General features: G+C 35.7%; 5 protein-coding genes and 1 long non-coding RNA gene across 7 annotated transcripts; 3 read left to right on the top strand and 3 right to left on the bottom strand.

The window, feature by feature from the left end:
* Window positions 1-32634: 32634 nt before the first annotated feature.
* On the top strand, window positions 32635-48748 carry LOC123670460 (zinc finger matrin-type protein CG9776). Its single transcript, XM_045603953.1, has 17 exons — window positions 32635-32934; window positions 34444-34624; window positions 37183-37376; window positions 37559-37689; window positions 38540-38668; window positions 39437-39537; window positions 40782-40900; window positions 42206-42304; window positions 42643-42790; window positions 43755-43872; window positions 44165-44257; window positions 44914-45098; window positions 45454-45590; window positions 46344-46556; window positions 46658-46713; window positions 47515-47871; window positions 48004-48748. Exons 1-17 carry the CDS (start codon window positions 32635-32637, stop codon window positions 48071-48073), a joined length of 2631 nt encoding a protein of 876 aa, XP_045459909.1. The 3' UTR covers window positions 48074-48748.
* A 13944-nt stretch (window positions 48749-62692) lies between these two features.
* On the top strand, window positions 62693-70820 carry LOC123669973 (glycine N-methyltransferase). The gene is made up of 6 exons (XM_045603482.1): window positions 62693-62760; window positions 64210-64424; window positions 67390-67517; window positions 67727-67986; window positions 69886-70001; window positions 70607-70820. The coding sequence occupies exons 2-6, from the start codon at window positions 64216-64218 to the stop codon at window positions 70773-70775; spliced, it is 882 nt and encodes a 293-aa protein (XP_045459438.1). The 5' UTR covers window positions 62693-62760; window positions 64210-64215; the 3' UTR covers window positions 70776-70820.
* Window positions 70821-75957: 5137 nt separating this feature from the next.
* LOC123669972 (protein transport protein Sec61 subunit gamma) lies at window positions 75958-78039 on the bottom strand. Of its 2 annotated transcripts, none has more exons than XM_045603481.1 (3): window positions 77930-78039; window positions 77665-77762; window positions 75958-76184 (listed from the first exon to the last, which is right to left on the bottom strand). In XM_045603481.1, the coding sequence occupies exons 2-3, from the start codon at window positions 77756-77758 to the stop codon at window positions 76072-76074; spliced, it is 207 nt and encodes a 68-aa protein (XP_045459437.1). In that variant the 5' UTR covers window positions 77759-77762; window positions 77930-78039; the 3' UTR covers window positions 75958-76071. The 2 variants fall into 2 exon arrangements, with proteins under 2 accessions (XP_045459437.1, XP_045459436.1); XM_045603480.1 differs by having other exon boundaries at window positions 77850-78006.
* Window positions 78040-78422: 383 nt separating this feature from the next.
* LOC123670345 (exocyst complex component 7) lies at window positions 78423-97112 on the top strand. Its single transcript, XM_045603843.1, has 17 exons — window positions 78423-78656; window positions 78800-78965; window positions 79364-79491; window positions 79754-79828; window positions 79944-80061; window positions 80472-80683; window positions 80758-80822; window positions 81221-81321; window positions 82132-82308; window positions 82988-83169; window positions 86388-86526; window positions 88034-88126; window positions 93806-93912; window positions 94190-94296; window positions 95435-95528; window positions 96335-96529; window positions 96982-97112. The coding sequence occupies exons 1-17, from the start codon at window positions 78609-78611 to the stop codon at window positions 97021-97023; spliced, it is 2049 nt and encodes a 682-aa protein (XP_045459799.1). The 5' UTR covers window positions 78423-78608; the 3' UTR covers window positions 97024-97112.
* LOC123670347 lies at window positions 88858-89724 on the bottom strand. Its single transcript, XR_006745905.1, has 2 exons — window positions 89159-89724; window positions 88858-89123 (listed from the first exon to the last, which is right to left on the bottom strand). It is a non-coding gene; the product is annotated as an uncharacterized LOC123670347 (long non-coding RNA).
* LOC123670458 lies at window positions 97106-112410 on the bottom strand. The gene is made up of 16 exons (XM_045603952.1): window positions 112172-112410; window positions 111566-111731; window positions 110990-111169; window positions 110428-110676; window positions 108849-108969; window positions 107179-107349; window positions 106608-106722; window positions 105680-105816; window positions 104966-105109; window positions 104176-104285; window positions 103623-103758; window positions 102660-102826; window positions 101777-101925; window positions 101262-101361; window positions 97183-97214; window positions 97106-97142 (listed from the first exon to the last, which is right to left on the bottom strand). Exons 1-16 carry the CDS (start codon window positions 112195-112197, stop codon window positions 97106-97108), a joined length of 2040 nt encoding a protein of 679 aa, XP_045459908.1. The 5' UTR covers window positions 112198-112410.
* Between the last annotated feature and the right edge of the window lie 31769 nt (window positions 112411-144179).

The following is a 144179-nucleotide window of genomic DNA, read 5'->3' as shown; positions in this document are numbered from 1 at the left end:
ATCATGGTACCACACTTGGGTTATCTCCTTTCCAACAAAAAAAGAATTATCAAAACCAGTTCGTAAACGACGAAGTTATCCCCGAATCCCCAAACATACAGTCGAATTGAGTAATCTCCTCCTTTTTTGAAGTCACCCGACTTCAAAAGAAAAGCATGTGAATAAGATAAATTTTATATAACGTATGTTTTGTACAGTATATTGCACTATTTGAGGATAATTAAATGGGATGGTCATAATCGACAGGCTGCGGATTGCGATAGGCTGAAGTGTATGTGTGTGTGTGTGTGTGTGTGTGTGTGTGTGTGTGTGTGTGTGTGTGTGTTTTATCTCTGTCCTTGTGGGTCTCCCTACCGTGCCTCGTAGAGCACGTTAAGCCGTCGGTCCCGGTTGTTATCATGTACACCTGTTATCGATCATTACTCATAGTAAGGAACATATTCGCAAACCCGCAGTGGAGCAACGTGGTGGATTAAGCTCCAATCCTTCTCCTAGATGAAGCAAAAGGCCAAAAGGCCTATGCCCAGCAGTAGGATGTTACGAGCTGAATCGATCGATCGAATCAAGTTCTAAGTGCCAGACTATTTTATGTTTATTTTTTATTTAATAAGTTTCGTCCCGTGATCATTATCGCAATAATTAAAACCTCGAGCAGACGTTATGTTTTAGAGCCTTATGGGTTTTGCGTCATAAAAATACCGTGAAACTTAATAATAATTGATACTAATTAGATATAATAGAACGGACAAGAATAGGCACGTTAAAATTTTAACACCTTCACTAGCCAGCTTTAATTATTCATTAAAATTTTAATATAAGTACTAACTTTTTTGTAACCTATAAAATAAATTGCTTTTTTTTCTTACATATAAACTCTATGACATAGGTTTTAAGTTATTATTTTTAAATAAGTGAACCTTTGTAGTAAAACCTGAAGCGTCCTTTGTTGCCAGGTGCAATTAACTCATCGTTTAAAAATGTTAATTTATACACGTTGAATGTATGAAATATGAATAAATTATTGTATTTACATTGCTTATCAGCTACGTGGTCTATCATTGACGACGAACATGTTTCATATTACATATACATATTTATCTTTTCTGAAATAAGGTTTTATATTTATTTATTTTTTACTAATATAATTAAATAATCTTTTGTTATATAATATTTAGATGTTATTAATGCAAATATTATTCAAAATCATACTTTGTTTGTTTATTATTTTTTTGTAGACAAAGTTAACAACTAACTTTTACAATGAGGTAGGGCACAGCAGGAAAGATTCTGCTCAAAATCTGGAGCAGCCCGACTGGGGTAGTACCTCGACCTTACAGAAGATCACAGCTAAATAATACTGCTTTTAAGCAGTGTTGTGTTATTGGAGTGAGTAAGGTGACCAGAGCTCCTGGATAATGGAGGTAGGGTCGGCAACGCGCTTGCAATGCTTCTGCTATGAATGAAATCGCGTACCATTAGGAGTATATGTAAAAAAAACAACCACCTACAAACTACATATACAAACTTTTTAGGTGAGCGGGGAATCGAAACCGCGATCACTAGCACAACAATCGCCCTGCTGTGACTACAGCGTGCCACCGCATTAAATACATGTATAATTATTATTAGAACTCATATACATGGACTATTATATTAATATATAAAACACGATTTACGCTTCATTTGTAATGGAAACTTATTTATATGTGACCTCCTGAACCGTGGATTAGGATTGCGTCGGAAAATTCCATCGTTCTTCTAATAAATCAAATGTTTATTGAAGATAACACGTCTAGAGTTTTGCATTATATCTTATATTGTATATAAATTATACAATCTAATATGAGCAGAAAAGGCAAGCGAAATTAACTGAATGCCTAATATAAACATTTTACAATTTCTATATAAAACTTTTTGTATAAAACGTTTGAATTTAATTTAATGAAAATTTTATTTAAAACTAGCTACCCGGACAGACTTCGTTCTGTCAAAGTTAATAGATTTTTATTTATGTAGATTTTTTTTAACTTAATTGTTTTTAGTATGAATACCTACCGTGGGCCTTAAGGAACATATAAAAAAATAAATCCGCTAAATTTCTCGAGCCATTCTCGAGTTATACGCTTAGCAACATTAATTGTTATTTATATAGGTAGAATGTTCTATAAAGCTTTTATATATTTTAATAAATCCTTACGTTACTTATTTATTGTAGTTAATTTTTAAATTTATTAAATATATTTCCATATCATTTGTTCATTATTTTCTTTTTCTAATATTATGTAATGGCATGACGCCGCGTTGGCGCAACGGTCACAGCTATGGATTGTGCCGCTTGCGCTGGCGGTTGCGGGTTCGATCCCCGCACATGACATACATTTGTATTGGCCATACAGGTGTTTGCCATGGTCTGGGTGTTTGTGCAGTCCTCGTGGGTCTCCCCACCGTACCTCGGAGAGCACGTTAAACCGTCGGTCCCGGTTGTTATCATGTACACCTGATAGCGATCGTTACTCATAGTAGGGAATATATCCGCCAACCCGCATTGGAGCAGCGTGGTGGATTAAGCTCTGATCCTTCTCCTACACGGGGAAAGAGGCCTATGCCCAACAGTGGGATATTACAGGCTGAAGCGAATATTATGTAATGCCGACTATTGAACTGCTTGTCGAGTATATATTATTTAAATACTGGATCCACAAATATGACCATTAAATAAAATATGAAAAACTAATAAGTTACTGAAATTGTTTCAGTGAATGCGATACCAGAATCGGAGCACGATTTAAAACATTACAACTACATACAACATAAACGACTTAGTTATAAACTGTTTTTAAAAGACGATTGTAAAGGGAACGTGTCTATTACCAGTAGACATTTTTTTATCTTTCTATTGTCTATAACTTGTTACAAGTACTGAATTCACGCGCTTGGCAAACGTTTATAATACATAATTATGTACTCGTATGTACATCAATATCGCTAAGCCTATAGGTATTATGCCTTTCATTGTTAATTTCGAAAACATATTTTCTTGTGATTTGAAGTATAAATAATTTTTAATACAATATTTACCTGAACTTTACCTGACTGTGTGGCTACGGAAATAAAGAATATAGCCACCCCCTCTCTCTTCTCGTGGGTGTCGCAAGAGGCGATTAAGGGATAACAGTTCCACTAACACATTGGAACTTATAAAGCCGACCGATGGCGGAATAACCATCCAACTGCTGGCTTTGAAATACACAGGCCGAAGACGGGCAGCAGCGTCTTCGGTGCGATTAAGCCAGTCCTGCGGTCACTAACCCGCCTGCCCAGCGTGGTGACTATGGGCAACACACATGAGTTCACGCCATTTTTGGTGCGAACTTGTGGAGTCCTATGTCCAACAGTGGACTGCGATAGGCTGAAGTGATGTGACAATATTTACCTACTAAGTCAGCATTTATTGGTAATAAATTATTTGCATTAGCAACTAAATCTAGAAATGGTAAACATATTATGATATTTTTTTCAACTTTAGATTATAAAAATCGTGCTAAAATTCTGCTATCTGTGTGTATGGAACTATTTTATGAGTAGGGTTGCTATAAAACAATAAACATCAATTAAACTAAAAGTGGAGTGTCTGCTTTTTTTAAACTAGAAACGAAAAAAATCGTAGTTACAGTGGTGAGTAACGAGACCAGAGCTAGTAGGGTATTACAGGTAAGGTCGGCAACGTGCTTGCGATGCTTCTGGTATTACAGGCGTCTATAACCTACGGTAATCGCTTACTTAAATGATGATACTTCGATGGTATATTTATTCCCTAAAGTAAAATAAACCATAAACAATGAGTATTGAGTATCGTAAGCATGTTGTTGTTAAATAATTTACCCTCTTATTCATACACAGAGACAAGCAATAAGATGTACATAGCTATATAAGATGTACATAGCTATATAATATGCATGTGTCTCCATACAACAGTATTGCATAATGCAATGATCCGCGTTCAGCCACGTCGTTACACTTCCTTGATCTCACACGGCTGTTATAAATAAGTTCATTTGAATATGCCTACAATAAACAAGACAAAACAGTATTGTTTATCTAAAAACGAAATACGGAAGGATCACCTTTGTCCTATTCAAATGTCATGTCCTATAACTTTAAAGTATAATCATTTTAAGTATATTTTATATTATATTAAACGTGTTAAATCATTTCTTTGTAGACCTTAATGCTTGGTATAGAGCTGTGTTATTATGGCTACACTAATATAAATGTCGGACTTCACTAATTTTATTAGAATATATCCTGTTAAAGTCCTTTGGAAACGTACGTTAGATACACAAATATTTAGACCATAAAAAATACTAACCGAACACCAAACACCAGGGATCGATGGTGATATTTCTATGAACGAAACAATTGTTGAATGAAATGAACCAGTCTAATACTCAATATATACAATTTGTATTTTTTTTCTAATGTTTACGCGAATTTTATTTATTATAATGAAACAATTTCTTCGTATTTTATCGCGGTTTATTAAGTTTTTTAGATGCCCGGACTTTCGGATAGTTTACAGCAACCGCGGTCACGGGAAGACAATAAACCACGATAAAATCCGAATAAGTTGTTTCATTATACAGATTATTTTACTTATTTCTATTATTTTATTTAATTAACACCTTTATCTATCGTTAAACAAATATTACGTCAAATTTCAAACATAACGATTTGAAAACTCATCGATTACAAATTGATCTTACATTGATTCACGTCTTACTTCAGTAGATATTTTCGATTTAGTTCGTAATTTAAGTGAAAGCAAGATATGACTTACAGTTTTTCCTCCAGCCCGCTGGCGGTGTCAGGTATCTGGGCGCCGCGCTGACTCTCATTGTCAATATCCTTGATCTGCAACCCAAAGATCATAAATATAGTTTTTTTTTAATACTTTATAACTACTTAAAACTGGTGCGCTTCAAACGATTAAAATGGAAGTGTGGCTTTTTAATCGAGTTATAATTACACTTTTTAATCTTTTTTTTATTTAAGTTGGTAGATGGATTTTAGACGGCGATAATCTTTGATTTTTTTTTTACAAAATTCAGACGGTTGCCGTAAGAGTTGTGAATTAAAACTTCTTAATAGAATATGAAAAGTATAACGAAAAGTCTGTTGTAATTACATAATATCATTTGTAAGACTAAAGCGTAAACAAAATGATTGAAATTATGTACATTATGTTTTTCTATACTCATGAAATTCATAAAAGAATTATATTTTAATAACATATCAATTCAGCCTTCAACTTACTGCGGGTTAGCAGATATATTCTTTACTATGAGTAACGATCGTTATCAGGTGTACATTATAACAACCGGGACCGACAGCTTCCAACAGGAACAGGAAAGGACAGACATCCAAACCAGACAATATTTGTACCAATATCCATACCGAGCGGGAATTAAACCAGAAAACCGCCCGTTTATGCGCCTATACGGCACACGTTTAACTCAATCAGAGCGGTTGTTAAGTCTCATTTTTGACAAACTTGTCTCCAACTTTAGCTTACCAAATATTTATTATCATTTAATAAGTTTCAATGGCGGTGTTATTGGTAATTAACATCGATAAACAATCGTAACATCGTGTTATAATGATATCAATTCGGCGGTGACATCAGGGCATTGTGCTCGGACAATGGATGTGATAAGATGGGAGAGATAAACACGGGACTGTTATTATAAACTGCGAACTAAGATCTTCGTTACTTTGTCACCAAAAATTAAGATTGGGTACAGCAGGAAACATCCTGTTCAAAACCTGGACCAGCCTGATTGTGACGTACCTCGACCTTACAGAAGAACACGGCTAAATAATACTGGTTAAGCAGTGTTGTGTTCCTGTGGTGAGTAAGGTGACCAGAGCTTCTGGGAGTGGTTTGGGAGTAGGTTCGGCAATGCGCTTGAGATACTTCTGTTGTTGTAGGCGTGTATAAGCTACGATCATCGCTTACCACCAGATGAACCGTACGCTTGTTTGCCGATCTACTTGTATATAAAAAAGAGATGAATAAAGAAATGGTTATGAAGCTTTGATAACATTTTTTTTTTTTTGTTAACGTCTCACACTCCTTTCACTATAAGTCTAAAGTCATAAACCGTATCAGTACCTACTTACTTAGTGCGAGAAAAACTTATAAATGAAAAAATAGACTTCAATTTACATTGTCTAGTACATAACGTCGGTAATCGATAAAACAGTCAATTAAATACGCATTGTCAGGGATAATAAAAGTAATACATAATAATTGTGTTTGCAGGCAAACGAAAAAAAACCGACTTATATCGACGAGTAATACAACGTAAGTAGACGAAAAAATAGTCAAGTAAATACGCATTATCAAAGATTACTCCAAAAGTTGTAATCAGATCTCGATGGAATTTAAATGTGACCACATGATAAACATTGGTTTTCGATTAAATTAAAAATTATCAAAAGCGGTACACCTAGTTAAAAGTTATGCGGATTTTCGAGAGTTTCCTTCGATTTCTCTAGAATCCCATCATCTGATCCTGGTTTCCTCATCATGGTACCACACCAGGGATATCTACTTTCCGACAAAAAAAAGAATTATCAAAATCGGTTCATAAACGACGAAGTTATCCCCGAACATACATTAAAAAAAATAGGTAAGGTCGAATTCCTCCTCCTTTTTTGAAGTCGGTTAAAAATTGGTAAAACTGTACCTTGATAATAGTTAATAATAGAATTAAAACACTAGTGACCAAAAAGTTTAAATATGTTTTAATACTTTATTTTTCAAACTATTTTAAAAGTAAAGTGATCCGTGCATATTATGCGGTGTAAAGTGTTGCCAACGTATTGCACCGCAAAGTTATTATTAAGATGAGTTACATTTCCTTTCGAATGTCTCAAAGAAACAAAAAAAGACAGAAGTAGGACAATGTGGCAGTGGCAACACATTGCAGAGCGATGTGACGTAACCGCGTGCAGACACTATTGTAGGTAACAGTGAACTGATTAACTTATTATTTGTAGATCAATAGTGATAATTACTTGTATCGATGAACTCGTGAAATGCATTAGCCTTTTTTAATTTTTTTTAACTACCTTTAACCGACTGCTATGACTGCCGATGCGCTATTTTCTGATATATGTTTTTTTTTTGGTGTCAAATTTTTTCCTTTTAAGTATCTTTTATTTTAAATAGCTTTTTATATATATATAACAAAACCATTCTTTTTAAACATCGCTTATCGGCCATTGGAATACTACTGGAAATTAGAATTTAATATTATAGAATCATATACAATATTTTTTGCGTGATTGTGTTTGCTCGCGAACGAAAAAAACTACAACGTAGGTAGACGAAAAAATAGTCAAGTACATACGCATTATCCAAATTAGTCCGCCCAGTAAAAAGTTATAAGGTAACACACATAAAAAAATACAGTCAAGTTGAGAACATCTATCTTTTTTGAAGGCGGTTAAAAATAAATAAATATACCTATGCATCATCCCACGTTCATGTATTTCGCACAAGCGTGGGATGTTTATTACCTACGAAGAGATTTGTACCAACACTAAATGTGACAAAGAGGAAAAGCATTGTCTGCTGTTTCTTTCTTGTTATAAATAAAAATTTGGTTTCAATGATTTGCTAATAATATTACTTTTGGTAGTGTATTTATTAAAGAAGTATTTAAGTTTGACATTTTACCCTTTTATTTAGAAACCTTAGTTCTCCACGAACAGGAATCAAACGGAGGAAAAAAATATAATAAAAATATCTCCAAGTATTGACCAATACTGACTTTATTAAAATGAGGTGACCCGAACTTCGTTCAGCAATATATTTTTTTTGTAATCATATGTTTTTTTTTATACGTTCCTGGAACATGTTCTAATTCTATATAGTAAAATGCTACGTTTTATTGATATATAATTAAAAGGAAGTCTTTTGTAATTAGATGTAACAATGTATGAATTATTTATAATGGGTAAATTATTCACGAAATAGGTTAAGTAAGTACATTTCAATTCCTGGTAGAAAGTATTTATTGCGAAGAACTATCTTCAAATCAGATATCAATCAAAATAGTTAATGAATTTAATAAATTTATGACCATAATGTAACTATGAACGTTTTATATCCCCGTATATATTATTGAATATGGTGTTGAATTATGATTCTCAGAATCAAATAAGTTACTAAAAACAACAATTTTTGTGCTTCTAAGCTTTACAATAAAATATGATATATATTTACAATATTACAAATGTAAATATGTATATTGTAGAATTTCGAAATCAATGTTTTTAATTGATGTGTGAATCTAGTGGCGCTTTATTTCTTGTAAGATTTTACTAATTTTATTAACAAACACGGTATTTTTAAAAGAGTAACAGCGGATTTTCTTGTCAATGCTTCTGTGCAACATCTGTATTCCGAATCCCGTAGATTAGCTGTTTACTATAATAAATTTATTAAAACAACTCTAAGTTTAATTTGTAATATGAAATTTCAAGAGTGAATTGTACACCTAGATTTTTACAAAGTAATGACTTGTAAAGCTATTAAACATTGTTAAGAAAATTGCAGAAGATATAGACAGCCTATGTGTTAGCTCATAACATTATAAATAACTGGAGTCAGTCTTTTCAAAGGTAGTTATGTCACAACTTTCTATTATAGGACCTCTTAACAGCCCTTTCGTAGCTGAGGCAGACTGTAGAATGTACTTTCACTTGATATGCATCTTCATCCTTATATATCTACTAGCTGTGCCCACGACTTCGTTTGCGTGGAATTTAACAAAAAAGTTATTGTTCAGTTCGCGGTCATAAAATAAATAAATTTTCTAAAATAAAAGTAGGCTAAGTCACTCTTTACTACATCAGCTATCTACCAGTGAAAGTCCCGTCAAAATCGGTTCAGCCGTTTCAGAGATTAGCCGGAAAAAACCAGACAGACAGACAAAAATTGTGAATAATGTCATTTTGGTATATGTACCATGCATACATTCATTTGTATTTAGTAAGAAGCGGTTATTTTAATATTACAAACAGACACTACAGTTTTATATATTTGTTTGTATAGATTATGAAATCAATAAAATGCAATCAAAAAAAAAATTTTTGATTATAAAATTACTTACATTCTTAATCTACCCGATTATGTTTACTATAAGTCATAGGCAAATTGAACCGTGTATCCCAATAGAAATAGATCATAATCTCAATAGAACAATAACAAATCATAAATCTCATAAGAACAATAACAAATCCCGACCAAATACTCATAGATCATAGCCTCTCATAACTCGGTATGAAAATTTTTCCATAGGGTTATTTTAAGTTACATTAGTTGTATTAATAATCAAATACAATAAAATAAATATAAATAATTGTGTTTGCTCGCAAACGAAAAAACACCGACTTCAATTACATCGACGAGTAATACAACGTAGATCGACGAAAAAATAGTCAAGTAACTACGCGTTATCAAAGATTACTCAAAAAGTAGTTATCAGATCTCAACAAAATTTATATGTGACCACATGACAAACATCAGCTTTCGATTAAATTAAAAATTATTAAAATCGGTATACCCAGTAAAAAGTTATTGCGGATTTTCGAGAGTTTCCCTCGATTCCTCTGAAATCCCATCGTCAGATCCTTGTTTCCTTATCATGGTACCAAACTAAAGATATTCCCTTTCCAACAAAAAAACAATTATCAAACTCGGTACATTCAGTAGAAAGTTATTGCGGATTTTCAAGAATTTCCATCAATTTCTCTGGGATGCCATCATCAGATCCTGGTTTCCTTATCACGGCACTAAACTTGGGATATCTCCTTTCCAACAAAAAAAGAATTATTAAAATCGGTACATCCAGTAGAAAGTTATGCGGTATAATACAACGTAGGTCGACGAAAAAAGCGTCAAGTAAAAACGCATTATTAGATATAGCTCAAAAAGTAGTTGTTAGATCTCAAATAAATTTAAATGGGACCAATTGGCACACACCACCTTTCGATTAAAAGAAAATTTGTCGAAATCGCTCCACCCAGTCAAAAGTTCTGATGTAACATACATAAAAAAAAAAATACAGTCGAATTGAGAACCTCCTCCTTTTTTGGAAGTCGGTTAAAAATAAATTTATTTATTGTATGACTTTCTTTCATAGGTCTTTGCTGAGTATAACAATAGATATAAACATTATGAATTTATAGTATTTATAATAAGCTCTTAGTATTAAGTAAGAATGCGTCCGAGTACGCAATAAAAAGTTGTTTGTTTATTGGTAATACTTTATTTATTTTAACATAATATGCATAGCACACGTAAGTATGATGGGCACGTAATATACATATGTAATTACGAGTATCTTAATAATTATATGAATATTACGTTTCTTATAATTGACGTTTGAGAATCTTTTTTAACCAACTTCTAAAACAGGAGGAGGTTCTCAATTGGATTATTATTATTTTTAATGGAAAGGTTATGCGTGTCAGGTGGTCCCATTTAAATTTAATTGAGATCTGACAAGTAATTTTTGATTTATCGCTAATAATGCGTATTTACTTGACTATTTTTTCGTCGACCTACGTTGTATTATATTTATTTATTTATTTATTTATTTATTGGTTTACCAGCAGTTATTACACTAAAACATTCATTACGAAACGGAACATACATTATACTTAATCTAAGTGCACAACTCATGTAGGTAAACACCGCATGCATATAGGTAAATACAATTCAGTAAACAGTTATATATCAGATCAGTTATCCAAAACAGTGATTAAACTAATACTACAAAACTGATGGCAAATCAAAAGCAAGATTGTGGACTTGGCTCCTAAAATGCAGAAATGTTGTGCCAAATATATCAATCTGCTTGCTGTAGCGATTGTATATCTTACTTAGTCGCGAAACTGGCGAGTTAGTGCCCAAAACTGATCTTCGAAAAGGGGGATACAGGAGCATAATGGGTTTTCTAGGATATTTGCGAGGGACGGTGAAATTAAATTTTGACAGCAATTCAGAACAGTCAATACTGTTACTCAACAATTTAAACAGAAATAACAAATCGGATAAGTTCCTACGCTTCTCTAATGAATCCATTTTGAAATTTACATATTATGATATACATATACTTTTTGTTTAAGTACAGTCTTTGACAACAGAATCTAAATAATTTTCAAACTTATAATTTAAATTAATTAGGTCGAATTTCGACCACTAGTAAACGTATAAAAATAATAGCCAGACTCGAGGTTGGAAACGAACTCACTAATCTTGAAGCGGAAAGAATGGACCTACCAGCCACTCTGTGTACTTTTTTTTATTTCTTCGTTGTATGGCTTTCAGCTGTGTCAGTTAACTTTGTGTACTATTTTATTTATATTTATTAATACGTCATAGTAGTCATTATCATCATTTTCTTGTCACAATAGAATTATAGCCTTAATTTCTAAAAGTTTCCATACATTTTTATCATTAAAAATTTCTTCATCCCTAATAATATTTAATAATGTTTTTTTCGCAAATAACAACGTGAGACCATACACGTTGTGACAATGATTTCTCTTCAATCGTGGGAGAATTAACGTATTTCTTGCTGTACTTTCCCTTTAATGCTACTCGCGTATTCGTGTGTCCTTTTTCTGTATTTCAAACGTTTATTACTTTTCTAGCTACGGGTCGCGGTTCCACTTGTTCAATTTCTCAAAAAAAAAAATCTCCATCTTGTTTTGTTAATTTTTTTTCCCAAACAATATGTTTCACGTACAATTGCGTGAAATATATTGTACATACTATAATGCTGTTGTATGTATTAGCTAATAGTGGAAATTTTATTGATTTCAGTTATTGTAATTAGTCATAATATAATAATGTAATATAAAATTGTATGTTTCCCAAATAAAAATAAAATAAAATTTCTCGTTGAAATAAAGGGTAAAAATACCCTAAGTGTGATTTTGTATCGCCAGCTACGTACCAAGTTGGAGCATAACCTGTTGTTTTTGTTTTGTTTAACCTGTATATAAGTTACGAATATACTTTAACAGCAAGATAAGTAGGCCATTAGGACCTGTTTTACTACCTTAATCAATAAATTATAACTTTTAGATTAATATTTGTGAATAGAAATAACTCATAAATGCAATGAAATTCGATGGTAAAAAATAATAATATATCAAAATGTTATATCCGTTGGGTACCGCCATTCGTACAATAGCGTTATCCATAACTGATTAATCAGACCCTTTAGGTTAAATGTAACAAATATACATTAATCTTTCCTCACAATCTTTCGTATATATACTACAAAATTAAGATTTGTTTTTTAATTTTAACTCTATGATATCGGACATAACCTCATTTGTCAGTAATTTTTGAGTTCATAGGAATACGGAAATATGCTGTTTGTTTCTATTGGTTACCTATACGATCGTGGAAATTCAATCATGTTTGTAATCTCGACCGCGGCGATTAATCTTCTTTATGTGTTCTCCATTCTACGTGAGACTAGTATTTTACTGTGTAACAATTTAATTTTTATTTATTTTTGCACTTATTTTTTATCGTTTATATTATGTCTTATTTTTATTCATGTGAGCAAAAAATTACACGCAGTTATATGAATTTCATTTGAAAGAAATATACCTAATATTAACTAATTATTTAATATTGGCACATACCCAGTGAATTGAAAAATTTCATGACACTTAATCGATCTCATTTTTAGCGAACTTGCACCACTGTATTTGTAACTCTATTGCCAGTTTTTTTTTTTACCGCCAAAACGATGTCGCTATCAGACCATAGATTAAACAATGTAATAATCTCCGTCGAACCGGAACAAAAGAGGTTTTCTACTAAAATCTCAAGTTCAAGATAAAACTGAGGCAAATTTTGTTTTGTTTCCCTTTTGTAACTTAACTATTTATTACGCAACCGTACGTTTTGAATAAAGCTTTTGTTTTAAGTTTTTTTTTTCGATATTATATTATATATTATTTCTTTATGCATTTATCAAAAACTTAAAGATGGATGGTTAGTATAAAGGTAGACACAGTTTATTTCATTTGAAAGTGTGACAAATGTAAGCATTACTATCCAATATAAATTTATACTTTTTAACCGACTTCCAAAAAAGGAGGAGGTTCTCGATTCGACTGTATTTTTTTTATGTATGTTACATCAAAACTTTTGACCGGGTGGACCGATTTCGACAATTTTTTTTAATCGAAAGGTGGTGTGTGTCAATTGGTCCCATTTAAATTTATTTGAGATCTAACAACTACTTTTCGAGTTATGTCTAATAATGCGTTTTCACTTGACGCTTTTTTCGTCGACCTACGTTGTATTATATAATAACTTTCTACTGGATGTACCGAGTTTGATAATTCTTTTTTTGTTGGAAAGGGGATATCCCTAGTTTAGTACCATGATAAGGAAACCAGGATCTGACGATGGGATCCCAGAGGAATCGAGGGAAACTCTCGAAAATCCGCAATAACTTTTTACTGGGTGTATCGATTTTGATAATTTTTAATTTAATCGAAAGCTGATGTTTATCATGTGGTCACATATACATTTGACCGAGATCTGATAACTACTTTTTGAGTAATCTTTGATAACGCGTAGTTACTTGACTATTTTTTCGTCGATTTACATTGTACTACTTTTCGATGTAATTGAAGTCGTTTTTTTTTCGTTGGCGAGCAAACACAATTATTTATTTATTTAATTAATTAGTGAAGCAATAGTACAAGAAATGTCTGACAAATTAAGGTAAACATTTAAATCACTGTTGTAGCAAAGTATACAAAATGTTTATACTACTATTCGTTCATGTAAGAATTACTAAAATAAACGATCAATCTCAAAATTTAGAAATTTTACCTACTTTTAAAATTGTAGTATTTCTAGTAATATTTAGTTTTATATATAGCACAAATATTTAATTTCAATCGTCATGATCATCATGATTATCATATCATACAAACAAAACTTTTTTCTAATCTAGCGATATATCACGTCATATTTGCAATAAATTTTTCTTTGTTTTCTTTTTATATTAACACAGTATAATAATGTTTAATTCTTGTAATTTAATTACAAGGCGGATGCGTAAAACCGCATTAGCATTCACGGCGCGTCTTCAACGCATTACTCCGTGATTGTCGCGATGGGTAATTCATGCGGTTTGTAATTAAATTACATTCTGCAGTCTTGATACATGAATGAGAAACGAAGACGTTGTTCAGAACGATTATAGTTTAATATTGAAATATGTTGAATAATTTCGCTCTTTTTATCAATTATTTGAATACTATATTGAACGCCATTAAAAATAAACAGTTGAAATAAAAGGCATATTTTGCCAATTTATATCATTATAATTTAATGTCAAACAGAAAAAAATCAATAACCAAAAACTAATCATTCTGTTGTCTATAAAAATTGACAAAAAACGAGTGTGCTTTAGACCACACGACTGAAGTAAAACATCTTTAGCTTCATCTAACTTATATCTCCCTCTTAACTTCCGTTCGCTTCGCCTGATCACGTTTTACGTAACGATCTCATCATGCATTCACCAGCTTACTCCTCAAGTCAAGCGGGCGTAGAGAAGTTTTACTTCAAAATGAATACATTTGCTGAAGTGGATTTTAAAACTTTCATAATGCTAACGCATTGGTTACGGCAGTGGTTACAGCGGTTAACTTTTGTTTATTTGCTTAAGTATCAAATTGAAATGTTAATCAAAATACAAGAAAATCTAGTATGAGAAATATTTAGATGTTTTACAATTTTCGTTTGTAATTTTTATACGTGTTTTTTTTAACATCAGCCTGCATGTTTGCTACATAGATACACATAGTTCCAAAGTACCTTGATCCTCCCATAAAATTCGGATTGTAATTTCGTATTATTTTATTTGAATTATTTCATATTCAATACTTAAAGTTCATTTGAAATCTAAAGGTCTATCTATAAATGAAAAAAATAATTTAACTGCTTCATAGGGCGTTTAATGTCAAAACAGATTACAATTTTAGTTGCCTCGGATCTAGCGCACATCCTTTAAACAAGGACGCGAGCTTTTACTAGCGCATCGCTTCGACTTATGGCTTTTTGATGGACGAAATAAATAGAGAGATAATTAAAGGTAACTATAGTTGTTTTCAACTATTTTTATATTAATATACGATTCGTTTTGTTACTCCATATCTTTGTTCGATGTTTTTTCTTCTTTTTATGCCCACACCGGCGCACAGTGGGACAGAACCGTGCGTACCGTCTCAAAAATCTGTAACTTTTTTGTTGATTGAAGTAAATCGCTGAAATTTGGTATGTAGTGTCTCCAGAGTACATACAATCCAATAATGAATGTATCATTGTCAAATGTTTAATAAATAATATAAAATAAAATAAAACAAAATAAAAACGTATTATTTTAATATTAAACCATGGTTTGGTTAACTTATTGAATTATAATTTTACAGTTTTATGATATTGATAAACCTATTTTATGTTATTTTATATTACATATGAATCATACATTTAAATAAATGACAAATATATAATAACCCACTCCAAAAATATGTTTTACAAATAATGTACGAAATTATTTCGATTTAAATAGCTAAGAGGTTCTTAGCTTCCTCTAACAATTTCTTGGATATAGTGACTGATAGTTTTCTGATACTTGATATATAAGGATCTGATGTAAATAGAAGACCGTGAAATACGTCTTCGTTTGTTGCGGACCTAGAGCATTTTCTAGCATGATGCAATCTGAATTTTTTGTAATCTTTATTACGCGATTCTTGGGCATCCTCAGATAAATGACCAATGGGCAGAACAGCAAAATGTCTTATTATACTTTCCCCATGTATTAAGATTTTATGTACTGAAGAAGGCATATTATACCACATATATTTTGTTACGTACATTTGTGCGGTTGCACGAGTATATTCACCAAATTTTTCTGGATTTACAGCAATACCGGATGCCATGGTTTGCAGAATAACCTTATAGAACCTTTTAATAAGTTCCTCGTCAACCCCTGTAATTTCTGAAGCGCAGTAGTAGTTCTCAAAAAAACGCAGAGCTGTCATTACTGTTTTCACTTCCTTGTCGGGGCTTATCAACGTGCAATCCCATCCGGCTTCGAAACAAACTTTGTACAAGCTTTTTCTTGTCTTCTTTACTTTTTTTACCTTCTGAAGTTCTCGCAGCCCATTTTTGAAATGAAAGGTTATATGAAATATGTAAAATTAGCTCCATGCACCTGATCCACGCGTGTAACGTAGACAAACCGTATTCGTAAGCATTTATATTATCTGGCTTTGATGCAATCTGAATAAATGGTGAAGACTATATTATGTTAAAGCACACTAAAGTACTGGTAAATGACAACGTAAATCAATAACTTTTATACTGAAATTTCGTGTGAAAAAATATTACTATCTAGTGTCATTATCAAGTTCCTAACCACTATCTATGAAGGTGGTTAGTAGTACGTAAGTACTGATAATGTACACTAACAACTATAACTAGATACCACTTGCTCCCTTTTCCTTCACCGTGATAGAGAAATACATAAACTATATGAGAAACGTGTAATTCACACAGTGATAACAAACATTAACCACATCTGACCCCACGATAAAAAAAAATATACTACATACTAATACATTACCCAAAACTCCCACTTTACCTAAAGATTGAGTAAATAGATAATATTTTTTAAGAAAAAAAGGTCAAAAGTGATCTCAATATCCAAAAATCTCATTAATCAGAACTAAAATAATTTTTGGAATATTTTGTATTTTCTCCCCATTAGCCATTTTTCGTTTCATTTCAAGGGGGGCAGATTCGGGCACTCAATTTTTTTTGCCCTGACTTTTAAATTAGCTGCTCTATACGATGCTATAAAAATTACGACATGGGCAGACACCGCTAACTGTCAAAAGTCTATGCAAAGTTTCTAATAAGGATAGAATATTAGGTCCTGAAAGAAAAATTCTTTACCTCCCCAGGTTTCACATAATGGTTCACTTAAATTATTTTTAAATAGAGTACTTCATCACCATTCTAACCATATATCACACTTACAAATTTGCTGGTAAAGTAATGCAAATATGACCATGTAAACTGGTGACATTGTGTTCTACATAATTGACATAATTTTGAGCGTCAACTTGCAAGCCTTATTCTAATACAAAAAATGAGAAATAGTGTATTTCAACTGCTATATAATATGCATTGAACATTCAGCTAGACATATGCATTAACAAAATATTAAATATAGAACATTACGAAAAGCTATTTTTGAGACGGTACGCACGGTTCTGTCCCACTGTGCGGCGTTTGCATATAAAATAATTATTATTATTATATCTTACTAACGACGAATGTCTAATATACTTATTTTAGATTTTGTTTACTAAAACACATTATAATGCACATTAATATAATATTAAAAAAAGAATGTACATTTTAGTTGTTTTAAAATTATTATTATTATTAATAAACATTATTATTATTATTTTAAAATTTATTAAAATGTAATCATTAAAGGTTTGTAAGTGTACTAAAATTAGATTATTATAAGCAACATTGTTACTAACACTATGTCTGTATGGGCTAGTCCCGAAATAAAAATTATTATTTTTTATGATTATAATTAATATTATTCAAACATTTTGTTATAAAATCCAACCAAATTGAAATGAAAATCATTAATGAGACGGGCCTTAAGACGTTATACACTATTACATTTTTTTTTGATCTTAGAAAAAAAAGTAACGTTAGAAGGAATACATATTTATATGCCAAAAGCTACCTGACGAAATCGTTACTTAATACTTCGGCTTCGTACGGCTTCTATATGAGATGACTTGTTTTTTTTTGAGTTAAACATTTTATAGAGTCTCCACTTCTAGATGATAAATCAAGATGAAACCATCTCTAGATTTTAAGTAGTGACAAAATATGTAATTATGTAATTTCCGTGTTCAATAGTGCAACCAGATTTGGGTAATACCGGAACCAATCATGACTGACATGACATGATGACAATAGCTCTATTATATGCAGTTGTGATCTTCTGTAAGGTCGAGGTACTTTCCCAGTCGAGCTGCTCCTGATTTTGAGCGTGATATTTCTTGCTGTGCTCTACCTGGTTAAAGTCAGTTTAATTAAATTTAAAGAATCATCAAAATACAAACACATTTTGTGCATTATGTATGTATCATACACAGACCTCTTTTTTGTTGAATGCACTTGATTCTAATCTCTATAACACAATTTTAAATGATGTACAATCTCTTTTGGACACAAGAGCAAAATGTATGACTGTATGTGTACTGAATGAACGTATTGTTTATCGTTAACGGCAAATACCTATCTAGGTCACCGGGGTTCCTAGATCTGAAATATTGATTGGTGTGGCTGTTAACGGTTTTATTATTTGAACTTTGAAACGTATACGTAGCAATGAACCATTCTTTAAAAATATTGTCAATTTGAAAGGTAAGAATTCTTTAATCGGAATACAATAAAACCATTGGGTAAGGTTATCAATAATAACAATTAATTAATTTTGGTTACTTATATTGTTATAAGAGGTATTCAATTGATATTGAAAACTGCATGTCTCTTTCCTGTTATTTATTTGTATGAGAATGTTCTACATGTTAAGATTTACCCTGAAACTTTATTATATGTACTAAGAACATACCCTGACTTCAGTAGTTATCATTTTTTAATAATTATATTTAAAAACGATCATAGCAAAAGTGTAGAGCTCGTTTGCAGAGGATCGTATCAAGCGAGTCATCATACTGGCATAATTTAAAAAATTTCACTTTTACTGTTGTGACACTAGCGACATTATTAAAATTAAGATTTTCAAAACCCATCTAATTCATCTTTACTATATCCAAAATTAAATTAAATGGAAACCCCCGTTATTTTTCATTTAGAAATACTGAGATCAAAAGTTTTATAGTGAATGGTAACCAGAGACATTGGCATTGTGGACGGCATAGGTAATTCCTCACATTGTCATTGCGCCTCCAACCATGGCGTCCAAGATGCTATGTTCGGATAATTGTCTTGACTCACACGTTGTACCGGAACTTTGGATAGGGCATTGCCAAATAACTTATTATAATTATTGTTAATTACGACAATTTTTAAAACTTTTTCGTACTTAACCGACTTTAAAAAAAGAAGGCGGTTCTCAATTCGATTGTACTTTTATGTTTATTCATAATTTTTTACGGGGTGTAAGATATTGATAATACTTTTTATTTTATTTTAAAGCCGATGCCTGTCGCGTGATCTCATTTAAATTTTAGTGAAATTTGACGAGATCTTTTGAGTTATCACTAATAATGCGTAGTTAAGTTTAAGTTTAAGTAGTTATTTAGTTTTTAAATGTAAATCTTGCTTGGTGAATAAAAGTCTTTATTATTATTATTATTATTAATTGACTATTTAACGACTGCCTGTTTTACTATATGTACGTACTGTAGTAGATATTAATTGACGTCAGTTTTTTTTTTGTTTTAGAACGAACAGTTAACTTGTATAATTTTGTGATGAATAGAATTTAGTAAGATTGAACTGTTACAGGTAATATGAACAACCGCTCTGGTATAGTGGTAAGATTGCCGTATACAGCAGCGGTTTGCGGGTTCGATCCGCGCTCGGGATAGATATTTATATAAACAAATATTTCTTTCCGATTTAGATGTCTGTCCTTGGGCCTCGTGAGCACGTTTAGCCGTCGGTCCCGGTTGCTATTATAAATACCTGATGATAGTTACTCATAGTAGGGGATTTATTTATTGCCCGCAATGGAGTAACCTGGTGGATTAAGGTCCAATTCTTCTCCTACATAAAGAAAGTGGCCTATGTCCAGCAGTGGGATGTTACAGGCTGAATAGTATTATTATCAGGCTGAATATTATTATTTTGAGCGTATGTGTAAAACTTTAGCTTGAAATTGTCCTAAAATATCAAGAATTTAGAATAGGAAACGATCAAGATAGTAAATATTACGTTTTACGTAACATGTTAGAGATCGTGTAAATTTGAAACCTTATAATATATTCTTGTACTTTATTGTCTGTCACACCTTATAAACATGAAAGAAAGTGTGAAAGATTAAGACAGATAATACAAAAGATAAAGATGCGTGAGTTAAGTGTACGTTGAGATTCATACAGATTATAGTAATATTACTGTATCTCGTATATTATACGTCGCAAAAAGAAAAATAAGAAATATCTACAAAAATATTATAAAGTTGTAAAGTTTTTTTGTTTATTTGAACGAGTTAATCTCAAGCTGGTTCTAATTTAAAAAAAAAAAAAAATAACTAACGTTTGATAGTTCATTTACCGAAGAAGGCTATAGACTACTTATTTAATTAACTTTAATTTATAACTTTAATTTATTTAACTTTAGGACGTTTCTTTCTCAAATTGTCATCTGGTCAAACCGCGGAGCACAGCTAATTATATTATAAATATATACTAGCGACCCGTCCCGGCTTCGCACGGATGCAATGCTGATACTTAAATCTATATAAAATAAAAATCATGTTGCTATAAGCGCATAACTTGAGAATGGCTCGACCAATTCGCCTAATAGATTTTTTTATATGTTTCTTAAGGCCCACGAACGTTTTTATACTAGAAAAAAAAAAAAAAAAAAAAAAATTACTATTAACTTTTGACAGAACGAAGTCCGTCCGGGCAGCTAGTATAAAGTATAAAGTAAATATTTGCAATGTAAGCGCAACAAAATGTGTTTATTTACGACATCACATAAGAAACCTTTAAAACTATCAGTGTTCTTCTACTATAGCATGCATGTATTATGCAAAAAGTGTAAACCTTCCTATGGAATCATCTCTCTCTAAGAGTTCTATTTACTAAAGAAAACCTCATCAAAATCCGTTGCGTAGTTTTAAAGACCTAAGCATACAGACAGCGGGAAGCGACTTTTTTTTATATAATAAATATACAAAACAAAGTACCTTAATTTTAGTTACCTACTTAAATACTATTGTGATCACGGAGTATATATTATTCATACTAGATGTGCCTTGCGGTTTCACCCGTATTGTTAAATAGCCTATAGCCTTACTAGGGAAATGGAATATCCAAAACAAAAAGAATTTTTCAATTCGGACCCTGGAGTAGTTCCTGAAAGTAGCTCGTTTAAACAAACAAATAAACAAACTCTTTAGCTTTATAATATTAAAACCTATAGATTTTTTAGCATTACAATGTACTGCTACTAAAATATAAAAAAAACATCAATTTTTTTTTCAATGTCGTAAGTTAATACGTGAGAAAAATAACATTAGTATGAATTTAGATAATTACCGTAATGATACGCATTTAAAACGTGTTCCTGTTTGTATAAACAATTTATTATTACATAAAATATATTTAGATTAATGTAAATAAGCATATAATAACCGCTCTGGCTTAGTGGTGCGTGCAGGCGCCTAAAGCACCGACAGCTTGCGGGTTCAATTCCCGCTCGGGTTGGATAATTGTATTTGTACAAATTTTTCTTTCCGGTTTGTTGTATGTCCATGTGGGTTTCCCGACTGTGCCCCGGAAAACACGTTTAGCCGTTGGTCACGGTTATTATCATAAATATCTAATAGCGATCGTTACTCATAGTAGGGAACATATCCGCCAACCCATAGTGGAGTAGCGTATTGTATTAAGGTCCAATCCTTCTCCTACATGGAGAAAGAGGCCTAGCCAGCCAGCCCAGCAGTGGGATATTACATGCTAAATGCAAATAAGCATATAGTAGTTTAATTCAATTGTTAATGTTTTATGACGTCTAAACTCCTCCGATTACTGATTTAATTACCAATCTTCTCATATTTATATTTGTGCTAATTTTTTTTACCAGTCCTGGTGTCTATCTTTGGGTCTCCCCACTATTCCTCGGGATTCTTATCGAAATCTGACTCCCATTTAACCTCTTGTTTCGGTTGCTTTGCGCTACTTTGTGTCTTAGAGTAATGTTTTATTTCCTGTAACCTTCATCACAAACTTTAAAAAAGAATCGATTTAAAAGTTAAAATTCGTCATCATAATTATAATGTTGCAGACAAAACAACCTATGATATTAAAAAAACTAAACCACACATGTAATAGACGGTACCTACTATGGGTTTTGATCATCATCAAAAAATATCAAGACCACGATAATGGTAGGAACTACACAAATTTTAGCTATTATCGCCCCAAAACGTCTCAAATTAACATATTGAAAATTAAATTGTAAATAATGTTAGAAAAAATAAAATGTGAGAAAAAAAATACTATGAACAATCACGAAAGAAGAAAATATACATTACTATTTGACGCGACTATCTCCGTACCGCCTTATATTTTTTTTATTTATGAATATATTTATAATAATATTAAAAAAAAGGAATTAACTATATCAGCCAGCTGTTACAACCAAAAAACCTTGTCCTAATGTAAGGTAATAAATACATTGGAGTTTCCAAAAACTTTATCATCCTTATGTGCTCTAGTTGGGTAAATATAACTAACGCGTTGCTTCTAATGAGCAGTTAGTGTTGATCGAAGGTTTTAAAATAGCAATTTGGGTCACTGTTATGTCGGCTTGTTTATTTACGCTAGACTTCATAATCCCCAATGAGAATGTGATTCCTGTGTCGGGGTTCCAGAAACACCCACAACACAAACACCCAGTCCACGACAAACACCTATAAGACCAATTTTTCCCGTGTCCAGGTGTAATATCACATATATATTTTATTTATCAAAAAAAAAAAAAATAGCTACAACAGTCTGTTATTTCCTATTATATAACACAAGCATTAAGTTGCTTACCGTAGCAACAGACAACCTTGTGTGTAAGTCATTAGATATTTATTTTATTTATTATTTATATTAAAATACTTATACATTGGTAAACAAAACTTGCATTCGAAGAGAAAACTTAATTTTCAATCAAATATAAATATTTATTCATTGATTCAACCTGTACCATCCCACTGCTAGATATAGGCATCTTTCTCAACGTAGGAGCATGGAATATAAATATAAGTTTTATAAAATAAGGAACTCTAAAAATGTTAAATATCTTTATTCACGCCTCGCAGCGTGTCCTCTCTTTCGAGGTTGTTTGATAATGACAGTTTCAAACTTCAGTGATAATACCACTACTACTTCATACTAACAATTCCCATTAAAAATATATATACAAACGATTAACACTCAACGGGCCCCAAACACCTATGTGTTTTCCAGGTGTTAGAAAATGTGTAATTTTTTTTTGTTCGCGAACGAAAAAAGAAACCGACTTCAATGACGTCAACCGTTACGTAGGTAGACGAAGAAGTAGTCAAGTAAATACGCATTATTAGAAATAATTCAAAAAGCACTCGTCAGCTATATATATGCAAAGTTGAAAAGGTTGTTTTGTTTGTTTAAAGGCGTTAATCTCAGAAACTACTGATTTCAATTGAAAAATAATTTTTGAGTTGGATTGTCCATTTACCGAGACGGGCTATATAGGCTATTTTTTTCTTCAATTATCGTGGGTTAAATCGCGGGGTACAGCTAGTAAATGTAAATAATAGACATAGGAATGAACGTATAAAATAATATATTACACCCAGACTTAGGCAAGCATCGTACCCACAACTGTGGGGCTGAAGCAGGGTCGCTGCTAACTGCGCCAACTGCAATGGTTCAAAGAACATTTGCTGTGTACACTTTTTTTTGCTGAGTTATCAAATCATATTAAAAATAATCATACAACAAAAACTTAATTTTTGAGCATTAGTTTGTAACATTTTTAGTATTCAGAAAATAATCGTTCTGTTAATTAGATAAACTTCTATATTTTTAAAGATTACAACAAAAAAATCTATACATATAATAAAATGGTAGGAAATTCAAAACCGTACATTGAATATTTTTTTTAAAGAATACTTTGGGTGTGATTTACAATCGATACCGAAGCCAAAAATATAGTTTTTAGAATTTTTGTCTGTTTGTCTGTATGTAGGTCCGGGATAAACTCAAAAAGTACTGCATGGATTTGCTTCAAATTTGGCACGAATATTATTAAGAAGGCGGGTCAACATATAGGCTACATATTATCACGCTATCACCTACGGGAAACGAGCAGTGAACCTTTATTTCTTCAACGCATTCTGTAACAACGTGTAATCTAACGACGCATATTTGAATGTTGTTGTTATTAAGTTAATAACCATGTCATTAGCTAGCTTCACACTAGCAATAAATACATTCTGTAGTATATTTAGTATCAGCATTGCACCCGTGCGAAGCCGGGGCGGGTCGCTAGTATACAATATTGTTCACAATTTTTAGAAATTAACAATGATGTTAATAGTGAATAATGTGTTAAATTTCGATAATAATTAGAAAATAGGTGTAAAATTACGCCAAGAAACCATGCTGATAAGCTGTCTGACGTATACCTAACGATATCTAGTAGATATAAGCTTATAATATATTTTTCTTTTTCTACATCAAATAATAATAATAAATAAGAAATAAAATGAAAAAAAAAAATGTAACAATATTAAACTCCATTTTATCTGTCAAAGATTTTGAACCCGATAATCCAAAAATTGTAGTATACTTTTTAAGATAAAACGGGCACAAAGAATAGGTATGTTTTACCTACTGTTGATAGAGCCCAACTTATGTATGAGAATTTTTTTTTATTAGAAACTGGTAATAATATCCGTATATAACTTTAATAAAATTCCTAGTTTAGGTAGGGAGAAGTAAGTAATAGGTATTTATTGTTCGTAATAGGAATCGTAAAATAGTTTTTATGTATATTTTTAATATTGTTATTGTTTAAAAGAACTTTATACCTACTATGTACAAATAACTTTTCTGACACGTACGTGTGATTCAAAATTGTTTATATTATCTGTATTAAGAACAAACGCAAAACTTGTTTTTTTTTATCTTTAAGAAACCTACTTGGTATAGAGTTACAAATAAATTTATAATTCTTATTTATTTTATGCGGATGAGGATTGCGGAAAACCGAGATGTTTTGTGCGAACTTATTGGGAGGCCTATGTCCAGCAGTGGACTGCGATAGGCTGAAGTGTAAGTGTGTATATATTTTATATATTTATAGAGGTCGGGCACAGTGGAACTATTCGCTAAAATCGGGCGCAGTCTGTCTGGGGCATCTTACAGAAGATCACAACTAAAAAATACAACTGAATAATGCTAAAAAAATCGTTATGATATCGCAAGAGGAAAATAATAATTTTAATGAGATATCTTTAATTTTGTCACGTAATAAGTCGTAATTAAGGTACATTTTATTTATTGTCATCAGTTTTTATTGTCGGAGTAAACTCGAAGGTTGTTTAAATAAATCTATTGTAACAGAGAGAAAAAGTAACTAAGTAGGTCGAAATTACAATCTATACAAATATGTATAATAAAAATAATAAGATTTGTTTGTTACCTTCTAATTGAGTAATTCATAAGCATCGCGAACATAAAAAAAAATTAAAACTAATTAAAAACAAATAAAATTTAAGGGGAAAAAATATATCCATAGTTTTTTATCCCTTGAAGGATTATTTTTTCAAATCCCAAAGACTATCGTTTCAGAAATGTCTCTGACACTGTTAATTAACAAACATAATAATAATTACAAGCAAATACTTAATCTATTTCCTTTTATGAAGGCGGTAAAAAATAGGAAGATACAGTATTCGAAAGGGTAAGAACATTTTGCTATAAAAAATAACCGTGAACGCAGATAAAGCCGCAGCAAATATCTGCTTCAAAATATTTTACCGTTTCAGTTTTATTTTCATAAATGTTAACGGGAAATTCGTTTTGTTATAAAGAATAGTAATTAATTGCTCACATTTTAAGTGGGTTAAAGATGTTACTGTATTTGTTTCAATGACATGAATAAATTATTTGCACTGAAAAAAAAAAACAATAAACAAAGAACAAAAAAATAAATAAAAAAATGTTTAGGCCGTAATCGCATTCAGTTTATTATTTGAACTCATCCTAATTTATTTGCATTTTTTTATTTCTTTGGTGAATTTACAGTTTTTCATACTTATAATTTTATTAATATATAAACAACTACGAAACCAAATACGGATTCACACAGCACATATTTTATGTCCAACTGGCCCTGTTTCTCCAGTTGCGAAAAAAATTAATCTAGTACATTAGTTCCCAATCGGATTTATCAGCCATATGTAAAACTGTTCTTTATAGGCTTTTACTCCTCAACTAATAAACTACAACTTTTAGAGTCCGTTTGTAGATAAATTTTATCCTGTAAATAAGTTACTAAAATACTTTAACAGCAGTAGGTAGAATAGGCCATTAGGACCTGTCTTACTTCAATTTAGAAATAACAACTTTTCATTAATATTCAAATATTTGAGAATAGAAATATTTCGTAAATATAGTGGAATTCGATGCTGAAGAATAATATATAAAAAAAATTTGTTTGATACCGTCATTCGTCAAATAGCGTTATCTACAAGGGGTGAAAAGGCCCTATATGTTATACATAGATACTATTGCTATTAAAAGCTATTATTTAAGTACTCATTTTATTCACGTTTTAGTACTAAATCAGTTGAGTTTGTTTATGGTGACAATTTTAAAAATTATTACTAATTCGATACAAATACGAATAAAAAAGTAAAATAAACAGAGAGAGTGAAGTAATATTAAATACTATTAGGGGCAGTTTTTTTTTTTTTTTTAATTTAAACCTTAAAGAAGGAAGCATTTATATTTTTTTGTCTGATTGCCATTTAATTTTCTAACTAAATTTTTTGTAAACGTTCAATAAAAAATAAAATATATAATAAAATGTTTTTTACGTTTAACGTCAATTATAATATTATTGCCGTTAATTTTTTATATTGTTATATAATTATTGTATAAGGAAATATTACATAACGATTTTTATTTAAAAAAATATTTCATCTAAATTATGTTTTTATTTGAATTAGGATTTTAATTTAATAAAATCAACACCTTTATCATCACTTGCATAAAACACTTATCTTTTATAGTTTTATTTCGTTTTAAGACACCCTTTTTAAAATATCTTACGTAGAAAGTATGACACACACTTATTATTTTTATACTTTTAAATACTTGTTTTCTATTAAATAGGAAGATGGTAGCTATGATTATTTATATGATTAGGTATGTATACATTTGAGTGTGTTTACAAATTGCTTAAATTCTCTCTCATCTTTTTAAAGTACTTTTTTATCGCTTAAATCTAAGGACAAAATGTCAAAGAAACTAAATGTTGAAGAATAAATATATTCTGTAGGTACTTTATTATATTTGAATATAATTTAAAGTACTTGCAGATGTACCGCCAAGGTTCTGCGGATCTCTTTAATAATTACGATAATTTATTATGGAACAGCCTACCTACCTACTAATTTGTGAAAATCAAAAAATATTTTTTATTATATTTTTTCTGAAGTAGTTTACACATTAAAAAAGTATTAGTTTTTCATATTTAGACAAAAATACTATTTAATAAAATTTCGTTATTGTTGTGTTTGTTTATTCAATATTATTTTGTGATACATTTACATTTGTACGCATTAATGTTTTCGTAAATACCTACATAAGTTATTTATTATTAAATATAATTAATAAAATACCTAGATAATTAATTAAACATACCTTGTACTTCATTATAATATTTTATTTTAAAGTTAGACACAATCACTATTTTCAAATTATTGTTCGTATGTAATGTTATTAAATAATATTCTTGAACGCACGATGTTTTTCGCGCCGCACAAACTATTCGCGCATGCGTGGTGTACAACCACGCGACAATGGCAGCGCTTCAGCCGACGCAGTAGTTTTACTTCCCCGCCATAGAGGTGCAACGACCCGTCTCGACTAACTTCCTCGAAGACTGTAAAACAGCAATGTATACAAAGTTGAAGGTAAGAAAATGTTCAACGCCGATTAGGATGCTGAAATCGCGATACAGTTCGTTTAACTAATGCTTTTGACTGTTACGACATTTCAAATTTTATTTGTCAATTCCAATCTGCCGTTCCTGTACAAATTAGTCTTTTGAATCGATTAAATATTTTCTTGCAAAATGAAAACTGTTGTGAAATTTTAACATCACGATTGTGAGCCTATGGTAAATAATTTCTATAAAGTAATTATTACAATACGAAAACATTGTTTCTTGAGCATTTGAGATTTTTCCGTGTTTTTGCAACAGTTTAGAAACTTGTTTTTCTTGCCCAATTGTATTAAAAAGTTTTTAGCATTAGATTACGTACGTAACATAATTATTGTTTTTGGTATTTTATTTTCCTAATACTACATTGGTAAAACCTGACTGCAGAATAATCATTTAAGGGCTAATTAAAAATTCGTACAAACAATCCCGATTCTCCGTCTATTTTGAAGTCAGTCAGTCAGTCAATCAAAATTTATGGTTTTATGAGACTTTGGTAGCGAGAGGAACGTGGTGTGAAGAATCACGTCCGCCATCGCAGCGGGAGGATCCTGCAACCAGGCGGGAGTTGTGTCTGATGGGCTACTGGCCCCAATGGTTGCTATCGGGTTCTTGTATATATACTCAATAGCTCTGAAAACTTTGATAGCGCGATGTAGCATACGTCAGTTTTTCTCTAGTAACGTAATTTGTAGTCGCGCGATAGATGTCGCCACAAGACGATTATTATAAAACCTGAATGGTACCTCAAATAATTTTATAGGGCGCATTATAACAGGATCAAATATCCTTTTCTCATTCCTATGGACGAATCGTTATTTTGTTATTTTACGTAAAATAGCATGAATTAGTTATTGAATCAGCCTATATACTTTCCACACTACTTGACAAAGGCCTTGTGCACCTAAGAATAGATTTAAGGTGTTTAATACTCTATACACTTTTTCCTACGTTATTTGGACATTTTTTGATATAAATCTTAGAAAATTCGAATTTAGTTTCATTCTTACTCCATAAACCTAACTGGATTGAATTCACTAACAGCCAAAATATTTGAATTCTCGAAATGTCTTGATAGATCATTGTAACATAATATATTTTTATTTGATAATCAATGATACAAATTATTGTAAAATTATGAATTACATTTTTTGACGGAAAAATAAATAGTTATTATTTTTCATCCTTTCATCCTCATGTTCATTGTTAATCTCCGAAGAAATCTGTATCTGTCATAATGTTTCTTATTTATTGCACAATGTCCACCGTTGAACAATTGTTACAGATTTTAAGGCTACTTCTATTTCTTAGCTGAGAAAAATCACTGCAATAGTTATATATCGAACACAAATTGGATTTTACACTTTGTGCAGCACTTTGCAGTTAATTTAATTTTATGGAAATTTCGATTTAAAGCTGTATTTTTAACCGACTTCAAAAAAGGAGGAGGTTACTTAATTCGACCGTATATATATTTATTTATTTTTATATATGTTCGGGGATAACTTCATCGTTTATGAACCGATTTTGATAATTCTTTTTTGTTGGAGATAAGAAGATATCCCAAGTGTGGTACATGATAAGAAAACCAGGATCTGATGATGGAATCCCAGAGAAATCGAGGGAAACCCTCGAAAATCGTGGTGACGACTAGTGCGTTTGTTAATTTTTTTCGTCTACTTACGTTGTATTACTTGTCGATGTAATTGAAGTCGTTTTTTTTTCATTTACGAGCAAACACAGTTATAGTCCTACCAAACTGTTAACATGTTATATAAATTCTTTCCCTAACCTATTAAGTAGTACTTAAATTTTTTTTTATTTTTTTGTTAAAAAGTAAACAATGACTACTATATATTTAACTATCTTTATAATCTTCCTTAGAATACGATTTTATTATTAAGAGAATTTTATTTTAATCTGATAAGTTTGAGAATAACGTTAACAGACGAACAAATATTAAAAGATTATATTATTATATCTTTGTGTCATTCAAAACGTGTATTTTTAAGAAACATGAAAACATTGTTCTAAACAAAAATAAAAGTGCAGTGGCATTTTCGAATATTCGAAGGTCACTGTTAAAATGCCGTTTCTCATCCAAATCTCTTCAGAAGAAGCGGAAGCCACACGGTTTCCATATAAGGCGAAGGTCACGATAAAGTCTTATCGGTCTCCTGCATGTTGCTATACGGTATATCGGATGTTGACGGAATCTCTTTCGACGTTAAAGATTAATTAAACAATCGTTTATCAGACAATGGAGTTATAGTGATGTTTTTGCTGTAAAATACTTCCATAATATACAACTACAATAAATAACTATGTCTAACTGTGTATTTAGAACACCACATGATAAAAGTATTAAGTTAATTTAATAACTTGAATGTTTTAAGATATTATTTTAATATTTTCTGCTTTACTCCGTTTACTAATTTTTAGCAAATTAATAATAACGCCTGATAAAAATTGCTACAGGAGTGGGAGATAGTATCGAAAATTGAAAATAGTTGATTTAATTATTTTTTGCTAAATAATATTTATTAATCCAGTTGCGTATTTCAAAATTCAGCGCCCCGGGCCAATAAGTTTGCTGCCCTATAAATTAAGGGACAAAGGTAGCGTATGTACCTATTGGAGATGTGAGTTTTCGGGAAAAAATCGGCTTGCGCCGCCCCTCTCAGAATGCCGCTTCAAGCCAATGCCCTTTTGGGCGTAGGGTAAATAGGTACGCTAAGCGGAAAAGAAATGAATGGGATTATAAGCTATATAGGAACATGAGGATGTTTAATAAAGTCAATAAAGCTATGCGTTCATTCATTATCCCAACTCTCTAAACTTTACAGTAACTCTTAAAATCTGGTCTTATGGTTCAGAAAACAAAAATATTTCAATATTAGTTTTTTATCTTTCACGGTCACTACGAACACTTGAACACATAATTGTGTTTGCTCGCAAACGAAAAAAAACCGACTTCAATTACATCGACGAGTAATACAACGTAGATCGACGAAAAAATAGTCAAGTGACTACGCGTTATCAAAGTACTCAAAAAGTAGTAATCAGATCTCGGTAAAATGCGACCACATGATAAACATCAGCTTTCGATTAAATCAAAAATTATCAAAATCGGTACACCCAGTAAAAAGTTATTTCGGATTTTCGAGAGTTTCCCTTGATTTCTCTGGGACCCTATCATCAAATCCTGGTTTCCTTATCATGGTACCAAACTAGGGATATCCCCTTTCCAACAAAAAAAGAATTATCAAAATCGGTACATCCAATAGAAAGTTATGCGGTATAATACAACGTAGGTCGACGAAAAAAGCGTCAAGTAAAAACGCATTATTAGATATAACTCGAAAAGTAGTTGTTAGATCTCAAATAAATTTAAATGGGACCAACTGACACACACCACCTTTCGATTAAAAAAAATTTGTTGAAATCGGTCCACACGGTCAAAAGTTCTGATGTAACATACATTAAAAAAAATACAGTCGAATTGAGAACCTCCTCCTTTTTTGGAAGTCGGTTAAAAAAGAATAATATATTAAAATGTTATATCCGTTGGGTACCGCCATTTGTATAATCGTTATCGCGTTATCTATAACTGGTACAACAGACAATTTACGCTAAAAGTAACAAATATACATTAATCTATCCTCACAATCTTTCGTATTTATAATATACTACAAAAATAAGATTTGTTTTTTAAAATTGAACTCTATGATATCGGATATAACCTCATTTGTTAGTAATTTTTGAGTTAATAGGAATAAGGAAATATGCTGTTTGTTTCTATTGGTTACCTATACGACCGTGAAAATTCAATCGCGATTGTTATCTCGACCATGGCGTTTAATCTTCTATATGTGTTCTCCATTCTACGTGAGACTAGTATTTTACTGTGTGATAATTTAATTTTTATTTATTTTTGAAGTTATTTTTATCGGAAGTCGGTCAAAAATATTTTTGCGCGTGAAGTGAAACTAGAATCTTTGTGATTTGAAACTTGATGAAATGAAAACGCGTCACAATAAACAAACACATAAATTTAATGTATCAGAATTTTTATTGTCATGACTAGGTAAATTAAATATCTCAAGAACTACTTTACGTGAAATAAAAAGTGGTATTTTAGTATAGTGCTTCAACGGTTTTTTATTCGTTTCTATTGTGTTAATGTAAAAGGTTAAATTTTGAAATGCCATTATAAAACAAAGGATTTCAACAGTAAGATTACCAAAACTTATAAACTCGCAGAAAATTGGCTGTCATGCTGTTATTGTCTTTGAAATTTGAAGTTTGAACTTTGTGTTAAATACTTCTTATCTCAATGTAATAAAATAGAGTAGAAATCTGTGGTCTTGTCTATTCTATAGTAAACAGTTCTTGTCAAAGTCACATCTTAGCGTGGAATTTGTGTTTTGGAATCAATTTGGAATCCATCTTATGTTTTTATTCAGTGATTCAAATCATTTAAATCAAGGAATTAGTTTATAAAGATGTCACGTGAATATTCGCGTAAGACTTTTTACGGTCGCGAGCGGGATAGAGATCGCGATTGGGGTAGAAATGACTATCACTATGAGAAACGCCGCTCGCGTTCAAGAAAGCGAAGCCGCAGCCCTCCTAGAGATCACGATAAACGAAGAAGTCGTACACCAAGGAAGATCGATAAAGATCTCCTGGATGAGAATATTCTAAGTGAGATTTCTAAGTTGCCGGAACCGAGCGAATTGTGGGATAATCAAACGCAAGACGGCGGGTACACCGGCCCTCCGCCCCCGACGTTTTCGCAAGAAGTATGGTTCTTATTTGTAGTTGTATTTCCATTTACCATTAATGAATATAATTTTAATATAGTGAAACATAATTTTGAGACGTGTGATATAAATTTAATAAATTTGTGGAATGACTGGATGTCCGTAACATAAGAGTATTGTAAGGATTTTTCTGAAAGCAATATACTGAGGTAACTTTTAACTTGAGGTAGGGCATAGCTGGAAATATCTTGCTCAAAATCTGGAGCAGCCCGACTGAGTTTTTGTGGTTTTTGATTTGAGTAGACCTTAGAGAAGTTCACAGCTAAATAATACTGCTTTCAAGCAGTGTTGTTTTACTGTAGCGAGTAAGGTTAGCGAGTAAGGTTGGCAACGCGCTTGCATGCTTCTGGTGTTGCAGGCGTCTATAAGCTATGGTAATCGCTTACTATCTGGTGAGCTGTATGCTTGTTTTTAACAACTTAGTTTTATAAAAAATACGAGTGTACTTTAGACCACACCACTGAAGTTAAACCTCTTAAGCTCCATTTAACTTATATCTCCATCTCAACTTCTGTTCGCCTCAGTCGATGCTTGGTAATGGTCTTGTCACGTATTCACCAGCTTACTCCCCAAGCCAAGCATCAAAAGTTGTACTTCAAAAAACTGAAAGCATTATTTTTAGAAGTAACATGCTTATAGTGTTACTGTCATCATACAAATCATGGCATAACATATAAGAGAGTTTTCACATCTGTGGATTCTGGAAGCTTATATTTAATCTTGTTATATTGTTAAGAAATTAAACTATTACTTTATAACGATTTTTAGTTAAGTTATAATAAAATTATATATAGCTATTATTATATGAATTTTTGTTTACTTTATTATGAATGTCGTGAACTAGTTTGTGATAAAGATAAAAACCAAAACTTTGTATTTGTGTCGGTATGTGCGATTATCACACTGATTAACTAGACTCTAACATCAATCTGATACACTGCACTAACTGAGGTAGGGCACAGCAGGAATCTCCTGCCCAAAATATAGAGCAGCCCGACTGGGGTAGTACCTCGACCTTACAGAAGATCACAGCAAAATAATACTGTTTTCAAGCAGTATTGTGTTTCTGTTGGTGAGTGAGGTGACCAGAGCTCCTGAGGGAATTAGGGATTGGGTCGGTAACGCGCTTGCGATGCTTCTGGTGTTGCAGGCGTGTCTATCAGCTACGGTAATCGCTTACCATCAGGTGAGCCGTACGCTTGTTTGCCGACCTAGTGACATAAAAAAAAAAATACCTACACACTGATTTCAATTCACCTTATAAATTAGTATATTGTAGGCAAACAATATTCTACAATGGCTAGTGTAACTAGTACACAATGAAGTAATTTACCAGTTTCTTAATTAATAATATATAACATTATAATGTGTTCTCTTATTTTTCTATCTGATGTTAATAAAATAAAAGTTTTTTTTATATATAAGATGTAATTGTATTAAAGGTATTTGTATATAAACAAACACTAAATTTTTTATAATTGATCACAGGGAAATAACTACGGCAGCAACTACCAGTCCTCATATTCTGGAATATATGATGATTTCCCATCTGTAAATTCGATGCCAGCGGCACCCCATCCTCCAGAAATGTCATCCTGGAATCAAATGTCATTACCACCTGCGCCCGCCCCTCCAGTCTATAACATTGAGGATCAGATTAAAAAAGAAGGTAATAAATGAATCAATGCAATTTACTTCAATTTTTCAGGTAATTTTTTTAGAGGCGTAATTATTATGCACTATTATTAATATAATATCATATGCTTTTATATTTCAAAATATGATTGTATTCCTAAATACTTTGTTTATTTGTGAAAAAAGAGGCCTATGGCCCTTTGGGATGTTACAGGCTAAATTAATTAATAAATCATTCTTTAATTAACTTTATATTTGAGATCTTATAATATAATTCTGCGGGTATTATTTTACAAGTTAAATATGACTATCAAGACTTGTAAATAGTTAAAATCATTTGTTGAAACGGTAATGATTTATTTAATATGTGACTGCATTAAAATATAAAGTATATTGCATGGCATACAAAAGTATTTATAGCTTTTAAATGTGGGCTGACTTACATTGATAACACTTATTTGTTAAATCAAAATTAATACTGAATTTAGTTGACAAATGATTAGATGATGGTCAGTTACGGCTATATAAGCATAAACTTATTTGAGTTGACTTTGTTATTAATTATTATGGTTTATTTCAGGTATCTAATGACCCATTAGATAATTTTTCTTTTTTTAAATCTTTTATTTTTTTTTTTTTTTTTTTTTAAATAAAGTTATGTCCACAGGCTTAAAGTGCCCATGCTTTTGTTATTCCGATTTTTAGTTTTATTACTGATCGTTTACTTGTTACACTACTGCAGCTTACACTAAGAGACCTAATTATTCTATCTTAGTATCCCTAATGCAGACGTGAGTCCACCGACCAAAATTATGCTAAACTTAATTGATATCTTACATGCAAAAAGACATAGAATTATATTACGCCTTACTTTAATTATTGTTGTCACTATTATAATAATTATTATTATCTATGTTTATATATACACTTACTTGCTATCTATAATATATGTACACTTATTGTCTAGCTAACGTATATGTACACTTATGGCCTACTTGGCCTACTTACAATATACACTTAACCTATGTTATTATTAGTATTTTTTTTTTTTTTTTTTTTTTTTTTTTTCTTACTCCTAAGTTTTTTCCTTATACAATTTATTCCTACAAGTAAGGTGTGCTACAATTTTAACATTTCGAGCACACCCTCAATGACGGCGGCATCCCTGTGGTGAATCGCCATCCTGAGGCTGTGCTCGAGGATGTCTTTTATTTAACTTGCACACACTTGTACTGTGTGGCTACGGTACTAAAGAATATGGCCACCCCTTCTCTTCCCGTGGGTGTCGTAAGAGGCGACTAAGGGATAACACAGTTCCGCTACCACCTTGGAACTTAAAAAGCCGACCGATGGCGGGATAACCATCCAACTGCTGGCTTTGAAATATACAGGCCGAAGATGGGCAGCAGCGTCTTCGGTGCGACAAATCCAGTACTGCGGTCACCAACCCGCCTGCCCAGCGTGGTGACTATGGGCAAAACACATGAGTTCACGTTATTTTTGGCGTAAACTTGTGGAGGCCTATGTCCCGCAGTGGACTGTATAGGCTGTAATGATTTAACTTGCAACGTATGTTGTGAGCATGGAATCTTACAACTCAAGTTTGAAGCATATATATATATTTGATTGATTGAGCTAAAATTTTGTATACATGTTTAGTTTGGATGGCAATGATTTGTTAACTGTGTGACATCATTCTAAATCCAAAGTGTCCTCTGTTCTTGTCCTTTTAATCTTTGTTCCAACATTATAATAACTGAACTTAATATCAGATAAGTTTAAATGTTTTAATAGAAACTCACATTCCGTGTGATGAGCAAAGGTTACAGTGGTACAAATAATGAAAGACAGTAAAAATTTGTTTTTGTACATTAGGAAGTTGAAACTGTAGGTTCTATTACAATTTTAATCAACCTGAAAAAAAGCTTATAATTAAGCACATTTTTTTTTATAACTGCTATTTCTTGTCAACTTTTGTCTGCAGAATCTACATTCTGAATATAGTTAAAGGTAAAACTACCACCAGTAGCTTCACTTTTAACTATAGTTAAGCCTACTCGAATAATTTTTAATTTGATCTTTTTGATTTAAAGTAAGTTGGCTCACAGAATTTGTGCATGAATGCAATATGGATACAGCTATATTTCATTGTTGTTCAATAGATTTATGGTGGGCTTGTATCTCATTCAATTTTTTTTCAGGTATTTACATAATGCTGACTTGTAATGTTTGCAACATTCTGCATGTGCAGTTAAAATTCTATAGATAATCTTCATAATTGACTCAGTCCAGGACAATTTTATTTACTTTTATTTATTTTCAAAAATACAAAATTTTTTTGCTGTACCAAGTGCAATATTACTTAATGATAACATTTTTATCTTTAAAGTTTCATGTAATAGATATTGTGTTAAGTAATGTTAACGGACCCTGTCTCCGGAGTTCGGCCTTTAATACACTTTCAGCACTTGTCATTGGCAAAATCATCGGCGAAAAGCTAATGGAGCCATAGTCTTTTAAGAAGAAGAAGTTAAGTAATATTGCATTTGTTTCAAAAATATAAATATAATAACCATATGCTTTTTATCATAGCGGCAATAGAATCCGAAATGCGTCATCAGAAAGCAGCATTGTCGAAACAACGCGAAGATTATATAAAGAAAGCGGGCATACTTAAGAAAGAACTGGAAACATTGAAGGACCAACGCAATGAACTCCGAGGGGACTCTAAAAGATCACCGAGCCCCGACACCAAAAGATTCCTTAAAGAGAACACTAAGTTGCAGGTTTGACTATATTAAGCTGGACTATATCGTGCATAATATTTTACTATATATTAATTTTATTATATAATTATGCTAGCTGACAAATTTTTAGTTGTGAAAGCGATGGCTTATTTATATGCTTGTACGTAACTGTGTACAAAAAATTAGGGTACGAAGGCTAATATGTTACTTGCATTGCATAGTTGGAGATACAGAACAAACTGAAGACGATCAACAACGTCGTCGATATGTTGAATGGTATTATAGGAGAGGATGCTCAGGAGTTAATCGAAACGGACGACTCGGATGAAAAAGGTTCCAAGCGTAAATCAAGGTTCGTTGCTTTGGTTCTTTTTTTTTTTTGATCGCTTGATTGACTATTATTATTACTTAGTGTATATAATAAATATTTTTCTCCTTCTTGATTTTCTTGATATTTTTCTGGTGGAATTATTACATCAAACAGGAGTGCATTTTATACGCAAGAGCTTAAGCTTCAACGATGAAGGTTTCTCAAGAAGGTGCTAAGGATATTAACACTGGAAGCGTATTGCCGGAATTCATTTATTTGCAATTGTTTTGTGAAATTGATATTATAGTTTATCGCTTTGATGATAATAATTGCTGGATTTATTTTACTATGTACTTATTGTTTTTAAGCTTCGCAGATTTGTAAGACATGTAGTACAAATATTTTGTCAATAAATGAATATAAATAAACAGATAAGGCAATGTTTTCTGTGGTTTTATTACCGAGTTACAGCGCGATACGGTTTTAAATCGAATCGAATATATTATATATTTGATAGTTTTTTTTTAAACATTAATTAAATGAAAAGAAAATAATTATTTCGCCATAAGGTGATATAAAATATAAAAAAAAAAAAAACAACAAACGTCAAAAAAATATCATAATAAAAGTTAAGGTACCAAAAAATATAATAATAATAAAATAATCAGCAACCTCAACTATAACAATCGCTGCATTTTCAGCTCAATCGATTATTTTTCATAGAATTGAGAGTGAGTTTATTTTTGAAAAGCTTTTAAATTTAAATCCATATTCGGTTTTCTTAATACGTTGTATGAATTTGCGTACGTTTTTTATTTTTATTGTTATTATAATTGAAATGTAATTAAAAATAATGTTAATGTTATATGTATGAGTGTTTCGTACGTTGTAGGTCCCCGTCGAGTAACAAGTTCAACTATGTGTACTACGACCCCGAGATGCACTGGTGTCGAGTTTGCAACGAGTTTCCACCCACAGCTAAGGAATATCTGAACCATCTGCACTCGCCTGCCCATCACAAGTCAGTATTGACAATATGCGCTTGCAATAGACGACAACCACTCTGGTGTAGTGATGCTAGTAGCCTAAAACACTGACGGATTGTGGGTTCAATTCCCGCTTGGGATGGATGTTTGTATTTGTACAAATGATCAAATATCCGAACCTAAGTCGATCTTCAGCGAGCTGATTATTATCAGTATGCAAATTTCAATTAAAAAAACAAAAATTAAATACTATGATTAAATATTTTTTTAAAAAATAATAAAATGTCATTCCAGGATTTTTTTAGGTAATCCATTTTTAATATATTATCTTATCTACTAAATTTATTATAAAGTATATTTCATTCTATTATGAGCTCAGTGAAGATTGACTTAGGTTTGGATCTTTTACTAAAATATTTCTATCCGGTTTGGATGTCTGTCCTTGTCCTCTTCATCGTGCCGTCTGTTATTATAAATATCTGATAGCGATCGTTACTCCTACTAAGAATATATCCGTCGACCCGCAGTGGAGCAGAGTGGTGGATTAAGCTCCAATCCTTCTCATGCATGGAGTCAGAAGCCTATGTCCAGCAGCAGGATGTTACAGGCTGAATCGTGTCAGTCGAACCCGCAAACTGTCAGTGTTTTAGGCGACTACTCGCACCACTACACCAGAGCGGTTGTTAGGTTACGGCACTATGTAGGCTGCGACAATCGCTTACCATCCGGTGAGTCGGACGCTTGTTCGCCGACCTAGTTCCACACCAGAGTGAACCGACCCCCCCGGGGGCGCCGTGTTGCAGGGCGGCGGCGGCGCACCTGGAGGCGCCGTGGCACGCGCTGGCGGGCCACGAGGGCTTCCCCAGCCTGCCCAACGCGCCCGCCAAGCGCACGCCCATCCGGGGTAAGCGAGCGCGCTCTATACGCCCTACGCACCCTACACGCCCTACGCACCCTACACGCCCTACGCACCCTACACGCCCTACTCACCCTACACGCCCTACACGCCCTACTCACCCTACTCACCCTACACACCCTACACACCCTACACACCCTTCACACCCTTCACAACCTATACGCCTTACATATCCCACATGCCCTACAAACCCTACACGCCCTACTCGCCCTACATATGCCCTACACATTCTACACGCCCTACTCGTCCTACATATCCTATACACCCTACACACCCTACGCACCATATACGCCCCACACCCCGTGTCACCACTTGTGGACAATGTAACTGCAAATAAATTGAGACTTACCGCAGGAGGGAATAGGCCATTTGGACCTATATATCCTCGATTGATAAGTTACAGCTTGTAGATTCATTTTTGCAAATAGAAATCGATACAAATGAAAAAAAAATTGGAGTTAGTTGTTTGTAATATTAAAATAACCGTTTTTTAAATGCTTATGGATGTATACACGGTACATACATAAACTAAAATAACATTTTTTTAATTTTTTGCCCGTCTGTTTGTTTCGGCTAATCTCTGAAACGACTGGACCGATTTTGACGGGGCTTTCATTGGCAGATAGCTGTTATAAAAAGGAGTAACTTAGTGGATAAAAAAAAATGGAATTTGATTGGTTATTGGCACTATTGAATTTATTTGTCTTTCTGATAAATTTCTCCTGATAATAGTTTTGTAGTAGAATCCACCATTAAATCCAATGTAAAATGACAAATTAAGACGAATTCAGTAAGTTACAAAGTTCTTAAGTGCCATATATTTGCGCTTGTAATAAAACTATTATAGAAAATGTTAAATTTTCCAATAAACATGTGTTTTTTATATACAACTAACTCGTCAAACAAGCATACGGCTCACCTGATAGTAAGCGTTTACCGTAGCTCATAGACGTCTGCGACACTAGAAACATCGCGAGCGCGTTACCATCCCTATTCCTAACGAGCTCTGGTCACCTTACTCACCACAGGAACACAAGACTGCTTGAAAACAATATTTTGCTGTGATCTTCTGTAAGATCGAGGTCCCCAGTCGGACTGCTCCACATTTTGAGCAGGAAATTTCCTGATGTGCCCTATCTACACAGACAGATTACAGATTTATTAAGTTGAAAATTTGATAATCTAGGTGGAGAAAAAATAAATTGTAAGTTAATGTAAAAGTTTCCTCTTAGGTCTGCAGTTCTTCGTGCCGTCCACAGCGTGGTACTGCAAGCTGTGTGACCAGTTCATCGGAGACCTGCACTGTGCCTCCGCACACCTCAAGTCTATCGTGCACTCCAAGAACTATACCGTGAGGCTTTTATATATATACCTACTAGCTGTGCCCTGCGGTTACACGCGCGCCACTATCTTCTAATATTAAAAATTCTCCATTATGAAATTCTCACAGTGCTAGCAGCCAAAACCCTCAGAATCTGCTTGACCGGTTCTTATGAAAATTTTTGTGCATATTTGGTAGGTTTGAGAATCGGTCACAAACTATGTTTCAAATCTCTAAGCCATAACGGTGGCCTACCCAAAAATATTTCTCTTTTTATATTTTTTTGGTAATTTTTCTTTATTTTTATTTTAGTATAATTTGATCATTGAAAAATACATACAATCCTAAATTTTCACCTTTCTACCACCAATCCCTATTCTTAATAGCGTTTAGGGCAAAATAACGTTTGCCAGATCAGCGAGTTTATTTATATAACTCGAAGAAACATCATCGATAAATCACAAAAATATTATGGCTATGAGAAGTTACACAGTTTGTTTAACACACTTACTTTGAGGAAAAAAACGTACTAAATATTATACAACCTATAGCCTTCCTCGGTAAATGGACTGTCCAACACAAAAATAATTTCTTAGATAAGTAGTTTTTGAGTTTAGCAAGTTCGTAAAACAAACTCTTCAGTTTAATATTAGTATAGATTTATTAATGTACTTAAAAAAAAAAAAAAAAAACAAGCGTACGGTCCTCCTAATCGTAAGGGGTAAAAAGTAAATTAGGTAAGTTATTCTATCGTCAGAGATGTGAGCAAACATCACATCATCATCACAGCGCAGAGGTGTGAGAGTAAACAGTAGGTTATAATAGTTTTTTAGGTTTGATTTTTCACAAACTGTCAATCGTGCATCGCGTTACTCTCTCGCCATCTTGACGAATTGTCCGACAGTGCTGCCAAATGAATGTATCAATTAATTGACTAAAGGATCAGAGCTTAATCCACCACGCTGCTCCACTGCGGGTTGGCGGATATATTCCCTACTACGAGTAACGATCGCTATCAGGTGTACATGATAACAACCGGGACCGACGGCTTAACGTGCTCTCCGAGGCACGGTGGGGAGACCCACAAGGACTGCACAAACACCCAGACCACGGCAAACACCTGAATGGCCAATACAAATGTTTGTCACGTGCGGGGATCGAACCCGCAACCGCCAGCGCAACAGGTACAATCCATGGCTGTGACCTCTGCGCCAACGCGGCGTCGACGTCTATAAGCTATGGTAATTGCTTACAATCAAGTGAGCCGTACGCTTGTTTGTCATATGAAAGAAATAATTTAAAATGAATACTATAATATAATTTAATCGTTTCCAGAACTTCGTCGAGCAGAACCCGCACTGGGAGACAGACTGGATGTCGGATCGTCAAAAGGCGTTCGAAAAGGCGCGTGGTAAAAAGGCGGTTGTTAGGGAGGTCAGTAATGAAAAGCTACTGAAATAGTGTCGCATAAATATTACTAGCTACTATCTAGTAATATTTATGGGACACAATGGTCTATTGGCTTTGAAAAAGTTACCCATCAGTCCTATTACAAGGCAAAGGTGTACTCATGCTTGGGTTAATGATCACATTATTTTTTCCACTGTGATCGACTGCTATTTATGCGAATGGGGATGCTTTTTAATTTTTAAAATTGACAACCGCTGGATTGATTGATTGGGGATTGACAATAACTTACTTCAACTGGTTAATATGAACACGCCTTTTTATTCTATTGTTTTAATACCTCTAACCCTTCCTAATTCTCACAGGAGGAGAAGCCCTCATACGCGAACAGTACTATAACATTTAGCGAAGACGGAATCACGACACGGGCCGTATCACCGCGTAAGAAGAAAAAGCGCCGCCGCTCGACTTCCTCCTCATCCTCAGACAGTGAGCCGCGAAAGAAGAAGAAAAGTGAGTATATATTGTCTAATTCTCCACAGCATCCGGTCTCCCGTTTATTTGATCACAACTCCAAACCAACTCCTGACGTTAATTAGACGTCGAGTGACATCCTCCTCCTCCGATAGTTAGCCGCGCAAGAATATAAAGAGTGTGTATATATTGTCTGTGGTCTCTTTAACATCCTGTTAAATGCCAAACCGACTAATAACAGTAACCTACATCTCCAGATTGACACCTCTAGACTAACATCTCGAGACTTACACCTCTATACGTATATGTCTCCAAACTTACATCTTCGGACTTACATCTTTAGACCTACATCTATAGTCCTATATCGACGTATTCGTCACCTGATGATGATGATGATTATGATGATTAACGGGCCATTCTCCGCAACTCGACGTCTTCGTGCGCCTATTTTGCGTGACTGGCTGTGGACTCTATTCGTGCCAGCCTAGCTCCTTAAGGAAGCCTAGCCTTCCCGTTGCCGACGACTTCCTGGAGCGACCTCGGTGTCCCGAGGTGTAGTGCCCTGTAGTTCTCCCCACTACCGCATTCCAGCAGGATGTGTGAGGCCGTTTCTTCTGCCTCCATGCACACTCTGCATAGGAGGCTGTCTGTAACACCTAAATTGTGTAAGTGTTTGTTAAGCAAGGCATGTCCGGTAAGAGCCCCGAACAGTAGTCGGAGCTGAGCTTTCCCATAACCGCGAAGTTTGCGGGACAATCCTGGGTTGGTCCTCGGAAGAGCTTCCTTGGTCTGCCTGCAGGTATTCGTCACCTGATTTGCACCTGTACCTTATGTGTACGACTTCACTTCAACTACTTAATTATTATAACAACCCACAGCTAAGAGCTAAATTTGAATGGGATATTCGCTGTATATTTAATTTAAATTTTAGTATTAAAAATTAATTACAACGCTCTAAGCATACAATCTCAGTAATTTCTGAGACGTAATTCTTTTATTTCAGGTAAGAAATCCAAGTCTAAGTATGGTTCTGATGAAAGGCTGACTGAGTGGATGTCTTCAATACAAGTTGATCGCCTCAACGAAAATGACCGGAAACTACTTGATAAAATCAAGACAAGGTGAACTTTTTTTTAACATGTAGAGAATTTAAAAAGTTACGAAGCTAAGTTTCTTCGTTTCAACAGAATATTAGAATTTTTTGGTAACCATGAAAAATGCATAATATGTTTATTCAATACGAAATAAAAAATTGGAAAGAATTATCACCTGTACTTATTGCTACTACTTATTTTAATTTATTTAAATATCAACTTTTATCACAAATTCTTTTACCATGACCTTCATTCTTCAATCCGTTTTTATATTCCTAATTATAATATGTGTATACTAATGACAACTGATCTCCCATAGAATCACTCTAGACAAGCTACAGAGCGGTCGAACCGAACGGTCAGAGAGACAGCGATCTGAACGCTCCGAACAGCGAGAATTAAGTCGCGAACGGTGAGATATTAGATATAATTACATGTAATTGGTTACAGTATGTATAGAAAAAGTAGATTTTATTGTGGTAGGGCAGGAAATATTTTACTTAAATTGTAGAGCAGCTCGACTTTGAGTATATCGACCTTATAGATTATAGCGAAATGATATATATAATAAATAAAGGCTTAGTACTCAACGCCCCCACGGATTTCCTCCTGTGTCGGGGGTCCGGAAACACACAATACACAAGCACAAACGCCCAGACCACGACACACATCAATATGGCCAATACAAATATCTGTCATGAGCAGAGTTCGAACCCGCGAACGCCGGCGCAACAGTCAGTACTGTGACCGCTGCGCCAACGCGTCGTCACAATATTGCTTACATGTGGTGTTCTCTGTTTATCAAGAGGACTATACGCTCGTATAAACCTGGTCCTATCTAAAAAGCCTTCAGTACCTATCGCTTCAGCCTGTAATATTCCACTACTGGGCATAGGCCTCTTTCCCCATGTAGGAGAAGGATCAGAGCTTAATCCACCACGCTGCTCCAATGCGGGTTTGCGGATATATTCCCTACTATGAGTAACGATTGCTATCAGGTGTACATGATAACAACCGGGACCGATGGCTTAACGTACCTATAGATTAATATTATAAATGATATTCCAGGGAGAAAGAGCGACGTGAGTCTCGCGCTCGAGAGGACAGAGAGAGGGAGAGGCGGGAGGACGCGCGGAGGAGAGAGGAGAGGAGAGAGGAACGGAGAGAAGAGCGGGAGGACAGGGGGGAGAGGCGCAGGGAGCCCTCGCACCAAGAGACTAAGAAACCGGACATCCGCAAGATGCCCTTCATCGGTAAGTCAGCTCTTGTCGACTGTGCAATTGAATAATATAGATTATTGTAGTGGTTACTTTATCTCATGCTTTATGGTTTTAGTGTGCTGTTTTGTTTTTGCAAGTGAAGTGCCAACAGACAATTCTAAGTACATGTAGCAATTTACCTCAGAATATAATATGCTTATAGTTTGACTACTCTAGAATCTCTAGAACTCTAGAATATAATTATAAATAGTATTTATTACCTGTGGAATTTGAAGAATAAAAAGTAAATTGTTTTAATTGTTATTGTTTGTTCTTTAGTTTCAACATGAAAGAGTAAGAAACAAGTAACAATCGTATATCCTAACGTTTATAATAATACTCTATGTAGGTAAAATGCCCGTTTACAAAAACTTAAGCAAGAACTCGAAGTTAGATGATCTAAAAAAGGACGACCAGAAGAAGAAAGAAGACGAGGAGATAAACAAGAAGAGGCGAGAGGAGATGGATGTGGAAATACAGAAAAAGGTCAGAATTGTATGGATATTGTTGTATCGCTGTGTGGCTATGGCAATAAGAATATCGCCACCCCCTTTCTTCCTGTGGGTGTCGTAAGAGGCGATAGAAGGGATAACACAGTTCCACTACCATCTTGGAACTTAAAAAGTCTTCCGATGGCGGGATAACCATCCAACTACTGGCTTTTAAGTATACAGGCCGAAGACGGACAGCAGCGTCTTCGGTCCAACAAAGCCAGCCCTGCGGTCACCAACCCGCCTGCCCAGCGTGGTGACTATGGACAAAACATATAAGATCACGCCATTTTTAGCACGAACTTATGGAGGCTTATGTCCAGCAATGGACTATGATAGGTTGAAATGATGATACAACTAGGTTGGGAAATTGCCTATGTCAACAGGAGCGTTGCAAACACATAAAATTTTGTGTATTATGTATTTAGTTTTTTTTTGTAATCATGAAACAATATTAGATTTTATTTTTGCTTTTCATTAAGCATTGTTGAATTAATAGTCTAACTTGATAATATAAATGATAGTGAATATAAGAGCTGTGTTTGTGTGTGTGTGTGCGCAAGTGACGTGAGTAGTATGAGAGTGAAGTTACGTATTGTATATATTGGAATTATTTTACAAAATAATAAATAGCCATCCTGTAATATATTTTCCTTTATCTGTTAACAAACGAAACAATAATAATATTATTAATTATAATTTTCTCTCTAATGTACACATATATACAAAAAAGCTTATAATGAATAAGACAGTAGACAACGAAATGTACACGTGCGACGTGTTCGCTGAACGGCGACAAGGGCGCGGTGCAAGTGTAATGTGTGCGGTGCAGGTGGCGGAGTTCAAGCAGAAGATCGCGAAGGCGCAGCTGGAGCGCGAGCAGGAGCTGCTGCTGCCCGCGCTGCCGCTGCCGCGCGCCTTCCTGCCGCACCCGCCCCTCGCGCCCCACCCGCCCCACCAGGCCCCGCCCCTCGCGCCCCAGCCGCCGCCGCCGTGAGTCGCGCACACGCCCCGCCCCTCCTGACGACCCGCGCCGCACCCTCTGTTCCGTCCCACCCTCAGACGACCCACCAGCAGCCCCACCAGGCCCCGCCCCTCGCGCCCCAGCCGCCGCCGCCGTGAGTCGGGCACACGCCCCGCCCCCCCTGACGACCCGCGCCGCTCCCTCTGTTCCGTCCCACCCTCAGGCGACCCGCACCTTCTGTCCACACACTGAGCACACTTTGCTCCCACTGACACTTCGCGCCCTCTGACACTACACACCCGCTAACACTCCGCAACCTTTTACACCCATCCTCCGACACTCCGCATACTGATACTGCACATTCTATCGTCTCACACCCTCCGACACCGTGGATCCTTTGACACTCCTCAAATTGACACTGCACTGGCTCTGGCATATCACATTTCCTGACACACGCCCGACATCCCCTGAAATTACGACCCTTACGAATTACACCACACCAAAATTCCCTTCACTGATATATCCTAAACAATAATATTTAACAACCTCTGACACTCTACTGTCGCTGCGTATGTCCTAGCATCCCCCTCCCGTAAGCGACCCGCACCCTTGCCACCGCGATAAATATTAATGAACAAACACACTCTAATACCCCGCACCGCTAACTCCCACTACCTTGTGACAGTGCACCCTCTGACACCTGTACTTAATAGCTTCTAATACACATACTTCTATCCGCCTTGTCTACAATCGATGCTAGTGCATACCTCGCCTACACACACCCTCTAAACTCCATACTACAGCCACTTTCATTACCTTAGCATATCCTGTACATTTCGACTGACCCCTATCCTGCAAGTGTCACGTTACTGATTAACATATCACATTGTTATTATCTAAAACGTGATAAACAAGCGTTAATTATTTTATTAAAAATATATATATTTTATTTCAGAGCAACCACTGCACCACCACCCACCTTGCCCAAGGATTTCCAGGATGCTTTAGACATTATCTTTCCATCTGCTGAGAAAACGGCTGAAATGGCAGCCCAGCAAGAATTATTTCAGGGTATACCTGGCCTACCACCTCCAGGATTCCCCGTCGGATTGGGGGGTGTTATGCCTTCCTTTCCCCAACTCAGTATTCTGGGTCAACCACCCCCTCACATGATGATGGGATTCGATATGAACCCTCAACTATTTCAGCACCCACAACTATACGACACGCACGTACCAATAGTTCCCGGACAGAAGCAGAGGCAGAATAAAAATAGACGGAACCAAAAGAATGGCCCAGATAAGAGAAACAATCAGGCTGCTAGTAACAATACAAACGTATCTCTCGGTCAAGTGGAGAATACGAATGCGACAGTGGCAACAACAGCGCCCTCTCCTCAGACAACAACAGCGTCGGTGGCGACGACAACAACAGCCAGTACAAGAAACAAAGAGGAGTTAGACGACCTAGCCATGCTTGGGATAGACGCTGATGATGTAGGAGCTGGGATGTAATCTAGGACGAGCAAGGAAAATCCATAATTTTGTAATATCTATAAAAAGTAATACCAATAATAAAACAGATTATTATTATACAGACAGGTACAATTTTACATGTATAAGAAATACAGACGGAATATATTTTACATAACTGAGACAACTGAAACTAGCTCAGTTATTTGCTTGCTCAGGGTCTTGGAAGGTACTGGCTTACGGCCAGTCCTTAAGATACTATGTAAATATATATTTATATGTATTAATGCTGGTCAAATGCCTTCTCTCCTGCACAGAAGAAAGTTTAGGGCGTAACTGGGTACGCTTGCTCTACTGCGGGTAGTCGTATATTTTCGTATACTATTTAGTACATAGTCTCGACATTTTATCTTGCTTTATATTGCATCTAAATCGATTTTTATTTTGATAATTTTGTTATGAAAAACTTGACGATGACTTAAGATGTATGACAATAGATTGTTAATATGTTTCCAACTAATAAGCTCTTTTCCCGATTTAACAATAAAGAATATCATTGAGTTTTATTCCGCCAAAGTTTCTACTATGAAGTATCGGTTATTTGTTTGTTGTGTTTTTTCTTTAGATTGTAGTTTAGTGGGATTAGTACTTATAGTTGGTTGGGTAACACGGGAGAGTAAAAACTTGTTAGAATAATTAAAATTCATAATATTCAAATATATTTTTATTTTGGTAATGTCAATTGCCAGCAGGACTCATAAATTTTCATCGTTAAAATACCATTAAATTTCGAACGAAGCTTCAACAATATTGTAATTAATTAGCATACGTTTTTTTTTGTCCATTACTTTTTTTGAGTTTAAATATTAAAAATCAATTATTCCTTTTGAATTTCTTTTTTTTTTAATCCTGTGGTAAGGCATGTCTCCAATTTAACTATTCTTAAGGTGTGTTGCTCTTACACGCCGATTAAAGTTGTAATCGAACCTAAGTTTATCTAAGATTATCTAAGATTTGACCTAGGAAAAACGAAGAGTTGTGTTGCTTAAAGGATTTTTGAAAATTGTTTAAGATTACGGGAGTTTGTGGGAGCTGTAAGACATAATTGCTAATGCGCGCGGCCGCCATGATGTTAATGACGTCAAAGCTTCTAATAATCAGTACCAATTTGTGGATTCAATATTTGTATTATTTTTAACTGTGGTAATTATTCAAGTATTATTACTAAGGCTCTACCGAGGAATTCCGGTACCGAAAGAACCAAATCAAATTTCAGTCCCGTTTCTTTCGGGAATTTTATTTTAATTAGGCAGTTCCTACTAATACGAACTAGAGATGCAAAATGGGTATCCACGTGATGAGATTAATAGTGTCCTTAAGAGGTAGTTATGGCAACAACATGACAGTAGAATTATAAACAATATTCCACATCTGGAAGAAATCAGTGTCCCAATCCAAAACATCGTCTGACCCTGTTCAGTACTTTTTAGCAGATATTTTGGCGTTACTCTCCAAGTGACGTTGGGATAGGACCTCATTCGTAAAGTAATCGACGGTGGGGTTTTAAAGTATATATATATATATATATATATATATATATATATATATATATATATATATATATATCTTTCAACTATAATCCGAAAGCTGGTTACCAGAGAGTATGATACTTCGGAGAGATCGTACGATGGTTTCTATGTCAATAGAACTTTATGCTAGACCTGGCTTTCCAGATATTAATACCGAGTGCCATAACTCCTCTGTTACCTTTAATAACATTGCGTAACGACATCAATCATAATATTATTATTATTATTTATATGCGTGGATGTGTTTATGTGGACGTGGGTGTGAATGTACCTAAATGATTGTTACGCCATGGCTGGTAAACTATTTGACCGCTAGACTTCTTGCCATAAAAAGAATGAAGAGTGCAACGACCACTTTACGAAACTCACTTCACACGTCGAGTGTCCACATCAGGGGATGCTGGCAGCTGGTATTGCAGACGTCTAGTTAGACGATAGATATATCAAAAAAAAAAATGTCTTCGTTTTTACTGTCAGTATCAGTTTTTTGTAAAGAAGGAAATTTAAAATCGATTTACGATATACCCACGAAAAAAATTATGGCACTACGAAGCTCGTCGTGATTGTATAGTTTAATATTAAAAAAAAAAAAAAGAAAAAAAAACGGACAAAACAACGCTAATTCAATTTAATTTTTTCAATAATCACTCTGCACGTATAAAAAATGATGCAACGTTCTGTTTTCATTGTTTTGTTTGTAGTCGTTCTAGATCTAATTGCAATTTATTTATTTCTAATTGTTTATACTACTGTGAAGTCAGTAATTTATTACGGCGATCATGTTGTGGGTATGCAAACATATTACACAAAGCTTTTGCGGCACTAAACTTGAAGTTTTTGTAGATATAAGTACAGCTCTCCGAGGCACGGTGGGGAGACCCACAAGGACTGCACAAACACTCAGGCCACGGCGAACATCTGTATGGCCAATACAAACGCTTGTCATGTGCGGGGATCGAACCCGCAACAGTCACAAACCAGTGCAGGCTGTGACCGTTGCGCCAACACGTCGTCAATCTCTTCGTATAACAGATGCCGTAGCAAACCTACTGTTTTTATGATCTCTATACGTACGTTTATAGAGTTGTCAACGTGAGTATTTTCTTTAATACTGTTACGTGTTAGGGTTCGAAGGATTTGGAGAAAAAGACCTGCTGACTCTTTTCAAGACTTTATTCACTAGCACTAGGTCCAACACAAAGCACTAGGTTCAAACACTAAGCACTAAGTTCAAACACTAAGCACTCCCAATGTCCTCAGTCGTAGCCAATGTCGTAGGTTTCGCTGGTACCACTCTTGATCACTAGTTTTCACTCTTGAAGTCGCCTCGAAGATCGCTCAAACTGAACTGTACTCGCTCGCCTCGCTGCGGCTATTTATATCGGCCGAGACGAGGCCCAGACCATTCTGGAAAGTTCGCGCATATACCCGGTTTTCGAGACTATACTTCTATAGAGTTCCACAGTTGTTCCTCTAACGCCATCTAGTATTGAGTAGAGAGTTTCATGCGGTCTCTGTCTTTGCGTGGTTTCAATGGTTGCCGCTAGATGGCACTAGTTTCTTTGTGTGTCCTTAACACTACTCCCCTCTTAGAGATGCTCGTCCCGAGCATCGTTGTTACTGCCATGGTAACGCGCCAGACGGTCTATGTGTACCACTTTGAATGTCCCTCTTGGTTGCTTTTGAATCCTGTAAGTCACATCATTCAGTCGGGTAACCACCTTGTATGGACCGTCCCACTTGGTCTGCAACTTTGGCGATTTCCCTTTCCGGCGGGTTGGGTTATGCAGCCACACCAGTGACCCTTCCTTGAAGCCGCTCGTGTTCGATTTCCGGTCGTATCTGGTTTTCATGTTCTCGCTTGAATGTAACCCATTTTCCCGAACCAAGGCGTGTATATAGCGCATTTTTTCCCTTAAATCGCTGACATAGTCTTGTACGGTATTTGGTCCCTCCGGTGCCCCTCCAGTCAATAGGTCTACTGGTATTCGTAATTCTCTACCGTAATTGACATACGCCGGGGTAGCTTTTATGCTCTCATGCTCGGCGGTTCGGTACGACAGAAGGAAGAGTGGTATATACTGGTCCCAATCTTTTTGTTTGTCGTCTACCAATTTCGCCAAATGCCTCTCAAGGGTCTGGTTAAATCTCTCAACCATTCCATCAGACTGTGGATGGTACGCGGTGGTCCTCGTCTTATGCATGCCCAAGATTCTGCACACTTCCTGAAATACTTGCGATTCGAAGTTCCTGCCCTGATCGGAATGGATTTCTAGAGGCACGCCAAAGCGACATATCACTTCTTCGACTAACTTAGAAGCGACTGTTGTAGCTTCTTGGTTTGGTATGGCGAACACTTCGGGCCATTTGGTGAAGTAGTCCATGACGACCATAAAATACTTGTTTCCTGATTCCGTTACAGGAAATGGCCCCGCTACGTCAACTGCAATTCGTTCCCACGGTGCACCGACGTTATACAACCGCAGGTTCCCACGGCTCCTGGTCTGTGGTCCTTTTACAGCAGCGCAAGTAGTACATTTGCGGCACCAATCCTGTACATCATCTCGACAATGCAACCAGTAGAATCGTTCTCGCACTTTTGTTAACGTCCTCTTGACACCTAGATGACCCCCTGATACGCCATCGTGTATTTCACGGAGAACATCTGGTACTCTCGTTCTTGGGACAATTATCTGAAGGTGGAACTCTCTGCCGTTAGTCTTCTCCCATTTCCGGTAGAGTATTCCGTTTTGAAGTAACAGACTGTCCCATTGAGCCCAGTATGCCTTAGTGACAGCGCCAGTGGGTGCAACCTCACTCCAGATTGGTTTTACGTCACCCCGTTTCTTCCATGTGATGATATGCCGAAGGTCGTCATCTCTTTCTTGAGCTTCCCTCATAGCATCATTCTCCCAGATACCCAAAGGACTCGTTCTTGTTAGCTTTAATGTTACTTCATTAGATTCTTGCTTAACACAATGTTTGCAGTCTTCCGAACACGGCCTTCGTGAGAGTGCGTCGGCATTCCCATGCAATTTTCCGCTGCGGTGTTCCGCCTTGAAGTCGTACTCCTGAAGCTGCTCAATCCATCGAGCTACTTGACCTTCTGGGTTCTTGAATTGCAGTAGCCACTTCAAGGCTGCGTGATCAGTTCGCAGTAAAAACTGTCTGCCGATGAGATATTTGTTGAAATGTTGTAGCGTCTTTACAACAGCCAAGAGTTCTCTTCTTGTCACACAGTAGTTTCTCTCTGGCTTGGATAAAGATTTGCTGAAATACGCAATAACTACTTCTCTTTCACCCTGTTTTTGAGATAACACCCCTCCAATGGCCGTGTTGCTTGCATCCGTGTCGACTATAAACCGACCTTCGGTTTGTGGATATCCCAGGATTGGTGTTTCACACAGATGTTTTTTCAGTTTCTGAAAAGAATCTTCACAAGTCCCATCCCAACTAAATGGTCGTTTATCTTCTGTCAGCCTATGTAATGGCTTGGCTATCTCTGAGAATCCCTTAACAAAACGCCTGTAGTATGAGCATAGACCGAGGAATGCTCGCACTTCGGTTTTGTCCTTAGGGGTAGGCCATTTTTGGACTGCTTCCAGTTTCTCCGGGTCTGTCTGGATTCCATCACTGGAGATAACATGGCCGAGATAACTGACCTTATTCCTGAATAAACGACACTTTTTCGGGTTCAACTTTAATTTGGCCCCCTCTATTTTAGCGAAAACTCGCTCCAAGTTTTGCAAATGGTCCTCGAAGTCACGGCCGACAATGATGACGTCATCTAAGTAGACTAAGCAAGCCTCTCCAACTAAGCCTGCCAGTACACACTCCATGAGTCGCTCAAATGTGGCAGGTGCGTTGCACAATCCGAAGGGCATGACTTTAAATTGCCATAAACCTTTACCGGTCGAGAAAGCTGTCTTCTCCCTGTCTTTTGGATGAATTTCCACCTGCCAGTATCCAGATTTTAGATCTAGGGTTGAGAACCATTTCATGCCACTCAAGGTATCCAAAGTGTCGTTGATTCGAGGTAACGGGTAACTGTCCTTCTTCGAGACATCATTGAGACGCCTATAGTCCACACAAAATCTCGTGCTACCATCTTTCTTTTTCACTAATACAACAGGTGAGCACCACGGACTTGCAGACGGTTCAATAATCTTATTCCTTCTCATGTCCTCCAAAAGGCCTTCAACTTCTTTTTCCTTTGCGATTGGTATTCGTCTTGCTCGTTGACGAATTGGTCTCTCGCTTCCGGTATCTATCCTGTGCTGGACCACCGACGTTCTTCCAAGGTCCCCTTCGTGACTGGAGAAGATATCCGCGTAGCGCTGTAAAAACTTCTTGGCTTTTATGCTCTGCGAATAAGTAAGATTACTCTTGCAGTCATCGAGTAGCTCAGTCACTAATTCGTAGTTGTTGCTCTTTGCCAAGTCTGCGCCTGTCATCGAACTACACTTTTTCATCCAGATAACTTCTTCACATTTTCCAATGACGTCACCTTTGTTCAAGCAGATCTCGCGATCATCAAGGTTCAAAACCTTGACCACAGCGTTACTGCTTCCACTAACAAGGGTTCTCGCCGTCATCAGATTTTGCGCCGATGTCTTGGTAGGTGTGTCTTCGATCAACACGCATCTGTTTGACTTTTTCTTACCAGCTGGCGGTAGTTTCACCAACACCCGAGCTTCCGATCTTCCAGGTATAATGACTTTCTTTACACATGCGACTTTCCCGCAAGCACCACCAAGAATGAAGATTTCTTCCTCACCACACTTGAAAACTCCGTCAGTGACATTAATTCTGCAGTTGTGTTTCTTCATGAAATCCAAACCCAAGATGCAATCATCCATAATCTCAGCCACGATAACGTTATGGGAGTATGAGGACCCCCCTACATACATCGTAACTGACATTTCTCCCAGGACGGGTATTGGCTGACCGGAGGCCGTAAGAAGCCGACAGTTAATTCTCCTCTTGTGTTCCCTTGCGGCTTTTACCAGCTTCGGGTTCACTATTGTTCTAGAGGCGCCTGTGTCTAGAGTCATTTTGCAATCCGTCCCGTTAATAGTTCCCTGAATCGCAAGACTATTCCCGCTGCATGCCTGGGAGATAACAGTTATTGGGGCTTCCTCCGCGTCAGCCAGTACTCGCCCCTTAGTCCTGGCTTTTATTCGTTTCCCTGCTCCCGTGCAAGGGACGGAGCCCCTTGTTTTTTCAGCTCCTCTATTTGTTCCTCGATCCTTTTCATCCTTGCTATCTGGGTCTCCTTCTGCGGGCAGTTGAGCTGAAGATGACCCCTTTCGCCGCACTTGTAACACATAACTCCAGAACTTTTCTTCTTAGGAGCCTTAACCTCCCTGACATCCTCAGAGACCTCGCGGATCTTATGGGTCTGCCGTGTGTCATGGCGAACAGCCTCGACCTCCAAAGCATGCGCCAATGCTTCCTTTAACGATGTATGGTGACGAAGCCTCACTGCAGCTCTGACCTCCAGGTCTTTGATTCCGTCAACAAATGCTTGAACAATATTCGTGTCTACCATCTTGGTGTCTGCTCCTGGGTGTGCTTTCCTGACGAGTTTTTCAATTTCCAACGCCCATTGTTGTAGTCCTTCTCCTGAGCGTTGGACTCTGTCACGCAGTTGGGCACGGAACACGTGCTCCAGGTGTCGCTCCCCGTATCGGGATTCAAGTGCCTCCATCAAGTCTTGGAACCCGTTTCCTGTACGTGGCAGTGCTTCCAGAACCGACAAAGCTTGCCCTCTGAGCGCAACAGTGAGAGCGGTCAGGCATTGCTCTTCCGTCCATCCGTTGGCAGTAGCAACCGTCTGGAATTGTTGACGATAAGCGTTCCACGGAGTAGTACCGTCGTATGGAGGCACTTTCACTCTTGGTCCTTGCGCCACTCCGGTACTTCCACTTGACATCGCGGCTCCCGTGGTTTCAAGACGCACTACTTTCTTCTGTAATTCAGTGAGGCCGGTTTTCACATTTTCAACATCCAATCCCAACCCGGTAACTCGTTCTTCCACTACGTCGACATCTTTTCGAAGCTTAGTCACCGCGTCACTAACATCTTTTACAGCCCAAAGCGTTTTTTCTTGGAGCTCTTTTTGTTGCCCTTGTAATTCTTGCAAAGCACCACGAATTTCAGCCTTTTGTTGCTCTTGTGATTCTTGCAAAGCACGAATTTCAGCCTTTTGTTGCTCTTGTGATTCTTGCAAAGCACTACGAATTTCAGCCTTTTGTTGCTCTTGTGATTCTTGCAAAGCACCACGAATTTCAGCCTTTTGTTGCTCTATTAATTTAATTAAACTTCCTAACTGAAGAGCCACTTGAGAGTCTGTAGAAGCTACGGTGTCGCTGGTGGACGTGGTAAGGTGGGCGGATCCAGTGGGCGGAGCTTGAGACAAAGTGGGCGGGGCCTGAGTCTGAGTAGGCGGGGCCTGAGCCTGAGTGGGCGGGGCCTGCGTCCGAGTGGGCGGGGCCTGAGCCCAAGTGGGCGGGGCCAGGGGGGCGTGGTCAGTGGGCGGGGCATGGTAGATGGGGTCAGTGGGCGGGGCTTGGTCCATGGTGGGCGGAGCTTGGTCCCCAGTAGGTGTGGCCTCCGCAGCTCGTTGTGCCCTTGTCCTGACGCCCTTGAAGTCCTTGGAGTCTTCTCTCGGAGTCAATGGCATCTCCAAATCTCACTTCCGACACCAGTTGTTACGTGTTAGGGTTCGAAGGATTTGGAGAAAAAGACCTGCTGACTCTTTTCAAGACTTTATTCACTAGCACTAGGTCCAACACAAAGCACTAGGTTCAAACACTAAGCACTAAGTTCAAACACTAAGCACTCCCAATGTCCTCAGTCGTAGCCAATGTCGTAGGTTTCGCTGGTACCACTCTTGATCACTAGTTTTCACTCTTGAAGTCGCCTCGAAGATCGCTCAAACTGAACTGTACTCGCTCGCCTCGCTGCGGCTATTTATATCGGCCGAGACGAGGCCCAGACCATTCTGGAAAGTTCGCGCATATACCCGGTTTTCGAGACTATACTTCTATAGAGTTCCACAGTTGTTCCTCTAACGCCATCTAGTATTGAGTAGAGAGTTTCATGCGGTCTCTGTCTTTGCGTGGTTTCAATGGTTGCCGCTAGATGGCACTAGTTTCTTTGTGTGTCCTTAACAATACTATCAACGAGGTACTTGTTACTCTTTATACAGTTATAAAAACAGTTATTTTAGTTAGGGGTTATTCAAATATCAATCAGGGGATATTCAAATATCAATAATATATAGATTACTATCTATACTCTATAAGTACAAATAAATAAAATTGGAGTTTCTGTTTGTAACATTAAAATAACCGCATTTAACTAAATGCGGATGTATACACGGTACATATATTAAAATAACATTTTTTTACAGTATTTGTCTGTCTGTCTGTCTGTTTGTTCCAGCTAATCTCTGAAACGGCTGGACCGATTTTGACGGGACTTTCACTGGTAAATAGCTGATGTAGCAAGGAGTGACTTAGGCTACTTTTATTTTAGAAATTTATTTATTTTATAACTGCGAACTGAAAAATAGCTTTTTGTGAAATTCCACGCGGACGAAGTCGCGGGCACAGCTAGTTATAATATAAAAAAATATTCTTACTAATATGGCACTTTAATTTTTAACTGACTCGCTTTTTCACTCGACTCCTATATTGCTCTACCTATAATTCGTTATTCTTATTAGGGATTAATTTTATTATTTACATACAGGTAGTAGGTACTATTTATAGATACTGTGCCAGCAGTGACATAAATGATATAGGAAAATAGCAAGTATAAAAAATACGATTTTTAAATAAATATTTCTCGTTTTTATTTAGATATCGTCTGCTATCGATCATTCAAAACGATTTTATCTCGAATTATTATCTCAAACGCGGGTCATTTATTAAGGTCCATTTACTTCTATTAAAAACATTGATAACACGTGAAAACCGTCTTAAACCGGTATGAAAACAACAATAATTAGGTATCACGTATATTTTAATACTAGCTTTTACCCTCGGCTTCGCTCGCATTGATTTTTTTAAAATAAAAACTATCCTATGTTACTTCTAATACCTCCAAGAATATGTGTAGGTACAAAGTTTGAAAAGCGTAATAAACAAACTTACATTAACATTTATAATATTATTAGGTGTAGGGATTTTACTAATAAAGAAAACACATTTTGATTTCGAATAGTAGCCTACGTAGGTGCCTATTTAATTACGTAATTAAACTGATTTTTTGTGTAAAATATGAGTAGGTATAGTAGTAAAATTTAAGAAATTAGTAGCATACCCACCTACCTACTCATAAAATATATATAGACATAAAATAACTAAATCTATTGGATGTTAATATTATAAGAGTAGAGTCAAAAAGGCAATAAAATAACGAATTTTTAATACGGTTACTATTTTACAAATAAGCGCGAAAGTTTTAGCGGCCATAAGCAAGGGAAAAATAACCAGTCAAGAAAGGCGCACGAGTGGTTTTTGCGTGAAATCATTGTACGACGATGTGATTACCTCGCTCCACCAGACCCACTTCTACTATCAGAGACCTCAAAATTAATTTCTGCCCAGGTTAACGGCCTGCGCTCAACAACTGTGCCGATATCTCTCCATAATCTATAGGTACTCTATACCGCTGACCGCTAGCCAATTGTTTGAAATTTTCCGTTTATTATGTCGTCATTTGAGTTCTATTTCGCAGGTAATCTTTTTAACAAACTTTTGTTCTTTAGATCTCATTTATGGTATCAAACTAATACGTATTAATATACCTAGAGGACAAAGCAAATTTTAGTTTGTCATAGTTAACATGTAGTTAACAAGCTAGCGTGACGTAGTCCTAAATGATTTTAAATTAATAAGTAAGTGTACGAATCTTACTGACGTACGATTAAACAAGCAAGATAAGAACATAGCAAGTGCGAGTCGTACGTCGACTCGAAATAAAGCGTCTTAATCAAAAAATTCTTATTCAAGTAGGATTCGATAGTAAGTAGGTACCTTCAAAAGCATTTTTGAATCATCATTTTGCAAATTACACGTGTATAAACGTAATTTAATTAATTATAGATTATGTTCAGCTGCCACCGACTCGGAATATAGGTCCTAAACTACTCATTACTACTTAAACTAACTCAAAAATGTTTGCAATTGTATGTTATAACGTCTTACGTTTTATATAATATAGGTAGTCTTTATTAAAAAAATCAGGAGTCAAGATGGGAGCATTATAAAAGGAGAATAATGTGTGTTAAAGAGATGGAAAGAGAATTTTGAAAGTTTGTTCGAAAGAGAGGAACTTCCTAGGAAGTGCAGGTAGAACATACGGCACCTTCCATGAAAGCGAGTATAAATGGTGATGAAAGTGAGATAAGCATGGGTGAAATAGTGAAAGCGTTGAAAAGTATGAGATAAGGTAAGGCTGCAGGGTATGACAGGATTACCGTCGAAATGCTGAAGGCTGGACATGGCATAGTGGCTAGCCAGCTGTACCGCCTTTTCAATTTGTGCTGGCGAAATGGGCAAGTACCGGAAGACTGATGTAAAGCCGTAATCGTCCTACAAGGGAAAAGGGTCACGGCAGGACTGCATAAATTACCGCGGTATAAGCCTCCTCAGCGTCGTCGGTAAATTGTATGCAAAAGTGTTGATTGAGAGGGTTCTGAATGAAACAGACGAAAAAGTATGGGATGCACAAGCGGGATTTAAAAAGGGGCTGGGATGTACGGATCAGGTCTTTTCTTTGCGGTGCATAGCCGAAAAGTGTTCGTGGATTTAGAAAAGGCGTATGATAGAGTGACGAGGAATGAATTGTGGTCAGCATTGTCCATGAATGGTGTGAGCAGTGTCCTCATAAGAGCATTGCAATCTCTTTATAGGGATTCTAGTGCTTGTGTGAGGATAAACGAGGCATACACTGAATGGTTTAATATCGAAAAAGAAGTTAGAAAGGGATGTGTAGCATCACCGTGGCTGTTTAATCTGTTCATGGAAAATTGTTTGACAGATTCAAAAGAGAATGAAAGTGGGTTGAGAATGAATGAGTTACTCGTCAAATGAATTCCTCTCTCTCTTCTCTATGCTGATGACCATGCAGGAGATGATAACTGCTATGCATGGAGTTTTTGTAAGAAAGGGAATGAAGATGAATGTAAAGAAGACGAAAGTAGAAGAGATGATGCAGTGACAGACTGCAATATCGTGAGTGGAGATGAATAAATTGAACAGGTGAATGAGTTTGTGTATCTGGGTTTAAAGTTTACAAGAGATGAACAGTGTGAGAGTGATATTGAAAGAAGAGTGAATGGAGGAAACAGGATGAATGGAGGATTGCACTCTTTTATGAGCAGTCGGAAGGTCTCTAACAAGGCTCATTTGGCTGTGTATGAGAGGGTGTTGGTTCCGACACTAATCTACGCAAGTGAAAGTTGGGTATGGCAGAAGAAACATGAAAGCAGAATAAATGCAGTTAAGATGAGAGGGTTAAGAAGTATAATAGGAGTTAAACTGAGTGACAGGATAAGAAGTAGTGAGATAAGGAAACATTGTGGTCTGAAAGAAGACGTAGTGACAAAAATTGAGAAAGGTATATACTCAGATGGTTTGGTCATGTCGAGAGAATGAGTGAAGGACGATTGACGAAAGAAGTGTATAAGGCGAGTGTGAATGGAAGGGTTGGAAGGGGTAGTCCTAGGCGGATGGTCCGAGACCAAATAAGGGACGTCTTGGGACGTCGTAAAAGGCCAGGTCAAGAATATCCTAAACCGAAGAGCATGTATGAAGGGAATAATAAAAGTGGACGAAGCGAAAGAAGTATGTAAGGATCGTAGCAAGTGAAAAGAAGTTGTCTCTGTCTACCCCTACGGGAAAGAGGCGTGATTATATGTATGTATGTATGTATGTAATTAAAAAGAAAAAAGAAAAAACCTTATTTATTAAGTGATGTGTTATACTCGTATTTACTCAATAAAACTAACCTTTAAATGAATTTCAACAGCACCTAAGTGTTGGTGAGATGAAATGGTTAAATTTATTTTACGAAAACAATGTTTTCGTGAATCTGTCTCAGACACCTTGACCTTGAACGTAATTAAGGTTCATTTTGCAACTCACGAATTAACAATCTGCGTGACGAGCCTATACGAACCAGTGGGTTCAGGTTTTATTCCTGTAGAACAACTTTTTATCTCTGAAATATAACGTCTCTAACTAGCCTCTACCGGGAACTTAGAAGTTATCCTCCAGTCTCATTATCTCTATCGTCTTGTAGAAACAAAGTGCAACGTTACTGTGAATGAATTTTAAAAAAGGTAAGAAATTAGTTGTGTCATGCTTATTGAGAGACATATTTGATATCTGTTTTAAATCTTACAAAAGATGCATACAACTATGAAAGAAAAGAAGATCGTAAACTTCATAATTTTTAAAGCCTTTAACAGTAAGTATAATGTTAATAGGAATAATTATTGTTTTCTAATGTTTACGCGAATTTCACTCATTATAATATGAAACAACTTTTTTGGATATTATCGCGGTTTATTAAGTTTTTAGATGCTCATATTAGAGGAATACTTAGATAATGTTTATATCCCTAAACTTGACCTTATAACGAAAAACAAACATTATTGACTAGCGCGAATGCGAACTCATAATAAGGAACACAATCATATTACATCACGCGCAACGCGAATCAAGATATCGCGAGAGTGGCATGATGAATTGGTACTTATATATAAAACTATCAACTTTGCTGGTTGTGTCACATTTCATAGTACAGTACAGTACAATGGTACAGATTTGAAGATTATCTATATTTATAAAAATGAATGTTTGTCTGTACTTATATTCTTTATAGAATCGTAAATTATGCATTTGATCATGTCATGATCGAGATTAGCAAGGTGTTGTGCATGAGCCCACAAAGGTTTCTGAGTTGGTACGACCAAAAAAAAGCATAGTAACACATGTTAGTAATTAATATAGCGATTAGGATGACAATATTACTCGATTTATATTATATGGGTATTTTAAAATATAAAATGCTAAATTTATAGAGCCTATTTCACCACTAATTCCACCAAGTGTCGTGGATAAGGCTATTTTACGGATGATGATATCCAATAGATAAAAAAAATTTGAAGTAAAACTTCTTTAAGCACGCTTGACTTGGAGAGTAAGCTGGTGAATGCGTGACGAGAGCGTTATGAAAAGTGTTTTATGGTGAGGCGAAAGCAAATTGAAAGGGAGATGTAAGTTAGGTAGAGCTAGAGAAGTATTACTTCAGGCGTGTTTATTTAGACGTATTATATTTGTTCACCATAGAATTCCACTGTAATTATGAGATATATACGGTATTAAAGAATATAGCCACCCCCTCTCTTCCCGTGGGTGTCGTAAGAGGCGACTAAGGGATAACACAGTTCCGCTACCACCTTGGAACTTAAAAAGCCGACCGGTAGCAGGATAACCATCCAACTGCTGGCTTTGAAATACACAGGCCGAAGACGGGCAGCAGCGTCTTCGCTGTGACAAAGCCAGTACTGCGGTCACCAACCGGTGACTATGGGCAAAATACATGAGTTCACGTTATTTTTGGCGCGAACTTGTGGAGGCGTATGTCCAGTAGTGGACTGTATAGGCTGTAATGATAATGATGATATGAGATATTCCTATTCGCAAAACTTAATCTAAAAGCTGTAGGTACCTAGTTTATTAATTGAGCTAATACAGGTCTAATGGCCTTTTGTACCTTCTGCTGTTAAAGCCTAATAGTAGCTTATTTGCATAATAAACTATTCACAACTGGTGAAATAGCTCGGCCCTTAATCTACAAATCATATTTTCCTTTTTTTTACCCGTCATTTAAAGGTAGGTAATAAGTTACCTTGTGATCTTTCTCTCCATATTTGGGTTAATTTTGTATGCAGTTGACTTAGGAAAATTGTGTTAAAAATTATAAAGTATAGTCGGAAAAACAACATAGTCATTATAATTTTATGAAGCGAACACATTCGCCTTCCGTCTCCGTCAGTATCGGTACGGTAGCGACGGTGACTGGAAGTCGCAACATACGCAATTATTGCATCATAATATCGTAAGTGCCGTTATAACTAACAAACTTCTAATTTTTCTTCAAATACTATTAAACTACGGTCTTAGGAAAAATTAAAAAAAAAATCATCAAAAATCCGTGAAATATTTCAGTCTGTGGTTGAATATTTTTACGTAGGTATTTATACAGTTTTCAAATAAAACTGTTTTTGATAATACTTACCTGAGCTGCGTTATTTGAACATTTACTTAACGTAAAAAGTTATCGTAAATTCAAATAATATTACTAATATACAGTAATTTTCATCACATATATGTACATTTCCGAAAATTATGTATAATTAGGTAAAGTATTCTAAGTAAACAGTAGAAGTACTTTTCTTACACCTCCATACAAATTTATTTATTTATTTATACTTTAGTGTACACCATAACAACATTTTAAACAATAAACATTTAAAAACATTTACAGACTGAAGTACAAGGGGAGGACTTATGGCTACTTAGCCATTTCTTCCAGACAACCTTAACATAACTTAAATTTTACAAATTTAACATAAGTAACTTTTTAAGTTTTTGGTCATACTAGCTTATGCTACTCTAAACATATATTTTTTAAAAAAATAATAGACTTGTTAGGTACTTTCTCGCATTCTGTTCGATCCATGAAAGCTTCAAACTATCTCTATAATAAATTTCATCTTCATGAATATGTATATTCATATTTCATTTCATGTTCTCTGAATCTACTAATTAAAAAAATTATACGTTATAAAGCCTCTCAGCAAGGTTAAAGTCTATGATAATGAGTGATGAAATAAATAAATAAATACTACTTAATCTTCGCTAGCAATTAATTATTATCAACGGTGTCTATAATTTTCTTTGAAATTTATTTTATGATTTCTCGTCATAAGAAAATTACAATAAATTGCAACTGAATAGACGATAAAACACTGATGTTTCCTTAAAATTTAACATATACAATCAGAATTACTTTTTATATCATAAACTAATGTGTCATGGTTATTTGACTAAGTAGGTACTTGTAGGTACCGTAAAAGATTTAGGTACACATCAGATTAGAAGCAGATAAAACGGAATTCTTTGTAATGCTACTCTTTTATACAAAGATTAAATAAAAAACAATCAGCCATGAAAAAAATAATAATAATAATATTAATACTCAGTCTTGATCATTAATCTTTTCTCGGCATATTTAATCATTGTTCAGCAACCGGTATAAATCAATTCTATCTCTGATTTTGCTTGCTATATATAATAAGACAGACTTTTAATAAAATTCGTAGGTATAGTTATAATATCAAATATCAAACTTGTATACGCAAAGTAACAAATATATATGATTGAAATTATTGCAATTTACGTGTTATAACAGCTACGTCTTACATCGTTTACGGCAATTTATTTATTGATTTGTTGCCTCGCCTGCATGGCACTTTTAATGAACCATTTTTTATTATACTTTCAGTAAAACATGTCTTCCGACAATATATTTCGTTCAAGATCACAGGGTGTACCCTCTGAGGGTGTGAAGGACCAGTATGCCGATGGAAAAGCAGCAAGAGTATGGAAGAAATACATCGGTGACAGCAACCAGAGAACTAAAAACTATAGAGAATTCTTAACGGGCTTGCTTAAGAAACATGGATGTGAGAAAGTGTTGGATGCAGCCTGTGGTACCGGGTAAGCTATTTTTAGTTACTGACTTAATTTTGTAAATAAAAGGAAGTTATCACCGTGTCGAAGGGATTAAAATTTGGTTTATAAAATAAAGAACAATAAAAAACATCTCTATCTATATCTATTCAGATAAAGTATTCACTCTACACCATTCTGTTTATTCTACTTATATTTATTTTTAACTCATCTTAATCACGAGATAATAATTTCGCCTGCGTTGCTTACTTAACTATTGTATAATGTATTATTAATATATTTATTATGAAATAGATCGACGGCAAAATATACTCTGTTAAAAAAATCTTTGTAAAAAACGTTTAGCGCCAATGTTAATCATTGGCTCTTAAAACTTGAATTACTTTATACTAAATTATTGACGTATAAAACTTCTTTACGTACGCTTGACTTGGGGAATAAGCTGGTGAATGCGGGACGAGAGCGTTACGAAAAATGTGATCGGGCGAGGGGAACGTAACGAGAGAGATAGAGAGATGCGATCACACGTTAACTTTCTCTCATGGCCGGTTACGTTTCGTATATCTAAGACACAGTGTAGGCATATTGCTAAAGAAGTTTTACTTCAGTCGCGTGGTCTGAAGCACACTCGTTTTTATTTTGCTATATTTTTTAAAGATTAGAAGCTAGAACCTCTATCTAGTTTTTAAGAAATAATAGTTAGAAGTGAAAATTTCTCCGTAGTTATAGACTACACAATCACTCATCACTTCAGCCTAATACAGTCCACTGTTGGACATAGGCCTCCACAAGTTCGCGCCAAAAATGGAGTGAACTCATGTGTTTTTAACCGACTTCCAAAAAAGGAGGAGGTTCTCAATTCGACTGTTTTTTTTTTTTTTTTTTAGTATGTTACATCAGAACTTTTGACCGGGTAGACCGATTTCGACAAATTTTGTTTTAATCGAAAGGTGGTGTGTGCCAATTGGTCCCATTTAAATTTATTTGACATCTAACAACTACTTTTCGAGTTATATCTAATAATGCGTTTTTACTTGACGCTTTTTTCGTCGACCTACGTTGTATTATACCGCATAACTTTCTACTGGATGTACCGATTTTGATAATTCTTTTTTTGTTGGAAAGGGGATATCCCTAGTTTGGTACCATGATAAGGAAACCAGGATCGGATGATGGGATCCCAGATAAATCGAGGGAAACTCTTGAAAATCCGCAATAACTTTTTACTGGGTGTACCGATTTTGATAATTTTTAATTTAATCGAAAGCTGATGTTTGTCATGTGGTCACATATAAATTTTATTGAGATCTGATAACTACTTTTTGAGTAATCTTTGATAACGCGTAGTTGCTTGACTATTTTTTCGTCGATCTACGTTGTATTACTCGTCGATGTAATTGAAGTCGGTTTTTTTGTTTGCGAGCAAACACAATTATGCCCATAGTCACCATACTGGGCAGGCGGGTTGGTGACCGCAGGGCTGGATTTATCGCACCTACACACAATGCTATAAGCATATGTTTTATTGACTGTTTTTGTTAAACTTGTGTCTATAAAACGGCAAAGTATTTCTTTATTGACTCAAAATTTGATAATTGGCAAATTAATTTGTCCGAACGTAGGGCAACAACGTTAACTATTTGTCGCGGAATTTATTTTTATTAATTAAAAAAAAAAATCTAAATTGCCGAATCGTAATGTGAATGTCTGTATATAGGACTTTTAAAAAAATGATTAGTAAAATTAACTTACAAGTTTTAAATAAAGGTTATCAAAAATAATGATATTACCGACGTACAGTCTCATTAAATAAACTTCATTAAAATTATGTTGAATATATTTTGACTTATTGTTTTATGAGTTCGATAAAAATGTCACAATTAAATGAACTGTACAAAATGCCTGTAAACTGTTGGGAAGCTCTTCTCTCCATAAATGAGAAGACGGCGTGTAATTTAATAATTTACCTACAATGGCTAAAAATTTATAACTAAGTTTTTTATGTGCTGTGTGGCTACGGCACTAAAGAATTTAGCCACCCCCTCTCTTCCCGTGGGTGTCGTAAGAGGCGACTAAGGGATAACAAGGTTCCACAACCACCTCGGAACTTAAGAAGCCGACCGATGGCGGGATAACCATCAAACTGCTGGCTTTGAAATACACAGGCCGAAGACGGGCAGCAGCGTCTTCGGTGCGACAAAGCCAGTACTGCGGTCACCAACCCGCCTGCCCAGCGTGGTGACTATGGGCAAAACACATGAGTTCACGTTATTTTTAGCGTAAACTTGTGGAGGCCTATGTCCAGCAGTGGACTGTATAGGCTGTAATGATGAAGTTTTTTATAACAATCGGTACCGACGGCTTTACGTGTCCCCCAGTAGTCACTACCCACAAGGGTATACCCTCAGACTAGAAACAATATTTGTATAAATGCAAATATCCTAGAGGGAGAATCGGATTTTGATGTTAAGGGAACCTCTCGCTTAAGTATCGGTTCGGTTATCGGATTACAGTTAAATGGTATTGAACAACATTATTTAGTTAGCTATCTGTTACCATACGTTAAGATATATTAATGTTTTTCATAATTTACTGTCATTGTTTTGATGTCGTCAGCGTGTAGCAAAATAAGATAGGGAGTTGACCTCTCGTTACTGTTTATATGACGAAATAACTACCTATTGATAAGTGTTTAAATTTTAATTTATTTTAATAACCGCAATAATAATTACACTGATATGCTCTTAAAGTTTGAGCCCGTGTTCCTAGTCGAATAAATAACCCAATGAGGAGTTCTTTTTTCGTTTACGTAAAATAATGCATTTATGTTAAGTGCAAAAGGATCTTTAGGTTCAAAATCCCAAATTTTAATTTAGTTTTTAGTCTAAATAACGATCACAGCGTGAAAGGTTGCAAATAATAAGGTTTTAAATAATATTATATTTTGTAGATTGTAGCATATAGGTACATAACGTAATTATATTGTTTTCAGCATAGACTCGATGATGCTGATCGACGAAGGTTTTAAGCTGGTTTCAGTGGATGCCTCTGACAAAATGTTAAAACATGCGTTAAAAGCCCGATGGGAGAAGAGAAAAGACCCACGATATGATGAATGGAGTGAGTAACTATTGCTGAAAGAATTTCATTCATATGTAAAAACCTCCAGGACGTATAAAGGACTTTTGTAAAAACTGCTTATATTGATAATTTTGATAAATAATCGTTGAAAGAATTTTTCTTTATTTTTGCATTTCTTTTAAAGATAGATAATTACTATTCGATTTAATAAACGTTGCATGCAATCATTAGAATGCCTTTACTTACAGTAATTGAAGAAGCGAGCTGGGAAACTTTACCTGAAGATATTGAACAATTCCTGCCTGGTGCACAATTTGATGCAGTCATTTGCCTCGGCAACTCATTCGCTCATTTACTCGACGAATATGAGGATCAGAGAACTCAGAAAATGTGCTTAAGAAATTTCGCCAAAGTGTTAAAACCTGGTGGTCTGTTGTTCATCGACCACAGGAATCATGATGCTATGATCAACAGCGGAGCTACTCCAGGACATTCCATTTACTATAATGTATGTATTATTTGTTAATCACTATATATATATATATATATATATATATATATATATATATATATATATATATATATATAAACACGATCTGGAACCACATTAGACATTAGCGCTTTAAACATTTTATATATTTATAAATAGTAATTATAAAGCGAAGCAGATCAACTCTCACCATAGTAAATTTTATGTATTTGAAATTACTCGAACCAGAAATTGATAAATTTATATTTAACATAACATAACATAACAATACACTTTATTGTACACCAAAACAGAAATAATACTTAACAGATCGATTTTAACAGAGTATCATAAGGTACAAAAGGCGGCCTTGTTGTTGTTGAAAAGCGATCTCTTCCAGGCAACCTAGAGGCAAAAGAGATGGTATTGTGTCGGTGTAGGTGTACAAATTGTGACATAAACGTGTGAATATATTTACTTAACACATACATATAAGTACATACATACATACGTACATACATACCTATACATACGTAAGCGCTTGATATTGATAATTTTTTTAAATATGTTCGTTCATCTTTCAATGTTATCTCATTTTTACGGTAGTCATGGTCAAAAGTCATGTTATAACTGTATAATATACTATAGTTGTTTTTTTTTATCATTGCCCTCATTTTATTAACAACGATATTAAATCTTATGAGTGAGTGAAAACATTTTTTGTTTCATAATGTTTCACAATTCAGAAAATAATATTATTTTTAAGTTCTTATTATCCGGGTATTTATTGTACTATATATAAAATTCTCGTGTCACAGTTTTCGTTGCCATACTCCTCCGAAACGGCTTGACCGATTTTGATGAAATTTTTTGTGCTTATCCGGTATCTATGAGAATCGGCCAACATCTATTTTTCATCCCCTAAATGTTAGGGGTAGTCCACCCCAAAATTTTTATTTTTTATTTTTTAGACAAATTTTTTAATTTCTATTTTTTTATGATACAACATTAAAAAATACATACAACCCTAAATTTTCAACCCTCTACCATCAACCCCTATTTTTAAATAGCGTTTAGCGGCAAGAAAACGTTTGCCGGGTCAGCTAGTTGTACTATAAAATTTATCTTATTATTCAAATTCAGTTACCAAAACTGAAAAACCTTTAAATATATTATATTAAAAGGTTTTCCTTTTCTTTAAATATCTATGTATGGGTTCACAGATTTAAATACAGACCTCAAATACTCGTACTCTATCATAATAATGGTACTACTTACTTATACTTAAAATTAATGTTATTCAACTAAACTCGAAATGTGAATGTTCTGTATAATATTTCCTCTATTAAATTAAAAAAAAAAGCACGCGTTGGCGCAACGGTTACAGCACTGGTTTGTACCTGTTGCGCTGGCGGTCGCGAGTTCGATCTCCGCACATGACAAACATTTTTATGGACCATACAGGTGTTTGCCGTGGTCTAGGTGTTTGCAGTCCTTGTGGGTCTCCCCACCGTGCCTCGAAGAGCACGTTAAGCCATCGGTCCCGGTTGTTATCACGTAATCTGAAGGCGATCGTTACTGATAGTAGGAAATATATCCGCCATATGCGGGTGTATTGGAGCAGCGAGGTGGAGTAAGCTCTGATCCTTCTCCTACATAGGGAAAAAGGCAAATACCCAGCAGTGGAATATTACAGGCTGAAGCGTAGCGAGCGTTAATAAAAAAAAAAACTTTATATAAATATTTTTCTATTTAATTTTTTTAACTTTGTAAACGGCACTGGCTATATTGCACTCCACATACACACAACACACACTCTTATATAAATATAGACTATGTGATGTGTTTCGGACGCATGACACAAAAGCGCAGCCATCTTGGGTCTTATATTTATTATTAATATTTTTTTTACATTTATAATAATTTACAAAATTACAGTGCAAATACCCAGTAGACATAAAGACGTCTGTGCTAGTAGTGCGCGGTAAGGCGGAGATGATAACGCTCGACTACTGCATCGACGCTATTGAAGACGATCTTATTAAGGAAAAGAGGTAATAAGACAATATCTACTATCATAAATCAATCAATAAAATCATAAAACTCAATACGGTATGCCAAAAAACAGTCAGTATGTCATGGCTAACTAAAAAATCCGGAAAATAAAATTTCAAATTAGTGAAACATTATTGCTATTTTAATTATCGTTATTTTTAATGGGAACTTTTTATTTATGTATTTACATTAGAGTTTTGTCGATATGGCTGTCATTGTATTAATAAATGTTTACGTAAAGCTTTTCAAGCAAGAGAAAAAAAATTTGATAAAATAAAAAATAAATTTGAAACAAACATTTTACTTATACGGAACTTTCATTTTGAGGTGATATTCATTTTGAAAACTCTCTATAGGCCTATTTTTGGCGCTGCTGTAGACAAGCTACGGGAGACTCGTTCATAATTAATTTAATTTTAGTATATGTTTTGCACCTACATATCGCATTAGTTTTTTTTTAGGAGTCCCTATGTTTATTTTAAATTGAACCTAATAAAAACCAACATACAATAATTATAATCGCATTGTAACACGATCAAGTTGCAGATTATTTTCAATGCAGTTGTCAAAACATAAAAGTTATAATTAAAAAATATTATTGCAGCGAATTCCGCCTGTGCTACTACCCACACCGGTTGCACAATTTCATTAGGATGTTAGATGAGGCGTTCGACAACCGCGCCAAGCACAGCATCTACGCTGACTTCAAGCCCCTGGAAGAAGTCGACAACCCTGCATACTACATACATGTTATGCAGAAAGCGCTTAATTGATAAAACTTAAGAATAGTGTAAAGAGCCATTTATTAATTATGTAAAGATGATTTTGGCAATTTTTAACCACTCCAGCCCCCACGTGGGTGCGTAAGATTTTTGAAACCCCTCCTCTTTATTCATACCTAAGATTCCGTTTCGTTTTTCAAAACAATAAAATATTGTTAGAAAAGGATCAGTTACACCAAACTTTTAGAACGAAATCAAATATTTTTTTTCAACAGATGTTATATTATTAAATATCTAGTCATTGGAATGCCATTTACCAGTAGGTAAAACACGCAAATGAAATATGTTCCCTGGTGAACCACATGACCGCGCGATTTCTAATATAAAAGATCGACTTGGAAAATATAACGTAACGTAATCAGTTAGACCTCCCCACAAACTAAGGGCATGTTAATTTTTCTATTTTTTTTTATACATAGATAGGCTGGCGTTTGACCGCTATTTCACCTGATGATAAGTGAAAATGCGGTCTAAGATGGAGCACGCTTACCTAGAAGTAACCTATTCACTCGCGACTTAAAGATCCCCAGGTCATAGCTTTCAGGAAACACAGACGCTGGTAGAGAGTTCCATTCTTTGGCCGTACGGATCAAGAATGTACTAGCGAATCGCTTAGTGCGTATAGGGGGAATGTCAACCATATAAGGGTGACGTAACGCAGATCGTCTGGTTGTACGATGATGGAAGGGGGAGGGCGGAATCAGGTCATGGAGTTCTTGCGCACACTCTCCGAAGTGTATCCGATAAAAAACCGACAGGCCGGCCACCCTACGCCGATGATGTAAGCTTTGCAGCTTTGTGGCGACCAGTGCATCGTCACCGATGAGCCTCCTGGCTCGTCTCTCAATTGATTCAAGAAGCTCCAGCTGGTACTTGGCTGAGCCATCCCAAAGATGAGAGCAGTACTCCATGCATGATCGAACTTGTGCTTGATATAAATTCAGAAGCTGTTCCGGAGTGAAGTACTGTCTCACCTTCGAGAGGACGCCCAGTTTTTTGGCAGCTGTTTGAGCTTTTGCCTCTATGTACGAGCCAAAATTGAGGGTGGATGTTAGAGTAACGCCAAGAAGCTCCAGGTGGCCGGATATGGGCACGGGCACACCTCGGAAAGAGGGAGTCAGTTGGAAAGGACTCCGTTTTGCCGAGAAGAGACACGCCTGGGTCTTAGAGGCGTTGAACTTGACCAGATTTGCGTCACCCCAATCAGAGACGGCTTTAAGGGACAAGTTCAGACGCTGAATCATGGCTTCCCTCAGCGACTGGATCTCAGACCCACTCGCTCGTGCGTCGGACATGTAACGCTCGACAACGGTGCTGTCATCTGCATACCCAAAGGTCCCGGGTTTGAGCAGGTCGTTGATGTGCAGCAAGAATAGCGTTGCCGAGAGTATAGACCCCTGAGGGACCCCGGCATTGATGACCAAACGATCGGACTCGCAACCGTCTATAACCACGCGAATTGATCGATCCCTCAGGAAGTCAGATATCCAAACACAGAGAGAAGCGGGTAGGCCGTATGAGGGAAGTTTGCTAATAAGGCCATCGTGCCAGACCCTGTCAAATGCCTTCGAGATGTCGAGCGAGACCGCTATGGCTTCCCCGTGTTTCTCGATAGCCTCACTCCAAATGTGTGTGGCATACGCGAGAAGATCACCAGTGGACCGCTTGCGACGAAAACCGAACTGACGGTCGCTAAGAAGATCGTTCTCCTCAAGGTGTGCCAGAAGCCGATTATTCAGTATACGTTCCATACTCTTACAGAGTATGGACGTTATGGAAATTGGTCTGTAATTGACAGGGTCAGCTCGACTGCCCTTTTTGGGCACAAGCTGCACGTTAGCTTGCTTCCAGGCTTTCGGCACTTGTCCTGTCGCTAGAGAGAGACGAAACAGACGTGTCAGGATTGGAGACAACTCAGGTGCGCAAGTTTTGAGTACTATGGCAGGTATTCCGTCAGGACCACTAGCTTTATTCACGTCCAGATTGCGCAAGGTTTTAAGGACCTCTTTTTGACGAATTCGGACTTCAGACATGGACGTCTCGCATCGAATCGAAGAAATTGGAGGTGTGGCGCTGCCTGAGTCTAAACATGAGGATTCCGCAAAGAGTTTTGCAAATAGGTTTGCCTTCTCCTCTGTGGTGTGGGCTAGTGATCCATCGGGTTTTAGCAGTGGAGGTAGTGAGGGGCGACAGAAGTTCGACTCAACCGACTTAGCCAGGGACCAAAAGGCCTTACTACCAGGTGGGTATGACGAAAGCCTAGTCCCAATTCTGCCAATGTGGTCAAATCGAGCCTTCCGGAGAGCCTTCTTGCAAGACTTGGCAGCTCTATTATAGGCTTTCTTCCTCTGGCTCACATCTGTTGTCTTGTGGTTACGAGCATCGACCCAGGCCAGGTAAGCAGTGTTCTTTTCTGCTTCAGCACGAGAACGGTCAGAGTTGAACCAGGGTCGAGCTGCCACGGAGGCTGAAGCGTCAGTGAATGGAATGTAATACTCCATTCCCTGACGCAGCACATCAGCCACAGCATTCGCACATGATGAAGGATCATCAGAGGAGAAGCAAATCTGCCGCCACGGGTACGATGCAAAGAAAGAACGCATCTCATCCCAATCTGCTGACTTGTATCGCCATATTCGCCGGGTGCCTTTGGGGCAGGGAAAGAGCGGCGAATAAACGGATACAGACTTCACCAGACAGTGGTCGGAGCTGCCTAAAGGCGATGAGACCGAAACCGAATAGCGGTCAGGATCTGTTGTCAGCAGTAGGTCCAAACAGTTGGCAATATGCGAGTCAACATCGGGTACCCTAGTTGCTTCTCGGACTAGCTGGGTGAGATTGAGCGTTGAAGCGAGGTTACGAATCTCTCTACCAGCGTGGTCAGGTCAAAATCCTCTGGACCCTTACGTAATTAATGAATGGCCCTAATTACGTATTTTGTATAGTTTTTTTCTTAATTCAATTTTATATTGTATAATAAATCGCTTTTATATTGCTAAGTAATTGTTAAGTAGCAATATAATAGTATAAATGTTAATATCACAAAAATATGAGATTAAATCACAAATAAGCTATAAGAGGCTCCTAATTAATATAAAAAAATATATATTTATCAACACACAAAAAAGAAAGAACACAATCTCTCTCTGTCTTTAATACAATAATTATGGTCACCTTAGTTGACAAAAAAAGCTGCCATTATGTATACGTAGTTACAACATAAAAATATCAAGATTCAGATTTAGTATTTGAATTGTTAAACATATAGGTACCTACAAATAAAATGATAAGAGACAATAAATTGTTAAATTTTATTACATCATCTTTTATTTTTTTATACATTCTGTTTAAGTTACATAGGTATTTGGTAACATAAGGATTATTTTCAATTTTGTAGTTTTGGTTTTTTTTTCGACTTATGTTAGAAAAAAAGTTGCAAAGATATATGAAAACAAAATCCTTAAAGTGAGTTTTTTTTTAATACAAAACGAGATTGTATATTTGGCAACAAATTTACCACATCACAGGAATTACCTAGCTAGCCTAGAAAATGCGCTCTTCGATATACTTTTAAAGATTAATAATGGAAAGTAGGCTGATCGGTTTTGGGTTCTCATTGTCTGACTGGTTTAACAGGCGTGGCCATCCTATGAGGCGAGTACATAGACATATAATTATACACTTTACGAGAATTTTCGAATGCACCGCTTTACTGTTGAGTTGTCTGTGATTCCCACCCTAAGTATGGGTGTGTTAAATATTTATTTATATGAACAATAAAATTATAACAAAAAGCACGTATTTATTTGGCTGTTACAAAAAGCACAGGCATTAATTTCCTTACCTTAGGAACTGACGACCGTGTATGTATGCTAAATATCTATATATCTTCTGTTATATTAATACGTGAAGGAAAAACTTTGTACTCCTTTTTATGAAAATCGCACGGACGGAGGAGTATGAAATTTCGCACACTTATAGTTTATATTGAGGAGTGCAAAATGCTAATATTTTTTTAAATTATGCATAAAAATACATTTAATAATGTATTTTTATGCATAATTTAAAAAACACACACACGCGCGCGCGCGTATATACTCTTTTGTTTATTATTATATCGAAGTATAGTTTTTGACAACAGAACCTTAATAATGTTTAAACATATAAATTATATAGTTATAGTCGAATTTCGACCATTGCGTGACCACTAGTATTTATGACTTGCTGTATAGTTTAATTTATTTACTGTGTTCAGAATGCTGTGTGGTTACGGCAATGAAGCCACCCCCATAATTGCACTTGCAATTGTTAATGCACTTCTTAGTCTATGACTGGAGGGAGCTAAAATATGTTATGATATTAATTTAATAAGTGTGTTAGGAGTACCTGTAACATACTTATTGCAAGTAGGTATGGTATCAATACTAATAGAGTCTTGTGAATTCGGGCTGACTCTTATCCAATAATTTAAGTATAATTTAAAAATGTTCTTATGCCTATTGGAATATATTATCGTATGTATTATATTATGTATCGTATATGTGTATGCGTGTATGTATAAGTATCATATTATTTGTATCTACGTGTTATTATTATGTATGTGTGCATTTATATATTGTATAATTATGTATTTATTATGTATTATATTTTTATTCTCAATATGTTTAGATTGTACACGCTAATTTTGCGACTGTTTTATAAGTTTCCTGTGGCAGGACTACTGGAAGAGATTCCATCATGGGATAAGTAGTGCCTTTGTACCAGCATTGTTTATAAGAGCTATTTCCTTTTGCTATCTTAGTGTACATAAATTGTTAAATAAAAAAAGTGGACCGTTTAAGTAATCTTTTCATCATTTTTATTCTCATTATCACTTTGTTATGTCTGTAAATTCAAAAATTGCTAAATCTCATTTTATATTCATAAAATTGTTTTCTTTTTTAAACTAATACATTCTTAAATTCACTGTTTTAAATTTCAGTATAACACAAAAATCTATCAATGTTCCGTTTTTTTTTTTTTGTTTGTACATTATTTATTATAGAACTTTCTGCAGGCGTTTATTAATAATTATTAATAAAATAAAATTATTTAAAACTTCAAATAGCTATACAAAGATCGTAAAGAACTTACGAAATTTCAATAAAAAGTAATTGTTTCAATAAAACAAATGTTAGAAAATGAAATAATTTATTCTAAGAGAATTTGATGATAGCTTTATGAAAGTGAGAATTAACTTAGACAAATCCAAGGGCTTATGGTAAGGTACAACTAAACTACTACTAGCCTACGATCCAACAATGATGTTGTTGATGGGAATGTGTATCAACTTTACGAAGAAACCGATGAAACCCATGATGCAGAAACCGATAGCTGTGGCTATGGCGATCTTTTGGAATTCTGGAAAATGAACATACAAACGAATTAGTAAAACTAAGTATTTAAGTAATTTCTCTTGTGTAGGCATTTTAAAAATACGACTACATAAAGGATTGATTGACGGTTTATAAAAGAGTAACTTTTAAAGTTGTGATTTGCTATTTTTAAACATACACCTGTGGTTAGCAATGCAGTATTTTCCCTCAAATATGTGAGAGAGTTTAAGCCTTTTATTTATTTATTCTATCACTATTAGACTGCACTGGTTACTGTTTTACGCAAAACTCAAAATTAATTTCTGTAATGTGAACTGAAAATTTTATTCAAGTTAAGAAATGTATTGTAGTATTAAAGAAAAACAAAATATTTATTTTAATAATTCTTAATTGTACAATATAATTAAACAAACGTGTAAAGAAAACGCACATACACTCTGTTTTCTAAACGCAAACTTTGACAAATACAAGAAAATAGTGTACAGAAGTAAATTAACAATAATAAAAACACATTATTATTTATTAAATGAATTATTAATTAAAAAAACAAATTAGACATTGAGGTGGTAACAAGTGAGTTACAGCCACATACACCAAACCTAATACAAGCTTTCTAATAAAGTGCAAGAAAAGAATTTATGTAATCATAATTTAAATGAATATTTTTCGAAGTATTTCATAAAATAATGTAAATGATTTTTCCTCTGAGTAAAATATGTGAATTTTATTAAACCATACTATTAAAAATGTATGTTGCAATAAAATATTTCAAATACATAGAAGTGTATACATAAAAGCCAGTATTGTATCTAACAAACAGGTAACACAGGAACTCTATAATAATATGAAAGTTTATATTCCTTGAAATCGTAAGTCATTTGTGAACAGAAGTAATAGTTTGAATTAAAAAAAAAAAAAAAAAAAAATTAGGCTAATCCAAACTACAGAAGGATTATTAATATAATCTGTGTTAGTGAGTTCAGTGAACCTCCTTTTTGAACACTTTATGGCACAAGTCTATATAGCAGAATACGGCATTTTCACAAAAATAAATGTTTAAAGCAGAATGATATGTGAGCCAGAATAAATGTGTCTATGTGTGTGAATTGTATTTGTATTTATGCAAAAATTTACTGGTCAATCTCTAGAGCAACTTTAATACTACTATATATAACATAGGTAATAATAACTATTACATGGTAAATACTTACTTTGATAATGGGTTACATTAATTATAAATTAATTTTATTAAGATGATATGGTCAAATATAGAACGTCAGATATAATGGCTGTATGCCAGCATGGCCAGCTGTTGTGATTTGTGGATGTTTACTTCATAAAAACAATATTTTATTAATAAAAGTAGAACTTGAAGCGTAAAAAGTGTGATATTTGTATATGTAGATTGAAAATCATCATTTGCTTTTTGTTAATATACAGTAATTTCAATCGTTGTTTCCAGAATAATCTTAATATGAATTAGGATATTGTCAATAAAATCGTACCTTTTCTGTCAGGCTTCGTACACCTTCTGACTAATCTGATGGAGTCCTTGGCGAACTGCTTCCCAGGTTCAACAAACTTGGCAATTTGATCCATTTTTCTGAAAACAGAACACCACATATTTAACAAATTATGTATAAGAAATTGTACTTACATTATTCATGATATTATTAGAAATAATACACACTATTAAATATATTTTTTAATTCACTTTGAAAACGAGCGACGCGGTATTTAATATTTGTCTCACAAATAAAATAAAAATACCTCGACTTCACAAGAGACGAGCTGAGTTTGTGACAAGTAAAAGCTACGAACGTCAGCCACGTCTCGACGTCGTACGTCACGTCACCACAAACTTTTTCGGATTCTCGTATAATACAACTATTTGTATGGCACTTAAAAAGTATTATTTAACAGTATTTTTACAAAAGAAAATGTTATTTTTAACATTTGAACTTACTTTATCACTATAAAATGAATAATAATTTCAGAAATTTGAAAGAAATAGTTATCTTATTACGTGGAGTATTTTGCAGTAAGATCAGTTCTGACATGAATTTTAATTCCACGTAGATATATTTTGTTCCATAACAATCTGTAAATATTTAATTCTTAAGTTGTGAATTGTAAACATGTATAGTAGTTCAATAAATAAATTATTATTATAATGAAAAAAAAAATCATTTGACAAGCTCCATCAAAACTCATCAACATATAATTATGTCGTTGTCAAAATTAGACAATTTTTGACACATTGATTTCTAATATTGTCAATTTGTGATTATAATTATCACGAAGAGTAGTATTTAATTTTTATTGTATGTTATAGCTACTATTTTTTATAAAATATGCTATAAAGTCAGCGATTCTGTAGTATATAATAAAGTGATAGAAGTGAAAGTTGAATTTTTAAGTGTATACGTTAATTTAACATTAATAGAAAATGTATGCTGTGGAGAAAAAGTTTGAAATCGAAATGAAGTTGAAAAGGGTATTAATTTATTTACACCTTATTGATATTAATTTTAAGTATTAAATAATATCATTAAATTTAATTTCAATTAAACAATTCTTCATGTTAAAATGTTTAACAAAAATTGTGGTGATTAACGGGGCGTATACTACGATTGCTAGGAAATGACGAATATCCAGGAGCTAAAAGCAGCGGCGAAGAGAAGTTCGTCTCTCGCCAACGACGTGTGCAATGTGCTCGGTGCTTGTGAACAGAGGCTGCAGCAGCTGGAGACTGCTGTTTTGCCTCTGTATGGTGACACCGCTAGATTACAACAGATACATCATAGTAAGTTTATTATAACTATATATTATATTCCTCACCGCTCTTACTATATTGGGTTTTATACCCAAATGTTGTCTGGAAGAAATTACCCTTTCAGTGATAAGATTGCCTTGTACATTTTTTTTGTGTGTTTAATTTATGTTTTTTGGTGTATAATCAAAAAATTGTTATTATTACTAAATTGTCATTTTTTGTAATCTATAATAATCTTAGATAACATTTTTTGTATAAACTGATAATAATAAAAAACTATTATTAAATAATTAAAATTTCGTTTTTAGGAGTAATGTTTAAATGTATTATTTTAATTTTGTCTTAGAGTAACAAACTTAGACAAGTTAGAAAATATTGCCAAAACTTCTATTGCATATCCTAAAATATATATTTACTATTTTTTATAGATATGGAACGCACAGTAACAGCTTTGGATCATGTAATCAACTTTTACATGGTGTCTAGAGAATTGGCTGATCTTATACAAGCTGGTCCTCTTACCGGCTCTACAGAGTCTTTGAACATTTATCTGGAGGTAGGTGGACGAAGGTGATATTCACTTCTTGTTCAAATTTCATAATTATTATTTATTGCTAAAGACTAATTAAATTCTAATTAAGGTTACACTTAAATATGGTTAGAGATTGCAAACTATTTATTCCTTTATACTTTACGGGGTTAGTTTTATAATTATTGTTTTAAGTATACAATTTTTTATACTATTTACGATTTTGTATTTTAATAAAAATTGCAAGTGTTTTGGTTTTTATGTTATTGTTTTATTCTATCCTTTTCAGGCTTTAGATAAGTTGTCAGAGGCTCAAAATTATTTCAATAAAAATAACCCCACAAGTGTTGAGCTAGAAAATATTGTAAGTATTTTGTTTATTTAGAATAATAACATTAACATTTTTCATTATTTTTTTATAATTATGATTAGTTCTTAATGCAGTTACAAAGCCTATAATTATATATTTTATATTCTAGAATCAACTTTATAATGCTGGAGTTCTTAAATTAGAGAATGCATTTGAAGAACTTCTTAGTAGAAACACTAGACCTCTGTCTCCTACTTCTCTCATGGATATGATTGCTTTGGAGGAAGGTAGGTTTAAAAAATTAAAGTTTTTTTTTCTAGTGCGTAAAATGTAAATATAAATATATACAAAGTAAGTAATTTATGAATTAAACAATCTGTACATAACAGTACTGACAGTTAAAATGTAAAAAGAATCTTCAAAGTAAAAAAAATTGGTCCTTCAAGCACAATCTTTTTTTTATTATTATTATTGTTTAAAACAAGTTTCTATGCTATTAAATAAAAGTCTTTTAAAAATATAGTACACACATATTGTTTTTACTTCTTATCTCAAATTTTAACGCAAAATATTCAAACATTTTTTTTTTACTTTTCTAGTCTCAAAAAAAAAAAAAAAAAACAATAAAAATGTAAATTGATCCTGATGTATTATTGAACTGTCTAGTAAGATAAGGTCTTTTGTTTCAAAATTTCAGATTCAAGTGTAGACAGTGTAAGTGTAAGTGGTGGTAACTCCACATCGAGCACTGCTTTAGAGACGATGCGCGCTGCAGCCGCATGGCTCAGTGCAGCGGGCAGGCCCCCCGCAGGCCCCTTGGTTGCTATACGGGGGCCCGCTGCATTGAACTCGCTTATAGCTTTCAAGGATTACCTCAGGTCTAGGTCTATGGCTGCGTCACCGCTCACGGTATGTTGGAATTCTTATTTAATAAATAATTGGTTTGTTATCGTTGAAGCTAATAAGGTTGTTTTATTTTACAGAGAACAAAAAATATATTGCATCGTACGGATAGTACTCAGAGAAGGACGAGCAAAATTCAGAAAGTGTAAGTAAATTTTTTTAATGTACTTTTTTGTTTCTATTCTCTTCAGCAATGACTTCTTCATTACAACGGACTGTTGTATAACTGTACTCTTAAGGGCTGTCAATAAAATTATTATTTTGATATTACCGTTTTGGACTATCCTCCCTTGTCACGTTGAGTCACACTTTCAGTGACCTCTAATAAATATTTTTTTTACAAAAAAGGCCTAGGCCTAGGCCTTCACCCCCTTAATTCCGATAATTTCGTGATTGAAAACAGCTTACAGATTATTTCGATTTTTTTTTATTTTGAAGGTATACAGAAAAAATCTTACTATTGTCACATTTCGTCACGCAAAGACCTATCTCCCTATTTGCGAACATTTTTTTTATGAACAATCCTCTTTTGTCTATGAATAGATTGGAGAAGCGAGCGATCAATATAATGATGAAAGCGTCACAAACTTTGGAACAGTCAACCGGTCTGGCCATCGGTCCGCGACGTTCAATAAGCGATGCCTGTAAGTATTACAATCACATAAATAAATAACTCCTCTGGCGTTAGTAGTTCATAATTCTCAATCAAAATATCTTTAAATGCTTATCTTAGCTTTCTCTATTCTTTCTCTTCTATTCTTCGATAGAGATGACTAATTATTTGATTTAATTTTGTCTGTTGTAAAACATGGTAAACATAATGCAAGTGCTTGAAAAATTTTATACAAAGATATTACGTTTAAAGTAAAAAATTAATTTACATCCAAAGATTAGTTATTTTATGAAATAAGTAAAACATCTGATTCATATAACATACTTTTACGTTTTTGCTGTCTATAATTTCGGTATCAATCTTAAAGTTCCGTAATTTGAAAAAAAGGATCGGGATTCAATTCTCGTCTTGGGAATGCCATTAATTAGAGATGAGTCATTTTACAATTTTCTATGTATATGACTCAATCTTAAAGTCCCGTAATTTGAAAAAAAGGATCGGGGATCCAATTCTCGTTTTGCGAATCCCATTAATTAGAGTGGAGTCATTGTAGTATTCTCTATGTATGTAGGGTGCCTGAGCCTTAGCGAAATGTTTTATATTTTAAAGTTAAAATTAGAAAGAACTATAGACTCAAAATGTTTATTAAATTGAAATGTTATTAATGTTAAAGAATGTTAATGAGCGCATCCCATGATAGACACGGTGAATTATGCACTGAAGTAACATGCACGGCGTCGGCCTAATTTATTTAGTGCGGCGCCATGCATGTGCGGTGTTGTTTTGCTGAGCAACACCTAAATGCTCGGTAATTGACCGAACAATATATAAATAATGGCAGACTCGGAGGAGTGCAGCGAGGCGCTGGACGAGCGCGAGGCGGAGGCGGCGGGCACGCTGGCGGCGGCGCTGTGCCGCGTGGCGCGCCGCGAGCAGCGCCACGCGCTCGGCCTCGTGCCGCTGCCGCGCCTGCCCGCGCTGCTGGCCGCCGTGCTCAAGGACTGCCTGGCGCTGCTGGGTGAGTGTTGTGGCCGTGACGTCATCGAGCGGGGTCGCGGCCAAATGGATAGTTCCTATTGACTAGTCTGTTGGCGCAGCTTGTAGCAGACCTACTTTCAGTTCCGCGGGTTGCGGGTTCGATTCCCGCCTGAGTCTGGGTGTAATATATGTGTAAGATAATGCTACTACGCCACCCCTGGTACCGCTGTCACACTTCGAAACCCCATGGTTATGGAGATATCCATGGTTAAAGTTTTAATGTTAGAAGAAGAATTTCGCAGCTTTCACATGTTATTTTCACATTTAACAGCGTTTTTTTTTTCACCTTTCACACGCTATTTTCACATTTCACATGTTATTTTCACGTTTCATAAGTTATTTTTAAAATAAAAACGATCTCGATTCCAAGATCAACAAACGATACAACTTACGTTACTCATGCTCCGTTCCGTAGTTTTCACATGTTATTTTCACATTTCGCACATGATTTTAACATTTCACACGTTAATTTAACGTCTTCACACGGTTTTTTAATACACGATACAACTAATGTTTAACAACTGAGAAATAGATGTTTTAATAAAAATGACAAGCCACTTATCGTTTCGCTCCAAAACAATGTAAGCATAAATTCATTGTTGTATAGTGTGTAGATATTTATTATAGATTTGTTGACGAATGGAACTTTCGGCCCGCAGCGTCGGAGGTGGAGCGCGTGTGCGCACGCAGCCGCAAGGCGGCGGCGCGCTGCGCGGCGGGCGCTGCGGCGTGCTGGGCGCTGGCGGCGCGCCTGCAGCGCCTGCAGCCCGAGCTGGCGCGCGCGCTGGCGCCCGCGCCGCCCGCGCCCTACGCCGCGCTGCTGGCCGCCTGCACGCACCACGTCAGCACCACCTTTACTGTTCTCTTACCTGCGCGGCACGTGCTGGGCGCTGGCGGCGCGCCTGCAGCGCCTGCAGCCCGAGCTGGCGCGCGCGCTGGCGCCCGCGCCGCCCGCGCCCTACGCCGCGCTGCTGGCCGCCTGCACGCACCACGTCAGCACCACCTTTACTGTTCTCTTACCTGCGCGGCACGTGCTGGGCGCTGGCGGCGCGCCTGCAGCGCCTGCAGCCCGAGCTGGCGCGCGCGCTGGCGCCCGCGCCGCCCGCGCCCTACGCCGCGCTGCTGGCCGCCTGCACGCACCACGTCAGCACCACCTTTACTGTTCTCTTACCTGCGCGGCACGTGCTGGGCGCTGGCGGCGCGCCTGCAGCGCCTGCAGCCCGAGCTGGCGCGCGCGCTGGCGCCCGCGCCGCCCGCGCCCTACGCCGCGCTGCTGGCCGCCTGCACGCACCACGTCAGCACCACCTTTACTGTTCTCTTACCTGCGCGGCACGTGCTGGGCGCTGGCGGCGCGCCTGCAGCGCCTGCAGCCCGAGCTGGCGCGCGCGCTGGCGCCCGCGCCGCCCGCGCCCTACGCCGCGCTGCTGGCCGCCTGCACGCACCACGTCAGCACCACCTTTACTGTTCTCTTACCTGCGCGGCACGTGCTGGGCGCTGGCGGCGCGCCTGCAGCGCCTGCAGCCCGAGCTGGCGCGCGCGCTGGCGCCCGCGCCGCCCGCGCCCTACGCCGCGCTGCTGGCCGCCTGCACGCACCACGTCAGCACCACCTTTACTGTTCTCTTACCTGCGCGGCACGTGCTGGGCGCTGGCGGCGCGCCTGCAGCGCCTGCAGCCCGAGCTGGCGCGCGCGCTGGCGCCCGCGCCGCCCGCGCCCTACGCCGCGCTGCTGGCCGCCTGCACGCACCACGTCAGCACCACCTTTACTGTTCTCTTACCTGCGCGGCACGTGCTGGGCGCTGGCGGCGCGCCTGCAGCGCCTGCAGCCCGAGCTGGCGCGCGCGCTGGCGCCCGCGCCGCCCGCGCCCTACGCCGCGCTGCTGGCCGCCTGCACGCACCACGTCAGCACCACCTTTACTGTTCTCTTACCTGCGCGGCACGTGCTGGGCGCTGGCGGCGCGCCTGCAGCGCCTGCAGCCCGAGCTGGCGCGCGCGCTGGCGCCCGCGCCGCCCGCGCCCTACGCCGCGCTGCTGGCCGCCTGCACGCACCACGTCAGCACCACCTTTACTGTTCTCTTACCTGCGCGGCACGTGCTGGGCGCTGGCGGCGCGCCTGCAGCGCCTGCAGCCCGAGCTGGCGCGCGCGCTGGCGCCCGCGCCGCCCGCGCCCTACGCCGCGCTGCTGGCCGCCTGCACGCACCACGTCAGCACCACCTTTACTGTTCTCTTACCTGCGCGGCACGTGCTGGGCGCTGGCGGCGCGCCTGCAGCGCCTGCAGCCCGAGCTGGCGCGCGCGCTGGCGCCCGCGCCGCCCGCGCCCTACGCCGCGCTGCTGGCCGCCTGCACGCACCACGTCAGCACCACCTTTACTGTTCTCTTACCTGCGCGGCACGTGCTGGGCGCTGGCGGCGCGCCTGCAGCGCCTGCAGCCCGAGCTGGCGCGCGCGCTGGCGCCCGCGCCGCCCGCGCCCTACGCCGCGCTGCTGGCCGCCTGCACGCACCACGTCAGCACCACCTTTACTGTTCTCTTACCTGCGCGGCACGTGCTGGGCGCTGGCGGCGCGCCTGCAGCGCCTGCAGCCCGAGCTGGCGCGCGCGCTGGCGCCCGCGCCGCCCGCGCCCTACGCCGCGCTGCTGGCCGCCTGCACGCACCACGTCAGCACCACCTTTACTGTTCTCTTACCTGCGCGGCACGTGCTGGGCGCTGGCGGCGCGCCTGCAGCGCCTGCAGCCCGAGCTGGCGCGCGCGCTGGCGCCCGCGCCGCCCGCGCCCTACGCCGCGCTGCTGGCCGCCTGCACGCACCACGTCAGCACCACCTTTACTGTTCTCTTACCTGCGCGGCACGTGCTGGGCGCTGGCGGCGCGCCTGCAGCGCCTGCAGCCCGAGCTGGCGCGCGCGCTGGCGCCCGCGCCGCCCGCGCCCTACGCCGCGCTGCTGGCCGCCTGCACGCACCACGTCAGCACCACCTTTACTGTTCTCTTACCTGCGCGGCACGTGCTGGGCGCTGGCGGCGCGCCTGCAGCGCCTGCAGCCCGAGCTGGCGCGCGCGCTGGCGCCCGCGCCGCCCGCGCCCTACGCCGCGCTGCTGGCCGCCTGCACGCACCACGTCAGCACCACCTTTACTGTTCTCTTACCTGCGCGGCACGTGCTGGGCGCTGGCGGCGCGCCTGCAGCGCCTGCAGCCCGAGCTGGCGCGCGCGCTGGCGCCCGCGCCGCCCGCGCCCTACGCCGCGCTGCTGGCCGCCTGCACGCACCACGTCAGCACCACCTTTACTGTTCTCTTACCTGCGCGGCACGTGCTGGGCGCTGGCGGCGCGCCTGCAGCGCCTGCAGCCCGAGCTGGCGCGCGCGCTGGCGCCCGCGCCGCCCGCGCCCTACGCCGCGCTGCTGGCCGCCTGCACGCACCACGTCAGCACCACCTTTACTGTTCTCTTACCTGCGCGGCACGTGCTGGGCGCTGGCGGCGCGCCTGCAGCGCCTGCAGCCCGAGCTGGCGCGCGCGCTGGCGCCCGCGCCGCCCGCGCCCTACGCCGCGCTGCTGGCCGCCTGCACGCACCACGTCAGCACCACCTTTACTGTTCTCTTACCTGCGCGGCACGTGCTGGGCGCTGGCGGCGCGCCTGCAGCGCCTGCAGCCCGAGCTGGCGCGCGCGCTGGCGCCCGCGCCGCCCGCGCCCTACGCCGCGCTGCTGGCCGCCTGCACGCACCACGTCAGCACCACCTTTACTGTTCTCTTACCTGCGCGGCACGTGCTGGGCGCTGGCGGCGCGCCTGCAGCGCCTGCAGCCCGAGCTGGCGCGCGCGCTGGCGCCCGCGCCGCCCGCGCCCTACGCCGCGCTGCTGGCCGCCTGCACGCACCACGTCAGCACGCCCCTCACTTTTCTATTCACTGGGAAATGCATTTCCACCCTAAACTCCTTGCCAGTATAGAGGCGGCGGGAGCGTGAGTGATAACATTTCAAGTTAGATATCCAGATACCAGTATCGCGTCGAGATTTTATTGCAGTTTCCGTGCTCTAGCTGGGGCCCGGTATTAACCCCGCCCGTGTGCGGTTGCAGTGCGTCCGCTCGCTGGAGGAGTGGGCGGAGGGCGTGCGCGGGGACGGCGCGGCGGGCGCCGTGGACGGCACCGTGCACCAGCTGGCCGCCGCCGCGCTCGCCTACTGCCACGCGCTCGCCGCGCACATGCACGTCATCGGTGAGGGGGACTAGGGATTCAAACCCCGCATTTCTCAATCCCGCGGGATTAAAATCCCGTAGCTCATTAAATCCCGCGTGACCCACGCTCCTATAATAATATTATAATACTAGCTGACCCGGCGAACTTCGTATCGCCTAACAGTCGATTCTTTAATTTTATTAATTTTTTTTTAGAATTTTTCTCTCCGTAAGAGCCATCCTCGTACTTCAAGGAATATTTTAAAAAAAGAATTAGCGAAATCGGTCCAACCGTTCTCGAGTTTTGCGCTTAGCAACACATTCAGCGACTCATTTTTATATTATAGATACAATTAAATATTAGTACTAACATTTTAATACAGTTAAGATTCAGTTTTCAAACCAATCGAATAAATTACTTGTCAGTTGGAAATGATTATGATCCCCTTAAATCTGGTTTAATCTGGGCTAATCTAATTAATGGATAAAAATTGTATGAAAATTTCGGGTTCCCTGTTCCAAACACTATAGTTTACAATAACTCCCCATACAATCACCGTTTTTTATTAAGAACTATCAGCAGGAATTGCATTTTCTGACTCCATCAGAAAGATCCGTCAGAAATTTTAATGATTTACTTATTATTATTTTTTTTCTTAATTTTTGGCGTGTTAGGTAAAAGATTTGGCGCCAATAAATAAATTTGCGGGATCTGCAGATCTGCGTTGTAGACACGCTGGATCTCGTAATTCAATCAATAATGGTATAGGATCCCACAATCCCACGGGATCGTGTATTCCGCTTTGCTAGATTGCAGTCCATAGGGGGACCTGTGTGGTCGTTATTATCGTGGACGGCACCGTATCAACCACGTCTACTACTATCTCTAAATTTTTAGATAAAAAAATTCTATTCCGTCTTTCCTCCCAATTAAGTTATGAAGAATTGCGCCTGCGTCAAAACTTGCCCTGCTTCTGCTGTTTCAACTCGTTTTAATTTAAGGGAACAACGTTTGTTGTAAATAATCTATGCAAAAAAAAAAATTCTATCTTAACCAGTAGTTCCCGAGATTAGCGCGTTGAAACAAGCAAGCTCTAGCAACATAACACTATAGTGCGTTCAACGAGCCGAGATACCAAATGTAAATAAACCAAATGCAAGGTCATTCAACTATGCAGGGTTTTGTAACCTTTTTTTTACTTACACAAATTTTAAATGTAAAATATATTTATATTTTATAATTACTGAATTAAATATAATTAATTAAATATAATTAGGTATTTAAGATTTGACACTTCTTAAATAATAATTATCGAAATATAAAAGTCACCCGAGCGCTTCAGGACACGAAATGAAATAAAAATAAATAATACAAATCACCTTCGACCTTGCAGAGAGACGTGCAGCAGATAGCAAACAAACAAGATAGAAAGAGATAGACTACATTTTGTTTGTTCCGTCGTCGCTATGAAAAAATGATGGCCTTTGTTTACATTTGGTATCTCTTCTCGTTGAACAGACTATAGTGTAGTTACCGCCGCCCACAGGCGCGGCGCTGGCCAACGAGGCGTCGTACGCGCGCGCCGCGGCCGCGCTAACGGCGCCCGACCGCAGCGCGCTGCTGCTGGCGCTCTACATGCGTGAGTACTGTTCACACTCATGACCCCCCCCCCCCCTTCCTTGAATCCCCCCCTGCCTGATGGTAAGCGGTTACCGTAGCTTACAGACGCCTGCAACACCAGAAGCATTGTGTAACACCCGGTGTTGACAGGTCAAAACGAGGGATGCAACAAGGGTTGTAAATATAAAAAAAAAACCTTGTGCACCAACGGTATATTTTAAGAGTATACAAATTTAACATTCCGCCAAATTTAATAAGACTTGTTACATACATCATAATGTAAGCGCGATGTAAAAGACAGGCATCGCCATCTATTAAGAAATCTTAGAACTAAACTTAACTTTAAGTTTAATAATGTAAGCGCGACTAAAAATACCAATAGCGCCATCTATAAAAACCTCAAAAATTAAGTTGGAGTTCGTACAAGCATCGCAAGCACGTTGCCCCAAGAGCTCAAGTCATCTTACTCACCCACAGGAACACAACATTGCTTAAAAGCAGTATTATTTAGCTTTGATCTTCTCTAAGGTCGAGGTACTACCCCAGTCGGGCTGCTCCACAGGTATTTTGAGCAGGAAATTTCCTGCTGTGCCCTACCTCAGTTAAAATGTGGATTAGTCTTAGGTCTATTTTGCTTCTAGTCAAAAGAGAAATACACAAATTGAAATTGATGTGCATTTATTTTTAATAATATAATAATAATTTAATTCAGACATATGTCCATATTTTTGTTAGTTACATTTTTTTTCCTAAACTGTTAGTAATAATTATAATTTAATAAAGACGACAAGTTTACACAATGGTGGCGAACAGCGAACTACTTTATACAATTAAAGGAAAGAGTTACAAAAGCTAATCATTCAATCAATTCAACAGATTACAATCAATATTCAATTACTCTACAACATCACCAATAGATGGCACCATTTGTTTCATTTGATGTATTATTATAACACCCCCACTACATCACATGAAACTTACTTTACAAATTAACAACTCTTTACAAATTAACAAATCTTTACAAATTAACAACTCTTTACAAATTAACAACTCCTAAAGCTTCAATGCATTGGTAATGCTTTGTCACACCGAGTGCCTTTGTAAGAACATCAGCTGGCATATCATTAGTACACACATATTCAATATTTATAATATTACTACTAACAGCATCTCTTAGGAAATGATAACGGATATCTATATGTTTACTTTTCCTATTCAAAGCATGATTAACAACAAATTTTTGAGCACTCTGGCTATCATTGTATAAGGTAATAGGACATACATCTTGATTAGTGACTTCAGACAACAATACTCTCAAATACATTAATTCTTTGCATGCCTCTGCCATTGACATGTACTCAGCTTCCATACTGGAAAGAGCCACAGTCCTTTGTTTTCTACTTTCCCATGATATGACACCCCCTGACATCACAAAGCAATACCCTGTATATGATTTCCGGTCAATACTATTATTAGCCCAGTCAGCATCAGCAAATCCCAACAATTCAAAACTTCCTTTTATATACCTTATACAATAATTTTTAGTTCTCTTTAAATACCTGAGAATCCGTTTAGCATAATTCCAGTGAGTACTGGTATAACAAGAATTAAATTGACTTAAAAAGCTAACACTGAAGGCTATATCAGGCCTTGTTAACACAGACAAATACATGAGGCTACCTACTAATTGCTGATATGGTATATTATTATCATTAACATTACAATTTTTATCAATATTTAATTTTAACTCCATAGGTGTACTAGCCTCTTTACAATTTAACATATTAAATTTAATTAACAATTGATCAATATATTGTTCCTGATCTAATGTACAAACATTATTCTCTTTATCAAAATTTACTCTCATCCCCAAACAATGCTTTACCTGTCCAAGATCTTTAATCTGAAATTTTGAACTCAATATTGAAATTAAGTTATTTGTCTCTACTTTACAATTTGAAAATACAAAGAAATCGTCCACATACAAAGCAATAATAACTTTAACATTATTATGAAATTTTGTAAATACACATGGTTCTACATCACTTCTCTTAAAACCCAATTCAACCAGACACTGATCAACCTTTTCATACCATGATCTTGACGCCTGCTTCAAACCATAAATAGCCTTATTTAATTTAACAATTTTTCTACTATTATTATTTAAATCAAGTTGTGGATGAGCCATATAAATGTCTTCATTTAAAATCCCATTCAAAAAAGCAGTTTTAACATCTAAGTGAGTAACATTTAAATCTAATTGTACAGAAAGTGCAAATAACAATCTTAAGGTACGGTGACGCACTACAGGTGAGAATGTCTCGTCATAGTCTATTCCCGGTTTCTGCGTGAAGCCCTTTGCCACAAGACGAGCACGATATCGAACACCATTGTCACTATCAAACTTTCTTTTATAAACCCATTTACACTGAACTAAAGTCTTTCCTTTAGGCACCTCACTCACCACTACCCAGGCATTATTATCTTCAAATGCTTGAAGTTCCTCTTCCATCGCAGCAGTCCACTTATCTTTGTCAGGACCTCGTAGAGCTTGATGGATATTAATTGGATCACTTTGATTCTCAGCATTTGACTGCATGCACAAGTTTGAGTAACCATAACGCTGTGGTGGTCGTTTGATCCTCTTGGGTTCTTCTGGGGGCGGAGTCTCATCTACATCCTGCAGTATAGATTTATTAGTCTGGTCAGTAATATCTGTGTGGTTACTATCATTTTCAAGTTCTACACTAGTGACTATATCAGACTCATCTATTTCACTTTTAATTTGTTGTGTTTTTGAGATTTCCCCCACTGAAACTGATATCCTATCATCTATGTTACTCTTTAAGTTTTCTTGGATTATGACATCCCTGCTCACAGACACACACTTCTTGTCTGGATCATAAATCCTATACCCCTTAACATTTTCAGCATAACCGACAAGAATATGTGGTTTCGACTTGGTGTCCCACTTAAGTCGTTTTTCCTTTGGGATATGCACCATAACCTGACTCCCAAAAATTCTGATGTGACTAAGATCTGGTTTTCTATTAGACCAGAACTCAAACGGTGTCATGTTCTGTAATCCCGATGCTGGTGACCTGTTTCTGAGATATACAGCTGTATTTACAGCCTCAGCCCAAAACCTTTTGGGTAGTCCAGCATCATACAACATGCAACGAGCCCTTTCCACGAGAGTTCGGTTCATACGCTCACTAATAGCATTTTGTTCTGGAGTGTATGTATTAGTTTTTTGATGAATTATACCAGCCTCAGCCAAATAACTGTCAAACAATGCATTACAGAATTCCAGACCATTATCAGTTCGAAATATTTTAATTTTCTTATTCTGTTGATTTTCAACTAAAGCTTTAAACTCTTTAAAATATTTGAACACTTGGTTCTTAGCCTTCAAAAAATAAACAAAGGTCATACGTGTGTAGTCATCGACAAAGATCAAGAAATATCTGCAGCCACCAATTGAAGTCACCTCCATGGGTCCGCACACATCTGCATGAATGGTATTAAGTACTTCACTACTCCTCATGCCCGCATGGTTAAACGGTAATCGTGACTGCTTCCCTTGACAGCATACAATACATGTAGTTTTGTCAACAACAGCTTTGTCTTTGAAGTCTACGCCTACAACTGCACCTTCCTTCATTTTATTAAGGTCACTGCTATTTAAGTGACCCAATCTGCGATGCCACAGTTCACTGTTTACACTATCAGATGTCGTGAACAAACAGTCGTGTCTATTCTCAACATTAAGTTTATAAACACCATCAACTAATCTGGCTTCTCCAACCAGTTGATTTCTACTGTTATAGATATAGCAACAATTTTTCTGAAAGTTCACTCTGTTTCCATTTTGAATCAATTTACTCACTGATAATAAGTTCGTAGCAATATTAGGCACACATAACACATCTTTTACTGTGATAGAATATTTGCATTTCGACGTGATCGTAACAATATCAACATCGCCTGAGCATAGCACAGCCATCACTGCTTTATTAGCCACTGTGATTTCCTTTATACTCGTATTCTTAGATGTTTCCCGAATATTGTTTACGTTTGAGGTTATATGCATACTTGCACCGGAATCCAAATACCAATCGTACTGTCTGAAGTTTCCGCTTAAAAATACTGCAGAAAATGCATTAGAATTCCTTATTTTCATATCTTGAACTTGTGTACACTTATTTTTATAGTGCCCGATCTGTTTACAACGATAACACTTGATAAATTTCTTTTTGCTATTTTTGACATCTGACATTTCGCCATCTTGATTGGTTTTATTGAACGACTTCGATTTTTGATTGACATGCTGGCGCCCTCTAGTATACAATGCAGTAGTTTCCGTCAAATCTTCACTTCCGGACATGTCTAATAATTTTGATTTTACAACATCCGCCGTAATGGCGATTCCGGAATGTTCGATGGCCATTAGCATTGGAAAGTATTTTTCGGGTAAACCTGCCAGCATTAAACAGCCAATCCACTCATCATTTACCAAAAACCCAGTTCTTGATAATTTCTGCCCCGTTTCAATAATTTGTGTAATGTAACTTGTCATTGAATCTGAAGTTTCGAGACGTATTGATATTAAATTCCTCAATAACATGATTCTTCTCGAAAAACCACAGTCATCAAACATTTGTTGTAATTTCTGCCATAGTTCTTTAGTAGTCAAAGCGCTCTTAATGTGTACATATAACGACGGATCTATGGTTAAAATCAACTTGGCTTTCGTCATGGCGTCGTCCGCCATGTTAGCTCCAACTCCTTCAGTTTTAAGAAAATTTGTCTTTCCTTCGAGTACTAACAGATTCTCGGCCGCGAACGCCCACTCACTATAATTTTCCCGACCTTTTAACTTCGGTACATTTGCAATAAATGAGTTCGTACTAGAAGCCATGTCTGTCAATCGACCACACCGCGTGTAGCACGGATACAAAGTCAAAAGTTCACTAATGTAATTATAACTTCGTAATCTTCCACTGTACACTATTACTCAGCCAACTAACTAAAACTATTCTTACTAAATAAAAAATGTGACTGGGCCCATAACCTAATAATTATAATTTAATAAAGACGACAAGTTTACACAATGGTGGCGAACAGCGAACTACTTTATACAATTAAAGGAAAGAGTTACAAAAGCTAATCATTCAATCAATTCAACAGATTACAATCAATATTCAATTACTCTACAACATCACCAATAGATGGCACCATTTGTTTCATTTGATGTATTATTATAACAGTTAGTTTCAACAATTGTGACCAAAACAAATTATACCAAATCAAAAATCAATAAAAATAACACTAAAATCAAAATCAACATACTAAAATTCAACCAAACCCAAAATTAAAATGATCACCAAACCAAATTTGTCCGGTACTTTATCTTAGACTGTATTGCTTATTTTTTTTTTTGTTTGTAAACAAATACGACGTAGTTAGTTATAATTAACTTATTACTTTCCAACGGGGCCTCAAATTTGTGTGTGCCCAAGGGACTCAATATGCCCAAAGAGAGTCCCGATTATTATTTAGCTGTGATCTTCTTAAGGCTGGCATACTTTTCCAGTTGGGCTGCTCCAGATTTTGAGCAGGATATATCCTGCTCTGCCGTAGTTCAGTGTATCTTGTAGTCTTTTTTAAAAAAAACTTTTAATGTGTTTTAATCCAGGTAAAGTATTGGCTCAACTGAATTTGTCTTTGAGGAACAAGAGCGAGCAGTACCCAGATGCTTTGAAGGCGATATTTCTTCTGAACAACACGCTGTATTTATTACAGGTAGGTATTTTTGATTGAAAATTTATATGGTAAAAACTTATAGAAATGTAAGTTTGTTTGAAAAATAATAAAAATTTAAGATTGTATTAGTGTATAACTTGTTCTCGTTCTAAAAGTAATTCTTATGAATTTCGGTTTAAATTTTTTAACCAAGTACTACCAATTTGTAATTTATTACTTCAATTGAAACTTGAATCTTCAGTTGAACACAAACAGTCTTTATCATCTATTAATTTCAGCTCTTTTGATAATTTTGACAAACCATTTTATTTTACAGGGTTTGCAGCGCAGTGGACTGTTAGACATATTGGTGTTGGCAGAACCGGAGTGTGAGGCCAACTACCGCGATATGATACAGGATTACAAAAACGCATATTTACAAAGGTACAATTACCCTCCCGATGAGAAAAAGATTGAATTAATTATTATATGTTCTATGTTTGTTTATAGCACAGTCTGTTTCTGCGGTAAACAACTTAATGCTTGGTAAAACAACCAACTGATATATAGTCTGTTCAACGACAAGAGATACCAAATGTAAACAAAGCCCATCATTTTTTTCGTTGCGACGACGGAACAAACAAAATATAGTCTATCTCTTTCTATCTTGTTTGTTTGCTATCTGCTGCACGTCTCTCTGCAAGGTCGAACGATATTTTAACTGGCCTTGAAAACAATCGGACCGCGTACGGCCCTTTGATTTTTAACCGACTTCCAAAAAAGGAGGAGGTTCTCAATTCGACTGTATTTATGTTACATCAGAACTTTTGACCGGGTAGACCGATTTCGACAAATTTTGTTTTAATCGAAAGGTGGTGTGTGCCAATTGGTCCCATTTAAATTTATTTGAGATCTAACAACTACTTTTCGAGTTATATCTAATAATGCGTTTTTACTTGGCGCTTTTTTCGTCGACCTACGTTGTATTATACCGCATAACTTTCTACTGAATGTACCGATTTTGATAATTCTTTTTTTGTTGGAAAGGGGATATCCCTTGTTTGGTACCGTGATAAGGAAACCAGGATCTGATGATGGGATCCTAGAGAAATTGAGGGAAACTCTCGAAAATCCGTAATAACTTTTTACTGGTTGTACCGATTTTGATAATTTTTAATTTAATCGAAAGCTGATGTTTATCATGTGGTCACATATAAATTTTATCGACATTTGATAACTACTTTTTGAGTAATCTTTGATAACGCGTAGTTGCTTGACTATTTTTTCGTCGATCTACGTTGTATTACTTGTCGATGTAATTGAAGTCGGTTTTTTTTTCGTTTGCGAGCAAACACAATTATGTATTATTTATTTTTATTTCATTTCGTGTCCTGAAGCGCTCGGGGTGATTTTTATATTTCGATAATTATTATTTAATAAGTATCAAATCTTAAATACATAATTATATTTAATTCAGTAGTTATCAAAATATAAATATATTATCTCTTGTCAATTTAGACAACGTGATTTCATCAGAAGTGATTTCTTCGGTCTAAAATATTTATAACGAAATTTGTTACAGCTGGAACAAGCTGTTATCCCATTTGGTGCTGGACGAGCCCCTGCCGGCCAAGCTGCGAGATAAAGACCGGCAGATGTTGAAGGATAAGTTTTCCGTTAGTTGAAAACTATTTTAGTTATGGGGTCGTAAGCATCCAAGGACGGGTTTTATTTTTGATGGTATGGGGGCCGGGGGGGGGGGGGTCTAGATGGTCATTACGTCAGCAATATTTATTTTATCTTTCTGGTTAATTTTTTTTTTTGCAAAATACATACTAAATGTTATGTTAGAAAGAACCGAAGTCGGGGAATTCCCGCACGCTCTATTCATCTCGATCGCTATTAATAATAATAACGAATCAGTGTCTTCAATTCTGTAATACTCGAATGACCCCTATTTGCAAATTTAATTTATAAACTCGATTTTAAAACAATTTAGATATTCATTTCGTTTAATAAATAAGAGGTCTCCAATCTTGTTCCATTGATGCCAAATTTTGATGTACATCGACGTGGTTTCATGTTCTTATAGTTGGGGAGCCCACGAGGCTAAATAGAGATTTACTTGAGCTCGACAAGCCGTATAAATATGGCTAAGCTGGCACATGGATACTTATTATGCGAGTATGACACGCTCAAATTGTTTAATTATTATCGGAATGCACACCTTTCTCTATGTAAATAACTTGCCATCGTCTGATCACTGGCCTTAGTCGACACGCTCCAGTTTTTCTAGTGATAGTTTTTTCTTACGTCATGTAACTAAACGTCATGTATGGGTACTCAACAAGATGCAATGTTACTCTGCCGCGCTCGAGTACATCCTAAAATCCCCACCTCGGCCACCTACTATTGAGTATATTGAGGACTCAAAATGAAACAGAGTTCTACTATTGTGCATTTGAGTATAAGTGTACCTCAGGCTTTCAACCGCGAGTGGGAAGAAACGACTCGCGCGCAACGTAGCTACAGTGTACCGGACGCGGAGCTGAGAGAAGCTTTGAAGAGAGACAACAAGCAAGCGATACTGCCGCCGTACACGTCGCTGTACGAACGCGCCCTCGCCGCGCCCTTCTCCAAGAACCCCGACAAGTACCTCAAGTACACGCCGCTGCAGGTGCGTACACCGTACCATAGAAAGCACTGCACTACTATATAAGCTGACACATGATATATACTGTCACATAAAAAATAAAACATTTATTTCTATAATCTTTGTTACAATTTATCACAGTCTTCCCAGTAAGTTGTCAGAGACATACATTGTATTTGGAAAAATAACATCAGCCAATACATGTGAGCCAGTATATCATCACATGAGCCAGTATATCATCACATGAGCCAATAAACTGCCACATGAGCCAATATACTGCCACGTGAGCCAATACACTGCCACGTGAGCCAAAACACTGTCACGTGAACCAAAACACTGTCACGTGAGCCAAAACACGCCCACACGAACCAATACACTACGACAAAATACATATTGATTGATGTCTAAATTTATTAAACATGTAAAACAAAATCTAAAAAAAAAAAATTAGTTTCGTATTTCTTATCTTTTTCCAGATTGGAGCTCAATTAGATGGATATTTCGACGAGGCTGCGTAAAGAAAATTACGAATTAAAAATTTTCATATTATTATATTAAAAAAAAAAAAATGTTTACTTAGTAAATAGGTGCTTATAGATATTATGTTATTAAATAAAATACATATTTATGGTTTATACTTTATTCACAAAGTTTATATATTTTTTTCTTAGTTCTTCGCCTTCTTCTTCTTCTTCTTTTTCTTTGGCCACTGAAACAAAGTAATTATGATAACACTTCACTTCAGCCTATAAGTAGTCCACTGCTAGACTTAGACCTCCCCAATTTATGATAACAACTTTAAAAAAATGTCACTATCATAGTCATAATAATGAATATCTAAAAAATAAAAAACAATAAAATCATTTTTTGCGACAAACAGACCAGAATCAAACGTGGAGTAAATTTCCTACTCTTTATTTTGATTGATTGATCGATTTAGCACGTAAACGTCCCACTACAGAGCATGACAAAGCCCCGTTTTTTCCATGAAGGAGATATTCATTTTTATTTTTTTTTACTAATTATATCAAAATATAGGATGTTAGATACTACGAGTATTAAAATAATATATGAATATACATCAAGCAAAATTTTGACACCAATAAAAACTAAGATAGAATTAATTTTATAAGAGCTCACAAACAAAATCTCTACATACATACATTGAACCATTTAGAAATGTAACAGTTGCTGAAGAAGGTCTAATGAATGATGAAAAAAATTATTTAGTATTATTTTGTTTACTTGGTTTTTTAAGCTACTAATAATATAACTCAGGGTATTTCTCTCGTGAGCCATAGAAATAGAAATGTTTGAAAACTGAGGAATAATAATTATTATTTTTCATATTTATACAAATTAGACATTCTTTCACAACTGTTTTGTTCAGTAGTTTTTGAGTCAAACGGTACAGTAATTCTCGATTTTAATTTTACTAACATGCCAATAATTCGTATTGAAAATTTCGTTTAGGGGCTCCATCTGTCAAAAAAAAAAAGTCCCTAATAAAGCAATTTTAAAGAAAAGCAAATAACTTATTTCTCTTTTCTTTACAATCTCAACCCACATCATTGTGGCCATGAGAACCAGAATAGGCCAAAATGTAAAGTTTATTATCGGTATGAAAAACTTATCAGTAAAAATAGAAGCAGATGGCAGACAGGATAAACTTAAAGGTACAGTCAGATTCAAAAATATTTTTCTATATAAACAATTTAAAATAAATTTAAAATATTTTTCTTTATAAACAGTCCCATTATTAAAAAATAACTAATTTTAAGCTTACCAATTAACTCGAAATCAGAAAATAAAACTGAGATGGGGTACTGCAGGAAATATCCTGCTCAAAATATGGAAGATCAGAAGATCACAGCAAAATTATCAAGCAATGTTGTTTCTGTGGTGAGTAAGATGACCAGAGCGCCTGGGGTATTAGAGGTAGGGTCAGCAGGTACTACGGTAACTGCTTACCATCAGGTGAGCCATACGCTTGTGAGACTTAAGGTTTAGTTACAAGTTATAATTTAGGAACTAATTTAAAATTTGTCAACTAATTTTTAGTTTGTTCTGGTTCTCATGGCTAGTGATGGAAGGTAGTTGCAATTTATCGCAGTTGAAGCCCCAAACGTCACTATACGTTACAGTTGTAATTCGGTGTTTAGTATGGGAGTGCTAAGCGCGTCCAACCTTGCTACCCGCGCCGCCCGTCTCTGCTTCCGCTTCCAACTAACAAACAAACACCAAGAACATACAACTTGCATATATTTTATTATGCCTTTATATTTATCCAATCTTCGATTTGACACAATTATAACATCTGATAACTAAAAAAGCCCCAAATCTGATGTTATTGATAATAAGTAGAGAAAATCACATTTTTTTTTTGATATTTTTGTTCATACAAGTAATGTATTTTTGGTAGAAGACCGAACCTAAGTCGATCTTCACCGAGCTGATAAAATATAATGAAACATACTTTATAATAAATTTAGTATATGAGTAGTATAGTTCGCGTCATGTAAAAAGAACGCTGAAAGAAACTGGAGGGGGTGCGTTTGCGCATGGGTATACTCGCGCACAAGTACTACTGTTTTATTTTTTAATTAGGCTTTCACTTGCGGCTTCGTATAATGGTTATTGGTAGGTACATTAAAAAATACTAGAAATACCAGTGCGAATAATTCGGACTAATTAAGTATAGTAATTATCACTTTACAAAATCACAATTTTTTTTTAAACAAAAGCAATAACAAATTTTTTAGTTATTGAAATGTTGTATTCAAAAATATTAATTATCTGTACTCTCGATATTCGTATCTTAATAGTTTTTATATGTTTAAAATTATAAATTGATATTTGTTTTTTAGTGAAATAAATAGTAAATGGAGAATTTTGTAATTTAAAACTTTTGTGCGCGATAATCGCGATAATATTTTGAGTCGACGTCGAACTGTCCAACCAATAGCACACCGGCAAGCATGCGACACGTGATAAACACGGCCGTCCCCTACCCCGTACCACCAAATAGACCGATAAATCGCTTCTGCGCAGCTTCAAGGCCAGCGTTCTTTTTACATGACGAATTTTTTTAATTATTAAAAAAAAAAAGTTTTAATTGAAAATTGCAACATCAATATAATAAGAAATTATTAATCTGAATTTATAGTATGACACGTATAAATTGGGTGCGATCCCAAGTAAGTTCGGATCTTAGACCATTTACTTTTGATAATTTTTGACAATTCTACTGATGATCTAAATAGAATGTAAAAAAAAAATAACTTTCTTTTCTTGCATAATTAGTTCACACATAATTTAGATGAAATCGCAATGCAAATATTTAAGGTTAACATTGAAAATCAATAATGAAACAACTTTTTCGGATTTTTTCGCGGTTTATGAAGTTTTTTAAATGTCCGACGTCTCGGATACTTTACAAACACCATGGTCACGGGAGAACTCTGAGAAAAAGTTGTTACATTATAATGAGTAAAATTTGCGTTGAACATTAGGAAACAATATTGACAATCAAATGATCTCAGAATACAGTATCGATGTGAATTATTTTTTCGTGTGATCAATCTAACCTTTCTCAATATTTTATAATTAAAATGACATCGATTAAGCTTAAAATTTATCACAGGATAGGTCTTAAATATTTTAAACTTGAATATTTCTCAATTATATTGAATAGGGTAAGTAGGTTAAATTTGGTGCAAATTAAAACGCAGTTTGTTGTTCGTATAATGTGTTATGGTAAAGGGTATTGTTGTGCTGCTTTGTGTTCTATTGTTAGGAATAGTGTGTTGTGGTGTAGTGTACCGAGTCCGTAATCGACATTCTAAGTTTAAGTTGAACACAAAAATTGTAATTAGTAAACACATTTGTTGAGTGGTGTAAAGTGTAGTGTATAGTACAGCGTGAAGTACGGTGTACAGTGTAATGTACAGTGCAGTGTACAGAGTAGTGTACAGCGTAGTGTGCAGTTTAGTGTACAGTATGTGTTGTGTGTGTACAGTATGTGTTGTGTGTGTACATTATGTGTTGTGTGTGTACAGTATGTGTTGTGTGTGTACAGTATGTGTTGTGTGTGTACATTATGTGTTGTGTGTGTACAGTATGTGTTGTGTGTGTACAGTATGTGTTGTGTGTGTACAGTATGTGTTGTGTGTGTACAGTATGTGTTGTGTGTGTACAGTATGTGTTGTGTGTGTACAGTATGTGTTGTGTGTGTACAGTATGTGTTGTGTGTGTACATTATGTGTTGTGTGTGTACAGTATGTGTTGTGTGTGTACAGTATGTGTTGTGTGTGTACAGTATGTGTTGTGTGTGTACAGTATGTGTTGTGTGTGTACATTATGTGTTGTGTGTGTACAGTATGTGTTGTGTGTGTACAGTATGTGTTGTGTGTGTACAGTATGTGTTGTGTGTGTACAGTATGTGTTGTGTGTGTACAGTATGTGTTGTGTGTGTACAGTATGTGTTGTGTGTGTACATTATGTGTTGTGTGTGTACAGTATGTGTTGTGTGTGTACAGTATGTGTTGTGTGTGTACAGTATGTGTTGTGTGTGTACAGTATGTGTTGTGTGTGTACAGTATGTGTTGTGTGTGTACATTATGTGTTGTGTGTGTACAGTATGTGTTGTGTGTGTACAGTATGTGTTGTGTGTGTACAGTATGTGTTGTGTGTGTACAGTATGTGTTGTGTGTGTACAGTATGTGTTGTGTGTGTACATTATGTGTTGTGTGCGTACCTGCAGAGCCCGCGGCGGCGCGCGCGCGGTCCGTAGCGCGGGTCGCCGCGACACGAACTGCTGGTGAGGAGTGAAGGCACACGGAGCTATGCGACGCATTCTGTGGACACAACATTGCAGCGGTGGAGGATATACTAGGATAAATAAATAAACGGTTCACACTCAACGGTAGAGTAGGATTTACTCTTGTTTTGTGGGAGTCCAGAAACACAAGAAATAATACACATACAAAAACGCCCAGACCACGACAAACATCTATATGGCCAATACAAATATCTATCGTGAGCGGGGATCGAACCAGCGACCGCAAGAGCAACAGCCAGTAATGTAGCAGATGTACAAACGCGTCGGCAAATTAACTGTTTAAAATGTCAATATCAAGTGTTCATTTCCACATTTAAATTTTCTCACAATTTTTTTCTTTCAGCTGAAGGAAATCGGTCATGTTATTCTCAATTTATGGCGCGACCAAAGGGAATAGGGATTAATTTATATTAAAATAGATTAATATGTACTTGTGGAAAGGCAGTAGCACGGTTGTAAGCGTGGGCGGTGTTTTCAGCGTGTCGGCCTCGTCTTCTCCGATAGAAATGTCGAAGTTCAGACGAAGGTCTCGCGCTGAACACTTAGACGCATACAGCAGCGCGTTACTGCCGTGAGTTGGCTGTAATAACAATAATAATATCGTATGTTTGCACACACGGCAGAAGTGAAACTTCTCAAAAGTAGCGTACGAGAGATTTTTGAAGTAAAACTTCTTTACGCAAGCTTCACTTGGGGAGTGAACTGGTAAATGCATGACGAGAGCGTTATGAAAAGTGTGCTCGGGCGAGGCGAACGGAAATTGAGAGGGAGATATAAGTTAGTGAAGACAGGAAGAGAGAAAGTTACGTTTCATATATTACTGTAGAAAAGAAGTAAAGAAGTTTTACTTCAGTCGTGTAGTCTAAAGCACACTCGTTTTTGTTTTACCGAGGCTATAAAATGTTTCACTTCATAAACGAAAATAAATCTTAAAACTAATGTCACACCTTAACGGGATACATTATCGACTTTGTTTCTTGAGTTTTAACAATCCTGTTAAATAAACTTCTCTTACTGAACTAGGGAAAACCTTTTTTTTACGTGGGGAAAATCCTCATGGATACCCCTCCAACGCGACCAGAGAGGTTATGTCAGACTTTTACTGATCAAAAACCACCACGTGTGTTCCAAAAACGATAAAGTTATTCAGTTTAAATCGGAAAGCCACATGCAGAACCACAGACTATAAAATTCGATCCCGAAACTTTCTAATCCCGGGATCCCGGGATCCCGGAATTTCGGAATCCTGGAGTTGTATATGTAATCAAGTGGGACCATATGATATATGAATTTCTCACTTTTCCGAACCAGTACCTCGTGCCTTAATATGTAATGTCCGGGCAGTAGTCCTTGTAGCTGTGCAAATGCCGAGTGTAGGATATTTGTCACGTCATTCATGACAGAGTCATTTTTCCTTTTTATTTCATCAAAATTACTCTTTTCAAATGTCGCCACTTCCCCTGTGGCGCCGTCGATTCTTACTGAAATAATACAAATTAATTTAATAATACAATCTTATAAAACTACTTTAAAAATCTTGAATAGCTTGTTTGTTTAAGCGCATAAATCTCAGGAACTGGTTGGATTTAATATATGAATGATGAAGACTTATGGCTATAAGCTATCGTTTTGTCAAATCAACGCTTGTGAACCCGCAGGACACAGGTAGTTTAATATTAAAATTACCACATATTCATTCATTCATTCATTACAGCCTATACAGTCCACTGCTGGACATAGGCCTCCACAAGTTTACGCCAAAAATAACGTCAACTCATGTGTTTTGCCCACAGTCACCACACTGGGCAGGCGGGTTGGTGACCACAGGGCTGGCTTTGTCACACCGAAGACGCTGCTGCCCGTCTTCGGCCTGTGTGTTTTAAAGCCAGCAGTTGGATGGTTATCCCGCCACCGTTTGGCTTTTTAAGTTCCAAGGTGATAGTGGAACTGGGTTATCCCTTAGTCGCCTATTACGACACCCACGGGAAGAAAGGGGGTGGCTTCTTTAGTACCGTAGCCACACAGTACACACATATATGAGTATTTTTTTGACAAGGCAGCAGTCAAGATGATTAGTAAAATAACGATGATCTCAAGCAGTGTTGCGAACGAGGAGCTCTTGGGGGGTAGGAGGGTCAAGGGTAGAGTTGGCAATGCGCTTATAGTACTGCTGGCCCATAGAAGACATTCACAGGCTACGGTTTCCGTTTATCATGAGCATACGTTTATTTATCAACATAGTGGTCCAAAAATATATTAACTAATAAATCATAATACCATTAATCAGAGAAGCGTTCTTCCTCAAATACAGCGACAGCGCTAAGCTTCTAATTTTTTCTTTCGACTGTTCACTTGCGCCCAAGTCCAGCTGATACTCTGATATCGGTTCTAATATGACTTCACCGCTTTTATCCTAAAATATAAAATCTAAAATTAGTACTAGTGCAAGTAAAACTAAAAATTATCCCTGGAGTTAAATACGTGTTGTATATTTAGTCCACAATCGGTCGGACAACTGGCGACAAAGGTTTAATCAAATAATTCGAATTTTTAAAGAAACCGCTTTAACATATCACAAATAAAAACGAGTGTTCTTTAGACCACACGACTGAAGTAAAACTTTTTTAGCAATATGCCTACACTGTGTCTTAGATATACGAAACGTCTCGCAATGAGAGAAAGAGAGAAAAAATGAGTGCTCGCACCTCTCCTATTCCGTTCGCCTCGCCCGATCACACTTTTCGTAACGCTCTAGTCACGCATTCACCAGCTCACTCCGAAAGTCAAGAGTGCGTAAGTTTTAGTTTAATAAGAAAGCAGACAAACTCACCCTAACTTTATGCGAACAGTGTACTACAACGTCGAACATTTCCCCCGTCTCTCTGTTCCGAACCTGCCACTTCTTGAACGACCTCGGCGGCGGCCTCTCGAATACTGTGTCTAGAATATTTCACAATATAATTGTGTTTGCTTTGTAAAAGTTCTGAAGTAACATACATAAAAAAAATACAGTCGAATTGAGAACCTCCTCCTTTTTTGGAAGTCGGTTAAAAAAATAAACGCTTCACACCCAACAACGCCCAGCTTTTTTAACTTTTCACGGAAAGAGAAATGAAAAATAAATATTGTTTTAAAAAATCAACATTGCTCCCAAAACTATCAAGACTAATAATTAAATAATAAGATTATTGTGCATCGATCAATTCGACCGTATATTTCTTTTATGTGTGTTCGCGGATAACTTCGTCGGATATGAACCGATTTTGCTGATTTTTTTGGTTGACAGGAGATATCCCAAGGGTACCACGATAAGGAAACTAGGATCTGATGATGGCATCCCAGAAAAATCGAGGGAAACCCTCGAAAATCGTGGTGACGACTAGTGCGTTTGTTAATTTATTTCGTCTACTTACCTTGTATTAATTGTCGATGTAATTGAAGTCGGTTTTTTTCGTTTACGAGCAAACAATTATCTATGGTGCTATAAATACTACTATTATTGATTATGGGATGATACAGCCATCACCCTTAGGACAACTATTTGTGTGAGCCATACAGATTTTGGTCCCTATTTGGGCGTGTTGTGTACATGTGTGTATGGAGGTTAGTTGAGTTCATACCTTTACAATTACACGTGTAGAATTCAACGTCGCTTGCTGTTTTTTTATTCTGTTTGTCGCTTTTTTCGCTTGTATGTGTTAGATTTTCAGTCTCTATTGTATTGTTGAATGGTTCGAAATTATCTTCTGTACTTTGAGAATTCTCTGTAAAACAACAATATATATATATATATATATATACATACTAGCTGACCCCGCAAACGTTGTTTTGCCATATATTTTATTAATCTTTTCAATCCCCTCCCCCTTGATTCAGGGGAATGAAAAATAAATGTTAGCCGATTCTCATACCTACCCGATATGCACATACTATTTTATATTTTATTAAACCTCTTAACCCTTATAACTTAGGGGTATGAAAAATAGATATTGTTCGATTCTCAGACCTATCGAATATGCACAAAAAATTTCATGAGAATCGGTCAAGCCGTTTCGGAGGAGTTTAACTACAAACACCGCGACACGAGAATTTTATATATTAGATAGATTTTACGACTAGGTCGGCAAATAAGCGTACGGCTCACCTGATGGTAAGCGGTTACGGTACTGTTGCCGACTCCACTCCAATCTCCAAAAAAGTAAGAAGAGGAAAAGAAGGAAATTTTATTTACATAATCCCAATGTTACGGAATTTTTGATACTTCATCCTGGGATATTTGGATTGGAATATAGATTCTAAATGGATTAAATTAAATTATCAAAATGGGTACCGACCGTCTATACACAAGCTATTATCTTCTTCGTCAGAAGACAAGTCTAAGTTATCGGTGAAAATGTTCGTCTTGTTCAACTCTTGACCAGTTTCTTGACAGTCTTTGTCTTTGTAGTGCATTTTGTATTTTTCTGTCGGTCTGAAACATTTTTTCATCAGTAATGAAAGCTTTATATTACTATTCCAAAATACAATAATGGCTTCACCAATACGGCTAAATTTTATTTTATTTTGTAATATTTATTCCATAAATTTCATACACGCACGCACGCACGCACACGCACACACATCAGCCTATCGCAGTCCACTACTGGACGTAGGCCTCCACAAGTTCGCGGCAAAAATTGAACGAACTCATGTGTTTTGCCCATAGTCAGCACGCTGGGCAGGCGGGTTGGTGACCGCAGGACTGGCTTTGTCGCACCGAAGACGCTGCTGCCCGTCTTCGGCCTGTGTATTTCAAAGCCAGCGATGGTTATCCCGCCATCGGTAGGCTTTTTAAGTTCCAAGATGGTAGCGGAACTGTGTTATCCCTTAGTCACCTCTTACGACACCCACGGGACGAGTGAGAGGGAGGTGGCTATATTCTTTGCTGCGGTAACCACACAGCTAAGTTTCCTATATAACCAAAAATTAAGACAATAGAGTGAGTTTGAATAGTAAAATCTCTGAAATAACGACTTTTTAAGCTTTACACGTTTGATAGATTGCAAAACAGGAAATTTGTTAGGGACAATAATAAATAAATAAATATCTATATCATACACACACAGTCGTCTGTTCCTACAGTAACCAAGTTAATGCTTGAGTTATAGGTAGCAGCCGACTGACATACATATAAAATAAATACAGGAATCGAACCCCTAACCCTCGGAGTAAAAGCAGGGTCACTACAAACTGCGCCATCGGGCTAGTCCGAATTATACTTACGGTATGAGTGTATATTGCAGTAAATGTCTGAAGGCCTTGTACGTTCTCGTCAGAACTGACTCTTTATTTGTTGAGAACTCGCTTCCCAATACAACCACATTTGTCGTTTCACCGTCTACGAGTAAAAATTTAAGTTCAAACAATGGTAATAACTTTATTATGAAACCTATTATTAAATATCATTAAAATGTTCAAACATTGTTTCACCCATTTGCTGTTCAAGTGTATCTTCTACATAAGTTACTGTGTTATGTTTAGGAGGTGAACAGTTTCTTAGAGCCTGCTCCATTCTCAACTAATAAATATATAAAAGCCTGTATCTAATAACGTTATACATAGCTTATTAGCAACTATTAAACCAGGCTCTTTAAAACAATTATGAGTTAAAAATACATAAGAACTATAAGAAAAAATAAAAAAAAATAAAATAGTTGAAATCACTTAAATTGAAGTCTTAATTTATATAAAACATATATATATATATATATATATATATATATATATATATATATATATATATGTGTGTGTGTATAAGTAAATAATAGATTACACTATATGACTGTAAACTCACCGGGACCAAGAGTCGCAGACACGGACACAGGAATGTTCCAAGTCTTATCCAGCTCTACGAGACACTTCAGTGCGTTCTCACTAGACACATACTGGCAGTTGTTGTCCAGAGCGAACTGCGCCAGTTCCCGCTGGACCTCCGTGAATGGAAGTATCGACACTGTTTTTTCAGCTGAAACAATAATAATAATTATTGAAATACTTAAGAAATTAAGTTTATATTTCCATACTCGATTCAGATTATTTTATATTCGAATTAGATTATATCATACTTGACTTAGAATTCGTATCCTAGCAGTCACCATGTTGTCACCAATTGAGTGTCTCGGATGTTTATGAAAACATGTCTATAGTTACATGTCCAGTTTATTAACACTCAATATATTAATAGTTATTATAAATTATCTTATATATAAAATTCTCGTGTTACAATGTTAGTTACAATACTTCTCCGAAACGGCTGGACCGATTTTTATGAAATTTTGTGTGCATATCGGATAGGTCTGAGAATCGGCCAATATCTATTTTTCATACACCTAAGGGGGAATTAAGGGGGTTAATAACATATAAAGCAAAACAACGTTTGCGGGGTCAGCTAGTATCTCTCTAATATAAGGATAGGTGTATATATTATTATGTCACCGACAAGTCGCCGGGTCCCACAATCAATGAAGGCTTCTAGCTTATACTGTAACAAATTAGATATAATCTATGTATTTATGTATAGGTCTTTTTTTAAAACCATTATCCTGAAGTGCACAGGGCCAGTGTCTCTCACAATATTTTTATCATCATTCCAGCCTATTGTAGTCCACTGCTGGACATAGGCCTCCACAAGTTCGCGCCAAAAATGCGTGAACTCATGTGTGTTGGCCATAGTCACCACGCTGGGCAGGCGGGTTGGTGACCGCAGGGCTGGCTTTGTCGCACCTAAGACGCTGCTGCCCGTCTTCGGCCTGTTGTTTCAAAGCCAGCGGTTAGATGGTTATCCCGCCATCGGTCGGCTTCTTAAGTTCCAAGGTGGTGGTGGAACTTTGTTATCCCTTAGTCGCCTCTTACGACACCCACGGGAAGAAAGGGGGTGGCTATATTCTTTTTTTGTGCCGTAGCCACACAGCACAATATTTTTATACAACACCAAAACTAAGACAATTTAAAAAAAAAACAATATTTACTAATTGGTGATGAGTGGTGGGTGATGAGTTTAAAAAGCCATTAGTAGAAAACTGTAATTTGTACACTTGGCTATATCTAATATATAAAATTCTCGTGTCATGGTGTTAAACATTGAACTCCTCCGAAACGGCTCGACCGATTTTAATAAAATTTTGTGGGCATATCTGTGGGTAGGTCTGAGAATCGGCCAACATCTATTTTTCATACCCCTAAGTTATAAGGGGGGGGGGGATTAAGCGGGTTAATAAGATATATGGCACAGCAACGTTTGCGGGGTCAGCTAGTAAATATTATTTTAGCTTTACTAACAAATTATTTATTAAATACAATATACAAGCATATTTATTATATTTTTGCAATATGCCTTGCCACAATATTGTCACTCATCACAACGACGAGACCGGTGATCCTTCAGAGATAAGTACACTCTTACTAGCTTCAATGTTCTATCAATTTGTATTATGTTAATTCGATAATATTTTAATCAATACTTACTGGGTAATATGAATCTGCAAGGATGCTTGTTACATGGCTCCGGGACGGGACAAGGTCGCATTACAGTTAGTTTCTTAGTTATAGGTCTACATTCTATGTGAGGTAACATTTTTATATCTGCCTGTGAACCAAAAATATAATTTAGAAGACTTGTAAACAAATGATTTCTTTTTATGAATTTGATATTGTGTCATGATATTATTATCAAATCACATTTTTGGTAAGTATTCATATTCTATAACTTTATTTTACTCTATAATAAAAATAGTTTCAATTAAAATTATTGAAATCTTTCATATCACACAAATAGTTAGCAAAATTGTTTTACAATTATAATCAGAATATTATTCTATTAGCAGTATTGTGTTCCTGTTGGTAAGTAAGGTGATCAGAGCTCCTGGGGGGATTGGGGATTGGGTCGGCAACGCGCTTGTGATGCTTCTGGTGTTGTAGGCGACTATAAGCTACGGTAATCTCTTACCATCAGGTGAGCCGTACGCTTGTTTGTCGACCTAGTGGTATAAAAAAAAAAATGATAATAATTTAAAAGTATGATAACGACTATATGTTTGCAATATGGTTATAGATTTTTTCTGCTTAAAGTATGGGGCAGCTACTAGGGGACTACTTCTGGGACTAGGGTAGACCTCGACCTTATAGAAGATAACAGCTAAATAATAATAACTATAAAAGAAAATGTACAGTAAAATCATATCTATACTTAGTATAACATATATAGGTGTGCACGAATATAATTTAAAAAAAAAAGAAAAAAAAAAATTTTTTTGCACGTTAGCACTCTTAGTATAGAATAGTCTTGTTCAGTGGACTCGCATCGATTTTTAGAGACTATAAGGCTAGTTCCTAAGTTTTCTAAAGTTACAGTGAAGTACTGATGAGTTTAAAATTTTTTTTAAAAAATATGGAATAATAAAAGCACGGGCATTTTAAGCCTGTGGACATATTACTTACATTAAAAAAAAACAGCTAAATAATACTGCTTTGAAGTAGTATTATTGGTACCTGTTGGTGAATAAGGTGGCCAAAGCTCCTGGAGGGATTGGGGATAGAGTCGGCAACGCACTTGCGATGCTTCTGGTGTTGTAGACGTCTATAAGCTACGGTAATCGCTTACCATCAGATAAGCTGTACGCTTGTTTGTCGACCTAGTTATGTAAAAAAAAGTTTATCAGTGTTCTATTTACATAAAACTGAAATTCCATCATGTGACTAAACTACACCTTCCATTTGAATGATTTAATTGTATACAGCTTAGCAATTGTATCTAGTACTAGATTTTTGCGAAATTTTAACTGTTTACGCAGCGCACGCAGCAGAAGCTTTCAAAAGAAAAAAGAAAACTCCAATTTTGAAACATTTTTCATTGGTGCTCCGCTCCTATTAGTTTTAGCGTGATCATATATGGCCTTATAGCCTACTTCGATAAATAGGCTAACTAGTACTGAAAGAATTTTTCAAATCGAGCCAGTAGTTTCTAAGATTAGCGCATTCAAACAAACAAACAAACTCTTCAGCCTTATTAGTATGGATATGTATTTTAATTTCGATAGTAACTTACATTAACTATTTCCTTGTCAAGAATCATATCAAATGTACTATTTCTTGTTTCTAGAGGTATCTGTGCTGCAAAATCAAACACTTTCGGATATGACTCCATTTCTTTAGCTTTCATCTTGAATCTTGCTTCGTACACCGTTTCTATTTGTGGTTTCGGTTGTAATGCTCTGATACAGTGATTACTGGTCCACATAGTTTTGGCCCACTCAATGTATTCTTTTTGCTCCTTTTCGTAAACAGGTCTCAACTCCTGAAATTATTTTACGAATAAATTGGAGTACAGTCAACAAACAAGCAAAAAAATCTCTTACTTGCAAATTAAATTAATTATTCAAGACCTAATTTTATATTAATCTACTTAGTTAAAATATAAGATACAATAAAAGATCCAAACTTTTGAAATAAAAATAAAATCACGAAAATATTAATACAAAACAAAAATCAGACAGAAATTACTCTTGAGTGGTAAAATTACTTATGTACAATTGTTTTTTTACTGTGTATGTTTGTATTTTAGTTTACAACATCATTATTAAAACATATCCATAAGTAATTAGTTTTACCTCGAAAACCCTATGATCCAGTTTCGTTGGTCTTGGAATAACCACCTGATCGAGTACATCAGGATACTGGGCACAGATCACCCTCAGTAGTTGGTAATGTTGGTGACCCGTCAGAGCTGATAGCTTTGGGTATTGTATCATCGAAAGACAAGGTACATACACGTGGAACTGTTTGTTTTGCTGAAAGAATATTAATACCAATAGTACCTATTATAAATGAAAATATATAATTACTGTTAGTGGATTCAATAAGGTTTCTTTTTAATCAACTAGATTGGCAAACAAGCCATAGCTCATCTAATGGTAAGCTTACAGACGCCAATAACACCAGAAGCATTGCAAGCATGTTTCTGACAAATTTATAGATATTAATGATGTCAACTAATTTTGTACCTGTTTTTATTACCTTTACTTAAGACTATTAGATTTTCATTGTACAATTTATGTAATTGCCTTGTTTAAATATGTCTTTTGTTATAACTGTAATAAATTAAATAAAATCTGTTCTCATTTAATCAAAATTCTTAGTCTCAATACTACTAATAAGCTTACAAAAGACATTGATTTTAAGCTTACGTTTTTTTTCTTAGCAAATACTTCGTCCCAATCGATGGTAGGTGTCTCATCTTCTGAATCACTAGAAATTAATGGATCATGGAATTTATTTCGGAGTATTCTCTCTGTCACACTGTTGTCGATATCACGTTCTTGTAGAAAATGTGATTCTGGTTTAGAATAGCACCTAAAACATGTGTTTTCTTTGTTATATCACACAATATTAGATACAGTTCTATGATGAGTGTGGTGAAATTAAATAAATTAGGACATTAACAAACGATCTGGTAAAAAAATCGATACCTAATTCCTTTTTTAATTAAAATAAAAATCTTTAACCGTTTTGTACATAAATAAAAAGAAAAGTTTTGTTAGTGTTATAAGCAGATTTTCAAAGTAGTTTTTTTTTTTAAATTAATGAAAGGATAAAAACAATTTTAAGCTTCTGACTTTTCAAGACTACCTTTCCGCATTAGAATTAAAATACTAATATTGCTTGTTTCTATATTTTATATTAATTACGTTTTCATTAGGAATGATGAATTTAATATTTACTGTTTTATTTGTCTAAAGACTGCAGTTCAGTATTTACCGTGTTATTTATCTAGAAATGTAGTATTAACTCACCAGTCAAACTGTCTTATATGTTCCATTGTGGTTTATAATGGTCAAACAAAACACTTTGATATATTTATTGATCACAAATGCAGATGCGTTAAAAAAAATACATCACAGATAAATTAATTATAAAGTATTTTAAATTAATCAGTAATTCTATATTTTTTTCTACAGTGATAGCGTTGTTTTTTTTTCTTTTTTGACGTTTTCGCATTTCGCAAATATGATTTGACATTGACATTGTTAAAACTATTTTCTCGTGAGGCGTTTTGTTTCAGCATTTTTAAGACTTTATTTTTTGCAAATTATTTTGTAAATATGTACTTATTTTTAATTATAGTATATTTTTAGTAAATTAAAAAAATACATTTATACATTACATCTACTATAATAACTGTGTTTGCAAGCAAACGAAGAAAAACCGACTTCAATTATATCGACAAGTAATACAACGTAGGTAGACGAAAAAATAGTTAAGTAAATACGTATTATCAAAGATTACTCCAAAAGTTGTAATCAGATCTCGATGAAATTTAAACGTGACCACATGATAAACACCGGCTTTTGATTAAATTAAAAATCATCAAAATCGGTACACCCAGTAAAAAGTTATGCGGATTTTCGAGAGTTTCCTTCGATTTTTCTGAGATTCCATCATTAGATCCTTGTATCCTTATCATGATACCAAACTAGGGATATCTCCTTTCCAACAAAAAAAGAATTATCGAAATCAATAAATAATAAAAAAAAAAAACATATAAACGGTCGAATTGAGTAACCTCCTCTTTTTTTTGAAGACGGTTAAAAATATTGGTATGTACAAAATCGGCCTCTAATTTAGGAGGCTAGGGGGCAGAGGGGGTGAAGGGGAGGGAGGTAGGGTGGGTGTTTTACCCCCCTCGGACAACTATTATCGTGTATTTATCGTGAAAAAATTAACCTACCATCTTTCAGGTTAGAATAACGCTTGGCTCCAGCGCTGCGGGAAGTGCAGCCCTTCCGCCCTTGTGTGCGAAAGCACGCTAACTCATGCTCCGTTCCGTAGCGGAGGCTGGTCGTTAAAGGTCAATTCGTATTGTATGTTGATCTTGCGGTAGAGATCGTTTTTACGTACATTTGTTCGAAAATAACGTGTGAAAGTCGTGAAACGGAGCATGAGTGCACTTTCCGCAGCACCGGTTAAGGTAGAGTCAGAAATAACAAAAATTTAATCTCCCATAAATTAGAGGCCGGTTATGAAGATAATAGCCAAAATATTAACTAATACGTGTTGCGATTTTATAGTAAAAGTAACAATATTTATTGTTCATCACTTAATTTCAAGGCTATAAAGAGATAATAACAAACCAAGACAATTAAAACAAACTTAATAAGAAAGAAAACAATGAAATACAGTTGAATTTCATATATTACAAATAAAATTCAAACCTTATTTTAATAAGAATATAGAGAAATAATAATTTAGAAATACCAGATTAAACTTAAATAATAAGGAGTTTGAAATAATGTAAGCCACGGAGTAAAAAGACCGTGATGTAATCCTATTTATTTTAGCATGATGTCAGTTTTTCCTGGTATATTGCACAGCTTGCTATGCGATCTAATGTTTAGAGAATTTTTTATTACGTATTTTTAGTAAAGGTTTACGTTAAAACTATAAAATATAGTTACTTATATATGGAAGAAAAAAAAGGACAACATTTGTTACACTGTAACTACCGGTTTACGTTACGTTATACGGACTGTATTTAGTGTGGTTTAAAAATTAAATGTCCATCAATAAAATCACATTAATTTAATTATTCATATAAATTAACGATAAACGTTGTTTTATAAGTTGTGATAAAAATGTCTCTATGTCTTCAATTTGTTTACAACATTCCTTCGTACATTAAGAGACACTCGTACCTATCTCGTTGGTTTTGACAGGATTTTTATTGGATCCTTGAATCCTACATCTATATTCAATAAGTTTGGGCACGCATTACATAGTCAACTGAGCTGTGAAATGTTTTACGCATCTCGTGGAGTGAGTCGATTATGACTGTTGAGGATTTGCGAATTGAGTTGTAATTTGTGAAAAGTATTTTAATAGTCGTTATAACGTTTTTAAAAAAAATTATTTGAATTGTTTTTGATCAGTTTTTTATTAGCAATTTTAATTCGAGAATGAAAAAGTTAAATAAAAAAAAAATAATAATAATTAATAAACTTTAATAGCCTTTTTTACGGAAATGTCACTAGGCTAAGATCAGCAGTCTAAGCTCTGATGAAAGAAAATAGAAGGGCGCGAATTATAAGGGTGAAAAAGAGATTGAAATAATTGAATATTTAGTTTTTTATTTATATAATAAATAAATTTAAACTAAATATTCGCTTTATCCAACTCAAAACCACAACTTCTTAAAATAGTCATGGATCACCACACAGAGACTTTTCCTTGAGACTCAAATTTATGTTTCTTCTTTCGAATCTAATAAGCGTAAGTTACCTAGTGGTGTCTCTTTTTCTGATCCAACTACAAGATAAATATCACCTTATTTAACAACCGTAAACACCCATATAAACGATGTTTGTCCACCCTACTCTTAAAGTGCAAAGAATTATTTTAACGACAACGAAGGACCGTTTATCATATGTTTCCCGGGAAGACTCCGACCCGTCTGAAGAAACTACTTTACGGGCTATTAATTTCGGCCAAATGCGCAAAATGAAATAAACAATATACTTAAGGAAGGAATGAAAACATGGCATTGTTTGAATTTACATCTACTCAAGTATAAAGTGATATTTTAAGTAATTACATTTTAGACTCATCTAGCTTTAGGGTTTTGGATTGTCCATGATGGACTAATCTGTCAAGTTATTGATTTTTGTTATTGATGAGTAAAGTAATATTTGTTGGTCATCAAAAATGCTTATAAATATTGTTAGACAGGATAGATATATAGCCAGATTACGTAATACTAATACTGCTTGTAATGAGAGAGCTTACTAATGGTCAACTGTTAGTCAGGATTTGTGTATTATCTAAATCCTAACATAATATACTAAATATAATATCGTTATAGTTTTTAGTTAGTATTTTGTTACAACCCAAACTACGTCTGATTTGTAAATTACACTAGTTCATAGCGTTTACTTCTTTGACATTCTTTTTTTTTTTTTTTTTTTGAACTGACCACGTCGTATAAACTATAGAAAGCGTCTTAGTTACTTATGTACGTGTGTTTAAAGTTATAAATAAGCTTAGTTAGAAGCGTGAGGATACTTGGTGCTTACATTATGTTTATTATTATCAATGTTATGTTCCATCTCTCCCTTCTCCCATAAATAACTGTTCTAATAAATGTCGATTATATTTTTCTTTGATTATTTGTTCTTACGAAAATATTCGAAGTAATAAAGTTATCTCTCTTAGCAATACAATTACATTTTATTTACAACCAGAAACAATAGATGTAATCCTACTAATATTATAAACGCGAAAGTTTGTATGTATGGATGCATGGATATTTGTTCCTTTTTCACGCAAAAACTACAGAATGGATTTTAATGAAAGCTTACAGTAATAAAATAAAAAAAAAATAAAAAAAAAAAAAAAAAAAACTGTACATAGAGTTTACAGTCATGTATATAATGTATAAGAGAAATGTTATCTTAATTAGTCCTACAAAAAAGTCCGCCACAGCATATATCTATCTTTTATGAGTAAACCATTATCGCCAAAACAGTGATATTAATACAATAAACATTGATGATACATTTCTAATGCACATGGTAGTAAAAAATTGATTTTTATATTAACGGTTTGTAATATTAAAATAACCGCTATATACTAAATGCATATGGATGAATACACGGTACAACATGTATATACCAAAATATTTTTTTTTACAATTTTTGTCTGTCTGTCTGTCTGTTTGTTCCAGCTAATCTCTGAAACGAATGGACCGATTTTGACAGGACGTTCACTGTCAGATACCTGATGTAGCATTAGTAACTTAGGCTTATTTTATAAATTTATTTATTTTATAGCTCGGCGAACCGAACAATATTTTTTTTGTTAAAATCCACGCGGGCGAAGTCACGGGCACAGCTAGTATAGAAATATACTAGAAAAAAACGCAAAAAATGTGTACAAAAGGTGGTTTTATCGCTGTATCTCTTCCAGACAACCCAAAAGAACATGTTAAAGAATAAAGCGGCATAGAGAAGTACACTAAAATAATATCTATAATCTATAATCTATAATAATAATATATATAAAAGCGAAAGGTCACTCACTCATCACGAAATCTCCGAAACTATAACACCTACAAACTTGAAATTTAGCAGGTAGGCTCCTCATAGGACGTAGACATCCGCTAAGAACGGATTTTACGAAACTCGACCCCTAAAGGGGTAAAACGGAGGTTGGAAGTTTGTCTGAAAGTCCTATGTTTTTGAAGTAAGAGACTTGAAATTTAAAATTTATGCTTTATAAGATAGTGAGAAGGTGTCCAAATAATGTATCTTTAGAAAGAAACTCCCTTTTGGGGTTAAAATGGGGGATGCTTGATTGACTCACTCATCACGAAATCTCCGGAACTATAACAGCTATAAACTTGAAATTTAGCAGGTAGGTTCCTTATAGAGCGTAAACATCCGCTAAGAACTGATTTTACGAAACTCGACCCCTAAGAGGATAAAACGGGGGGTTGGAAGTTTGTATGAAAGTCCTATGTTTTTGAAGTAAGAGACTTGAAATTTAAAATGTATGCTCTATAGATGGTAGGAAGGTGACCAAATAATGTATCTTTAGAAATCAACTCTCTTTTGGAGTTAAAACGGGGGATGGTAGGTTGATTCACTCATCACGGAACCTCCGAAACTATAACAGCTACAAACTTGAAATTTGGCAGGTAGGTTCCTTATAGGGCGTAAACATCCGCTAAAAACGGATTTTACGAAAATCGACACCTAATGGGATAAAACGGGGGTCGGAAGTTTGTATGAAAGTCTTATGTTTTTGAAGTAAGAGACTTCAATTTTAAAATATATGCTGTATAGATGGGGGGGAATTGTCCAAATAATGCATCATAATCTATATATATATATATATATATATATATATATATATATATATATATATATAAAAGCGAAAGGTCACTCACTCACTCATCACGAGAACTCAAAAATCACTATATCCATCCAGATTGGACAAAGATAAAATTTGGCAGGGAGGTAAATTATAGTTAGCAGACGTCCGCTAAGAACGGATTATACGATATTCCACCGCTATGGGGGTTTAACTGGGGTTAATAGTTTGTATGAAACATATACAGCCTGAAAATAAAACTAAAAATGTGCCTTTTAAAAAGTTACTCAGTTTGATAAGCATTTCAAGTGACTGAAATAAAAAAATAATTTGCGTTAAATATCTTAATAGCATATATCTTCCTAACCACGCGGACGTATTCGCGGGCAACAGTTAGTGTATTATAAAACAAAGTCCCCAAAAGTGTATGTGACCGATTCGCTCAAAATCTACTGAACGGATTTTCATGCAGTTTCACCATTGGAGAGAGGGCTCCACCATTTGCAACAGGAAGGTTTACGGAACGGCTAAGCCGATTTTGATGAGAGTTTCAATTGAAGTTTGCCGGGAAAACTTTATGACACACTAATTACAACGCGGCCGAAGCCGCGGGCACATGTATGCATATATGCATGCACATATACATTATGCATAAACTTAAATAAACATACTTGCAGGCATAAAACTACAAATACATTCATAAACATACATATACAGATATGCATACAATAAAAATAAAAAATAAAACTCCTGGGGGGAATAGGGGATCGGGTCGGCAACACACTTGCGATGCTTCTGGTGTTGCAGGTGTCTATAAGCCACGGTAATCGCTTACAATCAGGTGAGCCGCACGCTTGTTCGCCTACCTAGTTACATAAAAAAATTACCTAATAGATTTTATAAGTATATATGACAGAGTCCTAGAGAAATATAGCATAAAATCAGTAATAACTCTTACTTGGAATGTTTCAGATTATGGAATAAACGAACTTTACGCTACGTACAATTGTAAGTACCTGTTGTTTTACGTGACAGATAGACATTTCACGAATTATAGAGGTCGTTATGAGATTATAGTCAAAATAATATTCTTAGAATCTTTGTCCACTTGTTTGGTAGTTCAAAGGAAATCTATGTCGCGTTATTAAACACAATTTTAATATTTGCGATTTCACAATCAGGTGCAAATTAATAAAATGGTTTAGATTTTATTTTGTTTGATAAGCCGTCTAAAAAATTAAGTACACGATAAACAATTGTCGGTAAATTGTTATGTACACACATCTATCGCCATTGAAAATTGATTTCCTCTGTATCCTTTCAACTCCACGTGTCTTTAACTATATTTATCATAAAATAAAATGGTAGTAAAGTCAAAACTGTAAATTGAATATGTTTTTAAAAGAATACTTGGGGTGTGATCTACAATCGATACCGAAGCCAAAATTATAGTTTTTAGAATTTTTGTCTGTTTGTATGTTTGTCTGTATGTATGTCCGGGATAAACTCAAAAAGTACTGCATGGATTTACTTCAAATTTGGCACGAATATTATTAAGAAGTCGGGTCAAGATATAGGCTACATGTTATCACGTTATCACCTACGGGGAAGGAGCAGTGAACCTTTATTTCTTCAACGCATTCTGTAACAACGTGTAATCTAACGACGCATATTTGAATGTTGTTGTTATTATGTTAATAACCATATCATAAGCTAGCTTCACACTATAAATAAAGACATTTTGTAGTATATTTATTATCAGCACTACACCCGTGCGAAGCAGGGGCGGGTCGCTAGTAAATTAATAAACGCTTCACACTCAACTTTACCTAAATATCATTCTAATTGGTACAGCGAAGAGTCGCTAATCGAAGAACTATATTAGAACAAAGCGAGCCACTTGTAGTTATTAATGGTGAAGTTTGTCCATTGTCCAGCCGTCTGTGGTCGACGTAATCAATTAATAACATAATTAATTAACAATTAACGGTTATTCTACTGGCATTTCGTTTTGGGAGCCACTGAGTTATTGTAAGATTGAATGATAAATAGTGCCGTTCATAGAGGAAACTATTTATTTTACCACTATTTATTTATTTATTGGAACGAAGTTCCTTACGGCAGGCTTGACATTTGGCAGGGCGAGCGAACTGAAAAAAATGTGATACTAAAACCGTAATAAAAATATATTACGGAAGTGATGTAATATCAGTCACACGACTGTATAATATGACGTTTGTAAAACTAAAATATTACTAGTAAACTTTTTTTAAATTATTTCTGTAATTTTATACTGTCGACAAAAATAAATAAAGACACATGTTTTTTTAATTCACTTAATAGTTTGAATTATTATTATTATTATTATTATTATTATTATTAATTTTATTAGGGAATTGCAATTATAAAAATTGTAATCTGGTGTTGACGGTGTTGATGTAACAATTAATAATATTTGTATTGTAAGTCTGTATTTTTTATGTAAAACTTTATTGTGAATACTGTTTGTCAACTTAAATAAATTAAAAAGAAAAAAATTATCGATAGATATTCATGTCTCTTTCAATAGCGCTGTGTTTTAATGGATTGAAAGTTAACTTTGAATAGATGAAAACTATCTGAATTGTTTTAATTGGGTCTATGTTTGTGTATTTTTGAAGTAATACTTCTTTTGGCACGTTTGGTTAAAATGATGAGAGTAAATTTTTACGATGCGCGCGCACACCGCCACAAAAAACCGACAACCTGAAGTTAGCTAGTAACGAAGAAGATAGCAACGTATACCTAATTAGTTAGCAATTATAAGTGTAGCTACTTATTAATATAACCAGTGTTAAACAAAATGTTTTAATACAATAATTAAAGGTTATATATTTTAATATTAAGATTTTGACTATTAGGTACGAAATACATGAAGCAATATTCTCAATTATCTTTAAAACTTAATGCCTAATTCACCAGTCGTGGATAATGTTTATCCTGCAAATAATTATTACTGCCATTAGAAAGGACCTTTTCACCTTATTAATAAACTAAACTTTTAGTAATCGAAATATTTCATAAATACAACGGAATTCGATGTAGAAAAAAAGAATACATCAAAAACTGTTGGATATCGTCATCTGTCTAACAGCGTTATCTATATCTGGTGAACAGGCCCTTAATAAATTAATAATAACAGTAAAACAATTAATATTCTGCTGATTGTAGTTCTTGTGATGTTTTTGGGTTCAGTTTTTTTTTTTTGTAATAAGTACCTAAGCACATAAACTCCGATATGACACCGCGGACCTTCTTATAGTATACATTCTATGTATTGTCATAAAAGATATTACGTATCGAGTTCTCAAAGCACCGGTACAATTTACATGTACCGCAAAACCCTTTAAAGCTTCGAAGTACAGATATCGTTTTCACTAAGGGTTACATTTTTTTTAATACACTGCCTCTTTTCCAAAGTATATCAATACACAAGTCTATGCTAATACTGCAATGGATGTTACGTGAATTGATAATACCGATACGCAGGCGTTATACCAAATACCGGATGTCCGTTCAACAGACAAAAGTGAGACAGTGTTAGAAAAAGAAAATCGCGGCTTACGCAGCACAACGTTCGATCTACGGACATTTCGACATATGCCTGATTGCGTTTCTGTATTCTGTAACAATGCAAGGAAAGCGTAGCTGCCATTTAAAACAGTAGCAAAGAGAATTGGCTGAGCGTTTATCAATACTCAGACTTACATACCTTTCATACCGGACAGTGAAAAGTGGATGGAATTTTTGATAGTCGGCAATTTTTCTTTGCTGTTATCGTGTCTAATGTACTCGTATATCTACTTTTTGTATTTAAATTAATTTAAATTCGATTATTAGCGTCCGTTTTTGACAAGGAATACTTGAGTTTTTTACATAAAGAATTGTAATTGCTTTTCAACGCTTACAACAAACTAGTTTCATAGTTTCACATAAAATCATTAGGATTTTATTATGTTACGTAATAAAATAAATTTGGTGTATCGGAGACCGAGTTCAGTTGTAACCTAACCACTATACACATCATACTCTAGTTTTGAATCTTGCCTTAATGTTTATTTAAATTTAGTTTTAAATTTCCTAGAGTACCCCTAAAATATAATGAATGAATACTAGTGATGGTAATTCTCAAATTAAGTAAAGGGGTTAGATTTAGAAACACTTGTATCTACATGAAAATATTGGATGTTCGTGCACTAAAAACAATTGACTAGAGCTAGGCGATATAGCACTAGACGTTTCTATCTAGTGTTTATCTTCGAGAAACTTCCGAATTGTTCTAATGTTGACACGTCGGTATGAGTATTGCGACGCTCTCTCACTTCGTACCACGCTGATTGTCTAACATGGAACTAATTAAATGAACAATTTCTATTTGAATTTCGCATTCCCTTCTGGTTTATTGTTGACATTTTAAATATTTTAATGAATGTCATGACGATGTTGATAAATTAATATTGAACACTACTTTCAATTTTTGCTTTTGTGAAAAGGTGATTTATTTCTCGTGTCCCTAAATAGTAATTTTGAGACGTTTTGTAGGCGTTGGTATCGATAGATTTCATTTTTCTATACTAATATTATAAAGAGGAAAGATTTGATTGTTTGTTTGCATCGAATAGAGTCCGAAACTACTGAACCGATTTGAAAAATTCTTTGACTGTTGGGAAGCTACACTATCCACGGATGACATACCTAGGCTGCCTATATTATATTTAAAAAAAGGCTAGGGATTTTTTTTTCGAAATTTTTGTTAAATATCCGTGCGAAGCCGGGGCGGGATGCTAGTGTTATATATTTTAGTAGGTTTTTAGTAAACTAATAGTACCGATAGGTACTTGTTGTTTTAATTTTTGAAGTAAAACTACTTTACGAACGCTTCACTTGGGGAGTAAGCTGGTGAATGCGTGACGAGAGCGTTGCGAAAAGTGTGATCGGGCGAGGTGAACGGATTTTTAGACGTAGATGAGTTAGTGAAGGTAGAAAGAGAGAATTACGTTTCGTAAGTTTTACTTCAGTCGTGTGGTCTAGAGTACACTTCTTTATTATACTGTTATTCCTGTGGCGACATCTATCGCGCGAAATACGAACGACTACAAACTACGTAGAGAGAAAACTGACGTATGCTACATCGCGCTATTAGAGTTTTCACAGTGATTAAGTATATATACAAGAACCCGACAACAACCGTCGGGGCGTTAGCCCGCCAGACACAACAACCGTCTGGTCGGAGGATCCTCCCTTCAGTTCCAGACGCTACCAAACTGGTGACCTCGACGTGATTCAAACTATACCATCACCCAAACTGGTGACCCCGACGTAATGACGCTACCAAATTTCTATATCACAAGCCTTATAATGGACTGGTTACTACTCACTTAAACAGTAAGCTGGATTTCATTTCTGTATCAAATCTATGAAATAAGTAGTAAATCTAATGAGTTCAATAAACATCTCACTTTTATAATGATTATCTATAAGTTTTTGTTATTATTAACGCTTGAAAACAAACTTTTTTGATAATTTAATTCTAAAAACTTCTATACTTGAAATGACTGTAATCTCATCTCCTGATTACGAACTCAATCTCAGCCTCTCGGTTGTATATTTTAAGGATTACGAAAGGGAGAAATGAAAATAGGCTGATATTAAAAACACCGGAAATATGTTACGTCAAATTTCGAATCCTTTATTACCGGAAATTGGAAACCGACGATCTATGAATCGTGTTGACATTAGAAATACTTATTTGTTTTCAGTGATTCTTTGAATGCTGTTAAAGAAATTACGTGTACTAGAAGTCTACGTTATTTTATCCTGAGCAATGCAAACAAAATTATATCGATGTCACTCAATACCCTCTCTCTACTTGTAGGTATAGACGAGTTACAATATAACGAAAACTAAACCGACCGTGGCGCTGATTCTTTAAATACGCCACTAATTTGCAGAGTATTATAAAAAAAGTACACGATAGCACTATAATCATATTATATATAAATACGCTAAGGTTAAGATGTTTGCCTCCATTTTTAGAAAAACCTCACAATTATTCAACATAAATTATACACCTATTATTTTATAGATAATTGCTTGCTCTACCAGCCTCAACAACAAAAAAAAAATATATTATTGCTTTTGTTTTTATAAATTGATTAATTATTAAAATTATATATATGACGGCTTTGATTTTGAACAATGACAACATGATTGACGGTCGGTAAATTTTTTACTTTAGTGCGAATTATTCGCACGGATATTGTTAATATTACTATAGTAAAGTAGTAAGTAAACGTCAATTCTAGGATACATTGCCATCTTTATGCCACAAGGAGCTAAAGATATAGTAACAAACATAAGTAAAAACAAAACAGCATCATAAATATAAGAATACAATACATCGAAATCTTATACTATTAAACGAGCAAATCTTGTATATATATATATATATATAATCTGAATCTCGGAAACGGCTCCAACGATTTTCATGAAATTTAGTATGCAGGAGATTTCGGGGGAGATAAATAAATCTAGCTAGGATTCATTTTTAGAAAATGTCGTTTTATCCCTGTTTTTAGGCAATGAAAAAATAGCTACAATATCGTTAGAATAAGAAGGTAAAAGACATTGGGAACTTTTTTCCCCACTTTTGCCCTACTAGCGGACACAAACGAAACTTATAAAAGTTTTTAGATATTTTTACAGAATTTACAACTGTGTATTTTTTATTCCCATAACTAATGGGAAAGCTGAGATAATGATATTTTCATAATTAGTATTTTCTCTTATTATTTTATTAATAAATCATAATGTTTGTTTTTCTAAACGGCTATAACAGTTAAAACATGTTTGGCATGGCACTGAACCGCTTCCGAGGTAAGAGGGGAAGGTACTCAGATAATAAAAAAACCGGTTTCGCTGCGTACGCGCAGCGTTCGGTCGCAGTTTTCCGTCATCTGTCGTCGCGATCTATGCGTTATTTGAACCTTCCCGCTATCTTTTGCAATATTGGAAATCACCAAGAATCACCAAGATTTTAACAGTGATTATATGCTAGACATTATTAACATTTATAAATGGGGCCTAAAAAGGAAATAGGATTTCGAAAACTTAGACAGATTTGATGACAATGAATTCCATTTTTGGACATTTTTAACAAAATATCAATTTAATAACATTTTAGATTACACACCATCTTTAAGAGTAAGATCACAAAAACTTGCTACAGTTTTGGGCATATATCTTGCAAAAATAAGGACTGGAGAACCAAATGAGCGATTGGCAACATTTTTTAAAATATCTAGAAGAACTTTGGAGAAAAAACTTAGATTAGCGAGACAATGTCTGACGGAAGACTTCGTCCCTCTTCATATTAGGATTGATCATTTAACTAGAGAGGAAGTTGTAGCAAGGAATCTCACAATTCCAAATATTTTTTTTTTGGAAATGAAGGTCAAAACGCTGTTATTGTTTTAGATGGGACATACATCTATTTGCAAAAAAGCATGAACTTTTTATTTCAAAGAAAGACTTATAGTCTTCACAAATACAGGAACTTATTGAAACCTTTTTTAGTAGTATGTTCAAATGGACATATAATCGACATTTATGGCCCATACGCAGCAACAACATCCGACGCGACAATTCTACGTTAACCTTTTGTTACCTGAATCTGAATCTGGCCGGTGGGTGGTAGAAGGTGGTGGTTGAAGTGAATCAACATCGAGAGATGATAGAAAATAAAACGCTCATAAGAGGCCGAATCCAATCCGGGCAAGTGCGATTGAGATAATACTACACGTATATTTTAATTGATCCCACGAGAAATGGATACGAAGGATTGCAGGGATACTATTGCTCGTGTATCCATGGACGGCGAACAGTAGGTTGTTGTGCGCATACCGCATGCATAGTATATTACCTCTCTTGGGCTAGACATGAAGAAAATTTTAATCTCATGCCAGCTGCCTTTTTGGATAATATATTATATCATAGATTATGACTCATAATAAACTACTATTTTTGTTTATCTTCACTTGTATATGTCCTCCTTGAGTGCTGCTTAACTTAACAAGACTATAAACCACAACCTCTTAAGTTTGCCATTTCAACCGCTATACCAAGCTAGTCGTCAAATAACACAAAATATATCTACATACAGTACTAAACATTTACATAGTGTACAAAACATTAAAATAATACGATCACCATAACTGAATTATAAATGTAATATTTCGATATTCCCATACGCCACAATAATGCCTCTTTGCTAAGCAAAACTATAGGTTAATAGCTTTCAATTGAGACATGTTTCAGCTTTGTCCGCCGTGGGGTGTTTTTCCATAGTAAAGGGCCCATTGTCATTTCGCATCTGTCAACAAAGTTCTAATAGCTCAGGGGAAATCGGCCGATCGCGCTCGGCCGAAAAGATCATGGTTCGAATCCTCAAGTTTTCCAGATCGATTATCGTTTTTTTTTTCTTTTTTTTCTAAAAAAAATAAAATCGAAAAATATTATTCAAATTTTATCAATATGTAATTCGTATTTAAAGATTTTCAACAAACACGATTTACTAAAAATACCGAGCTAAGCTCGGTCACCCAGGTCCTAACAATTTAACCGAACATTTTAAACACTGATAAACGATGAGATTAATTTTATTAAACCACATAACGATAAATAGAAACATTGCACAGAAGCGAACTGTAAAACAACCGGCCGCTACAACATAAAAGCAATTACATAAGCTTTCTAAAATATTTATTTTAGGCCCCATGCAGCGGGACAGTAATAGGCAATTAAATTACTTTATGCAGTGCTGCGAGCGCTAAATATCTTTTTTTTTCTTTATGTCCTTTATATGTAAATTAAGTGTATATGGGCCATGAACTAATATCTAAGTTCGGTATGACAGTCTTTCAAGATTTTTTGAGTGTTATTTATGGAAGGTAATTTTGTTTTTCTGCGTATAATTGGAAGTAATTTTTACAACTTCTAGCAGATGAATTTACGTAATTGTTATATTATAGAAGTGAACATTTTTTACGCACACTTGACTTGGGAGTAATACTACTGTAATGTATTCTCGAAGGGGAGCAAGCTGGTGAATGCGTGACTAAAGCAATACGATAAGTGTAATCGGGCAAGGCAAACGGAAGTTCAAGGAGAGAGGAGGAGATATAAGTTAGTAAAGATAGAAAGATGGAGAGTACGTTTCGTAAGTTTTACTTCAGTCATATGATCTAAAGCGCACTCGTTTTTGTAAATTGTAATGCGATACATCTTTTCATATCAATAAAATTTTAGAAAGGATAAATTATAACTTTTTTTTCACTACAATACTTATTGTTACATATACTGATACTAAGGCCAAACAATGTACACTTTCTGTGTTTACCTCTTTGAAAGAAAGTTCGAGATTCTAAAATTATAAAAAGGTAAACTCAGTAATTTAAAAAATTCAGTAATCTATTATATTTTAGTTCAAAATTATGCTATAATAGGTACAAGTTGAATACTAGCCGTTTACGTAAGGAAGAGGAGTTGTTCTAATGGAAAATCCCATTGTCGAATATTTAGTACACATTAAAAAATATAAAGGAATAGTTATAGAAAAACAGTTGTGTGAACTTTTTCTATTAGATAATTGTAACACTCTGAGTATTTGGAGCGTTAAATAAAAAAAATTACACGCTCGATCAATTCCATCAGCGACCAGGCGTCCGGCCAAGTATTGCTTTAGCTTTTTGCTTTCGTTGTTCCATCGCAAAAACAGTCATCCCATTAATCTGCCAAGGAACGTTTCATTAGTAACTCACAAAGTGAATTTTAATGCAACTCCTCTGTTCTCAACGGAACAAGGTTCGAAGTTTAGCCAAGTTTTTTTTCCGGCCGGGCCCCGTTCGCAATCAGAGCCGGAGTTGGGAGTTTATCGTGAAACTAACAACGGCTAGCAAGTTGCAGTTTCGAGTAACAAAAAGTAGTACGTTTCGCACGTTTTTGCGAATCTGCCGCGCGTCTCGACTGAATTCATCGTTTTAAGGCTGGTTAGCGGGACGTTGGCTGAATAATACAGTCGAGTCGGATTATTCTAATTAAGTCCATTTTTTGTTTCTTTAGTGAGAAGTTTTGAAGGAGAAATTAATAATTAAAAATTCCATAATCACGTAGGATATTGGTTTCGTAGTTTTCTCTAAATATGTCCATTTTTACATTATTAAGTAATATTTTTACCTAAATATATTCAAGCTTTACTTTTTTAATTATAACTGAATGTTTTTCAACATTAATTTTGATATTTTTTTAGACAAATCATTACCATCACGGCCTTAAAGAGTTCAAATATATCCCATCTTGTGTTATCGTATTTTTGGCAACGATTTTTTTGAGTGCTTCCATAGCTTAAAAGTGGACAGGTTTTAGCAATAGAGGGTACGGGCAGGTCGGCGCGGATTAGTCGTGCTTTAGACAAAAAAAAGTCAGACTGACACGGAGATTTATTACTCTGTCATATGGACGATACTCGGATTATCCCCTATCATACGACTTCAAAATGGAAAAGAAACTTTTTTTCGTATATTTTTCTCTGTATTTCACTCGGATATGATATTTCTTACTGATATATTTTTTGATTTTATGTAATTGGTATTGGTATTATAAAAACTTAATGTGAATTTATCTTTAAAATAAATCTTGGCCCCTTCATACATAAGCCTCTTTCTCAATATAGGAGAAGGATGTAGGATTCTAGAAGGCATTTACAGAAATTCTGATTCGTCATTGTACCATATTTACATCTAATTAATTTACATCTAAAAGGATGTTCTCATTGTTCTGTTTAATACGCTATTAATTTTCTTCTCCAGCATCTATCACAGAAACAGCTATTACAGTATTTTCTATACCTATTTCGACCTTACCTACGTCGATATTTTTAACGATATCAGCGACTAAGGCGACATTAACATCGATTATTAATACACGAACATCGGCGCGTATCTGGCAAGACGTTAAGCCGACAAGACCCGTGGCATTACGCGCTGGAGCTTAGCAGGTACACGTCTTAATACTTCATAGTGTATATGATTTTATATATGGTACAGAGCATGAACATTTTAGCACGTTACGTTAATGGTAACAAACACGTGTTTGCGTTTCCCTCATTAACTAAGCTTACCGCGGAATATCATATATTATGATCATAACATTTTCTTTTGCTAATTGAGTAACACTATAGTGTTTAGACTTGAATTTGTTTATAAATAGGGATGGATTGAATGGAATTGTTAGTACAACACATAATAAAAGAATTAGGTACTTGTGACATAGTTTGGAATAAGTTTTATCACATCAGTGGCATCTTTCAAAACAACTAAGATTTATTTTGCTACAAAATGCTTGTTGATATTAAATCATAATAAATTTTATTCTAATCCATTCTGTATTTTCAGCGTGATGCATAGTTACGTACGAAGAAATGTTACAAACTATTTGCGCCACGCGGTTTCACCCACATAATTTCCAACCCCGTGGGAACGTCGGGATAATAAGTTATCTATTTGTTAGTCTAGATCTTCAGTTATTTACGTACCAAGTTTCATTAAAATTGGTCCAGTAGTTTTTGCGTGAAAGAGTAACAAACATACATACATATATACATACATACATTTTCACAAACTTTCTTATTTACAATAGGATGAACAAATATGAATAAAACACAATTTGGATTACAGCATCGATTAAACAGTGAATTTATAATAAAACAAAAATTACTCTCATTTCAAAGGATTGGAGCTATAACAGCTTTATTATTTAACTAGCTTGTACACTGCGGGTCACTCGCATTGAAATTTTTAGTATCCCATGTTACTTCTAATATCTCCAAGAATATATGTATACAGTTTCATGATGATCTGTTGAGTAGTTTTCGTGTGAAAGCGAAACAAACATACATTCATATTTATAATATTAGTAGGGATATTAAATTTTTGTTTTGCTCAAAATATTGTTAACGATGACCTTTCTGCTATGTCACTTTTGTTAGGGAAATTGTGTTGAATATTTTACAGTAAGTATGACGTAGCACTGTTTGATGCCAACAAAACTTAATTTTGGCTAATGCCAAAATTTTATGAATTTCAATATTCGCACAATCATTGCGTTGTGAAATGTACAAAATGTACAGTTTATATATAAGTGAGAAATGACATATGAGGGAAGGTGAATAATATAAACTAAACCCAATGAAAGTTGATCTAACACTGAATCAATTGAAATAATAGTAAGTATGTATAGGCAGAAGTGCAGACGTCATACTTGCAGTATTCGCCAAGCCATTTCGCAAGAAATAACCTAAATTTAAGAAGGTCATTAATTAGGTCGTAAAGACATACAATAATGATTCTGTAGTAACCTGTACAACAAGCAAGAGATCAAATATTTTTGTTAATGAAATAATTATATTGTGAAAAGCGATAGATACCATTATCATCCACCGCTAATCGAAGGAACACATTTTTTTTGTCTCAATCATTACAGCCTATACAGTCCACTGCTGGACATAGGCCTCCACAAGTTTACGCCAAAAATAACGTGAACTCATGTGTTTTGCCCATAGTCACCACGCTGGGCAGGCGGGTTGGTGACCGCAGTACTGGCTTTGTCGCACCGAAGACACTGCTGCCCGTCTTCGGCCTGTGTATTTCAAAGCCAGCAGTTGGATGGTTATCCCGCCATCGGTCGGCTTCTTAAGTTCCAAGGTGGTTGTGGAATCTTGTTATCCCTTAGTCGCCTCTTACGACACCCACGGGAAGAGAGGGGGTGGCTAAATTCTTTAGTGCCGTAGCCACACACCACTTTTTTTGTCTATCGTTTTTAAATTTAATTTTGACTACAATAATTGCACAATTTTTTTATCGCTATACTTTGCAAGTAAGGACAATAATCTGGTATAATAATCTGCTGACTTTTCTAGTGTCCTGTTTAAAATTCTCCTCATACTCACTTATGAACCTCGATGAAACTTGATCTTATAAAATACTAAGACATCTTTCCAAACTGCAATTAAGGAGCGAATTAGCGTTCCATATCTTAATCCTTTACATGAGTCAGAATGTTAAGCTAGTACAGGTTGCGTTTATCTGACTGCGGCAAAGTTTATAGAGAGGCTTTGGTTGGATCTGTTTGTCTGTGTATTAACAATAAAATTAACGGCAATTGTTCTGGTGTTCGGTTCGGTTACTTGAAAGATTTTAAGAATTAATTCAATAAAATAAAAATCATTTTAATTTGTAAAAGAAAATAATTAATTTTTAACCGACTTAAAAAAAGGAGAAGATTACTCAACTCGACCGTATATATCTTTCTATATTCTTCGTATAATTCCTTTTTTGTTGAAAAGGAAATATCCCTGGTGTAGTACCATGATAAGGAAACCAGGATCTGATGAGGGGATCCAAGAGAAATCGAGGGAAACTCGAAAATCAGCATAACTTTTTACTGGGTGTACCGATTTTAATAATTTTTAATTTAATCGAAAGCCGATGTTTATCATGTAGTCACATTTAAATTTCATCGAGATCTGATTACAACTTTTGGAGTAATCTTTGATAATGCGTATTTACTTGACTAATTTTTCGTCTACCTACGTTGTATTACTTGTCGATGTAATTGAAATCGGATTTTTTCGTTTGCCAGCAAATACAATTATTAATTCAGCTTTTGAAGCCTACTTAAATTAAGTAAAGTTTGTTTTTGATTGGGATATTACAGGCTGAAGCGCCTGATTTTGATTTACCTAAGTACGGCAGTATGAAACTTGTGATATTTTGTTCAAAAATCAGTGTTAAAAACTAAGTAAGAGAAATCGTGACACAAAATCAGATCATGATAATTTATTTCTTTAGAAGATGTTACGAAAATAAATAATAATTTTGTAAGTTACATTAGATATTTTGCTTTTGTTTCAAAAATAAAACATATTAAAATGGTGTTATGGAAACTTCCATTACTTAATGCGTTGATACTTTGTTTTTATATTTTCTTTGTTTCTATAAATGGTGATATAACTTTGCTAGTTCATAACGATATTAATCCCCTTCCCCATAATAAAAGGGGGGGGCCCTTATAATTTAGGGGTATGAAAAATTGCCGATTCTCAGACTTACCCGATATGTACACGAACTTTCATAAAAATCAGTCATCCGTTTCGGACTAGCCGTAACCAGAATTGTGACACGAGAATTTTATATATAAGATATACACATATTGTAAATGGAATTAGCTCTATCTATTTCCGTTATCGATTCAAGGCAGTCAACCGTCAGCGGTGTTTCACCAGCCCTAACTTGTTAATTGTGTTTGATTTAACTACTTCGAGGAGTTCCCGAGTAAATAGGAAGGTAAGCAAATTTGATGAATACTATTACTGTAAATTAAGTTTTGATCATAATTAGTATAAACGCTTCACACTCAACGGCCCCCAGTAGGATTTTCTTCGGTGTCGGAGATCTGGAAACACACAATACACAAACACAAATGTTCAGACCCCAACAAACATCTGTATATACAAACAAATATGTTTTTAATACAAATATGTTTGTCATGTGCCGAGCCCGCGACCGCTAGCGTAACAGTCAGTGCTCTGACCGCTGTGCTAACGTGTTGTCAAAATATTCTTATTATGCATTAACTCTGTATTACACTTTTGGTCTGTCTGCATATCTGTATTTTAGAAAGCTTAGTGGACATTCAAATAACCTGATAAGGTAATTTTGATTTGTAGACCGATAAAGATCTATTACTTCTTGTAGCCCGAAGTAAATAAATTTTTAAGTTTGTGTTTTGTCGTTAAATGTTCCATTTCCCTAACTTATTTTAAATCCCTTCAAATAATTGTATTTGCTTGGAAACAAAAAAATCGACTTCAACTACATCGATCAGTGATATAACGTAGGTCGACGAAAAAATAGTCAAGTCAATACGCGTTATTGGAAATTCCTAAAAAAGTAGTCATCAGATCTTTATTAAATTTAAACGGGACCTCAAGACAAGCATCAGGTTTCGATGAAATAAAGAATCATCAAAATTATTTATTTTATTTTGGAAACAATATATAAATGAGCAAAAAGAATATATTGACAAGAAATAATCGATAAATCACACACAGAAATATAAATATAAATAATTCAAGCAACGCCAAAATAAACAATTAGACAAACAAAAACAAATAGGAAAATTTAATACAATCATCTATTAAATAATAAACAGTTAAAAGATAACAAATTAACTTGTACGTTGTACGTTGTATAAACAACATTACAAAAATGGATCATGCCAATTACTGATTGAATACAATTAGGTATAATTATAATTATATTAATTGAAAGTCTGTAATCGAATAAACTATAAGAATAACCAGCTACTCTAGTGGATAGTGCTAGTCAGATATCGAATTCTCGATCAAATTTAAATGCACCATACCCAACACACCACACAACAAGCACCAGCTTTCGATTAAAAAAAGAATCATGAAAATCGGAACACTCAGTAAAAAGTTATGATCTAACATACTTATAAAAAAATAGTCAAATTGCAAAACACTTCGGTTTTTTTTGTCGTTCAAAAAGATTTTTTTTTTAATCTGTTGCTTCATGTTACCTTCATTGTACATTAGTGATTAAGTAATAAAATTAAAAGAAAAAAATGTTTGCTCAAATTATCATCCAAACTCGAACAATAAAAATGAAAATCACGATCGGCTCATTTCTTCCAGAAATTTCTGAAAATAATCAATAAACCGTTTCGTCACCATTAAATGTCTTCATTTTTCTAGGTTTTTAACCGGAACACTCAATCTTTCCTCCTGTTACTTGTTAGCGCGACACGTATCGATGTCCGCGGCGTCACGGCTGAAACAAATGGCCTTCAGCTGCCTCAACCGGAGTTATTTCTGAAAACGACGCCGAGGATAAAATGTAAAAACTATACCAGACTTTATTTTATCTTTTTGTAGTATCCTGATATAAGATTTTGAGGAATGTGATTTGTCTTTTGTATGCCAGCCTGTTGGTCTGTCTGTCTAATCATCTGCTTATTTCACTGTCATCTTTAGTAGTCTTACTGCTAGACCATACTCCTAGATATGAAGTTAAGAATTATTACAATCGGAATGGTAGATCCTGTAAGTATATACTCGAATTTCAAATCTTCGGGGTCAACTAGTCTTATATATAAAATTCTCGTGTCACATTGTTAGTTACCATACTCCTCCGAAACGGCTGAACTGATTCAAACTACACTTGACTGATTTTTATGAAATTTTGTGTGCATATCGGATAGATATGAGAATCGGCTAACATCTATTTTTCATACCCCTGAGTTATAGGGAGGAGGGGGGATTAAGCTTGTGCTTAATGTACGGCAAAACAATGTTTGCAGGGTAAGCTAGTACTAGATAAATATTATATAGGTCGCTTCAGCCTGTAATATCCCACTACTGGGCATAGGCCTCTTTCCCCATGTAGGAGAAGAATCAGAGCTTAATCCACCACGCTGCTCCAATGCAGGTTGGCAGATATATTCCCTACTATAAGTAACGATCGCTATCAGGTGTACATAATAACAACTCCGAGGCACGGTGGGTATTACGTAGGTAACGAAACATTTTTTTTATGAAACAATTCACGCAACAATATTTTTTAAATAAGAAACTTTTTTTATTTCAATAATTTGTATGGAGTATTTATTTCAATAAAATGTTTCAATTCGGTCTTTGTTTAGCTAGAAGACAGATTCTAAAAATATTAAATAAATAATAAAAATCATAAATAAATAATAAACGCCTCACACTCAACGACTCCCACTAGGATTTACTCTTGTGTCGTGGGTCCAGAAACACACACAATACGCAAGCACAAATGCCCAGACTACGGCAAACACCTCTATGTCCAATATATGCCATGTGTGGGGATCGAACCCGCGACCGCCAGCACAACAATCGCTGTGAGCGTTGAGTTAACGCGTCGTCAATATAGTATTCGGAAACTTGACTACTTTTGAAGAGTTGAAAATCTATGACTTTAGGATCAAGGTGACATATTTCATTTACGAGCGTTGCAAATCAAATTTTAAACATCTTTGGAACATTTTACGTGAAACAATATCTGGGAGATATTTCATAATATATCCTAAAAATTTTATGGTAGTTCGTGAAGTGGCCAACATGTGTAACAAAAATCTTGCTAAAAGTCTGAACCAGGTCGATTAGGGATGTTCTACTTAACAGAATATTTTAACAGCTCTCATGCACGCTCAAGAAGTTACACAACACTACTCGTGTAGGGAGTACTTTGCCTATTGGAATAAAAATGCCTTGACAATTATATATATATATATATATATACACATATATATATATACATATATATATATACATATATATATATATACATCCAGATACATTTTTGGCGTCAAGCACAAACTGCGTTATTACGACGTCCCTCAGTTATGCTTACATTTTATATGTTTTTTCTGCGAATGTTGCTTATTTTTTTCATTTTAAATTCCGTGGGTTATATCAATTTCTTTAAATTTCTTTTTTGAGAATATTCTGCTTACAGTTGTGCCCAACCATTTATGAACCCCTTTCATGATACTTATGTTATTGCTTCCTCCATATATCCATATAGCCTCACTTAATGCACCGATTATTTAGCGTCCTATATAAGTAATGATGAAATGAGTGAGAAGTAAGCTGAAATGCGACGTTGCCAGTTTTCTAGTAGGTGTGATCATCTATCGTTAACTTAAGAAATAATTCTATTACGCTCGTTGAAATTTTAACATGTAACGGTCATAGGAACACCTCTAATTTTTCATCTTATAATAGCTCTCTTAATGAGTTGCAACATATATTTTATTTAGTCTTTTAACATTTTAATTATTGACGACGTAGCACATCATCAGAATAATAATATAATAAATAATTATTTATCGTTATGTCCATTTGTTATAAGTATTCTTTGCCGGTTCGTAGATTATGTCCACTTTCCTGCGAACCGTCAAAGAATAATAATAAATAATGTTCCCTTATCCTGCCACGGATACTTTCTGTACATTGAAGATATTTAAAAAAAGTGATACGGTCTATGAATACAGGTTACTGAATCGAACATTTTTTTTATATGTTTGTATGTGTCGTTGTGTCTTCATCACGCCAAAACAGCTAAACGGATTTCAAGTAATTTTAGAACATGGGTAACTGGGCATCCAAGAATACGAGGATATTATTTTTTCTTCTTCGCTGACGAATCTTATAGGTTAATTAAGTTTTATAGCCACAAATAGTTGTGCTGCCTGCTTTTACAAACAACATATTATTATCATTTTCAATATAAAAATGTCTCACGGCTAAAATATTTTTATACAGACTAAATAGTCTAACTACTTAACTCTATTTCACTAGAATGATTTACCTAAGTCGTCGTCTGGCAAATTTAAACGTCGTCAAACAATATTTACTTATAAAATATAAAGTATATCTTTTAAGTAGGTTTCTAATTTTTTTTAAAGTGGATAACAATAGTTTATTAAACATTATACATATTTACAATTCACAACTTAAGAACTAAATATTTACAGATAGTTTTGGTATAAATCATGTCCGCGTGGAATCGTGTCAAGAATGCTGACAGCATTTTCTCGTTGAATCGCTATGCCGATTCTCTGGGCAAAAAAATGCACTAGCCCTCTTGTCACCAGTGGAGGCAATAAGGCGAAGAGTTATCTCATTTAAAAAAAGATTTAGCACTGCTACTCCAAGGTCCAAGTGTTTCGACTGCAAATGGCACAAAGATGTAATTTGAAATTAATGACGAATACTTGTGCCGTTTAATCGTTTCAGCTTTTTCCGCTGTGGCTCCCGCTTTTAAGGCTGTTTCCCTGACATGAGAAGGAGCAAGTGTGTCAACGCAGGTTGCGTCCCACAAAAGCGCCCGTCCCCTTTCCCAGGGAACCAACGTCAATCCATCAGGTCTCTTGCCATCATTGCGACTAATTCCAGTAGGCTCGATAAGAGCAGGAACGTCGATGGTGGCAAGAGCTTTTTTATGGTATCGTTTAGAGAACCGTGGCGGGAAAACCTACCTGAACTCTTGTTACAGGAAAGGCCGTGTAGTCCAAAAGAATCGACCTCTTTTCCGCACGGAGATCTGTGTTCAAAGCACAGTGGAGCTCCCAACCGGAGACCGAGAGCAATTCTAAAACTTTCATTGTCTAAAAGTGTCCCAAAGTTTTTTGACGGCATTGCGTGTAGCCTGGATTGGGTCAAAAGCCAGAACAGCTGAAAAAAAACTTCGTATCCTTAATAACAGTATGCGTCAAACTAACGTCCGTATATGTGTTACGTATTGCGTAGCCCTTACCTTATATACGGACGTCGTAAATCTGTATACCTACTATTCGAACCACTACATATTCGACGTCCATGACCAAACCGTCACTAAACAAAAAACACAAATTTTCAGTAGGGGCGCTCAGTAACCACATAAAAAATCATTGCAAAAATGTATTAAATGTAACAGAACCTTTGTTTTTTCAGATTCAAAGACTGCTACCCAGCCTGGCTTCCATATTCATGCAAAAGAGTATAGATAATGTATATCTAATATATAAAATTCTCGTGTCGCGGTGTTTGTGGTTAAACTCCTCCGAAACGGCTTGACCGATTCTCATGAAATTTTTTGTGCATATTGGGTAGGTATGAGAATCGAACAACATCTATTTTTCATCCCCCTAAATGTTAAGGGTAGTCCACCCCTAAATTTAATTTTTAATTTTTAGATAAATTATTTTATTTTTTATTTTATTATGATTTGGCGTTGAAAAATACATACAACCCTATGTTTTCACCCTTCTACCACCAACCCCTATTTTAAAATAGCGTTTAGCGGCAAGACAACGTTTGCCGGGTCAGCTAGTTAACTTATAGAAATATTTTTATTTTTATGACAAAATAGTGTCACTTTTCCGTTTAATATGTAAATTCAATTCGTAAATTCGTTAAAGCCTCACTTTTTCCTTTTAAGTGTACTTTTATTTTATTTTACTACTTAAGCAGTATTTTGCAACCGAGCGTCAAATAAGCAGCGACACGTGCGTAGCAACTGTTTTTAAATGATTTGTTTTGACTTAATTGAATATTTCAAAACCTTCAAATACAGTCAGTTTGGCAACGTCGCAATAGGACGTCAAATAATCGGTTGTATCGGAAGAGTTTTAGCAGAGTATACGCTCTGTCGATATACGCGCTAGACTAGCGCTGCACCGTTGGTGCGGAATTTCGCGGAAGTTTTAGTTATACAAATGCAAATGTCTCAACGATTTTTTGGCTTCCGGCGATTTTTGTTGTACAGGTAGCTAGAGCCAAGAGGACTAATGGGACATCGATTAAAAAAGTGGCGTCCGATATGCGGACGTCTAAAGGAGGTGGACGCCAGTTTAGATGCATTTCGGCCCATGTGGGACGCCTAATTATTAGCAGGATGTATATATATATACACATACACATATATATATATATATATATGTATATATATATATATATATATATATATATATATATATATATATACAGGCCGAAGACGGGCAGCAGCGTCCTCGCTGTGACAAAGCGAGCTCTGCGGTCACCAACCCGCCTGCCCAGCGTGGTGACTATGGGCAAAACAGATGAGTTTATGCTATTTTTGGTGTTAACTTGTGGAGGCCTATGTCCAGCAGTGGACTGCAATAGGCTGAAATGATGATAATGAACGATGATATATATGTATATACATATATCAGCAGTCCGAGCCACTTAACGAACTCACATGATAAACTTGATGATTGGAAAATACTTGTGTAAGCTGGTTGAACAATAAAAACAACAATATTTTGAGTTTCTGATTTGGTTATTTTACTAAACCCTAGTTTATTTAAAAACTAGGTGGATTAGGTTACCTCTGCATTGCTTATGCGTTTGCAAAATAATTTTGCAATAATTTAACTACAAATATTCATTAGGATAAAACTTAAACCAGGTCTTCAGTTACATATCTAGGATCATAACTGTAATCTCCATACAACTTGGTGGGTATTCCGCCTATATACAAATAAATAAATATTCTAAAAGTAATAATTTTTGGTTTCTATAACTGGCAAGAATTTCCCTGTAATTCGTCTTCCCTAAACATATCTTGCTTCAGCCTGTAATATCCCACTGCTGGGCATAGGCATCTCTCTCCATGTAGTAGAAGGATCAAAGTTTAATCCGGGTTGGAGGATATATATGCCGTACTTATGAGTAACGATTGCTATCAGGTGTACTGGGTACCAACCGGGACCGACGGCTTAGCGCGCTCTCCGAGACACGGTGGGGAGACCCGCAAGGACTGCACAAGATCCAGACTACGACAAACATCTGTATAGCCAATACAAATGTTTGTCATGTGCAGAGATCGAACCCGAAACCCTCAGCGCATCCGCCGCAAACCAGTGCTGAGACCGTTGCGCCAACGCGTCAACATCTCTCATCTATAGGCAATTCAATTATATGGTCAGACAATTAGTCAAAAATAAAATTTAAAATGCAAAACATTTTATTATCTATACATATCGTAAGCGATAAGCTCCAGCAAGCGTCCCTCAAGACAACGCGCTGTGCTCGCAATAAACGTAGCGTCTCACTCGTTCTATGACACTCGTAACCCGAGGGAGATGAAAAATGAATTCACTATTATGATAAACGATATGGCATTCGGCAATGTATTTGTATAATAATAAAAATTTTGCTTAAAAAATTTATAGCTCACAAATATTAGGTTATAAAATTACGAACGAGTATATTCGTTGCTATTATATATTTTTTTTTGACTTTGAATTGTACTTAATGATCACAGATATTTTCACTTATATGACATATAGGGTTGAGAATAGACGTATTAGATTGAATGATACGGTCGAGATTACAGTCTTCGTTAAAATTTGAAGATAAAAGAGCCTAGTAGTTTATTTAAGTTTCCAAATTTTTTTCTATTTTAAGTATTTTTATTACCATCATTGGTACAACCTACCTTAGGGTAGTAGTAGACTTGTAGGACTTACAATAAGTAAATTCAGGAAATTTATGCAAGAAGTTGTGGTCTTTCAAAAAGTAAAATGGCTTATTTAGAATTAACTAACAGTCTTTATTATCGACGGTAAGTTTATCAAGTTGATGTTCACTATCCAATTGTTCCTTACTTCCGAACGTTTTCCCTTCTGGAAAAGAATAGTTGCTAACTTTATCCGCTGTTTTAGTTTTCTCCCTTTCTTTTACTTTCCGTCCCACGGGTGTCAGAAAGTTACTGTTTAACTGCATGTTTTGTGTTTCTTACAGATTAAGTGCAGTATATACTGTAGTTAGTAGTAGGCTACTATTATTATACATTGGTTCAGCGCAATATCATAGTTATGGTACCCAGGGTGAGTTTTTTTAAGGTATGTAATTGATCAGCAAACAAGCGTGTGGCTCATCTGATGGTAAGTGATTACCGTAGCTTATAGAAGTCTGCAATTCCACCCAGGAGCTCTGGTCACCTTACTCACCATTATTATTATTACACAACACTGCTCGGTAACAGTATTATTTAGCTGTGATCTGTAAGGTCTAGGTACTACCCCAGTCGGGTTAAATATATCTTGAAACACACTAAGGCATTAGCTTACCAGATGATTTTTAGTGGAATTACATGATGAGTTAAGTTTCAATCCTTCTTTTATAAATAATAGGGGACCCTTTGGCGAAATTTACGATCTGTTACAGAACAGTACCTTTTCAGCTTTTTTAGGTTACTTTACCAGTGTCCTTTTTTCACCTGTTGTGATAAATCTTGCAAAGGTTTCGCATTTGTTAACTAATCATTGTTATAGATGACTGCGAAAAGTTATGTGACTTGTAGTACAAAGACCTTATATCAAATGTTTAGGAAGAAAGAAAAATAAAATACATAATAAATAATAATAAAAAAAATAGTGCGTTTTAAATAAATAACTAAAAATACTTTTTTTGAACTCTAAATTTGAACAACCAGTATTACTTTTTATTAAAATCTTAAACAAAAAAAATGCTGTCAGTCAATTAGTTTCAAAATTTCTTCTTTAACTAGCTGTGCCCGCGACTTCGTCCACGTGAAGTTTAACAAAAGTTATTGTTCAGTTCGCAGAATTAAAAATAAATAAATGTATAAAATAAAAGTGGCCTAAGATACTCCTTCCTTACTATTATAAGCTATCTGCCAATGAAATTCCCGTCAAAATCGATCCAGCCGTTTCAGAGATTAGCCGAAAAAAAACCAGACAGACAGACAGACAAAAATTGTGAAAAATGTCATTTTGGTATATGTACCGTGCATACATTTATATGCATTTAGTAAAAAGCGGCTATTTTTATATTACAAACAGACACTCCAATTTTATTTATTTGTATAAATTAAACTTAATACGAAGTTAAATTTTTCTAAAACGTTGATACAAATTTTTAATAATTTATTCGCATGCAATAAAAATAAACGAATTTAACTAATTAACGCCGAGTTGCACGAAAATAAATTAAAATTTAAGTAGTGATTAAACTATTTAATCGCAAGAATTATATGAAATTCTTGTGATTAAATTAGTTTAATCTCTACTTCAATTTTAATTTTGTTTTGTGCAACTCGGCGTAAGTTCCTTATATATTCACATAAATAAAATATTAAAAGTTTGGTTGCTCCAGATGTACAACGCGACAAACAAAATCTTAAGTCTCGTAATGCTATTACGGATATAAATATTCAGAATACGAAAAGGTCATTGCATAAATAATTAACCGAAGAGCATTTATAAATTTTTCATTGATTAGATACACAAAACCCGGTCTATTTTAATTAAATTCTCAGTATAAAAAAATAATAAGGTCGCGGTGATAAGCAAGTCGTTATGTAAACAGGAAGATAGAATATTAAGTTTTTAGAGACTTCAGCACTACAGAGTGTACCGCATCATGATATTCAACCAATATCGTTACCACTAACATTATTTTAATAAATGATGAACCTTGATAACTTCGCCACAGACGAAATAATGCAGCAGCTCGATATTTTAAAATTAGATTTTAAAACCGAAGTATACAAATATTATTTTAAAAACCGTGGAACTGATGGTTTTGAAATGTGTACAGTAATAAGAGGAGTCGAAATTTATTGGCGGTAAATAAGCAAGGACAAGTAAATAAACAGTATCATATTGGTAAATAGTCCTTCACAGATGGACATTTTTGGTGTCTTCTTTGACGATATTGGTGAACGTGTTGGGACAAAAAACAGATAGATGTAACTTGATGCCGCAAAAGATGCGTTAGAATAGGCTAAAGTAAAAACCAGTGGTATATCCTTCTTGCGTTGAAATTACGAGTATTTGATGTCCTGGAGCACATAGATTGCGTAGTCATGGCTTGACTCGTTTGAATTTTCGCGAGCGGGGACGACAAACGGTTACAGTGGCTTGTGGGGAAGTTTGTTATTTTTAATCTTTTTTTTTTGTATTGCTGGGAAAGAAAATAATATCATGAACTTCTATTATATTAAGAAGGTCGAGTCCGCGTAAGGAACATTTGTGCAGACCCCATGGCTTCATAGTTTCGTTGTAGACCATGGCTGAACAGAAAGATTCGCTTCCTAGTTCAGCGTTGTTAAAACAAAGGATTTCTCTATCACGAGCAGTGTGATACAATGTGAAAATGTAAACGATTATAATAATTTTAGAAACGTTACGACCTCTTTAGAGCCAAAATAACATAAAAAAAAAACAAAGCCATATACTCTGTGTCTTTTAGCACAGTACATAGAATTATACCCGCAAGCGTCGTAAATAAAGGGCGGAGAAGAGAGGTGAGAAAAAATAGTGACTAGAGCCCTCCCTCGAGGGCTATTAATGAATTGGGCCTCGTCGGGCTCAGTGATAAATACTGCAGCGCAAAAACATCCTTTACGTGTCCGTCTTATTGATCACGTGTGGTTTATTGTTGCCTATTGAGCTGTAGAACAGGGAATAAGTGGTACTGATTATCCCGTGGTTACCGTGTACTTTTGTATGTTTAAGTATATTTTACTGTATGTATGAACATGGTGTGAATGGGTGAATGAATTTTAAACTAACATTTTTAGAGTTCTACAAATTTGGTACACTAACTAGTACTTTGTTTGATTATTGAGATGGGGCTTACCATCAAAATATCTCGCTCAATATCTGCAGTAGACCGATTGGAAAAGTACCTCAGCTTTAAAGAAGATAACAGATATGTAATGTTGTCAAGTAGTTTTGTGTTCCTGTGATGAGTGTCGTGGTAAGAGCTTTTGTGGACAGCGGGGTTATGGTCAGTAATGCGCTTGTAATGTTTATAATATTGTAGACCTCCGTGGCTTCATCCACCCGTGCAGTACCCGTTCATCGTTTTGTGGTTGTTGCTACCTTAATTGAATGAAAATGCTGCTCGGCTCCTCTGATACGCTTCATGTCATACGACTCGTGGACAACTTCATGCGTAGTACGACCACCCGTCTGTATCCACAAACTACTGCAACTGCATTATTTTGTGATTGATTGGTTTGTAAAACTTGGAGGATAGTTATATAAAAAATGTTGATCGTATTGTTACTGTTAAGTTTTTTATAATTATGCTATTCATTTATTTTGATATTGTGAGCGTACGATGTCGAATGCCGGTGTGCGGATAAATCAACAATGATTTTTGTCACATCGTAGAATACAAATGGTTTTAATTATAATTCTTTGTATTTTAAATAAAAAAAAAGGTTTGTACGTAGCACGTTTTTTTTAAATGAAGTGAATCCAGTTCATTATATGTATGTACCAGAGTTAAGTTCAGGTGTTTATTAACGAAACCCTTAAAATTTGTTCAAATGTTGTTAATAATATCACGGCTATATAATGCAAATTCAATTCTTCAGTGAACCACGAGAAACTGTTCGCGATTAATTCGATTGTGCGATAATAACACAAACCGCCGCACTCAGTAGTAATCAACGTCTCTGCTATAATGTTAAAATGAGATACAATTATACATGAACACTATTTTCAACTTTTTTAATTGGTTAATAATATTAGGCAAGGAACATACATTTTTAGTTTATTAGCTTTCGTTTATTTTTATTGCTACCCAAATCATTAATTTTCTTTGTGTTCTTCTGTTGACATATTCACAAGAATTTTTCCATTAAAATGAAAGTATAATTATCGAGATATCTATTCAAGGGCAGGCCACTTATAAAAATAAATACGTCATAAAATTCAATGTTTATAAACTTACACTGAGCGTATTGAATATTACGGCGACTCGATATAGCTGTGAGGTTTCGGCCAGAAATCTGATATTATTGTGTAATAGAACTATATCATAAAACGCATTTTATATCCTCGGTCTTATACCAAAAGGTCTGGAAGAGATCGCTCGTTCTAAGACCGCCTTTGTGCATCTTTCCTCGATTATTAGTAATTTTATTTTTGTATATTTTAACTGTTATAATAAAAATATTTGTTATTAAAATACATATGTAAATCGTTGGCATACGGGATATTTCCGAACAGAGCTCCTATCTATTGATGTCATTCAAAGCATTTCACGCGAAAATAGGAGATAAGGCTATCAGACACGTCATTTTATTCCGTACGGAAATAAATAATGTTATCGATCTCTTTGTTGCTCCTGTTTAATTTCTTTTATATATTTATTTATATTGTGTATCCTGTATTGAATTTGATTTACATAAATGAGACACTATCAACGTATATTATTTACACATTTTTATTTATTATTTTATTCATTTT

Source organism: Melitaea cinxia, chromosome 4 (genome assembly GCF_905220565.1).
Source record: "Melitaea cinxia chromosome 4, ilMelCinx1.1, whole genome shotgun sequence".
Lineage (NCBI taxonomy): Eukaryota > Metazoa > Arthropoda > Insecta > Lepidoptera > Nymphalidae > Melitaea > Melitaea cinxia.
Note: the sequence above shows the minus strand (reverse complement) of the source record. Positions and strands in the feature narration are given on the sequence as shown.

What these genes read in the sequence shown, in the direction of transcription:
- LOC123670460 (XM_045603953.1), top strand. Translation starts at nt 32,635, where the DNA reads ATGTCACGTGAATATTCGCGTAAGACTTTTTACGGTCGCGAGCGGGAT. An exon ending in CGAGAATTAAGTCGCGAACG is followed by an intron (nt 44,258 to 44,913) that starts GTGAGATATTAG and finishes ATGATATTCCAG; the next exon opens with GGAGAAAGAGCGACGTGAGT. An exon ending in CCGCAAGATGCCCTTCATCG is followed by an intron (nt 45,099 to 45,453) that starts GTAAGTCAGCTC and finishes TACTCTATGTAG; the next exon opens with GTAAAATGCCCGTTTACAAA.
- LOC123669973 (XM_045603482.1), top strand. Translation starts at nt 64,216, where the DNA reads ATGTCTTCCGACAATATATTTCGTTCAAGATCACAGGGTGTACCCTCT. An exon ending in GACATTCCATTTACTATAAT is followed by an intron (nt 67,987 to 69,885) that starts GTATGTATTATT and finishes ACAAAATTACAG; the next exon opens with TGCAAATACCCAGTAGACAT. An exon ending in GATCTTATTAAGGAAAAGAG is followed by an intron (nt 70,002 to 70,606) that starts GTAATAAGACAA and finishes ATATTATTGCAG; the next exon opens with CGAATTCCGCCTGTGCTACT.
- LOC123669972 (XM_045603481.1), bottom strand. Translation starts at nt 77,758, where the DNA reads ATGGATCAAATTGCCAAGTTTGTTGAACCTGGGAAGCAGTTCGCCAAG. An exon ending in TACGAAGCCTGACAGAAAAG is followed by an intron (nt 76,185 to 77,664) that starts GTACGATTTTAT and finishes TTCATTTTCCAG; the next exon opens with AATTCCAAAAGATCGCCATA.
- LOC123670345 (XM_045603843.1), top strand. Translation starts at nt 78,609, where the DNA reads ATGTATGCTGTGGAGAAAAAGTTTGAAATCGAAATGAAGTTGAAAAGG. An exon ending in ATTACAACAGATACATCATA is followed by an intron (nt 78,966 to 79,363) that starts GTAAGTTTATTA and finishes TATTTTTTATAG; the next exon opens with ATATGGAACGCACAGTAACA. An exon ending in ACGAGCAAAATTCAGAAAGT is followed by an intron (nt 80,823 to 81,220) that starts GTAAGTAAATTT and finishes GTCTATGAATAG; the next exon opens with ATTGGAGAAGCGAGCGATCA.
- LOC123670458 (XM_045603952.1), bottom strand. Translation starts at nt 112,197, where the DNA reads ATGGAACATATAAGACAGTTTGACTG. An exon ending in TATTTGCTAAGAAAAAAAAC is followed by an intron (nt 111,170 to 111,565) that starts GTAAGCTTAAAA and finishes ATATTCTTTCAG; the next exon opens with CAAAACAAACAGTTCCACGT. An exon ending in CGCCGCCGCGGGCTCTGCAG is followed by an intron (nt 97,215 to 101,261) that starts GTACGCACACAA and finishes ACTTTGTTTCAG; the next exon opens with TGGCCAAAGAAAAAGAAGAA.